We start from the raw sequence: 137,743 nt of genomic DNA, 5'->3' as shown, positions 1-137,743 counted from the left end.
AATGACTAAGTCCACAATGGGACTCCATTTTATTGTTATTTAAAGTCACAACAAGCTATAAGACGATACCTTTAATAAGGGGCTGCATTCCATTTTGATGTACCTAGCTATATAATCTAATGGTAATTTGAATTTGACGCCTTGTATAAGTGTCATGTGCAAATTTCTAGTTGATTACATTGTTGGTGTACATTGCTATGGAATACAGTCTCTTCTGCACCCCTATAGGGGGTGCACTTGGTTGATCATGATTTTAATAATAGGGGGGGTAGGGCCAAACTTTTTACGCAGTTAATTTCGAACCGTACAACGGCACGAGAAATATTTTTGGCTGACTTAGTCTATATAAAAAAGGCAATTTTTAAGGGATTTTTTTGATTTTTTTAAGCACCACTGAACTGTAGAAGCAGCAGAGTTGCGCAAACGTGTGTGCCAGTCGATGTGGTCAACTACTATCTAGAAAGTGAAGCGACTTAATGATCTAAGTATTAATGGAAGGAAAGCATTTTATTAAGTTAAATCAAGTTAATGTTTCATTGATAGTCTGTTTTACCAATGTCCTGCCTTACATGATTGACAAACTAAAAAGATTGGTTTTTAAAAGTCCGAAGCCAAACACAACTTAAGATTTTTTTTTTCAAAGTCCAAAACAAAAGTCGGAAAGGATTCTGTTGCCCGTTAAAATGTCTGATGAATCTGTATCAAGTGTACCATCGGACGTCTCCCCCTGTTCGGGCAAACACGTTGTAAGTTCTTGGAGTAAAGTTTCAAGTTTGAATTTTGGTTGAAGTGTAAAAGGACGCTTCCACTCCATCACCGATTGAGTCCTGTACCATCAGAATAACGAAGACTTCAACCCAGATGATGATGCACTGATCAGAGAAACAAGATTCCAACATGGCGGCTGAACTTGAACAATTTTGTGAATTTTTGTGACAAGCACAACAAACAGAACTAAAATACGCATGTTCTTTTCAAAATTAACAGCATACTCAGGAATGTATTGGTTTCACTTGCATTAGAAGTACTACACTTCTTCATAAATTTTTTTTCAAATCAATCATAAGTTTTGGATTTGTTAAAACATTGCAACATTTTAACAGTGTGTGTGATTACACGTTCAAATGAAGTCAAATTTCAAAGTCAAATTTCAAAGTCAAATTTCAAAGTGAAATTTCAAAGTCAAAAGTGAGGTTATACACAAACATCAGATTTGCATCTTCATTGCATTGAGTATCATTACAGGAGATATTGTAGATGACATTGGGTTTATGGAGGATAACTAGACTGAGAAAAAACCTAACCTCTCTCTAAACAAATTCTAAATTCTAAACAAATTCTAAAGTACAACAAAGTTTCAAATCCTACAGAACTACAAATTGCTAATGAAGTCCCAATAAAGTATTGAACATCTAGGATCAACAACTACTCCTACTGATTAACTTCATGTAAGCCTGCAAACCAACAACTGCATGCTAATGATTGTCACACCAATTTTAAATTACAATGTTTTTGCATAAAAATGAGTCTGACTTCGATGTCGGAAAATTAAGGTTTTATAAGTGACGATAAGATCCTAAGCACAACAAAGTTTTAAATCCTACGAAACAACAAATTGCTGATGAAGTCCCAATAAAGTATTGAACATCTAGGACCAACAACTACTCCTACTGATTAACTTCATGTAAGCCTGCAAACCAACAACTGCATGCTAATGATTTTGTACCAATTATAAACTACAAATGTTTTTGCATAAAAATGAGTCGGAAAATTAAGGTTTTATCAGTGACGATAAGATCGCTGATAACTTGGTGTATTTTCCATCTAGAAAGACACCTGCGATTCTGCAAACAGTGCATGACTAAAGTAACAAAGTGACGTCTTATTTAGATTACCTATTCCTGCTGTGTCTTTTTGGCATAATATTCGTAACAAAATCAATCTAACAAGCAAATTGAGAAATAACTAATTTAGTTATTTGTTTAATAATTCTGCACCAATACTGGACTAGTGTTTATGCTTCCTATAACTACCTAGCCATGTGACAAACTACTATGTTTGTTCTGAGTTTATTTAACTGAATAAGTCTACACTAATACTGCTAATACGCTTATAAATACCTAGTTTGATCCATTGTACATTTCGCTGTTGTACATGTTGAGACATTCTCATGTTAACCATAAAAGAATTAAAATAATTGATGGACATCGCACAAAATTTGTCTCGTTTCAAAGAGATCTAAAAAAAAAAGAAATACAATTGTTGTACTGACAAAAAACTAGTAGGTTGCAATTGTTCCCAACAGTTCAACGGGTTACATATCTTAAACTTGCCAACTCTTTTTAGAACCTGTCAAAATATTAATGACCAAGTGTCTTTGTCACTTTAACAGCCTAAATAACTAGAGAAACAAGATTCAAACAAACAAATTTTGTGAGTGTTTGTAAACCGCCTGAGTGTCGTCCCCATGTTCAGCTGGAAAAGGGTTAACCAGTTGTAAAAACTGTTCACAATTATCAATTATTAATACCCTGAAGGATTGAAAACACCTACTGCAGCTAAATTACTATGTTTATGGAAAATGTATACAAATCATGCACACCACAGTGGCAGTATTTGTTAAAAAAAGCAATGTCTATTGGTCAACATCATTTGTAAATCATTTCCTCAACTGATTGTCGTTAACATACCTACTGTAGAATCTGTCATAAAGCTGACCACTCAAAACCTACAATGAACAACCTAGTTAATTGGTCACTGAAATAAACCTATAGTTAACGTCATAGACTGAATATTGTCAACCAGTTCAACAGGGGTTTTCACTAAATCTAAACACTATTCACAATTACCTAATGTACAACGGCATCTATCTAAGCGATGATGTTTCTTCTATAAAGGACCCTGTTAACTTCCTACACAATCCCAATGTCATCTTTGATATCTCCTTTTGATACAGTCAAAACTTCTTAACACAAGTGAAACCAATGTAAAAGCCTGAGTACCTGATTGAAATGTGAATAGCCATGTTCAGAATCTCGTTTCTCCGACCCTCGCACCAACATCTGGGTAGAAGTCTCCGTCATCCGTCAAGTTCAGAGGCTCTCTCAGATCAGAAGAGGATGTCCAGTGTAGAGAAGTTGCTCAAAAAGTAGACCCGTTTACACAGGAACAGTATAGAGAGACGGGTACCAACTTAGGATAACAAAATGATCAGGTAAAAAATGTGCAAAAAAGTGCAATGGTCCTCAGTCCTTGACACTTTTGATACAGGCCCCCAAAGACTTCAACAGGCAACCAAATCCTTTCTTTCTTAGGTTTCGTTTTTTTGTCGGAGATCGAGAAAGTTGAAATAGTTTGTCAATCATGTAAGGTAGGACACCGGTAAGACAGACTACCAGCGCCACATTAACAAGATTTCACTTAATAAAACGCTTACCCAACCATTAACTCTTGGATCATTAGGTCGTCACACTTTCCAGATAGTAGTTGGCCACACCGACCGGCACACACGTTTGCACAACTCTGCTGCTTCTACAGTTCAGTGGTGCTTTCTACAGCATTTAATGAATGTTAACCAATTAATTTACAACATAATTTTTCAAATTATAAAAACAGCCAAGTACAACATTTACAATCCTTGAGTTGAAATAAAGTTATCTCTGAAATTAGATTTATTTTTGTATCAGCTGATGCAAAAAAAACCTCTTTAAAATTTAGAACTGTTAATTATTACTGTCGCAGCAATGCAAAGAAGAAAAAAACAACATTTTCAAATGAACTTTGTGACTGTTTCGTAAAAAATATTGTACTTTTTAATCAATTTTATTTTGAATTTGGACAGGTGTAAATCACACTCATCCAAACATGTCATGCCTAAAATGAATAAATTTGGTTAAATTGATGACGTACTCGTATTTCATTTTGAGTTTGGACAGGTGTGCATCACACTTATCCAAACATGTCGTGCCAAAATAGAATAAATTTAGTTAAAATGATGACATACTTGTATGTCATGAAGATTGGTCCGAAGAATACAACTTTAGGATGTGTTCCGCTTGCATTAATTGTGTTGAGTGCATGTTGTACTTGGCTTCACAATCATCAAAGTATCAATATAGAACCAGAGACACTCTCACAATTTGAGTCACAAGCAAATTTTACAGAAAGTTTTGTTTTCCTAAACAGGAAAACAAACATTTCTGTAAAATTTGCTAAGATATTCCAACTCTGGGAAAATCTAAAAAAAGAAGAGTTTTTAAAGTGAGCAGAGTTTTAAAAGTAGCAGGGGGAAAAAAATTTGCAAAGAGAGTAAAAAAAAAAAATAAGAATTTAAAATTCTATATTTTGGGAAGTAAATTCGAATGCTCTATATGAAAAATGTACGCATTTTGTATATAAAGTAATGTGAACTCAATTCGTGGGAATGTCTCAATAAAGTGTTATGATAATTTATGTAAAATACACAAATATTTTGCAGTTGTGACCCAAATTACCAAAAAGGACAAATCTTTTCGCATTGTCGTATTTTTGTCCCAAAATTAAGTTTAAAGCCAAAATTAAGAATAGCTTTGATTGACAACAATTTATTTTGCGTGTGTGGCCAACACAAAGAATGATAAGCGAAATGATTCACAGAATGATTTGTCTTCTTCTTTTTGTGAAGTTGGATCACAGATGCAGTCAAATGCACAATCATGAATAAATCCAGGCCTGATACTTCACGGAGGCAACGAAGGCGATAGCCTCGATGCCCCTGGTCATTGCCTTGGTGCCCTGGAAATGATCCAGTACAGATTTACAATTTCCTCATAGGGTGCATTTTACCAAGGAGGAAATGCTCTGGTGCCCTTGCCTTTTCAAAAAAGAAGCATACAGGCCTGTATAGAAACAATTCACAACACATGATTCAAGATTTATCATTGTGTTATTGCAACAAATACCCCAGGTGGGAAGGGGGGGGGGGGCAGAAGTAAAATGGCAAGAGGCCATTTCTGACATACAGCCGCAAAGGTTTACAGTAACCTTACCCCACAGAAGAAGGGTCAGAGGTCACACGGCAGGTGGATTAATATAAAGTACCAGTCATTTCCCCCTGGTAGGAAGGGGAAAAGGTCATGTATGTACATATCAACCTCAACATTTAGTTTGCTGCGACCCAATCCCTAGCAGAAAGGGATGAAAGTCATGTGTGATGGTAGTGGTACAACAGTAAGCCACTAATGTAAAACGTTACTAAGTTTGCTGTGACCCAATCCCTAGCAGAAAGGGATGAAAGTCACGTGTGATGGTAGTGGTACAACAGTAAGCCACTAATGTAAAACGTTACTAAGTTTGCTGTGACCCAATCCCTAGCAGAAAGGGATGAAAGTCATGTGTGATGGTAGTGGTACAACAGTAAGCCACTAATGTAAAACTTTTTTAAGTTTGCTGTGACCCAATCCCTAGCAGAAAGGGATGAAAGTCACGTGTGATGGTAGTGGTGCAACAGTAAGCCACTAATGTAAAACGTTACTAAGTTTGCTGTGACCCAATCCCTAGCAGAAAGGGATGAAAGTCATGTGTGATGGTAGTGGTACAACAGTAAGCCACTAATGTAAAACTTGTTTAAGTTTGCTGTGACACAATCCCTAGCAGAAAGGGATGAAAGTCATGTGTGATGGTAGTGGTACAACAGTAAGCCACTAATGTAAAACTTGTTTAAGTTTGCTGTGACCCAATCCCTAGCAGAAAGGGATGAAAGTCATGTGTGATGGTAGTGGTACAACAGTAAGCCACTAATGTAAAACTTTTTTAAGTTTGCTGTGACCCAATCCCTTGCAGAAAGGGATGAAAGTCATGCACCATGGTAGTGGTACAACAGTAAGCCACTGCTAGAGAACACGTTGATAGGTTCCTAGTTTGCTAGGACGCAAACCCCTAGCAGAAAAGGACAGCTCAGTCATTTAAACAGGGCAAGTGCACCAAGGTGGTTTTTCTTGGTAAAGGGCACCTCTATGGAATAATTGCAAGAACATTTCAAGGGGCACCCAGGCAATGACCAGTGGCAATGTTGCCTCCGTAATGCATCAGGCGTTTCGTAGTAACAGTATCGAGGATGACATTTGTGCAATGACCAACTCTCAGGAAAAAGGGAGTTTTAGTCTTGTCATGACCCGTAAGTTACTAAGTATGCCATAATCCTAACCAGAGCTAGAAGGCTTTTATCATAAAAGGTGTGCACTCAAGTTTATGTTCGTTCTTTCAATGGATCAACCCACCCCAGGGGTTAGGGGAGGAGCGATCAATAACAATTGATGACGGTAAACAATTCAATTTCAGATACTCATTTTTTGAAACAAGCTATAAAGCACGAGTTATCGCAAACTAATGTAAGCAACACTGACAGTTTAAAAACACCTTTACCACAGTTCGGCCATTTTGTCTGGTTCCCGTGTACCGATCAAAACCCGCTTGAAACGCTCAAAGTTTAACAAAAAGGAACCAGACTTAATTTTGTTGTCAAGCCTCATTTTGTTTCATGAGACAATCCTGATGGCACTGTCAGTGATAAAGGATCCTTATCTTATTTAAGTACCCATACTGGGATGGAATCTCGGCCTCCTCATCAGTAACACATCTCTCTGGCATCAGGTGGTGGCCGTCGTCGTTGCCGTCGTCGTTGCCGTCAATCTCTTGATGCCTGTAAATCAGAAAAATAAATAAATAAAACATTACTTTTACATAAAAAATTAACCTTTGACCCTAACCATCTTGGGGTCGATTTCACAAATGGTTAGAAAAATGAAATAAAACAGTGAAAGTTTCAGCAAAATAGGTTAATTGGTTCTACTTGCTGAGAAAACAGAAAAAGCAAACCCTGTCACAGTAGCCGAGGTAAAGAATTCGATACATCAACAAATTATGTTTGCTTTTTCCCCAAACATTAAAAAAATATTGGCCAAGGGTTTCCATACAGACACGAACCCTTTGTCACTGATTTTTGCTCCTCTGTTTTCACAGGTAAAATATAAAACCTCTGAAATAAAAGAAACCTATTTGTATACAAAAATATTTGGAACAGTTTAGGTTATTTTTCAAAACTTAAATGTCAACTTTCAATTTGAAGTGGTGCAATTTTCAATCAAACACAGTAAAAAAAATCGGCCAGGGGTTTCCTTACGGGTGGCGAACCCTTTGTCACTGAATTTTTGTTCTTCTGTTTTCAGAGTTTAAAATATAAAACCAAAAAGCGTGGGGCTTGTTTTTCAAAACTTATAAATCACCTTATATGAAGTGGCGCATTTTTCAATGAATAAACGCAGTCAAAAAATCGGCCTCCTCATCAGTAAGACATCTCTGTGGCATCAGGTCGTCATCGTTGTCGTCATCGTCGCCAGTGGTGATTTCATCTCCTTGTTCCAGTGAGCTCTTGTCTTGAGACTTCTAAGTGTAGACAGATCCAAAGATGTTGATTCTCTTCAGGAGTACTCAATCTCTTGATGCCTGTAAATATAAAAAAATATTTAAAAAAATTACTTTTACATAAAATATGAACCTTTGACCCCAACCATCCTGGGGTCGATTTCACAAATAGTTAGAAAGATGAAATAAAACAGTGAAAGTTTCAGCAAAATAGGTTAACTGGTTCTACTTGCTGAGAAAACAGAAAGAAGAAAAACCCTGTCATAGTAGCGATGAATCCATCCGTGGTAAAGATTTCGATACATCAACAAACTATGTTTGCTTTTTTCCACAAACATTTAAAAATAATTGGCCGGGGATTTCCTTACAGACTGTCACTGATTTTTGCTCTGTTTTCACAGGTAAAATATAAAACCTCTGAAATAAAAGGAACCTATTTGTATAGCAAAATATTTGGAGGGGTTTACAATATTTTTCAAAATTTAAATGTCAACTTTCAGTTTGAAGTGGTGCAATTTTCAATCAAACACAGTTAAAAAATCGGCCAGGGGTTTCCTTACGGGTGGCGAACCCTTTGTCACTGAATTTTTGTTCTTCTGTTTTCAGAGTTTAAAATATAAAACCAAATAGCGTGGGGCTTGTTTTTCAAAACTTATAAATCACCTTATATGAAGTGGCGCATTTTTCAATGAATAAACGCAGTCAAAAAATCGGCCTCATCAGTAAGACATCTCTGTGGAATCAGGTCGTCATCGTTGTCGTCATCGTCGCCAGTGGTGATTTCATCTCCTTGTTCCAGTGAGCTCTTGTCTTGAGACTTCTAAGTGTAGACAGATCCAAAGATGTTGATTCTCTTCAGGAGTACTCAATCTCTTGATGCCTGTAAATATAAAAAAATATTTAAAAAAATTACTTTTACATAAAAAATGAACCTTTGACCCCAACCATCCTGGGGTCGATTTCACAAATAGTTAGAAAGATGAAATAAAACAGTGAAAGTTTCAGCAAAATAGGTTAACTGGTTCTACTTGCTGAGAAAACAGAAAGAAGAAAAACCCTGTCATAGTAGCGATGAATCCATCCGTGGTAAAGATTTCGATACATCAACAAACTACGTTTGTTTTTTTCCACAAACATTTAAAAATAATTGGCCAGGGATTTCCTTACAGACTGTCACTGATTTTTGCTCTGTTTTCACAGGTAAAATATAAAACCTCTGAAATAAAAGGAACCTATTTGTAGAGCAAAATATTTGGAGGGGTTTACAATATTTTTCAAAATTTAAATGTCAACTTTCAGTTTGAAGTGGTGCAATTTTCAATCAAACACAGTTAAAAAATCGGCCAGGGGTTTCCTTACGGGTGGCGAACCCTTTGTCACTGAATTTTTGTTCTTCTGTTTTCAGAGTTTAAAATATAAAACCAAATAGCGTGGGGCTTGTTTTTCAAAACTTATAAATCACCTTATATGAAGTGGCGCATTTTTCAATGAATAAACGCAGTCAAAAAATCGGCCTCCTCATCAGTAAGACATCTCTGTGGCATCAGGTCGTCATCGTTGTCGTCATCGTCGCCAGTGGTGATTTCATCTCCTTGTTCCAGTGAGCTCTTGTCTTGAGACTTCTAAGTGTAGACTGATCCAAAGATGTTGATTCTCTTCAGGAGTACTCAATCTCTTGATGCCTGTAAATATAAAAAAATATTTAAAAAAATTACTTTTACATAAAAAATGAACCTTTGACCCCAACCATCCTGGGGTCGATTTCACAAATAGTTAGAAAGATGAAATAAAACGGTGAAAGTTTCAGCAAAATAGGTTAACTGGTTCTACTTGCTGAGAAAACAGAAAGAAGAAAAACCCTGTCATAGTAGCGATGAATCCATCCGTGGTAAAGATTTCGATACATCAACAAACTATGCTTTTTTCCCCAAACATTTAAAAATAATTGGCCAGGGATTTCCTTACAGACTCTCACTGATTTTTGCTCTCTGTTTTCACAGGTAAAATATAAAACCTCTGAAATAAAAGGAACCTATTTGTATATCAAAATATTTAGAGGGGTTTCCCGTTATTTTTAAAAATTTACCAAATGTGAACTTTCAATTTGAAGTGGCGCAATTTTCAATCAAACACAGTTAAAAAATCGGCCAGGGGTTTCCTTACGGGTGGCGAACCCTTTGTCACTGAATTTTTGCTCTTCTGTTTTCAGAGTTAAAAATATAAAACCAAATAGTTGGGGGCTTGTTTTTCAAATCTTATAAATCACCTGATATGAAGTGGTGCATTTTTCAATGAATAAACACAGTCAAAAAAACGGCCTCCTCATCAGTAAGACATCATTGTCGTCGTCGCCGGTGGTGATTTCATCTCCTTGTTCCAGTGAGCTCTTGTCTTGAGATCTATAAGTGTAGACCGATCCGAAGATGTTGATTCTCTTCAGGAGTACTCAATCTCTTGATGCCTGTAAATATAAAAAAAAAATTAAAAAATTGGTTTCACATTAAAAATAAACCTTTGACCCTAACCATCCTGGGGTCGATTTCACAAATGGTTAGAAAGATGAAATAAAACAGTAAAAGTTTCAGCAAAATAGGTTAATTGGTTCAACTTGCTGAGAAAACAGAAAGAAGCAAAACCCTGTCACAGTAGCGATGAATCCATCCGTGTTTAAAATTTCGATACATCAACAAACTATGCTTTTTTTTCCAAAACATTTAAAAATAGTTGGCCAGGAATTTCCTTACAGACTGTCACTGATTTTTGCTCTCTGGTTTCACAGGTAAAATATAAAACATCTGAAATATTAGGAACCTATTTGCATATCAAAATATTTAGAGGGGTTTCCCGTTATTTTAAAAAATTTACCAAATGTGAACTTTCAATTTGGTGTGGCGCAATTTTAAATCAAACACAGTTAAAAAATCGGCCAGGGGTTTCCTTACGGGTGGCGAACCCTTTGTCACTGAATTTTTGCTCCTCTGTTTTCAGAGTTAAAAATATAAAACCAAATAGTGTGGGGGCTTGTTTTTCAAGACTTACCAAAAGATAAATCACCTAATGATATGAAGTGGCGCATTTTTCAATTACAAAAATCGGCCTCCTCATCAGTAAGACATCTCTCTGGCATCGGGTCGTCGTCGTTGTCGCCGGTGGTGATTTCATCTCCTTGTTCCAGTGACCTCTTGCCTCGAGTTACTCTCAGTGTAGATCGATCCGAAGATGTTGATTCTCTTCAGGAGAACTCAAACTCTTGAAGCCTGTAAATAAAAATAAATTTAAAAAAATTACTTCTACATTAAAAATGGACCTTTAAACCTAACCATCCTAGGGTCGATTTCACAAAGAGTTAGGACTGGTCCTAACTTGGGGCTAGTCCTAAGGTAGACGAGTAATTTGTCCTAACAACTAAAGACCAGTCTTAACTCTTTGTAAAGTTCACTGCAGATCCTTCGCAAGATCCAGTTGCATGTTTTGTTGGTTTCTGTTTTGCTGATGGATGCACTTGTTACCATAATGTGCTTTAATAATAACAATAATAAAAATTATAATAACAAACGTATTTACAATGCGCCTTTTCCAAAGGATACAAAGCGCCAAATATTTGTACTGCAAGGTGAGTGGAACGAAGATTTTGAAATTATGAGACCTAATCCTTAGCCCACCATGTAATGGTTTACATGGTGCTACGGCGCATACAGCAGCCAAAGCCAGGAACACCGGGGCGAACCCCTTCTCTTTTTCGATAAGTGCATGCAATGCGTTCTTTTACATGGGACCAATGGCTTCTTGTCCAATCCGAAGGGCGAAGCAATGGTTAAGTGTCTTGCTTAAGGACACAAGTGTCATGGCTGGGGATTCAAACCCACACTCTGCTGATCAGAAACACCAGAGTTTGAATTTGATGCTCTTAAACGCTCGGCCATGACACTTCCGACATTGATTTACACACATGTCATATAACGGCGAAGTTCTGCTTGTACAAATCGGCATGTAGCACTGAAATCCGTCATTCAGTGACGCTCGTGGCTCTTCAACAATGTTACCCCAGATCACTAGGACATTTTATTTCATTCATCAAAACAACTCAGAAACTGCCTGTGCACCCAAATATGTAGTGATAAATAAATCACAAGAACCATCTCTGCCCTCACAGGTACCTACTAACGCCTGCACAATCTATGGAAACTGTATGATAAACCTAAAAGGGTCTACAAGCCTAAAGCCTGGTTCATACTTCCTGCGAATGCGAAGCAAATTTTGTTGTCACAAACTCGAGATGAATCACTCGCAACAGTTGAACTGTGTTCAACCCCTTCGGAATATTTGCTAAGAAAACAGGGCTGTGTCGCCAAAATTCATTTTGCATTTGCAGGAAGTATGAACCAGGCTTAATTAAGTAGTGATTAACTTACTTGCATGATGGGCAGAAATAGAGGACGGTTTGTCCTTCATCAGCTGATCGTGTTTGCCTGGTGTGGAAATGAAGTCCATCGTGACCTCACTTGGCACATGCCCTGTCAATCTGAAACCAGACCAGATACAAAAATGAAATTAAGAAGTGATATAAAAATAACCAAGCATTGAAAAAACAAATTTGTGATAATACGACTAAAAGGTAGGGCCATCAGTTTGTTTTTTTGTCAATGATTAATGGACAAAATGTAGAAAGATGAAATAAAACTGTGAAAGTTTCAGCAAAATAGGTCTACTGGTTCCACTTGCTGAGAAAACAGAAAGAAGCAAAACCCTGTCACAGAAGCGATGAATCCATCAGAGGTAAAGATTTTGATACAACAAATAAGGTTTGCTTTTTTAACATTTCAAAAAATATTGGCCAGGGATTTCCTTACAGGTGGCGAACCCTTTGTCACTGAATTTTTGCTCTTCTGTTTTCAGAGTTAAAAATGTAAAACCAAATATTTTGGGGCTTGGTTTTCAAGACTTACCAAATGATAAATCACCTTCTATGAAGTGGCGCAGTTTTCAATGAAAAAAATCAGCCTCCTCATCAGTATGACATCTCTCTGGCATCAGGTGGCCGTCGTTGTCGTCGGTGGTGATTTCATTTCCTTGTTCCAGTGAGCTCTTGCTTTGAGTTCCTCTCAGTGTAGACAGATCCGAAGATGTTGATTCTCTTCAAGAGTACTCAATCTCTTGACACCTGTAAAACAAAAAAATAAGTAAAAATGACTTTTACATAAAAAATGAACCTTTGACCCTAACCATCCTGGGGTCGATTTCACAAAGAGTTAGAAAGATTAAATAAAAGCTGAAAGTTTCAGCAACATAGGTCTACTGGTTCTACTTGCTGAGAACACAGAAAGAAGCAAAACCCTTTCACAGTAGTGATGAATCAATCCGAGGTAAAGATTTTGATACATCAACAAATAAGGTTTGCTTTTTTCCAAACATTTAAAAATAATTTGCCAGGGGTTTCCTTACGGGTGGCGAAATCTTAGTCATCGATTTTTGCTACTCTGTTTTCACAGGTAAAATATAGAACCTCTGAAATAAAACGAACCCATTTGTATATCAAAATATTTGGGGGGTTACGTTAGTTTTCAAAATTTACCTAATGTAAACTTTTAATTTGAAGTGGCACAATTTTCAATCAAACACAGTTAAATAATTGGCCAGGGGTTTCCTTACGGGTGGCGAACCCAATGTCACTGATTTTTGCTCCTCTGTTTTTACAGGTAAAATATAAAACCTCTGAAATAAAACGAACCTATTTGTATATCAAAATATTTGGGGGCATACGTTAGTTTTCAAATTTTACCCAAGGTCAACTTTTAATTTGAAGTGGCACAATTTTCAATCGAACACAGTTAAAAAATTGGCCAGGGGTTTCCTTACGGGTGGCGAACCCAATGTCACTGATTTTTGCTCCTCTGTTTTCACAGGTAAAATATAAAACCTCTGAAATAAAACGAACCTATTTGTATATCAAAAAATTGGGGGGGGGGGGTTACGTTATTTTTCAAAATTTACCAAATGTCAACTTTTAATTTGTAGTAGACAATTTTCAATCAAACACGGTTACAAAATTGGCTAGGGGTTTCCTTATGCGTGGCAAACCCTTTGTCACATAATTTTTGCTCTTCTGTTTTCAAAGTTAAAAATATGAAACCAAATATTTGGGGGCTAGTATTTCAAAACTTACCAAATGATAAATCACCTAATATGAAGTGGCGCATTTTTCAATTAATAAACGCAGTTAAAGAATTGGCCAGAGGTTTCCCTACGGGTGGCGAACCCATATCACTGAAGTTTGCACTTCTTTAGAGTTAAATATAAAACCTCTGAATAAAAAATAAAAAAACTATTTCTAACCAAACATTTATAAAAAAATCGCCTTTTAAAATGAAGTGGTACATTTCTTCAACTAAACACAGTTAGAAAATTTGCCAGAGGTTTCCCTACGGTTGGGGAACCTTAATCACTGCTGTTTTCAGAGGGATAAAACCTCTGAAATAAAATAAACAAGTACAAACAAAGAACTTTGGTGGTTGCTTTTTTTCAAAATTTACCAAATGATAAAACACCTTTTATTCAAAACAAAGTTTTGCATTTTTCTTTCAAACCATTTCATAATTGACCAGAAGGTGGCAAACCCTTGACACTGATTCGTTTTTGTTTCTTTCCTGAAATAAAATAAAATGGTGAACCTAACTATTTTGGGGGTTATATTCTTCAAAAGAAACCATATGAAATAAATCACCTAATAAATTTCATCTATTGTGCATCTTTTTTTCATGAACTAATTTTTTAAAATGGCTGGAGGTTTCCCTGTGGGTGGTGAACCCTTTTCACAGATTTTAATTGTACATATTTTTTTATTCATTCAGAGTTAAATATAAATAATGAAACCTCTGAAAGAAAAACTAAAAACAAAATGTTTTGGTGGTTAAATAGAAAATTAAACAACAATAAAGTACGAACATTTTGTATGTAAACATCAAGATATAAACCTAAACAATTTGGACATTTCCTAAGATAAAACTCCAGTGTTTAACTCACCAGTGGTCCTAGGTCTTTCTGGCTGACGACCTCGTGACGACCTTCAACATCCTTGGGAGAGTCGAGACACAGGTATGAATGATAGACCACACCATGTATAATGCAGCTGTAATGAGAAGGAAGACAAAAAGTGACTTTTCATTCATTCAAAAATATGCCGTCTGTGCTAATGGTAGTGATATATGCGGTCACCGCTGAGTGATACAAAGAAAAAAATTCACTGATAATATTAATAATAATAAACACAACTTCACACAAGTGGTACATTTTGTTGAAAATCTGTGAAAGGAATGTAATTTTAACATTAAAAAAATTGAAAAAACGTGTTGGTCGATTTTGAAATCATGAGTGCCCAGCACCAGCAGGTTGCACAACACAGACCATGGCCCAATTTCATGGCTCTGCTTACCGCCGGATTCTGCGTTAACGATCTTGATTCCCCGCTTATGTGCAAGCGCCGAATTTCTGCGCTAGCCTTGTTAGCGTAGAATGCCTAGTAACGTGGAGTACGCATGCGCTCAAGCCCAAGTTCGCCGCTAGCCCGTGAAATACGCTTGCCGTAAGCACAGAATTCCCTGCTTCCGTAAGCGCCGATTCTGTGCTTACGGTAAGCAGAGCCATAAAATTGGGCCCATGCCTCATCATAAGATTTGAAAATCTGAAACATTCATTTTCAAAAAAAGACAAGTCAGACAGTCAATAGGGATAACTTTCCGTATGGTGCCATAACTTTTTTACTCATTTTTACAATAAAGGGATATCTCATTGAGGTAAATTAGATAACTATATTATTTCATATCGAATCAAAAAGTGGTTGTGCCAAGGGTATTTCTTTTTAGTTTTTTTTACCACAACTAAAAAATATTTTGATTTTATTTATACATATAAATTATAAATGACCAAACAGCGGATGAACCACCAGTGCATTCATTACAAAGGACGATATAAAAGGCAACCATTAATCATACAGACAGGCCTAGAAGATACAATAAATTACAAAATTAATTATTGAAAACTTAGTAAAACCATATTTTTTTTTTTTTAATAAAACAAATTAATATTCAACATTTTTTGTTAACTACAAAGTATCAGTCACAGGTCTTTTACATCATCAGAATCAAAGTCATTGAGCTGAATTTGCATTAATGTATTTAATATAATTTATATTCTAAGTCTGTTGCGATCATGCATCAGCCTCCTCCCCACCGCCTCCTTGGCCACGTCCTGACCCCGCCTACCCTTTTTATAAATAACGCACAAGTCAAGGGGGCTATCACACACAACTTTACAAGCTCCGGTTTCCACAATAAGTATATATATTCCAAACTTACTTTTTGCATTTACTTTGTCAGGACATGTCTTGCACTTCATAACTACCGTTCCTTTTCCAGGAAACGGTAAAATGGAGCCACATTGCGGGCAAAATTCTTCGAAGAAGCAGGAGACTCCTCTCCGTCCATGTTTTAGAGAAATTCTGATCCCGCATGCGTTTCTGAATGGGACGCACGTGATCTATCAAGCTTGACTTCATCCATACGTTCAGCGTTGAATTTGATTTAGGGTATCTGACTAGATATTTAAATAGGAATCACGCCCTCTGTCGGTGGATTGTAGGATCTCCCGCGCAAAGTTAATGAGTTATATTAATTAATTGATGCACTTGCTGGATGATTTTGATTAATTCTGGTTAAAAATACCAAGCGCAACAGGATAAACAATGAAATTAAATAAACAAACCACACCACATCACTATCTAAGAGAGAAATCCCTTCTAAATACTACTAATAAACTTTAAATTTGTTTAAAATAATCCCTACAACATTACAAAAGTTGTCACTCACAAAGATGCAAAAAAAACAAAGAAATAATATTATTATATGATTTTGTTTAGCCATGATATGCAGGAAAATAGTTTTTGCCCCTCGCTATTTTTATGCTTTGTCTTTTTATGTGTGTTCTCAATGCATTTTGTTATTTTTAACCACAGGGGTAAGTTTACGTAATAATAAAAATCATGAGGGGCGTAAAAAGTTGAATTTTAGTTGCTGCTGGGGGATTAGCAAATTGTTTTTGGTTTGAAGTTTCTAATTTTAGATTCGCTTGCAACTCACGGATATACTGGCATATAGCAAGTGAATGAGACCGTTGCAACTAGCGCCTAAAATCAAGCAATAACGTTTTTTCACATACTTCCATCCTGCCTCTTGAATTTCACCGACGTCGTGTATAGCAAATTTTGAAGTAACGTAGTTTTCGAGAAAGAAGTAATTTTTCACGAACTTGATTTCGAGACCTCAGATTTAGAACTTGAGGTCTCAAAATCAAGCATGAAAGCACACAACTTAGTGTGACAAGGGCATTTTTTCTTTCATTATTATCTCGCAACTCTGCTGACCAATTGAGTTTAAAAAAAATTACAGGTTTGTTATTTTATACATAATGTTGAGATACAGCAAGTGAGAGGACTGGTCTTTGACAATTACCAACTGTGTCCGGTGTCTTTAAAATACAGGTTGGTGACTTTAATACTTCTTTTGTGCCTTGATGTGTTCCAAAGGTCATGGCTGACTCAACAATGCATCCCGTTGTAATTACCTGGCTTGTAATAAATCCAAAGATCCCTTTAATTTGAGCTTAATTGCAAGAATTTGAAAACCGGTGAACAAGGGCAGTGCGTGTGAATCCTTCAGTCTTGATTCGAGGCGTTCATTTTGTTGGCGTAGTCGCCAATATCGCAACAGATATGTATCACACAAACATCTGGTTTCTCTCACTCCAGAGGTATGGGTGCACCTCTGAAGAAAAGTAGTTTTCGAGAAAGAAGTAATTTATTGAGAAAGAAGTAATTATTTATTGATTGACTTATTTATTTATTTTTCACTTATTTGTCTTTTTTTGTTTACTCTTAATGTTTTGTAGCGTTGTCGTTTCTGTTTTGGTTTTTTTCCCTTTCATTGTTGCCTTGTTTGTATTTTCTGTACTTGTACTGTTGAGGTCAAATAAATAATAATAATAATAATAACCCACTTAAAGGGTCTATAAACTTTTTCTAGGACAAAAAACACAATGTCCACAGATTTACATTAAACTTACATAGTTTGAAGATAATGATGGTAGAAAGCTTCCCTGAAACTAATTTGCCGAGGTGCTGTAGTTTATGAGAAATGAGTAAAACAATGTCATGAAAATAATTTTCATCTCGGTGATCGTGAGACCAAAATTATTTTAGCATGTGAAAACTATTTTCATGACATTGTTTTACTCATTTCTCAAAAACTTCAGCGCCTTATAGCCTTGTGAACTTGTCAAATTTTGCCAGAAGATGTTCCCAAGGCTACCCTTGTGAACTTGTCAAATTTTGCCTGAAACTTTTCACAAGGCGCCTTGTGAACTTGTCAAATTTTGAATGTGTTCACAAGGCAACTTGTCAAATTTTGCCTGAACATGGTCACAAGTCTATAGCTTTGTGAACTTGTCAAATTTTGATTGTGATAGCTTTGTGAACTTGTCAAATTTTGCCTGAACATGTTCACAAGGCTATAGCTTTGTGAACTTGTCAAATTTTGATTGTGATAGCTTTGTGAACTTGTCAAATTTTAATTGTGATAGCTTTGTGAACTTGTCAAATTTTGATTGTGATAGCTTTGTGAACTTGTCAAATTTTGCCAAAAACTGTCCACAATAGCCTTGTGAACTTTTCAAATTTTGCCTGAACATCTTCACAAGGCTATAGCCTCGTGAACTTGTCAAATTTTGAATGTGTTCACAAGGTTATAGCCTTGTAAACTTGTCAAATTTTGCCTGAACATGTTCACAAGGCTTGTGAACTTGTCAAATTTTGCCTGAAACTGTTCACAATATTCTAGTGAACTTTTCAAATTTTGAATGTGTTTGTCAAATTTTGCCTGAACATGTTCACAAGGCTGTGACCTTGTCAAATTTTGAATGTGTTCACAAGGCTATATCCATGTTGAACTTGTCAAATTTAAATAGTATTAAATAGAATAAAACACCAAAACAAACTTAAAATTAATACTCTGAGTCTGTGTGTTTATTTAGTAACTGATTAACACTCATTTTGTTAAACCATCCCTGTTATTATTATATAGGCTTTTAATGGATCTATGGTTTCTGGGAAATATGCGAGGATGCCGTTTCGGCAACATGCTTCGTCCGCTCAAAAACATTTTTGCATGAATTTAAATATTTATGAGAGTCATTGTTTGGCATAAAGGGAACACCGTGGAGAAACGGCTCTAAGACAACTGTCTGAAAAATTGCATGGTTGTGTTACATGTAACCTAAGAGTAAATAATGGAGATGAGTTCGAAATTAACAAGTTGGTTTAAGCCAGTCGAAGATCACACTGAGGTCCAGCCTGCTGCTGATGAGGCAGCTGATCAACTTTCATTGGATGAAAACGTAGCAAGTACAAGTTCGAGCAGGCCTGCCGACGACACAGAGAAAGACTCCGTATCGCCATTGATTTATGTTGGTGCTCAAAGCCAAGTTGGAAATAAAAAAAATAAAAAGAGGCTTTGACGAAAGATGGTCTGAATTTGTTATCACAATAAAAGGGTCACAAAATATTATGTGGACTCACAAACTTATAAAGCAGTTTCTGTATTGGGTTTAAAATAATTCAGATGAATTTAAAAGTTTACCAACTTCTCTGAGAGGCCAAGACTGTACCAGAGATCATCTACGGCTTCAAAAAAATTTTGGGGCCTTAAGCGGGCCCCGATCCCCATGCCCTAAAGGCTTCGCGCTCGCAAATTTCACGTTTTATAAATTGCCCCTACCCTATAATTTTTTTCCTAGCTTGAACACTGCTTTTAATGGTAGGAGGCATCCTGTCAAATTATTTAAAGATGCTATGTCAGATTTTTGGCCCCAAACATTAAAAAATAGGTTTTTTTTGAGTGAATGGTATTTCAAAGAGTATCACCCGCTCTAACGAAAAAAGTTTAACTTTTACTTTTAATGGTCAGGAACCATGACAAAAATTTAAAACGTTTCTTATAAAACACATAAGAATTGGTCACGTGATATATTGTCGGGATCCCGACAAAAACTAATTTTGAGCACTTTATTTCACTGCTACTAATAATTGGCGGACTTTTTCGAGCAATGGCTCAAATGAAAGCTTGTAACTTTCTCGACCCCCATCAAAATACCTATTGAATTTTAAATAAAAATTTTGAATAAAAATCGGCCAAAAATCTGACATAGCATCTTTAACTTGATAAGAAATCACTAAAAGTATGTTGACAAATTTTAAGATCAATTTTAAGATTGTTTTATGTGGCGCACTTAAATTGTCAATTAAGTCCTCTTCTCTAGCAGCTTTTCTTTGAGGACCTCCATCCCTTTAGTCTTGATCTTGGATAGGTTATTGATGATGGGCTTCAATGTAGCAATAACTCGCTCTCTGCAGTCTGCTTTACCACAGTCTAGAAGGCTAGTTCAATGGAAAAATAAAAACACACGATAAATGAAAAATGCATAAATGTGGTAACCTGAAAAAAGTTGTCAACAATCAACACACTGGCAGTAAATCACTGGCATTAAACATTCACATAAGAAGGAGTTGTATTGGTTCATAATTGGGATCCGATTTGAGTCCTGTCAGGGGCACAATATGAATCTGATTGTCAGCCTCTACCTGTTTGCCTGAGAACAATTTCTTTTTGAGTTTTTCTCACACATTTAAAACTGAAACTTGATGTCAGAAAAGTCATACAAAATGGTTCTCATTGTAGTCCAAACAATCTATGGCTTAAATGGTGTTTGAAGCTTTGCATGGTGTGGAGAATAAGAGCAACTATAAATATTAATAGTGAACTTGCGGGCACAACCATGGGTAAAAATCTCCTTTGAAGGAGTGGTGGCTCTGAAAAGAGCCGATTTGGTCTCCTGAAGATGAGCAGAGTATACTGTTCGAAACGTCGAGACCAAATCGGCTCTTTTCAGAGCCACCACTCCCTCAAAAGAGTGTTTTACCCATGGTTGTACCCGCAAGTTTACTATTAATATTTATACATATTTATAGTTGCTCTTAATCTATGGCTTACAATCTCTGAACGCACTGCAGCTTACAGGCCAACAAGGCTCCTTAGATCATCTTAGAAACATCTTCTCAATATCAACACCAGAAAAAAAACAAGGTTCTAAGATAAGTCATTTACATGTGCAACCCACGGCTCTGTCAACGTATTCCATCACAAATCTGGATTTGTATAAGAAACACCTGAAAAGCCACCTCCTTATTGCAAGTTGCAGACCTAACTGTGCTACAGACGAATGCAATTATTATTATTATTAAAATCCATGGAGAATTTGTTCTTTGTTCAGCTGTTTGAACATTTTAATCTTAAAAATTCATTCATAAATAAGTAAGACAGTTTCGCTATTCCTATTGGTGGAGAGCGAATCACGTGGGGGTGTTTAAACCTTTGATAATGACCAGTAATAAGTGTTGAAACATGGGCGTGACATGCGAGCTTGCACCTGTGCTTATTAGACAGTTTCTTCATTCCTATTGGTCGAGAGCCACAGCCAGGACAGTTGTGCCACATCACGCGATACGCGCGAAGCGCACAGCAATCTCCTTATAAAGGAGTTGTTTACCCAAGGGCCTTAGCTAAAGGGGGTGTTGTGTTGAAAGAAATCATTGAACAATTATAATGTTTGCATTTATTTTACTTTTTGACCAAAGGTGTTGATGTTTTTAAACCAAAAAGGTATTTATGAATGGGAATCAAAGTGTGTTGAATCGGTTGTCAACTAGTGGTTTAAACCCGCCGAGGCCTGGTTCTTGATAATTTACCTCGACTTTGTCTCAGTAAAACTATTAAGAACCAGGCCTCGGCGGGTTTAAACCACTAGTTGAAAACCTCTTCACCACACATTGATTCCCTTACTTAAAAAAGGCTTAGTTATTTGTTCAAGCAATTCAGTGTTCTGTTTGAATGGTTCTAAACCGATTACAAAAATTAATCGAGCGGACAAATGGCGGGGACAAAAGGCACCTGAAACGGAGGTATATTTGAGATTCCAGCAACCAGGAACTGGTCGAGTTACAGTTCACAAAAACGACTTCTCCAAAGAGAAAAATAAAATCAGTGCAAACTGTTGTCTTTCGTTTATTTTAGTCCGGGTCGGTTTCATTCCGACAACAATATTTTCACAATTTTAATCCGGGTCGTCCAAACATTTTGGTTTCTCTTAAGAGGGAATTTGTAATAATTTGTTGTGAATATTTGTTATCTTCTCACCTGGCCAAGACTAATGCTCCTCTATTCGCTCTAGTCCATGCTTGGAGATTCACACTATCAACAGTATCAAGAAGAACATCTGAAAACATCACTCCACCTAGAAATAAAGTATAGTTTTCATTGATTTGAAATATAAATTAACTGCAACTTTAACAGCGACGTATTCTTTTCAGAAAGGTTTACAAGTATGCAACCCTTGTGCACTGGTTTTAAAAAATGCATTTAATTTTACAAATGTGTTAATTCACGACATTCAATTGACGTCATCACCAAAATAATTTGGGTTGCGCCATTTTGGAAGTGAATGTCTCCATGTGTTAAAGCAATTGGACACTCTCGGTAAACAGTATTGTCCAAGTCCCACACCTCGTGTATCACAACTTATATATAAAATAACAAACCTGTAAAAATTTAGGCTCAATCAGTCATCGGAGTCGGGAGAAAATAACGGGAAAACCCACCCTTGTTTCCGCACGTTTCGCCGCGTCATGACATGTGTTTAAAATAAATCCGTAATTCTTGATATCGAGAATTGATAATTGTCTAAATGTTTTCTCGAAATGTAAAGCATTTCATATTTCAAGCAAAGTCTTTCACCATTACCCTCTGTAAACCCTGTAAGTTATTTGTAAATCTGTGAACTTAAAAAAAAAAGTCTGTACCGAAAGTGTCCAATGGCTTGAAACAAGACACTTTGTTTGACTGCAGTATGACCTTACAAAGGAGGCAACGATTGCACTTTGGTGCAGCATTCGTAACACACCATGAACAGGAATTGGACTTGTACACTAGTAATACTAACTTTCTTTTGTGTTTTCCATCATCTTTTTTTGCTGTCGAAGAAGTCTTCTTATCACCAAATGACCTGCAGGGTGCTCTATGATATGAACCTGCACAAAAACATATAATCAAACACCGGTTTATACATTGATTTGGGCCCTTTTTTGAACTCCTGCGGTTTGTAAGCTGAGCGGCTCGTATGGGGACATATTAATAATGAAAAGAAAAAAACCAGCGTAAATTGTTTTTATAGAAAGGTTGTTTGTAAAATATTCTAAAAACAAATACAAAACAGACAGGAAAAATCATACACTGGGGCGCCAAACTCACTGTGAGAAATTCTTTTAAAAGAAATTATTGCTACATGGACGACTCCACCAACTTCATCCACCATTGCAAGGAGGCCTGAATGGTTCACAAAAAGTCTTTTTTTCTACTACATATTTTTTTAAGGAAATCCGTCTGTTCAACAAGACCGATTTTTTTCTTTATGAACACTTTGAACGTCAAAGTGATGTTAAGTCCAGCGGCTTTTCTTATTGGGGAATTGGAAATAATTGTCATCCTCGGACTCATTATATAATCTGTGATGTATCACGGTATAGTGGGGTCGACCGCAAGGGCAATCCCAAGTACGAGGTACGAGTTACATAGCAAAAGAAATATAGTTGGGTTGCCTTGCGACACAGAGAAAAATCACACGCTAATGTTGATACACACGTGCCCCGTATACTTTAGACTTGATTTCAAGTCTGAGATCGTGGTTGTTCCTCTGCATCAGCCACGAAAAACGCCCCCCCCATTATTAGCTATCACGTGCCCTAACTCGCAGTCGTGGGTGTAATGACGGAGGTTTATTACAAGAGGGCGCAGGGCGACTAAAAGCCACGGTCAAAGACTTGGAACCAAGCACCAAGTCTACACGTGTACGATTGCGTGTGAAAGTACTGCTGGTATCCGGCACTCACAAAATAGTAAACGTTACATTGTGTGGAAACCAGTTTCGTCGTAGTCACTCGGTCCTGTCACAGTCTAGAGGTCGTAAGCAGGTCAACTCGTACACACACTTAATTGTATGGAGTCCCCGGAGGGACATCGGGCATATAGTTTATATTTCCGCAATTACTTCAATACTCACACGATGTTTGCCTCCAAATAGCAAATACTATTCAAGTAAATGTTTGCTCATGAGTACATGTATGACAGCATAATATTGCACACACTGTCGGCTGGCAGGTTTGAACATAAGTAGACTTACTGTTGGGACGACAATAAATAAGCGATTCTTACCTCATTGAGTTGTTCCTCATTGTCACTTCCCAGGGCGGGTATAAACTCTTCTGCTGCTAGCGATGAGATAGCTTGGTATCCTTCTCGCTTATCACCTATGTACATGTACAATATAGGAGTTGAGGCATTGCATGGTGAGGTATCAATGTATATTTGGTTTGCGGTAAACACCATGTGTGTATCTACTTGCCAGGTAGAGTTTGTTCTTAGAGAACTGTCTTGCTTTATTCTACTGCCGCAGAGTAGATAATCGGGAGGTCGGGAGACTTCTCAGTTATGAAAAGAACTGTCCTGCTTTTTAACTATTACCAGGGCGGATGGTATAGAAAATAGACTGGACTACTATTTTAGCGTATAGGATCGTAATACACTGTACTGCCGCGGAGTCAGTTCTGAATTGGTCTCAACATTTCGACTAGCTTGCTCTAGTCATCGTCAGGAGACTGGCAACATGGTGTTACCGCAAACCAAATATACATGTACAATGAAGGAACTCATCAATGCGGAACGGGTTGATTTTCGATCAAGCCAGATCTCAGTAAAAGGGGGTGCAACATGCCTCAAATATGTTAGGAGTAAAAGTTTCCAATTGCATTTTTCAATTACTCTTTTCTTGTTAAATGTATTTCCTAACAAGTCTATGTATTGCCTGGGTTAATTTGCTTATTGTCTGCTTTAATAAGCTTCAAGATTTGGTTTCATCTACCATTGTTAACTGAAATATTGATTTTGGATGCTCAGCAAAGTTGTAACTCCTACCCATGTCATCAAGTAGACTCTGTGTGTATAGTACTTGCACTTTTACATGTAATGGAAGCCGTCTGAGATAAAGTCTGGTCCCAATAGGAAAATATTTATCTACACTTTACAAATATGACACATGTTGACATAGCTACATGTACAACACTGAAAATGATCACTGGGTCAAAAACAAGTTTCTATTCTGTCTTTTTATTCTTTCCAGATATCAGTCACCATATACTATTGCATTGTAATTCGTAGGATATACCAATTAAACATGTACGTATAGCATTTTATAAACTGATATGAAATCCAATAAAGTGTCACTGAAAGGAAAGCTTACCTATAGCATGATTCAGTACAGCAATCATCAGGAGACATTTACTCTTACTGTTTGCCATCTCTCTTGCATTCTCACTGACAAAGTTAAGTAAGTAGCTGGAGGCAGTTTGTAACAGCTCCTGCTGTCTCACGTTTGAGTCCTTCTTGCTGTAAACAAAATGGTCCACAGATCCTTAGTAAATCTGGATTAATTTAATTGTTTAGACTCGAAGACTCTGCTAGTGTAAACAAACGTTTTAACTATTTGTTGGCATTGATTTTGAGTTGAATGAAGAAAATTTAAAGGAACACGTTGCCTTGGATCGGTCGAGTTGGTCTTTATAGAAGAGTTTGCGGTAACACCATGTAATGACTAATGAGTTGGTCTTTGAAAAGCGTTTGTAACCGTTTGTTATAAAATGCATATGGTTGGAAAGATGTTGTAAGAGTAGAATACAATGATCTACCATATATGCCTCGAAATTGCACGATTTTCCTTTTCAACACACAGTGACCTGAGAAAAGTTACACCATTTCATACCTTGTTGTGTTACTGTCCCCTTTCTGTAATAGCTCTACCACCTTGGGATGAAAATGGGTTGGATGTCTTGGTGAAAGAAGATAAAGTAACACCTTGCGCCCGTACTGATCCTCAGCTAACTCTTCTACAGATTTCATCATTTCCTAACGAAGCAAATACATCTTCCAACTTAAAGCATCTACATATAGCGTATATTAATCTTATATTAAAGACCAAACAAAAGGGTACAAAAAACTTTCACCATTTTAAACATTGTATGTTTAGTTATTAGTAGAAATAACACAAATGATGAAATAAATAATCCATTAAGGACAGTGGACATTATTGGTAATTGTCAAAGACCAGTCTTCTCACTTGAAGTATCTCAACATATGCATGAAGTAACAAACCTGTGGAAATTTGGGCTCAATCAATCGGTCACCAGAGTTGCTAGGTAACTATTAAAGAAAAAAACACCCTTGTCACACGAAGTTGTTTGCTTTCAGATGCTTGATTTAGAGACCTCAAGTTCTAAACATGCGTTTACACAACACATGGGACCAACGGCTTTACGTCCCATCCGAAGGGCGAAGCAATGGTTCATTGTCTTGCTTTAAAAGGACACAAGTGTCAGGACTGGGGGATTCGAACCCACACTCTGCTGATCAGAAACACCAGAGTATCACATACTGTGATACGGTGGCAAACACAAATATGTTATCCAACTTTGAATACAAGCTTACCTCTATGATGACCTTACGAACTAGAACAGTATCATCCACACAGTCAAACAATGCCAGCAGGACCTGGTGACCATACTCTTCCTTGCTTATCTTACAAACAAAGGTCTTGAAGGACTTTATTATGGCCTTTCGGTCCTGATAAAAACAAAAACATTAATACAGATGTCTTAATAAAACATGCCACACCAAACATGCAAAGATTTGTTTCGTAATCGGTCCTGATAAAAAAAAATAGTAATACAGATGTCTCAATATAACATGCCACACCAATCATGCCAACATTTGTTATGTAATCTTTCTGTTTTTATAAATGTTGATTGGAGACTTTGACTGAGGGTGCTCTAGGTTTTTGTAATGCTTTTGTAATGGTTGCATACATTTAGATATCTGCAAGGTGTAAGAATATTGCAATACAAAATCTAGACCAATTTTTGTTTAATTGTTAATGATTTGTTTGTAAGTATATTACCTTGGCTGTGCCATGCCAAAGACAGTACATAGCTGCTCTTGCACCATCGTGTGTGTGCAGAATCTGGACCACGGTGTCTCTTAATCCTTCGATCAATTCCTGACAATATTTAAGATGAAGCTGGATCAATATCATTATATAGTAGATGTTAAATTTGCATCGGGATAAAGAATATTAGTTGCAAGGGTCGTGGGTTTGAATCCCACCCGAGTAACATGCCTGTGATATTTTTTCACAGGACTCGGGAAAGTACCGAGTATACAGTGCTAACACACATCGCTTTATGGGTAAAAACCAAAATTAATATCATTATAGATATAATAGTTCAACATAAGGCCACATAAAAAAAATTTTTCATCGTCCTTTTCTTTTCGCAGATGTGGGAGGGAGGGATTTTTTTTTGTAGTTTTGTTGACATGCCAAATATGAAATCAAGGATAAAGAAATCATCACAATCACAACCTGTACATTTTGGGAAAAAATATCAGCTGAAAAGGTTGTTTTTTATGATTAAAAAAAAAAAAGAATTAAAAAAATGGGGTCGAGGGGTTTTGAACGGTTGGGCGGGGACGATCAACAAACTACAAAGTTGTCTTATTTTTGTATTGGTTTATAATTAATCCAACAAATTATAAACTATTATTCATAACACTGAATGGTAGTTACATGTATACAAATAAATTAATGGATAACAAACTAAATCAAAAAATGCACAGCAAAACTTTGTTATCATTAATCAGGCCTACTCGTACAACAGTTTTTGACACAAAACCAAACTCTGGTCAAACTTGTGTACACATCTGAGTAGTTGTTTTGTGCACACTGTACTGGGCCACAGGGAAGGCAAGAAGTCTGATAGCCTTCTTGAGGAGTCAGATGATAATTAGACAAGCCATGGGGCATGAATTCAGGACAATACAGCGCGTAATGGATTAAGAGCATCAATTACACTCTGTAGATTTAAAGGCTTTTAAAGGCAGTGGACACTATTGGTAATTACTCAAAATAATTATTAGCATTAAACCTCTCTTGGTAAAGAGTAATGGGGAGAGGTTGGCAGTATAAAACATTGTGAGAAACGGCTCCCTCTGAAGTGGAGTAGTTTTCGAGGTAGAAGTAATTTTCCACGAATTTGACTTCGAGACCTCAAGTTTAGAACTTGAGGTCTAGGGTGTTTTCTTCTTTCATTATTATCTCCCAACTTTGATGACCGATTGAGCTCAAATTTTCACAGGTTAGTTATTTTATGCATATGTTGAGATACACCAACTGTGAAGGCTAGTCTTTGACAATTACCAATAGTGTCCACTGCCTTTTATTAATCCAAACTTACAGTCTTCATTTTGAGTGGAGCATGTTCCAAGAAATCCAGTAGAACCTTGTGAACAATTGAATGCTTCACAACAGACCTGATGCATTGGATAAAAGGACGGAGAAGTTTAAAATGGTTAGAAAGGTAGAATACTATTAGAAATACAGACTGGAAAATGGCAAACACTGTTCCAGAACAACATTAATATCCACTCTTCAATTCTTGGTTTCCATAAAGTTAGGGAAGCGATACAACACAATCAGAGAGTAAAAAAGATGAGTCAGATTACACTGCAAGTATAACCTAATCATACATGACATACAAACCAAACGTATGGCAAAATTTGTTGTTACTGAGTTAAAAAGTGCGACTTTCTGTCAAAGTTTCTTTTGTTTTGCCATCAAATATGACTTTCTGGGATTTAAAACAAAAAAGTATTGCATCTTTACTCTCATTACAGTAGGCTTCACAATGAGTTTTGTTTAATGTGCAATACTTTTCACTTATCAAGTTAATGTTTAAGGACTCACTGATTATTTTTTTTAAACAACTCAAGCAACTTGATACGTCTTCTAGTTTTCAAGTTACATCATTTTATATTAGTTTTATGTCCAGAAAAAGAAAACAAAATATATGAATTAATGCAATTTAAATTATTCCCTATATTTGACTATGTATAACTCATATCAGACACCCAAAAAACTTCTAACTTTCAGTATTATTCTGAAAATATATTACATTTATCCTTGAAGCTGAAGACAGTCCAAAGGGCCGGAAAACCCCTCGTGCAGACTCAAAACTCAAACTTTGCAATGGGCGAGGGCTGATAAAAAAACATTTCAAATGACACCCAGGGATCACTGATAGATAATGAATCAAACTTGTACGTTATAATTTATTTGTCATCCACTGTGTGCGCTTTACAAACACACACCAGCTATTGCGATTACAGTCATGTTTAATAGGTTGACTGCATTATTAGTATAAAGAATGTGTTTAATTTAACAAATACAAAGTCTTACTTTTCAATGACCTGAGTGAGTGTTTTTTGCATGTGCTCCATTATTCCTTGTCTTGTCTCTGGCTGCTGACTCAGAATGTCTTGAAGGGAATGAATACCAGCTTCCTGTAGAAACAAAGAGCGTAGTCATTAGTGTACATCCATACCATCTTACTCAGTTTTCAAATTCAAGTCTAAATCATCTAATAATAATCTACATATATTAACTAAAGGCAGTGGACACTATTGGTAATTACTCAAAATAATTATCATCATAAAACCTTTCTTGATTATGAGTAATGGGGAGAAGTTGAAAAACATTGTGAGAAACAGCTCCCTCTGAAGTGACGTAGTTTTCGAGAAAGTAATTTTCCATGAATTTGATTTTGAAACCTCAAGTTTAGAATTTGAGGTCTCGAAATCAAGCATCAGAAAGCACACAACTTCGTGTGACAGGTGTGTTTTTTCTTTCATTATTATCTCGCAACTTCGACAACCAATTGAGCTCAAACTTCACAGGTTTGTTGTTTTTTGCATGTTGAGATACACCAACTGTGAAGACTAGTCTTTGACAATTACCAATGATGTCCACTGTCTTTAATATTATTATTAAGCATTAATTTGTCAAAACCAACCTTGAATATCGCAAAGGGTGGGCCATAAAATTCGTGTGACAAGGGTGTTTTTTTTCTTTCATTATTATCTTGCAACTTCGACGACCGATTGAGCTCAAATTTTCACAGGTTTGTTATTTTTTTGCAAATGTTGAGAAACACCAACTGTGAAGACTAGTCTTTGACAATTACCAATAGTGTCCACTGTCTTTAAGCATTAATTTGTCAAAACCAACCTTGAATATCGCAAAGCGTGGGCCATAAAACTCTTCCAGCAGAGCCGACCTTTGCATAGCATTTGCGTAATTGTTGAATGCCATTTCTAAGACCTCTGCAGCTTCTCGGTGGCGTACTGATTTGCACACCTGACCATGAAGACATGTCATTATCCGTGCTCGGTGCTCCTTGGTGCCATATTTCAGCATCTTCAGCACAAAATGCTTGGAGTATTTCCCTTTAGCAAGCTCCATGATCTTACTGGAATCTGAAACAAACATCAAACATTCTGTCTTAAAGAACAAAGTAAGAAACAATCTGATTCAAACAATTTAAAGGAACACAATGCCTTGGAACGGACGAGTTGGTCTATAAAAAGCGTTTGTAACCGGGTTTTTTAAATGCATATAATGGTTGGAAAGATGTTGTAAAAGTAGAATACAATGATCCACACAAACATGCCTCGAAATTGCGTGGTTTTCTTTCTACTGCGTGAACTAACACGGTCGGCCAATTATGGGAGCTCAAATTTTCACAGGTTTGTTATTTTATGCATATATGTTGAGATACACCAACTGTGAAGACTAGTCTTTGACAATTACCAATAGTGTCCACTGTCTTTAAGAATACAACAGAAAGCAGGCACTGAAAGAGTTTTAAAAAGTATACATTGCTTGGGTAAAGTACATTGTACATGTTCATCATGTATGAAAAACAAAAGTCAAATTTTAAAACATATTGCACTCACCATTAATCTCATCGAAAATGTCCTGTCTTTGCTTGCTACTTCCATACTGCAAACAACACTGAACAACTCTCACTGTATCATGTGCAGATAACAGCTGAAAATAAACATACCACATTCACTTAATTAATAACAACTGTGTAATAATAATAATAATAATAATAATAATAATAATCATAATAATAATAACCGTATTTATAACTTGCTTTTGCCAAATGATACAAAGCGCCAGGTATTATTACTGCAAGGAGTGGGGCGAATTTTGAGATATAAGACCTAATCCTTAAGCACGATGTAATGGTTTACAAGGTGCTGTGGCGCAATATGCTGCCAATCCAGCCAGGAACACCGGGGCGAACCCCTTCTTTTTTCGATAAGTGCACTGGGTTCTTTTCCATGCGTTTACACAACACATGGGACCAACGGCTTTACGTCCCATCCGAAGGACAAAGCAATGGTTCTGGTCTTGCTTAAGGACACAAGTGTCACGGCTGGGGATTCGAACCCACACTCTGCTGATCAGAAACACCCGAGTTTGAATTCGGTGCTCTTAACCGCTCGGCCACGACACTCCCACAGTCTGTAGGTCTGATCGAAGAACACCGACCAAAGTATTTCTATTTACCCTGCTGCTAATTTTCAAAGGTCACAGTCTGATTCTTAAAAATACGCAGAATTCATTTTATCAATTAAAGGTTCAAATGCTTTATACTCAGCTTACCATAACACATTTATCCCTTATCTGTTTATTACATATGCTTGGATCAGTGGTTGCCGTGCTAGCTTGGTTGGTTTGGCTTATTTGCATGTACTGGCCATAAAAGGCAATTTTGGGGCGGATCCGCAGGATCAAGTCAGCAACCAATCAGCAATGGCGTAGTGAGGGAAAGTGGTTGGTCATAAATTAGACATGTTAGATGTGTCAGTCAATGGGCCGTATAAATAAAAACTAGCAATTACTTTTACTAGCCTTTTACTTAAATCCTTATAAATAAAAGTAAGCATTTACCTGCTAGTAATTGGTCAAACTCTTCATATTGACTTGATAATAAAAACAACCTTTTACTATTGTCCTGTAGCAATTACTTGTAGTTTTAAAAGATACTGGGCCGTATAAAAGGTCCAGCATTAGACAACGTGAGGCAACGTGACATTTAATGCATACATGTATAATGCAGGCTTTAGCTTCGCTTCATCTTTGTGAGTAAACCAGCATAACTTTGCAACATCCTGCGTTCAAGAAACACTGTATCTGCTTGTTAACAGATGTTTTTATAAATAATCCTCACATACATACCTCAAACACTTTGCCAGTGATCAAACCACATAGCTCTGTTAACAATTTAACTCTCTTTTCAGAACTGCATTTTTTCCTGCAAAACAAACAAACAAGTAGAGAAGTAGTTTTATTTTTATTTGTTTTAAACTGGACGGTTATCCAGCATGCAAATACTTTCAACTTCAACTCAAACACATTTATTATTTATTAGACATCTTATTTTATAAATTTAAACCACAAATTGTGGCCCAAGGGCCAAGTTGCATGTGACGTTAAGGTTTATGCTACTTAAAATCTAAAATAATCATCAATACATCATTTAACTTAAAGGGAAGGTACACAGTTGTTACATGTAATTGTCAAAGACCAGTCTTCTCACTTGGTGTATCCCATCATAACTATAACATAACGAGCCTGTGAAATTTTTTGCTCATTTGGTCATCGAAGTTGCGAGAAAATTATGAAAGAAAAAACAATCTTTCTCAAAAACTAAGTTACTTCAGAGGGAGTCATTTCCCACAATGTTTTATACTATCAACAGCTCCCCAATGCTTGTTACCAAGTCAGTTTTTAAGTCAATATTTGTTTTGAGTTACTACCACACGTGTACCTTCCCTTTAAAAAAAAAACCATTATTTAAAATGTTAACAAAATAATGGACAGTTGGTTCTCAATGGAAGAGTAGAATATTGATTAGAATTGCCGGTACTCTTACAGCCCATGGACAGTGTATTCTGTGGTCGAGGAGGAGAGGTTGTAAACCAGAGTTATTTACAAGACTGTTGGCAGAATGTTCAAAATGATTTCTCCTAGTCCCAGCCAGGGAGTCAAGTCCAGAAGTAAAAACAGCATCATTTTTTGCTGCAGATGATCCAAACTTTGGGTTGAGGGAAACCCCTGCAGAGCCATGGTTTATCTCTAGACTTGCTGAAATTAATTCAGGCTAGGCTAAAGTCAAGAAGTGAATAAAAAGCGTCATCTTTCTCTTCAACATTAATTAAAGAACATTCATAAATACCTAAGACAGTTTCGCTATTCCTATTGGTGGAGAGTGCGTCACGTGGGGGGTGTTTAAACCTTAGATAATGACCAGTAAACAATGTTGAAACATGGGCATGACACGCGAGCTTGCACCTGTGCTTATAAGACAGTTTCTTCATTCCTATTGGTCGAGAGCAACGGCCGGGACAGTTGTGCAACATCATGCGATATGCGCGATGCGCACTGCAATCTCCTTATAAGGAGTTGTTTACCCGAGGGCCTTACCACAGAAAGTACAAGTAAGATGGTTACATAACTATAGATCATAGACAAATAGGCTACTAGAGGAGACCATTATTGTACTTACTCTCTGACAGAATTCCAGATGACCTTTGCCCTCTGAGTAAGCTCATGGTTGCTCTTCAGGTTACGCCGAACTGCTTTACGATCTTTGAAACTTAATTCTTCAAGTTTGGGATGCTTTGGATTGTCTTCCTTACCTGATCAAAAGAATTACAAAAAACTGTCAGAAAGACCTTGTTAAAAACCAATTCCTTCGTCTTTGTCCAGTATCACATCTTACTCATTTTATTGTGAAATACATTTTTCCTTAATGTTCTACCTGCCGGTCGTCAAAAATACCCCACCCCAAAAAGCATTTGTAACCGTTTAAAATGCATATGGTTAGAAAAATGTTTCAAAAGTAGAATACAATGATCCACACAAATTTGCCTCGAAATTGCATGGTTTTCCCTTTTTTTAATGTATTGATCTACACAAGCATCACTCGAAATTGTGCTCGTCGACTAAAATGGTCGGCCATGTATTGGAGTCAAAAATTTGACTCCCATAAATGGCATTCTACTTTTAAGATATCTATCTAACCATATGCATTTCCTAACAAACGGTTTCAAACACTTTTCAAAGACCAACTCGACCGATCCATGTATGCAAGCTTTTCAATTTATATATTCAACACTACTGAAAACAAATTCTCTACCTACCCTATTTTGAGGTGTAATCGAAAACAGAACATTTATTTTGTTTGGCCCAACCTCATGAAATTGTTCCATCGTTATATTGAGGTTCAATTGTCTGATGACTCTCAAGGTTCAATTCAGTTGCGCAATCTTGAGTTATGCAACAGAGAAGAGATCGTCTTTTCTCCCGTTGTTGTGTATGTATTTTGACATGTTTTTGTCCGAGTAAATTCAATTCAAATCAAATCAAATCAAATCAAATCAAATCAAATCTAGGGGAAGAAGACGGAGAAGAAAAAAACCCAGAACAAATGCAAGGTGTTTTGTGCTTATATTGCACCAACACCTAATTATTGGGCAAGTCCTAGGCCTAAGCTCACCCTGATTATCATCTTTCTTCCTCTTGACACCAGCTTTATTTGCTGGCTTCTTCTTGGTTGGCAGCTTGGGGGAAGCTATGCTCTTCTCTCCCTCTTTTGATTCTCTCAATGTATGAAGTTGCTTTCCAGTATTTACTGCTTGCGTTGATTTCTTCTGGGCATTGAGTCCTTGCGTACCAACACGCTTTGTGAATTTCTTTGACTTCTTGAAGGTTGGTGTGGCTTTACTCTTCACTGCACTTGATGATAGCTTAGACGCTGCCATGGATTTCACTTTAGGCTTGACCATTTTTATTTTTTAGCAGCTGTAGACAAATAAAATCATTTTTATATTAGGCTATCAGGGTTCTCCACATGCGGTTTTGTCTGGGCGCTGCGCCCAGACAAAATTCTTAAAATACCAAATGCGCCCGGACGAAAAATGGAGCGCCGGACAAAATCGTAGTGCCCCCGGGCAATTTGTTTTGAAAAAAAAACACCTCACGACGAACACAAACCATCAATCAATGAGCTGTATCAACTACCGAAGTCACGACACGTGACGAGCGTGCGCATATTATTTATTTCCCAGGACAAACGTGGAGAATTTTTGCACACGCTCGTCCGTCCTATAATAAAAAAAACACTTGATCCGTGCTTTGTGTACAAAACATATGGACACGCCTCTAGGAATCAGACGTCTGGTTCCCAGACGCGTGTCCTTATGTTTTTGTATGCAAAGCACGGACCGAGTGTTTTTTTCATTCTAGGACGAACGTGTGCAGATAATTCTCCATTGAGATATCAAAAGACACATAGAGCCTAATTTTGGCGAGATTAAAATAAAAATAAAGTTAGATTTTCGATTCCAAAATTCATTGAACAATGATTGAACCGTCATCGTTGAGAGATATAAACCTATGACTTTATGAGGTTACGGGAGACGATAGCCGAACAAAACCGAATAGCTCTAGGAGTAACAATCATCATAACAAAATTGTGGTTTCACGTGTAAAACTGTAACTCACAAAAAGTATGCCTAACCCGAAGTCTATTTGGAATTGCAGCTGCACGTACATATGGAGCTAGCTATATAGCTCCATGATATAACTAACATTACATAGTTTAATAATTTAAAACCCTTCTTCTCCTTCTTCTTCTTATCGTGTCCACAAAATCTAGACATGACAATTAATTGCTGATGATACTGGAAGATCTTGTGGGTGGTGGCCTAATGTAGCTCGATCATCACTTTTTTTTTCTTCATAATATATTAATAATAAAAAAATAAAAAATCAATATCGTCATCATTTGTGATTATTCAATTCGATGTCAAAAACAACGAGTTTTTAAGAAACTGTATTAATAGTATCCCTAAAAATGTACTCACAAATCTTTGTAGGCACCGATGAAATGACTCTTTTTTTTCACAAAAACTGAGAAAATGTCACAAGTCTGTACACACCATACGAACAAACACCACTCAATGCACACCCTACGCACCACGTGTGTGTGTGTGTTCAGGCTCGCTTGAGGGCGCTACAATAAAAAAGCAAGCATTAATTTTTCGATCCACAATAATGTCCCGGTGCGGGCTGCGTAGTTCTTTCCCATTCGGGTTTCTTTGCGTTCAGTTTATTATTTTCCTATCCTATTCCGTATGGTTTATGTGCCCCTTTTTTCCCTTTCCGGTAGGCCTATTTTATCCCAGGCCCGTTATTAAATTTTTCACTGGAAGAGAGGATTATATAAGGGCTCTTCCCCTCCCCCCATCTCCCGCATTCATTTTCTGCGCGTCGCGTCGCCTTTCGAACGTGAAATTTTTACCGCGTCCATGGCGAGACTTTTTTATACACGTATGCAACGGCTTGTATTCATAGATATAGAATAGAATAACTAGATCGGCCGCGCGTACATACGCGGGTTCTGGCATGGGGGGCTGCCATTGCCGCCTATCTCTCGTGTTCATTTTTGCGCGTCGCCTTTCGAACGTAAAACTTTTACCGCGTCCATGGCGAACAATTTTATTTTCTACACAGGAATGGCGCGTATGTACGCGCGGCCGATCTAATCCTATATCTATGCTTGTATTATACGCGCGGATTTGCGTCCAAGTGCCGACCACGCGCGTATGTTTTAAACCATTTTCAGTCGTTCGTCACACACACCACCCACCACGAAAGACGCGTTTGTTCACTTCATGCACTTCGGAGTTTCTGCACACGTGGAGAAGTTTTCTTCGTTTTGGGGTAAAATAATCATTGAAATTTGATCGAAACAAACAAACTAACAAAAGGTAATGGTGAAGGTGTGCGCTGCCGTTAATTGCCCGGAGGAGGAGGGAAAACTGAGTCAGACAAAGGGATTGTCTTTCCATAAGTAAGTATGGCCAATAATTGAACCACAAACGAAAGTCCTAACTAAATAGATTAATTAAAAATTAAAAACAAAATTGGATTGTGATTTATGCATTTGTCAAGACTGATACACCAAGTGAGAAGACTGGTCTTAGATAATTACCAATCGTGTCCATCTTTAAAGACACACAATCCATGCCCTCTGGATATGGCCATGATGAACCCAAATCCAAAGTCATGAAATTGAAAGTCCTAAAATAAAATAGATCGAATATTTAATATTAGGCCTTTAATTAAAAAACAAAATTGGATTGTGTCGTTCTTCAAAAAAGACCAGTCTTCTCACTTGGTGTATCTGAACTTATGCATAAAAAAGGAGTCCAAATATAGGCCTATACTGTCTTGTGGAAGCCATGTAGTGGGGTTTTTTGTGGAAAAACGCAAAACGTAGTCTCAAGTCTATAGGTCTCTTAACACATCATAGTCCTTTCTTGCAGAGAAACACTTTGCGGAAAGGTTTTTGGAAAGGGTTAGTAATTGTTTTTAATTATTTTCCTCAGGTTTCCCCCCAGACTAGTGCCTTAGAAAGAGATGGCTCGTGCGTGTCAACCGCATGGATCCCGAAACAAAGAATCTGTGGCAGACAAAATGTAGCTATCTTTGTTCAAATCATTTTGAACCAAAATGCTACGTCGTTGGCAATAAGATGAAGCGGCTGAAGCAGGGGGCGGAGCCGACATTATTTCCATTGAATGAAATAACAAACAAGGTATTATACATCAATTTGACACTTCAACAGTATGTTTCGGTGGGAAGGCTATTTTATCGCTTATTGCAGATAGGGTTTATCTTTTAAAATGACAGTTTACACATTAAAGTAAGTATTTATGTTATTTGGTGTTATAAGTCTTGACTAAAATGTCATCTTTACTTTTAAATGCATAAGATTCCGGTAAGAAGAAGTACATTAACTTCCATCGTAGCCGACGCGCCACCACCAAGAGCTCTACCTACACTGGAACAACTAAACACGAAAATTAAACAAGTAAGATAACATGTAGGCTACCGGTACTTCAGCCAAACCAGCACCATTGCTTTTTTATTTATAAATCATGATACATCTATTTGCGCTCTCTCTCTCCTTCATGTTCATATTCTGCTTCATTTAAAGACAGTGGACACTAGTAGTAAAAGCCCAGCCTTCTCACTCGGTGTATCTCAACATTACATAAAATAACAAGCCTGTGAAAATTTTAGTTCAATTGGTCATCGAAGTTGCGAGATAATATTGAAAGAAAAAACACCCTTGTCACACAAAGTTGTATGCGTTTAGATGGTTGATTTCGAGACCTCAAGTTCTGAGCTTGAAGTCTCGAAATCAAATTCGTGGAAAATTACTTCTTTATGGAAAGCTACGTCACTTTAGAGGGAGTCGTTTCTCACAATGCTTTATACTACCAACCTCTCCCCATTACTCAGTACCAAGTGAGGTTTTATGCTGATAATTATTTAGAAACATTACCAATAGTGTTCACTGCCTTTAATTCACAAGCTTTTGGAATCTCTTTCTAAATAAAGGAACACGACTATTCAAAGACGATAGATTTTGTGAGCCAAATCAACGACTTAAACAGCAAGTTGAAAGCCACGAAGCAAGACCTGCGTGCCACAAAGAAACGTCTGAAGAGAAGAGAGAAATCCATCCAAGCTTTGACCGAGGAATTGTTGGAAATGAAACTCATCAGCAAAGACCAAAACAGGATACTGAAATACTTCAAGTACGTTCATAATCAATAAAAGCAATATTTATTTCTAAAAGGCTAAAAGGCTAGCATGCTTTGTAATGGCATCTGAAGACATTTATTCACTAAAAGAAAATGAAAACCAACGTCTAGACAGTCTACTGATTTTCATCAACCATTCGCTGGTACCACACTAACTTAAAAAAAAAGGTGTCAAACATGAAGGTCCTAAGCTGTGGAATTCCTTGGATACCTCTGTGAAAAAATACAGAGTTTATTCTTAATTGAGCGGAAACTAAAAACTCAATTTTAATCAGCAAATATTTCAATATCAGCAGACTTTCTTTATTCCATCCTCGAGTTTACTTTACTTCCTATGCCAATATCTAAGTTGTAATTAAGTTGTAATAGTTTATTTCATATTGTTGCGTTGTTCTTTGTTTTGTTATTGTGTGAGGGGGGTCTCTACTCGCCAAGCTGATGCTTCTTGGACACCATTCCCACACAAAATCGTACTGTACTTGTATTTTACTTTCTTTAATCATTATGCTATTATGTAAATTATATCACTTTTCTTAGTGTGTGGTAAAAGAATATTCATAAATAAATTGATTAATATTCACCGAAAACACATCCAGACATCTGCTGTTACTTTGAGTACATTTATAGGCTAGAGCAATTATTACAATTTACACATTTGAAAAACAGCAATTCAAAGTAAGAGTAAGGTCTCCTGATGATCTACAACCCCAGCCACCTTCATCGTCATTCCAAGGGCTCACCCGGGTCAGCCCCCAGTGCCATGCTTGTGGGATGACCCGTGGTGCATGACTTAACCACGAGAGGGAGAGTGTGATCGTTCGATTAGCTCTTGTCGGGGGCTCACCCGGGTGAGCACTGCGGGGTCGACCCGGGGAAGCTTATCAAACGAGGGCCATGTCACACGAGGCAATTTACAGGCAACCAGTTCCAGGCAATCTCCATGAAGAAAAGGCATTCACATTTGAGTGTTCACCTATTTCTCTTGTGGATCGTAAGACAATGTTGGGAAAATGACTTGTGTAATACCAAAGTGGTCATGTAGTATGCACTGCAGTTGGTTGCATCCAAGTTGCGTGCAAAAGTTGCCTCGTGTGACAAGGCCCTAAAGATCAACCACCAATGTATGGAACCCAGACGCCACCATGCCGCTGTGGATCTGCTCGACGATCAATAGGCGGATAGTACACCGGTTTAGCAGATGATTGATAGTGCTGCAAGCGACGTAAAAGCTTCAACACAACATCCTTGTGGTCTTTCGCAACATTACATGTCTCTTTTGGATCATACTTGATGTTGTAAAGTTGAATATGGTCTTTGAAGCCTGGACACGTTGGGACGGGAATCAGACCAGGAGATTCTGCAGGTCTTTGCCAATGTTTACAACCTGAATGATAAAGATGATGGAACTAGAAATTAACAACTATAGAAAAACATTCGGGGTGGGAGCGGACCTCGCTGTGGGAACGTGACAGTTGAAAGATGGGGCGCCGTTTGCTATTGATAATACTGTTTAGCGGTTTTAACAATGGTTTGTTACAATTAGTTGTCAATTCTGGTCGTGGTTTAAATTGAGTATACAATCAAAGCTCTCTTTTTTATAAACATGACAATTTAAGCACCTTTGCAAAAATATGGTTTATAAACCATAACAATTTAAGCCATAATTATTGTTAACAAATTATGGTTTTATAAAACCATGAAAAGTGAAGCACCTTAGAAACATGGTTTATTAAAGCTTAACAATGGTTCAAGTGGTCCAAAACAGCTTAAATTTGCTCACCGCATCGATGTGGAGTGGGCGGTGTACATTTTCTTGTAGATTCGCACCCCCACCCCATTTTCGTCCTTCGGTTGGGACGTAAAGTCGTTGGTCCTATGTGTTGTGTAACGCATGTAAAAGAATCCAGTGCACTTATCGAAAAGAGAAGGGGTTCGCCCCGGTGTTTCTGGCTGTGGTTGCTGTATCACCTTATAAACCCTTTGGGTCTCAGAATTCATCATGGCAATAACCTATCTTTCTAAAAGTTTGTATAAACTCAGCGCCTTGAGTACCTTGTTTGGTAAATACGTGCGCTATATAAGACTTCGATATTGTTATTTATCACTATTAGAAATTGCGACTGAATCGGTTTGCCTTGTTTTATTGTTATTGTGTTACATACCCGAATATCCAGTGAGTAACTTCCAATCACCGACTCTTATTGCAGCTCGTATGCTGGGATTAAACATGAAGTCCCCGGGGAGTGAGTCTAAGAACTCATAATCATCAGCATTAAGCTCAGCTTGGTCATAGAGAGGATCAATATTATGAAGAATCTCAAGACGAGGAGACTTAGCTCCTTCACTGTCAGTCAAAGTAATACAAAGAATGCGTTAGAGATTCAAAGTTTAAAGACACTGGACACTGTACGCAAAAACAAGTACAAACAAATACATATCTATTTTTTTTTTAAGAGGGGAAAGGGATTAAGGGAAGGACCATGCAAAAAGGCGGGAAAATTATAGCCAGTTTTCATTTGAGAAACATGAACCAATAGGAGTAAAGTGGATGAGGACAAAGGATGTTCAGGAATATATATATATAATGAGTATGGTAGCCGGCCTTATATATCTTTTACAATCTCTATTTTTTGCGGTGACGAGTGATGATGATTTATATCCATTTCAACCGGCACGTTTTCTCTCGCTTCCCATGTTGGTGCTCAACGGAATGTTTTGGACCAGGGACCAATTCACTTTAACACAGCTGCCTTGCTTGCTCTCATCGATCTCTAAAAATAGAACTCAGTGCGTATATGGGCTAAGAAAAATATTTCCGCTTCAATGACAGGAATTTATTCTCATTTGAGTAGAACAACGTTAAGGGAGACATTATCAGTCGGCACAATTTCCTAGGGTCGATTTCACAAACTCTTCTTTCTACCTTAGGATCGATCCTAGAGTTTAGCCACATCCTTTAGTTTACACGGTTCAGGCGGAAGAGCGCAAAACAATCGTGGAAAAAGTACAACGGAACCCCCCCCCCCCCGAAAATGCAGAATTCGCTACACTCTTAAAGGGTAGCAAATAATTATAAACACAATATACTGTGCATTTCTCGGTTGTATCTTAATCAAGAAAACAACTCAAACGAAGACTACGATTTTCTGTGAAGGATTCTTTCAACTTGAATTTGTACAAAAATTTTTAATGTAAAAATACCCAGGATATGTTGGTAATTGCATACATACAATTCAACTTTTTATATAACACAAACAATATGTTACTTATTAACGTTGCCACAAATTTGAAAATAGAGACGAGGTTGCGTATTTGAAAGCTTGTTAAATTGCCAGTCACGCCTGCGTTTGTGCAAGCAGGCCTTTTACATTAGATTTGTAGTTATTATAAAACCAAGTCAGTTTAGAAACGGAAACTCACTTTACTTTCTTAAACATGTTCGTCGTTGCAAAATGTCAATTTCTCAACATTACGATATTTTTCGTAAAGCCATTGACTACGATATTAAAGGCAGTGGGCACTATTGGTAATTACTCAAAATAATTATTAGCATAAAACCTTACTTGGTAACGAGTAATGGGGAGAGGTTGATAGTATAAAACATTGTGAGAAACAGCTCCCTCTGAAGTGGAGTAGTTTTCGAGGAACAAGTAATTTTCCACGGATTTGATTTCGAGACCTCAAGTTTTAGAATTTGAGGTCCCGAAATCAAGCATCTGAAAGCACACAACGTCGTGTGACAAGGGTGTTTTTTTTTCTTCCATAGTTATCTCGCAACTCCGACGACCAATCGAGCTCAAATTTTCACAGGTTTGTTATTTTATGCATATGTTGAGATACAGCAAGTGAGAAGACTGGTCTTTGACAATTACCAATAGTGTCCACTGGCTTTAACTAATGGAGGGACACACCGCGTGCACGTAAAACTATAGGAATTTCGAAAACACGTGAGACTTGCACAGCCTATACTAATAGACATTATGCATTGACGTCATACAGCGGCCATCTTAGTTGAAAACGGTGACGAAACAATCGAAACGCACAGATTTGTACGCGCGTCGCACAGGATTGGCCAATGAACAACCTCCTTTTGACCCCTAGGTGAGGGCGCCCTACTGAAATGACGTCATGTGCATAAGGTCTATATATGAACCAAAATTAATATCTTGCCTGATGGATCGCCAAACATCGTATCCATCGAGAGGTTTGGTCCCGTTGATATGCCCACCTGCAATGCTCTGAACAATAGTCGGGAACCAATCACTGACGTGTATAAGTTCTCTGTTGACCGTGCCTCGTATGACTTCTGGAAGTAGCGGACTACTGACGAAACCTACAGCGCGAACTCCACCTTCGTTTAACACGCTCTTCCCGCCACGCAAAGGCCAATTGTTACCATACTGATATAAAGAACCTCCATTATCTACAATAAAAACAGACGTAAAACGAAACTTTGTAAAAATGAAAAAGCAATATAGTGGTCCTTGAGATCATCAAAACATATAATGACCCAAGTACAAACAAATCTAGCTTGGGAAACAAGTTCGCCAGCTCGGTTAACATGTGTTGTACATTTTGATATAAAGACCATTGCAAAGGCTTGCTCACAGTAGCAGCAAAGACCCAAAAAGGAAGATGACGGACGTGAAAATCTCAACACGTTGACGGCAAAGCGACGGCACAAAAGGGGAAACTCGACATCAAGGAACAAGCTCAGACGGCTGGCAGCGGATTGGCTGACTGCGAGGAATGGCGGCTGACGGTTGGTTGCGGCGACGATGACGTGACTCAACGGCCGACACCAACAACTGTTTGTGGGGGGTCGGATACGCCCCCATAGTCGAGTTCATCCACTCACGCAATCGACTACCAACGAAATTGTGACGACCTCAAAACGACTAGAGACGACTAGAGACGGAATCGCACGGCAAAGAAATGTAAAGCGACTGATAATTGCGGCCGTCTGCGTCAAGGAAATGAGGGTTGCGTTCTCAAACGAAACCTGAACGGAATCACAACGATTTTTACGTTTGCCGCCACAAAATGTTCAACATGTTGAAAATTTGCCGACGGACCATGACTGATTTTTACGGCCGTCTGCGGTCGCTAGCGGATTCGTCAGCGACAACTGACGGCAACACACGATGATTGGCGGCAAATTCAAAATTGCAAATCGCAGCTATTTGTCATATAGTGTGAGCCAGCCTTTAAGCAAATCCGACAAAATTCAGTTTTACAGCTTCGTGACATGAGTACAGCAAGAATGTTAACATGTAGGACGTTTATTGCTTGCATTAAACAAACAAAATACAAACAAATATTATTATACCTAATTAATGCCAGCTTTAATGTTATACAAACATAACAAATTACCTGTGGAAAAGATTATGATTGTATTGTTCCAAAGTCTGTTTGCCTTTAGAGTTCGTGTTAAATTGCGGACACTTTCATCGACTGCACTGACCATTCCAGCGTAGGTTCGTCTCCGCCCATTCACAATGGTGTCTTTATATAATGACGTGTAACGATTTGGAGCTTGGAGTGGAGAGTGAACATTTTTATAGGCCAGGTACAAGAAGAAAGGCTGCGTAGAGATAGAGGGAAAGAACAAAATAAATACATAAGGGGTTGAAACTCCAGCCAAGACACATAGCCATTGCTTCGTTCTTCGGATGGGACGTAAAGCCGTTGGTCCCGTGTGTTGTGTAACGCATGCAAAAGATCCCAGTGCGCCTATCGAAAAGTGGGGTTCGCCCCGGTGTTCAATCCTGGCTGTGGCTGCTGTATGCGCCGTAGCACCTTGTAAACCCTTACATGGTGCTACATAATTGGGTGTCAGAATCCATCACTTCAACAACCTATCTTTCTGAAAGTTTGTATATACTCAGCGCCTTGAGTACCTTTTTTGGTAGATACGTGCGCTATGTGTGACTTCGGCACCGTTATAAAATAACTTTTAGGCTGAACCTTACCGTTCTTTTGTGATGCTGTCTTATTATTTGCTGTGCTCGTGAAGTGAATAGCTCAGCACTGTATATACCATCATACTTGTTCACATTTCGGAGTTGTAGTTGGTCATCATCATGTAGATCATGGCCGCCGCCGGTTGGGCGATTCTCCATAGTTCTATTATAATACCAATGATCTCCTCCACCCGTATACAGACCTATTTTATACAAGACACAATCGTTTTACTTTAATAAATACTGCTTCTTTCAAAGTGTGTACTAATACACTTATACGGATTTAACCCTTTAGTCCCTGCACCGCCCGAGTTTGCTGAAATCCAATTTCTCAAGATTCTTGCAGTAAATTACTGGAATCGTAGTTCAAATTTTAAAAGATAGCCATGGCTTAATGTGTATGCACAATTTTTTACCGTTTCGGTAATATTTGTATAAAAGTACAAGTTCTCATGGGAACAATAAATGCCTCTCGTTAAACGGCTACGGTAATTTTTATGGCGAATATTTTTGTGCACGGATAAAATGAACACAATAGCTTTTCAAGGCTTTTGTCTGGCTCAATGCTCATACTGATTAAATGCGAAGGCGTTAATTTTCGACAATATCATCATAAATGATGAACAGTTTCCTGTTTACTAATGAGCGTTTTATTTTTCGTAAGAGCTAAATTATTTCATCATCATTAGCTTCGACAAGTCAACTGTGAAGGGAGAATTAATAACGATCTATAATAACTAGATATATTAACAAATGCGTAGACCTACTAATGACTATCGAGTTTTCTTTTGATGTTCCTTTTTTTCTACAAACACAAGCTAGCGAGGTTTCCTCGTACCGCATACAGTGTATCGCTATATGCGGCTGGGCGGTACAGTGGCTAAATGGTTAAACTAATTATGTGACGTCGCTCTATTGATGAAAGTGTCGATTTTTTTTAACGAATCTACAATTATCAGTAGATTTGTTATTAACCCGGCAGAAAGCAAACTGGGTGTTTAAATCTCTCATGTATATTTGTTTCCTAAACGTAGCACCAAATCCCATACCCCCCCCCCCAAAAAAAAAAAACCGGGTTCTTGTATTTAATGCAGAAACGAAAAACCGTGCTATCAAGATTGGTGGCTTCACACTCCCAGTAAGGGAACCGTGGTCAACAGAAGACCGTGATTGCCCACATCGAGGCTGTTGTTTGAACAATTGGGTGCGTTCGTTTAGCTTCCCTGGGTCGACGCCGGTGTGTGGCGGTTTTTTTTCCCAGGACGAGTGTGTGCAGATAATTACCCACGTTCGTCCTGGTTAAAAAAAATCGCCACGCACCGGGGTCGACCCTGGGGAGCTAAACAAACGCACCCTTTAAGGACAAGAGGAAGCTGGAACACCCACTTTTTTGTACACACTACGCACGCCAAGAGGAAAGAAAACAGGAAATCAGACGCGGAATATGACAGCCAAAATAAAGTTGATGCTGGCATCACAACCACCACGCAACATGGTGACGATGAAAGCAACGATGGCAGCTAGAGGCAGTTCGGATCCTATGCTTAGCAGCGGGTCCTTCAACAACATTTTCATTAGGGCACTTCGTTCAATTTTAACCTCAGAGTTTGTGAGCCCAAGCAAAAGTAAAAAGTGCAACTGTGATGTGCTAAGCGTGCTTATTAGTTGTAGGGTTTTATGAAGGCCAATCAGAGGTCTGGTAGAAGGACGGACACTTATTAGTAACATAAACAATTATTGGGAACCAAACAATTACAATGAAGGTAGAGGAAATGCAGAAGGACTCATACCAAAGTTGTGCGTGTCAAGATACTTATAGTAGAGTGTTCAATCAAAGGCAGTGGACACTATTGGTAATTACTCAAAATAATTATTAGCATTAAACCTTATCTGGTATCGAGTAATGGGGAGAGGTTGATAGTATAAAACATTGTGAGAAACGGCTCCCCTCTGAAGTGACGTAATTTTCGAGAAAGAAGTAATTTTTCACGAATATGATTTCAAGACCTCAGATTTAGAATTTGAGGTCTCGAAATCAATCATCTAACAGCAGAGCACACAACCTAGTGTGACAAGGGTGTTTTTTTCTTAAATTATTGTCTGGCAACTTCGACGACCAATTTAGCTGAAATTTTCACCGGTTTGTTATATCATGCATGTTGAGATACACCCAGTGATGAGGGGACTGGTCTTTGACAATTTAGAGTCCACTCTCTTTAAATTATCGCTTTGGTTTTCTGTCTGTTTTTTAACTCACCGAAAAAAGTGTCAAATCCCCGGCTGGTTGGTAAACAAGATTTGCGACAAAACCCCAGGTGCCATTTCCCCAGGGCATGGGTGGAGTAACCAACCTCCTTCAGCTTCTGTGGTAACGTTACTTCATCCTCAGGTAAACATTGTGGTCTGGTGTGCTCAAATAAGTAATGTTGAATACCCATGCGTATCTAGGAAATCAATTTTAGTTATTATAGTTATTTAAGAATAATTATTCGGTTTTTATAGGGCGCTTTATACACCATGTCTTAAAGTGCTTCCAACATGAAATGAGGAACTTCCAATATCAGTTTAGGAAAGCCTCCGACACTTTTATGTTTGAGTACATTTCGTAAATTAAAACCATTGGGTGAGTTGCTAAAAATGATACAACAAAATTGAAGACTTAAACCGTTTGCAGAAAACCATAAATTAAGAGCATATTTCACCAGAGTATGTTGAAGCAAAACGCTGGCATATTTTTTTGACCTAAAAAAAAACCTTAATTTTATTTGTAATGAGTTCGCTGGAGAAAACGACTTGGAAAATAATGTGCAACAAGGATCAAGTTGTCAACAAAATCACTTTGCAGAACTGCGAAAATGTACATTTTTAAAAATAAAAGGGGAACCCGTTTTAACGGGTTAAAATAATGCGTTAAAATGTATGCATCAAAATGTATACATTAAGGAAATGCCTAGGTAATAAAAAACAGCACATTGATAAACAACTAATGAATTGAATGGTAACTTTGTGTCTGTCTATGCTATCTAACTACCTGTGAAATAAAGAACCCATATTACCTGATACCTGCCGGTCATAAGCTGGCTCCTGGTTGGTGAACAAAGAGGTTGCACATAGTAATTCTCTAATTTGACACCTTGTTTAGCCAGTGCATCTATTGTAGGAGTTTTGATGGCGGATCCACCGTCCTTTCCGTGGTAACTTACATCATTAAAACCCAAGTCGTCCACTAGTAGAAACAGTATATTGGGCTTCTGCTCTCGAGCACCACTGCTGTATTGTGGTTTGGGTGGAGTCTGTTGTTGGATTGCAGTCAAATTAGACTCATAAAGGACATAAAGCTGGACAAGAACTAAAACCACGGCACTCATTATAAAAACAACATATGTTCTCGACATCTTTCCGTAAATCGTCAGCAAAGCTGACGTCATTCTGCCCATATTTTTGTAGCAAACACACGAAGAGATACTTGTTCAAAGAAACATGAATCCAGCATATTCCGTTCCAAATATTGTCATCAATATTCTATAAACTTCCTCATTGTAATGTAGTCAGCTTGTTGAATATTTTGTGTTATGATGGACGATATTACTGCACCGTATGTAAATCAATGGACGGAATGGAGCACCTCAAATGAGCAACTTCCATTTCAGAAGCTGTCACTCGAATGAGTCACTGTTTTGCTGAACCAAACTACGTAGAACAACGGATTGGCAGCTTTAATAAAGTTATCGCAAATAGTTCAAAAGGAAAATGCTACAAAGCAGGTCGAAACTTCAACGATAAAAACGTTTGAGAAAAGTTCAGCCATACGAGCAAAACCATGCTTAATACTTCGTTTAGCGCGAAATCGACAGAAAGTTCGAATTTGGTGCATCTCCAAAAACGTATATGTATTTTAATTGTGAAGCGTTCTCATTTTTATTGCTATTTTGTGTAGAAAATTAAAAAAGCATTTTGCCATTCCTCGGAGCCACGTTTGGTTATCTCGACGAGTCCTTAATTACTTATAGTTTAAGTTTGAGTTTGGGCATCGTGCACTTCTTAGAAGCAAAGCTTGCAGTACCATGAAAGTGAAGGAAAAACGGTTTTGCTATATCGAGCTAAAAGAGTTAGCAAATATTACTAATAATAACACATTTAAAATCAACACTGAGCTTCATTTCAAAATTATTGTCCAATTTATACTTGTGGTTTTGTGGACAAAAGTCAACTTCTTGTTATAGAATTTAAAGTAGTAATTATAGAATACATTAATTTTCTTCAATAAATATCATACTTCGTGCTAGAAGAACGAAAAACATGAAAACTACTAAAATGAAAAGTTCATGTAGTTCATTTTGGGAGTACTTCCTGACTATAAAGACAACTAACAACTTGTTAGTTGTCTTTATAGTCAGAGTTTAATCCAAAGCTCTATTGTATATTGATATCGACCTGGTGGTTTGAGTTTAATTCTGTCGAAGCCCTCTCTTGTTTATATATAAGTGATGACAACTTCTTGGTTTTAAAGAGTTATTGTCATTCTTCTTGAACAATATTGTACCCTTCACCAACCCACTGGAAACGTTATTGTAAAACCATTCTGAGTTAAGTCGTCGACATAATTTAAGAGTTCTCTTCTTACAAACTTCATAATACCAGACAAAATAATCCTCATTTCGTATTGAGATATTTTTCATAATATTATCCTCGAATACAAAATAATTATTTGTTAATAAATAATGAAATGGTTCTGCAACTCAACTCAATGAAATTATGAATACAGAACTCGAAATTCATATTCTGTATAATAGATCAGGTACATCATAAGAAGCTGTCGATTTTTTCGATCAGCATTATCGGGTTTCGAAAACATATAATGTTGCTTTCTAATAGGTGATAGCGAAAGGTACGTAGCCTCCGTACAGTAAGTGATCCAAACCGGCCAACAGACTTGTATGTAATCAGTGTATCCTGTGAAATCACTTAGAGCAGGATATGATTCATAATGCCCGTATTAGAGGTTAAAGTACACCTTGTCCAATCAAGCCATTGCCCCCCCCCCAACTCAATACGGCAAACGTGTGTACAAACTCAGAGCCGTATATTGGGAGAGTTACGACACTTTGCGATTAGAAGCCATTTTGTTCCCCGAAAGAAACGCATGGGCGAACACGGGGTGCCAGACTAGTCTGCCCATTGGGTCGTGCTGCGTTTGGGGACAAAACGGCGCCCAGCAACCACGTGATCAAAGAAAACTGTTCCCTCCATGTCGCAACTCTCTCAATACACAGCTCTGTACAATCTTCTTGTGATAGCGCCCTCTTTTGAATCCTCCTCCTCCAGCCCATGTTAATTTCCAACTGGAAGTAGAACTTCCGGCGGGCAGAATTCCCTAGGACACCGGTTAGTGGCAATAAGTTAGAAATGATTTGTCGATATGCCTGCTACGGGAAAACAATAACAATGTTTGGATACGAGGTCATGACGAGGTGTACTTTAACACCTACTCATATTGTTGAAACAACGAATAAATATTATTGCTTGTGTGAATTTATGCCACCACCTTTGATTTTAAAATAAACTATCAGTTGTTTTTTTAGTAACGGAAAAATTACTTGCAAAAGCAAACGATGTTTATTTCTCATTCCAAACACGGTTTGCTTGGGTTCAGCATGTTTCACCAGAGAGCGTGGCCTCTAGCCTAGGTCAATACCCATCCATACAAAACAAATGCACCTGTAGACTCACTGGTCCCTTGTCTTTATCCGCAACAACAAGACATAGGGTGCCTTCGTTTAGCTTCCCTGGGTCGACCCCGGTGTGTGGCGGTTTTTTTTTCCAGGACGAACGTCTGCAGATAATTACCCACGTTCGTCCTGGAAAAAACCCGCCACACACCGGGGTCGACCCAGGGAAGCTAAACGAACGCACCCATTGAGTACTTGCTTTTTAGAACCAATTATTTCATTGGATACAACGGGCAGTGACGTTCCTTTAAATATCTGTGATTTGATTGGTCTGGGATGATGTGAGTGCAACTGGCAAACATCACCTCGGACCAATCAAAACATAGCTTTATTTCGTTTGTCTACATACAGTGTCCTTATGAACTTGCATGTAATGTTGGTAAGTAAGATTCGACTGTGTGAAATGAATGAAGGTGAACAGTGCATTTTGTATGGACGGGGATTGAATCCGCCACGAGTTAGAATTGACACGGGGAGAGGATCAGGAGGAGAGGCACACAGTGGTGCGTCGAACGGCTAAAACAAAAAAACAAAAAAAGACGGGGAAAATGAAAATGGCTGGGGTAGGAATATGAAAAAATGAAAAGGGACTATCATGGTATGGGATATGGGACAGGAAAGTATGAAACTGAACGGGGAAATCAAACCGCGAAACGGGGAAAGGACCACTGTATAAGTGTGACCCGCGCAAAACTGGAAAACATTGAACCGGGTATAAACGCGACTGGGAAAGAACCGCTAGCGGGACCCCCTCGCGAAACTTGGACGTCCTCATGTATAAAGGCGTATCGCACAGTGATCTGCATCGTACCCGCCCCCCCCCCTCCCCCCATCGCATCCTGTGAGCACATTTTTTGCGCTTGGGCCGGGCACGTGTGGCCATTACGTCACTTTACAAGCGCCTAGTGACGTCATAATGTTCTGAAGCTCGTGATTCAAAACCCTTCACGACGAGCGCTTTAACACGCGCAAACTGACAACACAACGGAAGATTGAACTATTTCTCTGAAAACAACAAACCAAATGCTTGGAAATGCTCGATTTGAAAATGTTAAGCTGTGACAAACGAGCAGACGGATTTCATCTGATGACAACAAGATAGTTGGAGAAAATAAAGTAAGTTTGTCAAATTAAGTCAAACCCATTACGGGAACGGTAGCCATTGAGACTTGAGCTCGTTCTACTTTACTGTCGACCCTCTGTTGTTTGGACAAGATATATATGCTTGAAACTTCTGGAGGTATACCAGAGGCGGTTGCCTACATGCACCTCAATCATCGCCTTGTACTGCCCCTTGTAATAATCCATTGCAAAATTTCATGTAATTTTCCTCATGTGCTGTTTATAAAGGAAAAACGAAATTGCCTTAAAGGAACACGTTGCCTTGGATCGGTCGAGTTGGTCTTTAAAAAGCGTTTGTAACCTTGTTATAAAATGCGTATTATGATTAGAAAGATATTTTAAAAGTAGAATATACTTATCCATACAAGTACCACTCGAAATTGCGTGGTTTTCCTTTTACCTCGTTCACAAACAACTTGACTACCATAAATGGCCGACCATGTTAGTTCGAGGCAAATGCGTGTGGATTGTATTCTACTTTTAAAACATCTTTCTAACCAAATGCATTTTATAACAAACGATTACAAAAACTTTCCAAAGATCAACTCGACCGATCCAAGGCAACGTGTTCTGGAAGTTAACAAAACACCCTTCGTGCATATTAAGATGTATTAATTTAATGCTGATCCTCAATTCAGAATGAATCTCAATATTACAATACCTTTACCACACGACTACTGCCTTAGTTCATGTATATGACGTCAGACATCGTTGGTGTAAACAAAGACTGACGAACTACCAGCAGGAGTAGAACCAACCTAATACCAACTGTCAACTGAAAGACAGCGTTAGGTTTTCAGATACAAAATAAGTATTGTTTTTTTTAATCTAGTAGAACCACGGACATAGTTCAAAGAAAGTGGACTGACTGTGAAGCTAATGAATGGCACTGGGGGCAAATGGTTTAACTCCCCGGTCTCGGCCGATAGGGAGGATCGGCAAAGCTGGATACCCCGATCCGTAAAAACTAATCAGAAGTCAACAAAGTGAGCAACCATAATCATACTCATTCAATTAAATTTCACAAAACTCTTGGAAATACGAAATAGCACAAGGGTGATTTTTAAAGGAACATCGTTCCATTAAGCACATTTTTCTGCTACAGTTAGCACGAAAGATTGCATACCGTTTTAAGCAGCGCTATGAAATTTGGCCCAGCAAAAGCAGAAAAATTGGTAATCTACCGATAACAAAACCACCCAAGATCACTTAAACCTTTTGACTTTTTGAAGATAGGCAGGGGTTTGTACCAGCATCCATGAACTGCTTTTATTCGTAGCTTATAAAACATGAGCATTTTAGGCTATATTCATATTGTGTACAATTTATTTCCCCAGATTATTTTTTGGTGAGGATGATTTTATTTACCCTGTTGAACAACAACCTGTAAATCAGCATACAGCGTCCTACAAAGAAGGTGGCACTGACGGTGAGAAGACACGCCCAGGTATGCATCGCTTCCAGAGCACCAAGGAACTACCGGATCGGGTGTTACCCGAGTGGATGACCCCAACCAATAGGAGATGTACCCGGGATCAGGACTTATTTGGAGGAGGCACACCGGGCTGGATGGACCCTTTAGCTGCTTCTGAAGGTATCAGAGGAGTACCCGGGCGGGAAGGACCCGGTTGCATGGACCCATTTAAACCCTGCAACGGCACACTTGGACTATGCGAAGGGGATAAACCAAACTTCCCATCACAATCAACCAGGACCTCCACTCGTCAGCCCAATTGGCTGTTTCCCTCGACCATCGTCTCAAAAGACACACACGAAAAGGCAGTAGAGAACAGACACACTTGCGAATCCCAGTCAAGTACATTTACCTCCTTCAGAGGGGTCCCTGAAGGGGCTACCACCAAGACAAGTTTGATGTACCCATCCATTAAAACACTCAAAGACACACCGGGTGACACAGAAGGGAGCAGTAGGCCCGTTAGGACGGCTCCTTCTGACTCTTCCATCAGGGGGACTAAAGATGGCGTCAGATTGGATGTCCCATTTTGGCTGCCTTCATCCACAACCTCGAAGGGTGTACAAGAGAAAACCGGAGGGGATAAATCCAGCTTGTTGTACCCCTTGTCAGCAACCGCCAAAGGCTCCTCAAATGTCAACATACCTGGTTCCCTTTGGGAAGAGGGTCCAGTTTCCCCCTTTTATATAATGGGAGGTACCCATGACGTCACGGGAGGGGACAAGCCCAACTGGATGAGTTCCTCTGCGATGTCAAGCAACACTCACAAGGAAAGCGAAGGGGAGCGGCCTGGTTGGATGCTACCTTCCGATTCCCCAAAGGGTACCTATTTCCCGAGAAGGTGAGAACAATACAATTTGAAATTATCACTTTTTTCGAAAAACAAAACAAAACAGTCAGCTTCTTAACTTTGGTATTATAACTTCAACTCCTTTAGAAACGTTTTTGGAGGACCGAAGAAGTTTTTCCCGACACCACAGCAAGAAAAGGTCCCGTGTTTGGCCCCATCATCTCTCGTCAGGCCAGACAAAACCGCCACAGTGCCGACTCCAAGCATTTTCTGTTGCGCAAAAAAGGTAAGGAGAAACTTGTCCCTTGTCAAAATAAATAGTGTTGTAAATAGTTTGATGACAGACAGAAATATTATTTGATGGTATTGGACAATCTGTTTCGTTTTTTTAAACCCAGAAAGCGCCGACGAAATCACAGGGGGTGGTGCAACACCAACGACGAAAGCCTACTAAAGGTCAACTGAAGGTCATTCCATCTTCCAAACCTAAAACCACGCACAGAACCAAACAGCACACGGGAAAAACAGTTGCAGTGACAAGAAGGGCGCCACCTACGAAACCCTCAGCACCTCTTGCAAATACGTCGCAAAGGGCGCCCCTCAAAGATTCCAGTTCCACCCATCCAACGGCCCCGTCGTCAAAAAAGGGCACATGCGCTATGCTTTGATGATTGTTTTCATGATTAGTATTCATGGACTATGAACCTATGAACTTTGATCTCCAATCGAGACCTATGCCCAATTTCATAAAGCTGTTAAGCACAAAATACTGCTGGGCCCATTTCTTTGATATCAAAATACGCAAAAATGATTTAAACACCAGTCACAACATCGTCAACTTAATGTCATTTTGGATGAGGGTAGGGTTTGGATGAGGGTGGGGTATGGATGAGGGTGGGGTTTGGATGAAGGTGGGGTTTGTATGAGGGTGGGGTTTGGATGAGGGTGGGGTTTGGATGAAGGTGGGGTTTGGATGAGGGTGGGGTATGGATGAGGGTGGGGTTTGGATGAAGGTGGGGCTTGGATGAAGGTGGGGTTTGGATGAGGGTGGGGTTTGGATGAGGGTGGGGCTTGGATGAGGTTGGGGTTTGGATGTGGGGGATTTATGGGTGAGGGAGGGGTTTGGATGCAGGTGGGTATGGATGAGGGTGGGGTTGAAAGAGGGTGAGGTTTGAAATACGTTTAGGTTTTTTGGAGAGGGTCGGGTTTGTAAGTGGTGCTTGTTGAGGGGTACGGTGTTTGGAAAAGGGTGATGTTTGGAAAAGGATAGGCTTTGTAAGACGGTGAGGTTTTTTAGAAGGGCTGGGTTTGGAAAAGGGTGTGGTTTAAGAGGGTTATAGGTTAAGGAGGGTTTGGTTTGGACGTGGGTGGGGTTTGGCAGAGGATTTGGTTTTGATTGGGTGCATTTGATTTGAGTCTCCGCAGTCTGCAAGAGGGATAGCGTTATACTGATTCATGTAATTTATTTTGTTTCTAAGAAACCGTTCACAATTAAAAGCCCTATATTTTGCAGGGAAAACAAATCCACAAAGCAATCCTGCTAAATAAAATGTATAATTATTTTGAAAACAAACTACCCGGTGTTACTTATTTAAGGACTTTTCATCCGATTATTTTAAGGTCATTCTAATAAGATAACAGAAATAAACCACAATTATTAATCACTTTAACAAATTAATAGTATTTAGTGTTATGAAATTATAATTACTTTTCATCCGATTGTTCTTGGGTCATTTATTAATAATATTTACAAAAAGTAATATTTAGATGGATATTTAGGACGGGAAGTGTTTATAAGAGCGATAATAAACGCCATGCTTTGTTGCCAGTTACTGTTTTGGTTAATGTGGCGGCGCACTTGCTATAAAGCCACAATGGGTGCACTTGCATTGGTATTGCTTTTTTTAGTACAGGTTGCTCTTGGTAAGTTCAGGAATCTCTTTTTCTAGTGACAACAAAAAGTGAATCTTTGTTCTTTAAAAAAAACCTTCATGTTTTATACAAGGTAGGCCTATGTGTGTTGCGCATTGTGTTGGCTTATTTTGATTGCACGTTTTGGTATACAGGCATTGCGCAATGCTGTGCCTGCGCAATGATGTGCCTAACTTACGCTATGTCATCGACTCCATTCCAATTCTCTTCTCTAAAATATCAAAATCTAGGAGGAGTATTCAACGGGAATGATAACTCCGAGAAAGAGATTTGCTACGGCTCGCTCGGGTGTTTCGGTACCGGCTACCCGTTCCTTGATCCCCCGTATCGTGGCGTGAGCGTCCTGCCCGAGTCTCCGGAGTCCATCGGCACTACCTTCTACCTCAACACCCGTAAGAACCCATCAGTCCCTCAAGTCCTAGACAACACCGATGGATCAACGGTGTTGGGCTCCTATTTCGACCCAGCCAAAGAGACCAAGATCATCTGCCATGGCTTCACGGAGGACGGGAATAAACAGTGGTTAGTGGATATGTCGATGGAGCTTCTAAACTACGGGGATTACAACGTGATTCGGACCGACTGGGGTGATGGCTCGCTCGCTTTTTACTCCGTGGCGGTTGCAAACACGAGAGTGGTTGGTGCTGAAATGTCACTTCTTATTGATTTGATCAAGGTACGTATTAACATCTCCCGGGAGCCTTGCCCCGGAAAAGTGCCGTGTATCCGATAGCCCTTCAGGCTGAATTACACTGAGTTCATGGCCTATGTTGCCCTGGTGTTGGCCTTAGTGCTACTTTAAAAACATTCGATAATTTTTTATGTTAAATATCTTTCAATAATTCAATCAGTGTCCTTTAAAAAAGAAACTTAACTTATTGCCCCCGCCTCAAGCACGCACGGCCTAAGCACACAGGAAGATTCATAATATAGGGCTGCCCCGCCCCCTGTCGAAGATGAAATTCTGGACCATGGCATTTTCAACTCATCAAAATGCTTCGTAACAGGAAAACTTAACCCATTTTGAATGCAGTTTATATCTTAAATGTTGATTTACTTTGCCAACTAAACCTGTTGTTATACACTAGGAACTTTACGGATTGACCAGCGTGAGTTCCTTCCATCTTATTGGGCACAGTCTGGGCTCTCATATCGTGGGCTATGCTGGCGAAAGACAGGCAGACATCGGTCGAATAACCGGTAAGCGTTATCATTTATTGTTTCACATTAAAGGCAATGTACGGTACACTATTGGTAATTACTCAAAATAAGTGTTAGCATAAAACCTGCTTGTTTGTAGTTTGTCTGTCTAGTATACCTTCTACAAGCATTTGCTTAATCTGACTGCTCGTACTCACTTTAAATTTGTTCTACATAATAGATTACCTACTTTCCCTCCATCCTATGTGCTTGTTCTTTTGGTAATATTTGTACTATTTAGTATACACTATATCTTGAGAAGAGTATAGTAAACTATGAAATAAATGTTGAATTGAATTGAATTAAATTGGAAACAAGTGTTTATATTAATAATAACTTAGGTCTGGATCCTGCCGGTCCGTACTATGAGGCGACAGATCCACGAGTTCGTCTAGACGAGACAGACGCCCTCTTCGTCGATGTTATGCACACTGACACAAACCCCATATGGAATCTAGGTAAGTAATTAAGTGTTTTCCACATTAATGTTTTCAAAGCACCTACATTTTTTCCTACCCTATTTAAGACCGGTTCATACTTGGATTTCAAAGTGTGTCCGTGCTACGCACGACTCTCAGCCAGTGATGGCTCTTCACGCGTCCACATTCACCAAGGATGACGGCCGATGACGCATGTTGCAATTCGTCTTTTGTGCATTCCCTTATGTATTTTTTTTAAATATTGTACTGTATAACATGTATATATTAACGCAATTTAGCTATTGGCTACAAGTTCAATTTTAATAAACCATCAATAATAATAACAATAGTTAGAATGCTTCATGAGAAGCAAATTTTCTTGCGCCACAACTTTGAAATAGGAGCGCATACTACGCGTCAGCTATATTCGCTTCGCATTCGCCGGAAGTTGAAATCAAAAGTGCTTCTAACTTTATAAAATTAATAAAAGGCACTACGGTAACATAACCCATGTTACGCACAATAGAGCCTACTTTAGTCAGAGCGATACTATGAACTTTACCTCGTACTATCAACGGCCCTAACGAGGTAATCACAATATTGAATATTTCCTCTTCGCTTAATGATAATCGATTATCGACCTTTAGGCATGGGTATTTATCAAGCATCTGGTCATTTGGACTTCTACGTGAATGGCGGCAACGATCAGCCCGGCTGCGATCAATCGGCAATGGAGCAGATTTCCCTTGAGGGCGGGTTTGTCGATGGTAAGTGCCATTGAAGAGGTTTGTGTAAAACAAAGGCATTTATAAAGGAAATACATTGGGTATTTTCGAAATCACGGGTGAAGCCGCAGTGCAGCTTTGTTCAAGTTACAGTATGTGTGGTAGGGGGGGGGTGTTGTATCCACATTCAATGGTTTCTTTTGGTTTCACAGTTGCTGTCACAAAGGAATACAATGGGTTCACGGTTGCTATCACAAAGAGTTGAACAAAGGCGGGTCCACATTAGCAGGTGTTTACACATTTGCGTGTGTGTGTTGTTTGAGGGTTATTTTTGTTTGGGGAGGGGGCAGAACGAGAAAACGGAGGACATGGACTTATGTTTAAACAAGAAAATTTGATAAACATTTCTTATTTTATGAACTTTTGGATTTGATTACGAAAAACAATGTTGTTATTGTATTGAACTTTGGCGGTTGTTTCCCAAGGTGGTGTCCAGTTCGTAGCCTGTAACCATCTCAGAGCCTACGAGTTCTTCACGTCCTCCATTGCCAACCGGTGTCACGACGCGTACCAGTGTCAGGGCGACTACCAGGCGGATTTCATTGAGGGTTCGTGCGTGTTTACGCATCAGACTGCCGAGATGGGATTCCATGCGGATCTTTACAAACCAACAGATGGCGCCAAAAATTTGGTTTATTATCAGCGAACGACGGATGCTGCTCCTTTCTGCGGTGAGTGGAAGTTGAACGCAGAATTTTGGGATGGAATGCAAGATGACAAGCAATGGGCATACCTAGAAGTATACTGCCACCTAGCGTTAAGTGTGACAATCCACAATTATACTTACTAACGGACGATTGAGTTTAAGTTGGCTTTTTATTGGGTTCGATTGTGGGGGGGGGGGGAGGGGGTAAGGACGTGTAATCACTGAAATTGCTTTTTGCTATCATACCCCTTTATACGTACAAGAGAAAACCTTCCCCTTTAATGAGACCTTTGATTGAAACATGAAATCCATATCATCAATAATATTGATAAACCTCTCCATTATTTCAGGCTTTCAATACAAGTTTGAGATCCACTTTGATGACCCATGGAGAGCTGAAAAGGGCAAAGGTCACATCTTTGTCACACTCATAAACACCGATGGCGTCCAAGAACGAACCCAACTTACACAGTAAGTTTCGACAATTTTACCAATAGTGACCAGTGTCTTTAATCGATGTACTGCATTTCTTTGGAACTCCGTGCATATTTCCCTCCATCCATTTAGACTTAGCTGTTTAAGAGGAATCGCAATTCATCACCTTCAGCTTCACTGAGTTATGTTCTTCTTGTAACCCCTTATAAGGGCCTAGAGTTACGTTCAACCTAGTTTTTGGGCTCTTGCATAAAACAGACCCTGGTTCGAATCTTCATTGCAGGTTTGGTAGAAACACCATACACGAAAACACATTTTACACAAGTTTTTTTTTCACCACCCAGAACCGTGCAGGAGTTCACACCAGGCCAAAGCTACATGTATATGGCTGCTACCTCGTCCCCACTGGGTACATTGACCGGTATGTACTTTGATTGGGAGTACGACGCAGCCTGGTATAAACCCTGGGAGTGGGACGTCTTCACCAGGCCTGATTTCTACATCCACAGAATCAACGTGTACTCCGCTCATGACTTCACAAGGTGAACCTGCAAACTAATCTTTATATTTTATCAAAAAATACACCCACTTTTAGACAACAGCAGCTTCTGACTATAGGCGTATTGTCTCCTGACGATGACATAGAGCAAGCTAGTTGAAACGTTGAGACATATTTAAGAACTCACTGCGCGGTAGTGCAGTTACTAACGATCCCATAGCGGGCTTCATCATAAACATTTTGAGTCATATGCTTTCTGTCGTATGGATTAAACATGGCCTCAGCGGCAACGATCGACACTAAAATGTCCGCATTTAAATTGGCGTATACATCTACAGCTGTTGCTAAGGACGTCATATACCCTAACGCGGAAATCTAGCTGTATCGGCAAAACGATCAGAGTGAGACTGGAACATTTAGTGATGTCTTTACTTTTTTTTCTTCTTTTTTCAGCTACATCATGTGTGGCTCAACGGACCCCATTGAGGCCAACAGGGACGTGGCATCATTCTTCCCCGTCAGCAAGTGTGACTGAGACCGTGAAGGTGCGTGATGATGATACCACGCTATGTTAACGATAACCGTGATTTCAACAGACCTTTTGAAATGACGTCATTCCGGTACCATCAGAGGTTAACATCGATATAGCTATTGAAGCTGGCGATCCTCACGTGACGTCATATGCAAAAGGTCTAAATAATGGCTATTAAAAAATAACTCATTTAATGAATAAAATATATATTTTTAACGTAGTAACAATGTCCATTAAAGGAACACGTTGCCTTGGATCGGTCGAGTTGGTCTTTGAAAAGCGTTTGTAACCGTTTGTTATAAAATGCATATGGGTAGAAAGATGTTGTAAAAGTATAATACAATGATCCACACAAACATGCCTCGAAATTGCACGGTTTTCCTTTTACCGTCGACTAACACGGTCGGCCATTTATGGGAGTCAATTTTTTGACTCCCATAAAATTAATGGCCGACCGTGTTAGTTCGCACAGTAAAAGAAAAACCACGCAATTTCGAGGCAAACTTGTGTGGATCATTGTATTCTACTTTTAAAACATCTTTCCAACCATATGCATTTTATAAAAAACGGTTACAAGCGATTTTTTATAGACCAACTCGTCCGATCCAAGGCAACGTGTTCAGTCCCAATACATTTTGCATGCGTGTTAAGTGACTCATGAGTCAAAACATAATAGGCGGAGCAGTTTGACAATGGAAAGTCACCGTTTAAATCAAAATTGTGATTACAAATAACTGTGACTATAATAGTTACTTTATATAAGTTGTAAAACGTTGGTTAGTTGACGATGTTTTTGTTCTTTACCTCCTTAAAGAAACAGTACACTTTTGGTAAGTTTCAAAGACCAGTATCCTCACCTCAATTTGTGTACATCACAATTTTGTTCAAAATAACGAAACTGTGAAAAATTGTTGTTATTTGGTCATTGAAGACGCATGAGAATAAAACGAGCAAAAATCATACTTGTAAACAAGCGTGTGTTTTCAGATGCCGGATAAAGGCATTTAGACTGAAGCCTTTCTCAGATTAAACTTGTAGTGCGTAAAAACTCTTTATAACTGCATTTAATTTTTAATAAGGTTTATTCTAACAGCTCGCTTGTGCTCTTTAGTAAGTACGGATAGAAATAAATTTGATTTAATATATATTTGGCATATTTTGTGGGTTTATGTGTAGTTATTCTGTATATTGCATTGCAATGCCTTTTTTCTCCATAATGCATTTGGGCTTCTTTAACTGCTGATTAAATTTAAATAATTCCCAGCAAGCGTCAATCGCTTTTCATGTTTATTTATTATCATCATCATCATCATCATCATCATCATCATCATCAATAACGAGTAAAAAGGCCTGCTATTAAAGGGAAGGTACACCATTGGTAATTTTAAAAGACCAGTCTTCTCACTTGGTGTATCCCAACATAACCATAAAATAACAAGCCTGTGAAAATTTGAGATATATTGGTCATCGAAGTTGCGAGAAAATGATGAGAGAAAAAAAAAACGTTGGACGAATTTGTGTGCTGTCAGATAGGAATAAAATACTTCTGGCTAGAAGTCTTTTATTATTTTAGTGAGAAATTACCTCTTTCTCAAAAAAATCTATGCTCCTTCAGAGGGAGCCGGATCTCACATTGTTTTATGCTATCAACAGCTCTCCATTGCTCGTTACCAAGTCAGATTTTAGGTTAATATTTCTTTTGAGTAATTACCAAACGTGAACCTTCTCTTTAATTAAGCCAATATATTGTTTAATTTTCAAAAAGGTGCTATTTCATGATATGAGAGAAAATTTGACGAACAGCAATTTTAACTTGAAAGTCTGTTGCCCTCAAATGATTTCATTGACCTCATTACGGTATTATTTTGTTCCTTGAATTCTACCTCGAAATTCAAAATCCCGTGGGATGGAACCAACTGCCGTCAGCTCTATCAGTCAAAAAATGACTTTTGTAGATGAAACCCTAGATAATGGGCTATATTTGCGTCATACTTTGTCAGTTTGAATGACTGCTCTGATCCTATTAAAATGATGAAAGTGTCAATCTACGAAGATTTGGAGGACAGATCAAGATATAATAAAATGTCAGCCCTGGATGGTCTTATCGTATTAAGTCATTTCAGGTGACGACATGACAAGACAAATCAATAACAAATTAGTTCATGGTTTATGGTACGCCCTCAGATGGGGTAACAACTATTTTACATCCAACTCCACCCGTCCCAAACTCTGGTGTTGTCAGCAGTAAAGTGTGGATTCGACGCAAAGGGTGACAGTTTGGGCTCAACTATTTAGTTTAGTGGTAGCCCTGACCTCGAAGTACACTGCAAACACTGGGATGTTAAATTGATTATTCCTGGTATCTATTGTGACAACACCAACACACTACAAACTGGTTTTTATGCTAACAATTATTTTGAGTAATTACCAAAAGTGGCCAGTGCCTCTAAATATCATGTTTTAGGTTTAAAATAAGTGAACATTATTGTGGTTGACAAGTGACAGCTCTCTTCCGGTAAACCCAGATTGTGAAACCGCGATTCAGAGAATTTGTAGATCGCACTAACTAATTAACAAATACATTATGAAATGAAACGTACACAAAAACAGTCTATTCAATAGACAGTTGCTCTACTTCTGTCACTTGCGTTTACGCAGGTTGAAATAACACCCTTGATTGTGTCATGTATCTTCAAATAATATTTCCTTTGCAAAAATACAAGACAAAAATAACAAAAACACCCTTAATTTAATTTGATAGACAGCTGCTCTATATACTTCTGTCACTTGCGTCTTTACGTAAATATTACAATGACCCAGACAAAATAACCATTGATTGTATCTTCAAATTACGATTCTCTATAAAACAAAGGATTGGACAACCATTCTTCCATTCAGTCTGCATCAAGACATTGTTACTGACAAACCTTGGATTGTTTCGGTTTTCATGATGGAGGCGGTATTCTTACTGGTGGTTTTGTTACCGGTTGCGTTTGGGAGCGTTGGTAAGTTCTTATGTCAATTCCATGATCAAAACCTTCGTGTTAAACTATACTGAGAAGCAGAGTTGTTAAGGGTCACTTGTGTCAAGTCCGAGTCGCGAATCACTTTGGCCGACGTGACTCGAGTCAAGTCAAAGTCACCGAAATTGTGAGTCCCTGACTTGAGTCCTACAACTCTTTATACTGTTCTTTTGAGACTTTTTCGACATCATGTTGGAGGCGTACCAGTAAACACATTTGTTTTTATGAAATTGGCCTAAGTTTATTTTTTTTTTTAAATGCATTTGTGGTTTATAGTTTACACTTTTGGTAAATATTTAAAATAATTGTTAGCACAACTTGGTAACGAGCAATGGAGAGCTCATTGTTTGTATAAAAACATGTGGGGAAACGGCTCCCTTTTTTTTTTGAGAATTAAGTATATTGTACTCAAAATATTAAAAGACCCGAAAAGGGGCCTGGAGCCTTTCATAAGTTTTTATAACAAATTGCTTAAATTTCTTTCATATTTCTCTCGCAACTTAGGTGACCAATAGGGTCAAATCTTTCACAGATGTGTTATTATATGCATCTTGGGATATACAAAGTGATAGTACTGGTCTTTGATAACTAGCAAAAGTTTTCCGATACCTTTAATAATTCCTAAACCAAAGAAAATTCGCAATTCAAAAGTCATGGTACCAACACGAGGGTTGAAAGAAATACAGTCTGGTAACCAAAATAGTAAAACAAAGACTCTGTATTAATATTTGCTCTACCACATCCAGTAAAAAAAAACTCATGTATTTGCAGAACAGTATCACACTTTGAGAAATCTCTCTACAGATTTAAACTCCAGTCGGAAGAAAGAAGTGTGCTTCCCTGAGATTGGCTGTTTCAACTACGACTACCCGTTCCTTGACCCGCCTCGTCGACCCCTCAGTTGGGCACCACAATCCCCCCAAATAGTGGACCCAAAGTTCAACCTCTACACCCGCAAGAATCCAGACAAGAAAGACGGCCAGCTGTTGGTTCCCACGGACCCCGTCACGATTCAGAATTCGTATTTCGACCCGACTAAGGAAACTAAACTCATCTGTCATGGGTTTATTGAAAGCGGTGGGCAATTCTTTATCAAATCCTCCCGAACAATTAAAGACTTTTGAAACGCTAGGTGGCAGCAGACTAACTGGTAAACCCATTGTTCTTGACAATATTATGCCCAGAACAATAGAAAATTACCTGGTATACCGCCACATAGCACTCGCAAGTATCCCTTTATTTTCACATTCTCTTACAAGCATTCCCTCAGTATCTTTTACAAGAGAAATTATATAAGATTTTAAATTACACTATTGTTTCTGTATATTGTCCCCAGCTAGGTTCCTAGATTTATATCGTTCCCCGGATAGTTTAAATTGTCTTTACAAATTACAAATCATATATGGACGATGGCTAGAGTAGGCCAATCGAAACGTTGAGAAAACCAGTTCCTCAAAGAACCAAACCAGATACCGATTCCCGTCGTGAAATAAACACCAATACCGCGCTTGTATAGTTTATGTTTTGGTCTAAAACCATTGTATATCCACTGTTTACCCAACCAAACTTAATGTTACATGGGTGTTTGGTTCGGGCTCAACGAGTGTACCTGTTTGGGGCTCACGCTTATAAGCTTTGCTTCTTAGTGAGCTCCCCCTGCAGTATCATAAAAGTGTATTTATTTCCTCTTGGCTTAAAGGCAGTGGACACTATTGGTAATACTCAAAATAACTATTAGCATAAAACCTTTCTTGGTGATGAGTAATAGGGAAAGGTTGATGGTATAAAACATTGTGAGAAACAGCTCCCTCTGAAGTGCCATAGTTTTTGAGAAAGAAGTAATTTTCCACGAATTTGATTTCGAGACCCAAGATTTAGAACTTGAGGTATCGAAATCAACCATCTAAACGCACACAACTTCGCGTGACAAGGGTGTTTTTTCTTTCATTATTATCTCGCAACTTCGATGACCGATTGAGCTCAAATTTTCACGGTTAGTTATTTCATGCATATGTTGAGATACACCAACTGTGAAGGCTAGTCTTTGACAATTGCCAAAAGTGTCCACTGCCTCAACTGTATTATTTCGTACATGTATATATTATTGCCTGTTTTTCAACGTTACTGTGGAAACAAAAACCAGCAAGCTTAGAAATATAGGTGCCTCATCGGACCACAGACCACAGAAACTCCACTCACCATGAAAAAATAACATTTATTTAAAAAAAAGTATATCTCCGTTTTATTACTTTGCATGTCTTGATTGTTGACACCCTTTGATGTTCATTCCATTTTCAGGTCTGATCGAATGGGACATGTGGATGACCGACATGGTCAGAGAGTTTCTGAATCATGACGATTTCAACGTTATCCGTATCACGTGGGGTAAAGGTTCACTGTTCCCGTACACACAGGCTATGGCAAACACCAGGGTTGTTGGGGCTATGACGTCACTGCTCATCGATAAAATAAAGGTAGGAAATGCCAACGTCTAGAAATGTAACCATTATATAATATTTATAAAACAGCATTTTATAGCGCATTCTGGATCAGATCCCTCGATGCAGTTTGTAATTAAAAAATGCTATACATGTGTATTTACAAAGATATTACAGACACACACAACAGGTCAGTTGTGTACAAAGCTTAAAGATATAAAACACTAAAACATCTAAAGGGAAAAAAACGACACAAAAGCAAATCTAATAGTCAGAAAAACAGCTTATCTTCTATATTTTGATGTAACATATTTTAGTTCCTTTTATTTGTTGTTCTATTTCGTTACTAACTCGCTCCCGAAAATACACCTTGGGTGGATTTCACAAAGAGTTAGGACTAGTCTTATCTCGAGTTAGGACCAGTTACTCGTCCTAACTTGGGACTATCCATGCAATTTGTAAATCTCCTAGGACTAGTCCTAACCTAACTCTTTGTGAAACTGACCCAAGAGTCTCTCGCGGGCTCCGTTACAATTTGAAATTAAATAACGTTCCCGTTTCGTGACAAACAAACACAGGAGGTGTACGGCATCGGAGCAGAAACATTCCATTTTATTGGGCATAGTCTTGGGTCCCACATTGGTGGGTATGTTGGTGAACGGCAAGCGAACTTGGGCAGAATCACTGGTAAGTTGAAAGAGTTATCAAACCTAAATACATAACAGCTATTAAAATCGTTTGCAGTACCCGCTGCTAAAATACTTTTGTACAACAAGGGTGTTTTTTCTTTCATCATTTTCTTAAGGTAAGGTTCATTTTATTTGCGACCACATACGGTTGGATTCAACACAAAACATATACAAAAACTTCTTTAAAATCATTAAACTATGTATTTACAAGATTAAGGTACAAAAAGTAAATGAAAAATATGCAACTTCAATAACCAATTGAGCTCAAATTTTCACAGGCTTGTTGTTTTATGCATATGTTGGGATACACCAAGAGTGAGAAGACTGGTATTTGACAATTACCAAACGTGTTCAGTACCTTCCTAGTCAACTTGCATGTCTAAGTGGCACCTCTAGTTGATATCCACCACTTTATCCACCACATCAACTCATGATCTACAGACCAGTCAACTAGTCAATACTTGTTTCCTATTACGCCACAGGATTGGACCCAGCTGGTCCCGGCTTCGAGGAAGTCCAACCGGAAGTTCGTCTTGACCCAACGGATGCTCTGTTTGTTGATGCCATCCACACTGATGCTCAACACACTCTGGACTTTGGTAGATTATTATTCCACCACCAACATTCACCAAACATGACTTTGGAAACATATCAACCCAAAAAAGTCACACAACTTAATGATGCAAAGAAGTTAAATTATCTGTACTATACATTTAAATAGCTGTTGAAACAAAACAACATTATTTTTCTTCTGTTGTTTCAGCTGTGATTGTTAGCTACATAATTGTCAATATTTTCAAATACGAAATCGCAAGGAAAACTGACTGGGTAATTTTCATTATTATTTTGGGCTGTTATAAACAAAATTAAAGAGCATGACGTGAACCTTCGACCTCCAGATTGCCAGAGCTATATCTACATGTAGCCCTGTGTTAGCACTAGCCCTAGTTCAGGGTGCCAGTCAGAACACATACAACCTGTAACTGTACAGCCAGCAATCATACACAAGTTTACGATACAACCTGTGAAGCGGAAGCTGGGGGCGCGGGAACTTGTTCTTCTGCCCGTCGTTGTGCTTTTCAATGGGGGACATTTTGTTTTTCTAAATCAATTCAAAGACGGGAATCCTAACCAATAAAAAACAGATACATTTTTAAGAATGGCGATTCTATTCTACAGAAAAAAAAATTGAAGCAGAGCTGGGGGGGGGGGGGGTCTCTCATAAGAGGATGTGTGTGTGTGTTTTTATTTCAAATTATCAAGTTTTATCTTTTGAAAGGATTCGGAATGATAAAACCCGTTGGCCATATGGATTTCTACCCAAATAGTGGACAACATCAACCAGGCTGTGATCAGTCGCTAATCGAGGACTTTTTGGACGAAGGTGTGATTGGAGGTGAGCACAAAGTTGATGTTCTTTCGGCCTAAGATGGAACAAAAAACCCTCAGCCAAACCCTGGCTGGAGAAATACATAAACATGACCCGAAGTGTTTGTTACATTGTTAAAACTGTGTTAAGGGTTTAAACACCTTCATGTACCCACTTTAAAATCTAAACAAGTTTAAGGTTATAGATGTGAACAAAGTGGATACAAAACACAGGCCTCGATAACGAGAACGAAAACTAGAATGTTACAACCCTCAATAGGAGACTTTCCAACGCTAGGCGGCAGCAGACATACCGGGTAAATTTCCATTGTTTACGTAGTTCTGAACATGCGCATAGTTCTGAGAACAATGGATTTACCCGGTAAGTCTGCTGCCCTCTATCGTCCCAGAAAGTCTCCCATTGGTTGAATAAACGTGGGCGAATTCTGCGTGGAGCACTTCAACCAATAGAATGCGTTCTTTTTGCTGTGACCGTTATAATTTTCGTTATCGCTTCAGTGTGACTAAGAAATGTGTTGAAAATATAAACACTGTTTTTAGAGTGTAGTTTCCTCAATTTTAATGCTTAAAATGACTAAACATCACGATTGTTTTTTAACTTGGCGTCATCAATTTATTAAATGCCCTTAAAAAACCCAAATTACAGTTCATAATGACAAAGATAATTGACCACCTAAAAGCACAACACATGATGCTCTTCTTGGAAACTGATGAAGTTTTTGTATTTTGTATTACAGGGGTTGTGCAGTTCGTAGCATGTAACCACTTAAGGGCACATGAACTCTTCTCCGACTCTATCAACAAGTGTCCTATATATGCATTCAAATGCCCAATGGGTAGGTAGCACCCAATTGTGCATAGACAGCCGTTGCTGAGATCAAGTAACACAGATTCACGGGGGGGGGGGGGGGGGGGGCACAGAATCTCTGTGCACACCAGCACCAGCTCAACGTTTCTTGATGTAATTTTATAGAAGCATTGTAATAGCACTTGTTTTGGTATGTTGATAGTCTTTGCCATGTCCCAATAATGCAATATTAATCTAATGTGAACCAGGTTCAAATCTATGGACCAAACTATGGACCAGACTAATTTCGCTCCCAGCCTCATTTTGGTGACGCCGACTAAAACGGGCGAAGTACAAGATGGATGCCCCATGATAAAGGTCTATTGAACCCAGATACCACGGGTAACATGCAAGCCTCTCTCTAAAGTCATTTAAAATTGACACTTGGTGTTAAATTGTTATTGTTAATTAAGCTGGTGCTACATACGAAGACAATTTCCTGAATGGCGAATGTTTCAATCGTAACGACTTGGCCATGATGGGATACCAAGCAATTGACTACAAACCACTGCCTGGTGTTCAGCAACAGGTTTACTACACAATAACTACAGCGTCATCACCTTTCTGTGCAAGTAAGTTATTTTTGATCATTAATTTTTAAATGTTGGTATTGATTTTGTTTTGTTTCACTTTGAAACTGGCAAAAAAACAACAAGCCATTAAAGGCACTGGACCCGTTTTGGTATATTTTTAAAGACCAGTATTCTCACATGGTGTCCAAACATATGTATAACATTTTAATTATAAAATAACAAGCACATAAAAATGTGGGCTCAATTGGTCTTTGATCACCATTGAACAACTTTGTGTGCTTTCAGATGCATCATACGAGGCTGCGGTTGAAGTCTCAAAAAACTATATATAATACTTCAGAGGGAGCCGTTTCTCACAATGTTTTGTACTATCAACAGCTCTCCATTGATGTTTATGTTTAATGCTTACAATATTTTTCACAATAGTGTGCATACCTTTAAAAGGTACATTCCATGCATGATCCACGAAAATAACTATCACTGAGAAAATACAAGTATTTACACTCAACTAATTTGCAAGATTGTATAAAATACCAAATCAGTGAGTGACAAGGAGGAACTGGCGACTGAGCACCTCCAGTGACAAGGCCGTTCTATGGTGTTCCATTTGTACCACCTTTATTCCAATATTTTTTTACCGTCGCATTTCCCTGTCGCATTTTTTTTGTTTTTGCCGCATTTTTTTCCTGTCGTATTTTTTTGTTCAGAATGTGATAAAAGCATGGAACGTGGCACAAATGATAATAACAACATTCTCAACATTTTCGGGGGTGGAGCCAGTGAGTTGTATCAAGCATAGCAACTCTAGATCTAAGGCTACAGGACGTAGCCGACCCAAGGAGTTACTGGCACAAATGAAAATATGATCTTTCTTTTGCATTATAAGAAGAAATAATAACTTTACTATATGTATGGATTCATTCGTAGATTCACCGTTCCGTATTCACGTCTACTTCAAAGACCCTTGGTTTTCCGAGACGTTTTTGGGCTGGGGTTACGTAACTCTCATCGGTAGTTCAGGTATAACGCAACGAACCCCGCTTAACCCGTAAGTAAACATTGTTTTGTGTGTATAAACTTTTTTTAATTCTAAATACCCATCGCGCAAGCGCAAACTGTTGAACAAGGTGCATGATAACTCATGCGTACCGAGTAGTGCGATGGTCTTTGCGGAAGAGTGGAGACATACATGGCCGTGTCGGCAAATCATGACATTAGACTATTAACAAACACAACAATATTTTGAAAGTATTCAAAATGGCAATCATCATAAATAAGTAAAGTAATGGACAAATAAATAAAAAGTAAGACTGGAACGTACTCAATATGTTTAACAAGCTTTTGGGTTTGTTTTATTTTATTTAAAAAAGTTTGGTCCAAGCGATGGCTGCAAACTACATATTTAAATGACCCTTTCCTAAAATTGTACTTAGCACATCTCTGAGACCCTTTTCCATGAATACTAACTGGTTTCCTCCCAAGATGTGAAATAAGACTCAATTCCACATCTATGATACTCTTCTGCATTGAAAACGCTACTTGGTTTCATCCTCGCTAGTTGTAAGAAAACTAATAGTCCGTCAATGTATGAAAAAGAACATTGGAATCACAGCTTGTGCCTAAAACATGAAATATAATGTGTTTTTTTTGCATTGTTCTCACCCCTACAAAATAGAGAAAGTTTAGACTTCGTCCCAGGCACCGACATGAACTTTATCATCAACACTGACATTGACCCCGGTGACCTTTCTGGTTTGACCTTCTACTGGGAATATGACTTTGAACTTCTGAACCCCTGGGACTGGCCAATCTTTGAAGACCTAGAAGTCTTCATAGCCAAGATCGAAGTGGATGGACTTGTTTTACAAAAAAGGTTTGCACATTTGTCGCTATCTATCGTTTACATTATTCCCAACGTTAGTTGCCCTTTAGACTGAATTTAATGTCCGTCTTTTCTTTCATTGTGTGTCTTTTCTTTCTTACAGTTACGTCATGTGTAACAGCAAGCCAAAGAAAGGAATCAACTCAAAGAAAGAAGCTCACTTCTACAAATCAAATTGTTAATAAGAACTACAGTCTAACAAAGTATCTTAACAAGTAAATTAAGATCCTTAACTCTGAGCTAAGGACATAGGAGGTTTGATATATTATTACTTATCACACAAGCGTGAATGGAATACAGAAAAATATAGCGCTTCTGCGTCCCATATCCACTGAGGCCAAAGGCCAAGTCTGATATGGGACGCAGACGGGCTATATTTTTCCGTGTTCCACGAGTGCGCATGTTTTACGAGTTTATTTTCCAGTCTCACGTGCAACGTACAAAGTTTAAAACTTCAGATCGTCATTTCGCGACGAACAGCATGCACGCACACAAAGTTTAGAATGTTATTGGTGCACTGTCTGTATGCAGAGCGTGAGGCATTGGCACTCACAATACGTAGATGTCATAGTTTGAACCATAGCAGTCGAAGCAGTCAACATCTGTAAAATAGACCCCTCTTCTCAGTGACATCACATAGGGCTGTGGGCTCCGTACAGTCTGCCATTTAATTGTAGAAGATGTGTTCCTTAATTGCGCAGTCCACAGCAACACACCAAATCTGTCTCCAGAATGGTTCAACTAAGATTTAGCGTACACCGTAGGTCATGATGTCAGGAAGATTTTGGTCAATAAGTTCAAAGTTCAATTCACTGAAACTATGTTATTTCTATGAGGCTAACATATTTCACAGATATTTACAATCTCCATACTGGATTTCAATGGAAAGCTTTTTTTTTTATTTAATCTCAGAAAGAATACTTTCATCTTGATTAAAAAACTGATGTATTTTACTTTTATTTGGAGTAAGCTGATTTGCAGTAAAATGTCACTTTGCTTTATTTTTGTCTGCATCAGCAAGTTTACCTTGTATCCATTTGGACGAACAAAAGGCAAAGGGTTCAGGTTTTTGACCTCAGATAATCCAGTCCATTCAATCCATCATTCCTATTGATAAAATAAAGAAGACAAAAACAATGAAAGTATTTTGTCCGCTCAAACAGTTCCTTATTGTAAAGGGCACACTTCATACTTAAAGGCAGTGGACACTATTGGTAATTACTCGAAATAATTATTAGCATAAAACCGTACTTGGTAACGAGTAATGGGGAGAGGTTGATAGTATAAAACATTGTGAGAAACAGCTCCCTCTGAAGTGCCATAGTTTTGGAGAAAGACGTTTGATTTCGAGACCTCAGGTTTAGAATTTGAAGTCTCTAAATCAACCATCTAAACACACACACCTTCGAGTGACAAGGGTGTTTTCTTCTCTCATTATTATCTCGCAAGTTCGATGACCGATTGAGCTCATATTTTTCACAGGTTTGTTACTTTATGCATATGTTGAGATACACCAACTGTGAAGGCTAGTCTTTGACAATTACCATAGTTTTTGCGAGAAAGAAGTAATTTTCCACGAATTTGATTTTGAGACCTCAGGTTTAGAACTTGAGGTCTCGAAATCAACCATCTAAACACACACAACTTCGTGTGACAAGGGTGTTTTCTTCTATCATTATTATCTCGCAAGTTCTATGACCGATTGAGCTCAAATTTTCACAGGTTTGTTACTTTAGGCAGGGTTAAAATAACAAATCTGTTAGAAATTTGGACTCTAATGGTCATTAAAATTGCAAGATAATAATAAAAGGAAAAAAAACCTGTTGCAAAAAGTTGTGTACTTATAGATGCCTTATAAAAGGCTATATTATAAGTACTTTATTATTTGAGTGAGAAAACACCTCTTTCTCAAAAACTTTGATACTTCAGAGGGAACTGTTTCTCACAATGTTTTATACTATCAACAGCTCTCCATTGCTTGTTGTTACCAAGAAAGTTTTTACGCTAAAAATTATTTTGAGTAATTACCAAGTGTCCAGTGCTTTTAAAACAATATACATGGGAACAAATTGTTTGCAAAATGTCCCGATTAAAGGAACACGTTGCCTTGGATCAGTCGAGTTGGTCCTTGAAAAGCGTTTGTTACCGTTTGTTACCGTTTGTTATAAAATGCACAACCGGGAAAAAGAAGTTGTAAAAGTAGAACACAATGATCCACACAAACATGCCTCGAAATTGCTTGGTTTCCCTTTTACCTCGTCAACTAACATGGTCGGCCATTTAAGGGAGTCAAATTTTTGACTCCCATAAATGGCCGACCATGTTAGTTCGCACAGTAAAAGGAAAACCACAAAATTTAGAGGCAAATTTGTGGCGATCATTGTATTCCACTTTTAAAACATCGTTCCAATCATATGCATTTAATAGAAAACAGTTACAAAACGCTTTTTATAGACCAGCTCGTCCGATCCAAGGCAACGTGTTCCTTTAAGTGTGATACATGTACTTGCACAATCAACTAAATAATGAGAAAAATTGTACAGGTGTATTGTCTACCCACCTTCAAGAAAAGCATACGCATCCAAAGCTTCTATCGAAAGGTCTGAAATGAATCAAAAAAATATTAATATTAACAAAGGGCCATTTAAGGATGCAAAATAATTAGAATAAAACAAATATTTACATGATTGTAAAACAAAGTCAAGAATGAATTTCACATGACAGCAGATGACAAAAAAAGGAAAAGTACCTGGCTGCAGAATGAAACTAATATTCACAAGGCTGCAGAATAGATGACAGTTTATTAAGTAGATTTACAGTTAAACCATAGAGAAAGGACCACGGAAGGAGTTAGAACTAAAACCTACAGACCATCACCCTAAGCTTTTCCTTAAGAAAATGCATTGTGAATGACGACTGCTCTTCCATGGGCTGTTTGCCTTCGTAAATAATCATTGTCGCCGCTGATTTGCTGGCCATGGTAACCGACAGCCTGGTTGATAACAATTTTGCTGCTGTCAAACCATGAATAAGCATGGAATTGAATGGTCATATCATTAAGCGATTTCGCATGAATTCCTACATTCAGATATAAATTGTTTTAAACTGGCAAGGGTCGATTTCACAAAGAGTTAGGACTCGTCTTATCTCGAGTTAGGACGAGTAACTCGTCTTAACTTAGGATTAATCTTAAGGTCCACATGCTACAGTGCAGGCTTGGGACTCGTCCTAAGTCATAAGATTAGTCTTAAGTTAGGAAGAGTTTTGTGAAATCGTCGGCAGGAGTTTTAATAACTGATGAACCATCTCTGTTGATGGCCAGCTGTGGCCAACAGAGAAATTTGTTCCAATATTTAACAATTAATCTTTTCAGAATTTGTTTAAAAAGTGGAGCATACTTTGAATAATTGCATGTAAAAAAGCAACCATGTGGCTGTTACATCCCTGGTGTTGGCAGTGGTTGATTTGTTGCTGGGACATTTCAACTCCTTCCGTGGTTGTTTCTCTGTGATTATACTATTTCAAGACATTCATATGGCACAGTGGTTCCCTTTACTAGGGCTGGGGTGGTTACCTACGTACCTACATCCTGTCTTTTTATCGTCTTCCGCTTCCCTCTGGCAGTTTGGTTGTATGAGGTTTTGGCAAAATGCTGCAAGAACATCTCCTGTTTAACCCCCAAAAAAATACAATACTCGTTAATTTATACACCAGCAAGGAAATAGCATTACACTCAGTGTGGCAGCAGTAGATTATGTGGTCCCCTGTTTTTAAGTTTTGCTGCTGATTCATGTAAATGAAGTCACCGTGAAATGGTTTTGAGCACAACAATAATCGAGCGAATAATTAAAATGTATGATGTTGCATCATTGACAGTTTTCAAGCTATTTTGTTGTTTTTCGGGGGTATATTTCTGGTGGCTGGGTGTATGGAAAATCACAGCAAAGTGTTGAATGTCTATTCCCATTGTTAAAATGTTAGGTAATGGTTCACTTGCTTGGGCAGATATTCATACCGCAGATGTCAAAATTCTGAAGAAAGTAAAGCGCCCCAGTAAAGCGCCCTAGCCCAGCTAACTTACTGGCTGGGCGTGTGTGTAGCCCAGGTTGGACTCCTCCGTGGCATGCAACGCGACGGAGTCCAGGGTATAAAGCTCCCGTACCATTTTCCAAAATGTTTTCAAAATTATTCTACCTAACTCAGGAATCTGAACTTTTACTTATCTACACACGTTTGTCCTAGAATTAAAAAACACTCGATCCGTGCTTTGCGTACAAAAACATAAGGACACGCGTCTGGGAACCAGACGTCTGATTCCTAGACGAGTGTCCATAAGGTTTTGTACACAAAGCACGGATCGTGTGGGTTTATTTATTCTATGACGGACGAATGTGTGCGAAAATTCTCCACGTTTGTCCTGGGAAAAATATAACATGCACACGCTCGTCACGTGTCGTGACTTCGCGATGCGTTCGGCAGAGTTCGGGGACAATCAGCATTTGTAGTGTAGTGGTAAAACGGAGTATTTGGGGACTGAATTATGGTAAGAATTTATAACTTTTAACATTTTTTGAGATTGCGGAGTGGGTTCTCTGGTCGCCCCCTCGGACATTGAGATATCAAAGGACACATAGAGCCTAATCTTGGCGAGATTAAAATTAAAATAAAGAGAGATTTCTGATTCCAAAATTCGTTGAACAATGATTGAACCATGGGTTGTTAAACGCGTGAGAGATATAAACCTATATGAGGTTACGGGAGACGATAGCCGGACGAAACCGAAATAGTTCTAGGAGTAGGCGTGTGTGCACGTGGCCGTGGGGGTATTTCGTGCACGGATTATGACGGATGGACTTGCTTCTAATCTCACTCAAGAAAAAAGAAAGTTTAGAAACTATTGATTAAGAGTCAGGAAAAGTTTCCGTATGGCGCCACCACTTTTTCATTCGAAATAAAATAATATAAGTATCTAATTCTAATACACCAGATTGATATATCCCTTTTTGTAAAAATGAGTGAAAAAGTGGTGGCGCCATACGGAAAGTTATCCAAGAGTCAGAGCAACCTAAATGACAACAAGTGAGTAAGTTAACTGTACCGTTGCCTTGGCAATGAGGAGTACTGATTCCTGGCTGGCGAGTGTGACGTCGGGATCTGTTTTGATGATGTTTTTTATTCTTGTCAGTGGCAGACGTGTAATGCGGTCATGTCGAGTTGACTTGTTTTTCAAAGACGTCTCCTCTGGGTTTCCACTGCTACTTTCCCGTCTTTCAACTACATCTGAATCCATCTTAGCTGGCAAAAAAACCCAAATCAGCAGTTAAATTAGTCTGAATTTTAACCGTTTCTTAATCCGTCAAAACTCAACTCAAGATTGGCGCCCTCAAGATTACCTTTTTTTGTTCCACTCTCTCCTCCGCCGCCTGTCCGCGCGGATGGCTTGGGTGAGCGATCTCGAACACCGAGGCCAGCGGATATAAAAGCAGGGGACCAGTCTAAACCTCTTACCCATGGTTTACTTTACTTCCAATCACGTTTACAGTAGGGGAGAGCGATCACTACGTGCGCGACACACTTTTGGGGACGAGATTAGATTTTAGCAGTTTGGTGATTTGACAATATTCGTCATTCATTGCCAAATATTATTCAAAAAGTCGATTCTCGCTGAGAATCGATTCCAACTCCATGCAACTTTTGCCTATAGATTAGCGTTACATTTGCAAAAATTAGTGTTCTTTAAAAATATCGATTCCAGTAATCGGTTAGTGTTTCAGTTGCTACTATTATTTGGAAGTTGTTGTCATTAATTTTGAGACCACTCATCTTACATACCGCCCTCTTTAGTCTTTTGACAACTTATGTTACTCATCTGTGATGTTGTCTGCTACAGACATTTACTTGATCTGGAGGAATGACTGAACATTAATTAAGATGTAAGTAGACCCCAGCAAGATACCAAATCAAATTCAAATAAAGAACCTCATTACAATTGTACCATGGAAACATTAACACAATAATAATCAATCAATTTGGAATTTAACACCAACTAAACACTAACTTTGTATGTTCGTTGTAGTAATGTAACGGCTTTATTTTCTGTCTTACTAGGTACACCTGTCAAACTCAAAGTGTCAGTTTTGTCCTGTATTTTTAATGCTGTCTGTTCATAGGCTGGGGAACAAAAGCTGTGCTTCTCCCGTTTTTATTTATTTTTATATTTACATTAATTTTATCCATATTATACACTATTTGCAACATTGAATAAACTATTTGCAACTATTATTTATAAATAAGTGACCATACACAGGGGTTTACAATAACAGTCGGGGGGGGGGGGTCTCTTTGGGAAAACCAATCCCTAGCCCTAGGGTTCATTCCACTTGCTACGAATCTTCTTTCATACTTGAGAGTATACCACTCATTTTTAATACCGCCCCCACCCTCTATTGACAACTAAATGTACAATGCTACCCATATTTGGACTGAACATATAATAATATTACCCAAAGAGTATTTAGTCAAGTACGAAGTAGTCAATGTCTGCTTCCATTTTTTTGTCTCAATTAATTTAATGGGATGAAATGCTTTACTTTTTGAGAAAACATTAAAACAATATTATCAATTCTCGACAACAAGAATTACGGATTATAGTAAACACATGTCATGACACGGCGAAACGTGCGGAAATAAGGGTGGGTTTTCCCATTATTTTCTCACCACTCCGATGACCGATTAAGCCTCAATTTTCACTGGTTTGTTATTTTATATAGTTGTGATACACAAAGTGTGGGCCTTTGGACAATACTGTTCACCGAAAGTGTCCAATGGCTTTAAATCCTCCGCTCACAACTCCTGCCTGTTGTTGAAGAGTCTACGCTGGAGCGCATTGAATGAATTTGCTAAACGAATCGGAACAAACTTGTGCGCAACGTGCGTTTTGCGCTCTGCCAAATTGTCTGCTTAATCTTCTGGGAGAGCAAAAGCGTGCGCAATCTGCAAGTTTGCGCTATGTTTGTCAGCAGCTCAAGTGATGATTCTGATAAACTGCATGCAATCTGAAGATTGTGCAAACTTTGTAGATTGCTTTTATTTGTACACACGTGCGCAATATGGCAATGCATTGTCGTAATTTTTTATTGTTTCTCCGGTCTGGCCCCAATGCATGAATAAATGGTTGCGACACGTGAGAGGGGGAGACAGACCCCTAATACATGAGTCTAACGCCTCTATATATGCGTGAGACTTGGTAGGTCTGGGAGGGTTACTCCTCCTACTATCCTAGAACTATATCAGATGAGGTTCGTTCCGCTATCGTATCTGAGTAGGCTTTGTTTGACAAGCAGCTGGATAGATGTAGATGTAATGTCTCCACGTGGAGACGATCGGAACAAACCATATAATAATAGTAGGAGTAGTGGTAACCAGGTAACTACAATAATAACTGTAATAAGTGTAAAGCACCCAAACTACGACTATTCCTCTGGAGGGATGTACTCTCATGGAAGATAGATAGATAGACTCTGGGGTCTACGCCGAGTTACGAGGAGTAGGCGAGTGGCCTAGGATACAACAAGATCGCACCTCGCCTGTATCTCGCCTGTAGACGACCAATTTGATTAGCTGTTGCCTGCAAGCTGGCCATGGGTTAAAAGAGCCATAGCCGGGTTTGCATGTTAATCACAAACATCTGTTGGTGTAAGGTAAACCTCACAATCTTCTTTATTTTCGATTCAATTCTCAGTCTCACATCTAAATCATGATGTCGTTGTGGTCAACATTGCTGTTGGGCATCCTCATCATTGCGACTTGGATTCAAGCAGGATCTTTGGCAGAACCTCTGCTTCACCATTCAGATTCAGAGAGCAGAGACTTTGATGAAAAGGAAAGAGTTTCATTTGGAGAACCTTACATAAGACGGAGACTGTTTCAACTTGACCCTGTTAAGGTATGAGCTAGTGGAGTGTTGGTCCATACTCGTAACATAACGTAACATAACGTGCATGTAGCATAACGTAGCTTATCGAAGTGATAACCCAACAGAGCGCCACTTTTCTTCTTGAAATCATTTCGGTTGACGACTGTCTTTGCGAAAGCTGGAAATAGAACCAAGAATAGACTTGCGCATAGCTAGCAGATGATACGGCGTGCTGCCAATGGTAGCGAGAATAGACGTCTGCAAAGCTAGCGTACGTTGGGCGCACTGCCCACGGTAGCGAGAAGAGACTTCTGCAAAGCTAGTGTGTGATACGGCGCGCTGCCCATGGTAGCAAGGCTAGGAAATAATCCATGCGCAGATCTTGGGATCAAGACTATGCAATCCACCTGCTAATAAATCCGTACTGCTCTGGAGGAGTCCATCCTAATGGATGACCTTGTTCCTCCTTCACAGTTTAGGCTTTTGTATGGACGAATGAAGAGGGATGGACCAAGAGTTAAGCAAAAAGGCACTTTGCAATGTTTATTGTTGTTTTTGTTGTCTTTCAGAAAGATCACATGCAGCAGTTGGAACTTGCATCTGGTCAGATTTTGCAGATAAAGACCCTTGCCAAAGACCCTCCATTGTTTGGTGAGCATTGTATTGTTTTTACTTGGTTTTACGAATAACACCATCGTCTGATAAAGTAGCTACTGTACTCGGTACTTGCCCAAGTCCTGTGAACAAATCCACAGTTAGGATTCGAGGACTTCGCCCGTGCCTGTGGAATTTTTAACAGCACTCGGGAAAAAAGTACTAAAGTACTAAAGTATATAGTGGTTTACACACAGATCTGTCACCCCCTGTGTATGGGTAAAACCAACAGTCTTTATCCTTAATGCTGGCAAAATAACATATCAATAAGTTTTTAATCCTGTCGCCTTGTCTCCGCCCACTTGTTTGTGCCTCCCATAATAAAGACCAAGATTCTCTAGGGCCCGCCCACCTGAAGCCCTGTCTGTTACTCAGATATGTGCCTGTCTAGCTAGCTAAGACGTGCTAAAAGGAAGATATACGTTTGAGGAGCTATAAAAGTCTGCTCCGCAACCTCTTCCTTAACCCTAACCCTAACCATGCAGTCTTTAAAAATGTTTACTGTGTCTCTCAGATTGTAAATATTGTAACGTACTGCCAGCGGGTCCTTGTTTGCTCTGCAGCCAAACGCAGACAGAAAACAAATGAACTCAAATTCCGTTCAGTATGAAACACACTGATTTATTCATTCTTCGAGAACGACACCTTTCGTTGCTCACTCACTGAACTCATTTGGTCTGTCTACACACTTAAATCATACACAATACATTGCTAGAAAGGGCGCCACAACAAGCACACATGAATAATCTCTTATCATTATGTTATACAATGTTATACATCACAATAATTCATCAGCTACCAACCCCCAAATATGGGGTCAAACAGTTGAAGTGTACACGCATGTACACACAGTGCTCAGTTCTTAGTCAATAATCGGTCTTCATTGACCTCAGAGAGGGAGCTGTTTGGGCTTGGGAGGTCTGATCTATTTTGATTTGTCGTTGTTCAGAGATACCAGGGTTCCTCTCTCAAGAGGAATGCGACCACATCAAGGACTTGGCTCAGAAGGAAACACTTTTTACAAGTTCAGTTAAAGACTCCACCGAAAGAGAAGATCCTCAAGATTATGAGGAAGACCCAAGTGAAGACGTCTTCAAGAATATTGATTCCAATGAAGATAAGGTAAGGAACATTACCTTTGTAGTAATAAGGAATCTTTGGCTCCGTATTCAGTTTTTATATAGTGGGCATCTTGGTGTCCTTCCATGTTTTTCAAAAGGCATGACAGTTTATGAAGTAGGCCTGGAAGCCTTTGGCCTACTCTTTCGTATTATACTAATAATAGTGACGTCCTGGATATCAAGGTCCATTCTGAGGCGGAAAATTTTCAAAGCTTCATAACTCAAATCTTACCTGCAAGAAGCCACACATTTCAACAGATTCACGTTCCATGGCTGCATATATTTTTCTGTGGTGGGTTTTGGTCGTCATATATTCCTCACAAATCCGTCATTTTTTGTGAATAAATGCAGCTCCCAACTTTAACAAATTCCTGATTTTGATCGTATTCTCACAGTCTGCCGTGCTTACGCAAGACGTACGACGCGCATATCTTGCGTTGCGTTGCTTGTTAACGCTGCGCAGTCAAGATACGGTGACCAAGAACTACATGCGTCTTGCACACAAATTAATAAGCGCACGCAGGGCAGCAGACAGCACTAATAGAATACGATCAAAGCGGGCATTTTGAACGTTGGGAGCTGCATTATTTCACGAAAAATGACGGATTTGTGAGGAATATATGACGACCAAAACCCACTGCAGAAAAATGTATGCTGCCATGGAATTTGAATTTGTTGAAATCAATGGCCTTGCAGGTAAGATTTATGAAGCATCTTTGTTATTCTTTACTGTTGATGAAACCAATACCTTATCAGTAAGGTTTGTGGTGACACCAACCAAATTCTCTTTATTGGGTAGAGGTGCCTCTTAGAAGAGCCGGTTTGCACTGCTTGACGTTTTAGACAGTGTGCTCTGACCGTCTTCTGGAGAAGAGTCTTCATAAAGGAAACCACACGATCTGCTGATAAGAAACACTAGAGCTCGAGTCTAAAGTGCTTTATGACCTCATGGCCATGACACAATTAAAGTGTCTCAGCCGTGATTCAAACCCACTAAAGCACTATTGTGTAGGCTACTTGCAAGTTTTTTTTTTGTTTTGTTTTTTTTTAACATTTTGCCAGACACACGAGGCCTGAAGGCCACTTCAAGGTTTGGGCTACAATTGTTTTTCTTCCAGGGGCCGTTGCCACCTACTCCCAGGGCTGAAACAGGGTTACCCCCTTTACAGTCCATACGAATGTAGGCTTGGGTATCATCAATCAGAACCCTGGCTGGTAGAAAGCTCTACCTCCCCAATTTTGTAGCAAGTGTCACGATTTCAAACCCACATTCTGCTGACCGAACACCAGAGCTTGAATCCTGTGCTCTTAACCGCTAGGCCATGACACACCACAGAAATTAAACAAGAATATGATCAAAATGTTTACCATTGTCATTGATTTGAAGGTTCTGGATGCTGAGGAGCTTCTTGACAGCATTGGCGATTTTATTGAAGTCAATGCTTTCCTTCGACAAGACGACATCTTGGAAATGCTACGAGATAATCATCTTGATCTAGACGGTGATGGTGTGTTGAATATGCAGGAATTCTCTCAAATCAATCGTGAAAAAATGCAAGAGGTCAGTAAAAAAAGAACACTCTATTCCTGACACCTTGACTCGATTTGTCCATACTTTGTGTGCATTCGATTCCGCTTACACCTTCTACCCAGCTCCACTGACCACCACTATACTTTGTATACACTGTATCCCCCTTAAGCTGGCCTCAGGTCGACCTTGCGTCAACAAAAAAATAGTCGGCGACTGACTTTTCAGGATCACACTGCGCCTGAGCTAAGACCATCGGGGACTTTTCAGTCGGCGCTTATTTACGAGCGTAACTGCGATGATTTTAAGACAGTCTGAAACAGTCGCCGCTTGAAAAATTAACAGTCGCAAGAGTAGAACTATTTGAACTGGTACAACGTGATCCCGACGGTTGGGAACCAATCGCAGGCGCACGGCTTCTCAGTTGTTGTGACATGAGCATATTTTATCTGCACGTTGCCGACAGTTTGTTGCCGGTACAGGAAAATCTGGATGAGGCCGCCTTGACACCTCCACCCACCTTCATCATACTTTCTGTACACTCTTTTCTCTACCTCAAACCTCATACTTTTTGATTTTCCGCTCCTCCTTCGTTTGAAGTCAAACAACAGAACACCAAGTTGAAAAGTCAAGGGCATAATGTTGTAACCCCCCCCCCCTTCCCCCTCTGAACAAAAACATTATTGATGTTTTGTATTTTGTTTCAACGCCCTACTCAGCAAGAAATGAGCAACCACTGTCTGTGCACATTTATGGAGTTTTAAGGCCTTCTTTAGTGTATGTATATAAACATTTTACGCTGACAATTTTCAGACAATCCCGGCCAAAATGCTTGGGCTACCCATTCGCTCAATGTTGATGGCAGCGAAGACCGCGCATTGAAGAGCCAACATTGAAAGGGGGCCGTGGTGCCACGGGCCCAACGAGGTATGGCCAGGATTGTAGTCCCACCTCGCACCTTCATTTATCTCTACCATACTTTGTATACATGTACACGAATCTTGTTTTGCCCTACGTCGAAGTGGGCTCAGCACTGTATATTCAGTGAAGAAAGCACAGCATACTTTTGGGGCAGCACCCTTGACAAGTATTTGTCTGCTTGGCTTGTGTCTAATTCAACCATTGTTAGTTATTCTGTTCAGATATTTAAAACAGAAAAATTTCAACAATTGAAATCGTTTTATTTATTGGTTTTTTAAGATGAAGAAGTGGCTGTCTGAGCATTGTAAGAATGACAATAGTAAACTGAACCGTGTCAGCCAACAAGCCTGGCTTAATATTGGTAGTGGGGATGAGGTGCTGACAGACCTCAGGGAAAAGTAAGTTGCAAAATTTGGTTTTCAACTCTCCCCCTGTGTCCTCTCTTTCTCTCTCTTGTCGAACTGGTACTAGCCAAGAACCCCACGCCAGGAAAACAAAGAAGGAGGTTTCAGTTTTAGATATTTACGGTTGTATGGGTTCTGACTGGCACCCCCGAACAAAGATATTGACAAAATAGGGACACCGCCAATATAGGACTAGATAGCTCGGTTGGTAGATCGCCGGCACATTAATCCAGAGGTCGTTGGTTCGGATCCCACTCTAGTCAATTCTTTGTTCAACCCCAAAAATCATTTCATAATTTACCCAGTCAGTTTCCCTTGTGGTTTATATTGATATCTGAAACAAAAAGTCGCATCCCCTTAAGGTGACCCCCTGGCTGCCGCTCCCCAGGTTGTATCGTAATTTGGGTGTGATCCCTGGCTACACGGCAGTTAATGGTCTTGGAGTATACAGTGCTTTATACCACAGTAATAACCTATTTGATATTTTTAAAGGTAGTATGGCAGAATCTAGTATAAAACTTTGAATAGTAATGCAATTGTTGCCCATCTTTATGAATTTGTTTCAGAGTAACCGCACTGACGGGACTAGCAGGGGATATAGTACAGCACAGTGAAAGTTTACAGGTGAGTGACCTTTAGGCTCTCGATCATGAATATGTATGAGGTATAGTAATAGACAGGGTTGTAGCTTGACCAATTTTAGTGTTGGGGTCTAAATCCAGAGTTGTTGTAAATCCACCAAGGGCGAGCGGATCGACAAGATTATTCATGTTTAATTATGCGGCCATCATTGCTGAAGTGCAAGCTTCAGGTATAGGCTTGATACCAGGTTTTCAAACCGTTATGGTGTCATGCAATAAGATGAATGGCCTTTTGACTGTGTTTTTTCTCTGTTGCATTAGATACTCCTTATCATCAGCTGTGTATGAGATCAATGTATAGTGGACAATATTTTGATTTAATCCTAGAGAAATCTGTGCTGGGCGGCACGGTGTATATTGCCAAAATGTTGAGTTCTAGGTGGGCCTGCCCGGCCCCGCCCACACTGGTAATAGAGTTTGCACTATTGACAACTGATGAACTACGCTTCAGTGGTCAAACAATTCAGTCACCAGCATTTTCTTGACATACTTTTTGATGAGTGATCACCTAACATTACGAGGCCGGACGGCCACTTAAAGGTGAGGGTTACAGGTGCAACCTACTCCTAGGGCTGAAACCAGGTTACCCCCTTCACAGTCCATTAAGGATGTACCGGCATGGGTATCATCAACAAGGAGCGTGGCTGGTAGAGCAGAGTGCACTACCTTCCCAACTTTTTATGAAACAACTATGGTTAAGTGCCTTGCTGAATCGGGACCGGGAATCGAACCCACACTCTGCTGATAACAACACCAAATCTAGGCTCCGTTGAACTAGACCACAACACGCCACATTCGTGTCATAACAAGCTTTGTACCGATCGAGGGTCGGTTTGTTGATGTTGTGTTCAAAGTCTCTTGTGTGTTTTCTCAGGTGGTCTACTACGAACATGGCGGTCATTTCCACGCTCATTATGACTCAGAAGAGCTTGATCCAAAAATACCTTGTTCTCATACATTAGGAACACTGCAAGAAGATTGGGATCATGACCATGGGGTACGTCTCTGCAGGTAGGTTGGTGTCAGAGGTCACAAGAATTCAGGTTATCGACCTTCCATTGTTGATAAACAAACCAAGCTGGTTGGCATGGCAGCTGAATGAAGCAAAATATTCATTGGTGTTAACAGAGGTTTGAACCAATTTCATCATTTGCTGCATATTTTTATAATAAATAAATTACCTCCCATTTTTTTAATGATGTTACTTGTTTTGTGTTTTGCATTCATGGCTTTCCATAGTTTTCCAACCTGGGCTGGCAAAAAACTTTAGCTGTGACATTACGATAGAAAGGTCTATCTGATTCTTATCAATGTTCTTCCAAGGACTCTTAAAGGAACACGTTGCCTTGGATCGGACGAGTTGGAGCAGTTTTTCAAAATTTCTGCTATTAGCTTCACGCTGAATCAGAGGAGAGATCAATCATGTCAATAGGAGTTACTGCAACAATTGAAATGTGCACTTTTCACCTGTAAGCACATACCGCGACAACAATACTCGACCGATTGTTACAAACAAGGTGTCAAAATCACAGTAATTAAATTATCCGTCTCCTGGTATTTTCATTTTTAGAATACGAATAACAATTTTTAAATTATGTTTGCTTTTACAACAGCTGCGTTACTTTTTTTGCTGTCTTAAGACCACTGTCATGCGTTGCACATGTATAAAAACCCACTAATGCGCATTGCTGCGCCTCACAAATGCGCCTCACTGATGATCTTTGTGCTTTTGATTCCAGATTCTTGACAATTCTCTACTATCTTGACGAGACACAAGACGGCGGGGAAACAGCATTTCCTGTGGCAGACAATGAGACATTCTCAGACGAGGTAAGAAGTGACCTTTGACCTAGTATCCTGCTAACCTATGAACCTTTGCTTTCTGTACTGAAAACTCCCTGAAAAATACCACTTTTTCATCATTCTGAGCTCTGCTGTCTTTAAAGGCACTGGTCACTATTGGTAATAACTCAAAATAATTGTTAGCATAAAAACCTACTTGGTAACTACAATCACGGCCATGTCTCGTTGGGCCCCCCTGCCCCCTTTCAATGTTGGTTCCATGTGGCAATCTTCTTCTGCGTTTCAGTCAACATTGAGCGTGGGGACGGGGGGCGGGAAAATTTTGAGTTAATTCCTGAATTTTAATGATATGTAATCAAAATGGCGTTGACTTTGATCTTGTGACAAAGAATTTAGTTGATTGAGTTAACTTGGATGTTTATTTTTATATTTATTTGTTGAATTTGTTGAGGTTGTTGTGGCCCTTTAAAGGGATGCTGCAGTGAATTAAAATAAAACAGTTAATTTTGCTGTCATTTATTTCTGATATATGTATTGAACCTCAATAAAATGTGTTTTGTTTTTTCCCCGACATATCTCACTTGCGTAATTAGCGAATAAGTCATGCCCCCCCCTTTTGTGAATTGTTACCGCCCCCTACCATCGACGTCACATCGGGAATTCAAACATATCGTCGGCAAAAAGAGTCTGGTCCCTAACTACACGCGCCTAGGTACCAGGCCACACAGTGCACACGTCTCTATATGCACACAGCCAGGGGGGCCCGACGGCTCGGGTTCCCGACATGACGTCACGTTTATGCTCCTTTTAGGGGCGGGGTGGGTTCCCCTAATCTCTTGAAAACCGTTTTTAAAATACTTGCGCATTTAATTAAAAAAATATAAAAATATTTCAGTCATGTTTAATCGTTTAAATTATTTAAAAAAACACTGCAGCTTTAATTCATTTCTTAGTGTTTAAACATTCTACTGTCCTGTTTTGGTGATTTAAATCTATCAATTTTAGACATATTCATCTTCCATGTTTATCTTTTAAATAATTGTACTGTTAAAGATGAACTGAATGATTTAAATGTTTCCTTGTTTTTAGGATCTTGGCCCTGACGTGTATGACTTATCCCACCATTGCTACAATGCTAATGTGTACGTACAACCAGCCAAGGGTAAAGCCATCATGTGGTATAATCACTACATCAATCAAACAACAGGTTAGTAAGATTGAAGATCTCTGTAGTTGACAATAAACTAGACAGGACCAAATATCATGGCTCTGCTTAAATAATACACTATTGTTATTACTTAAAATAATTTTGAGCATAAAACCTTTCTTGGTAACAAGTAATTTGGAGAGATTGATATAGTATAAAGCATTGTGAGAAACGGCTCCCCCTGAGATAATGTAGTATTAAATTGAGAAAGAAGTAATTTTCCACGAATTTGATTTAGTCTCTGAGCACACAACTTCGTGTGACAACGACGTTTTTTTCTTTCATTATTATCTCACAACTTCGAAGACCAATTGAGCTCAAATTTTCACAAGTTTGTTATTTTACGCGTATGTTGAGATACACTAACTGTGAAGGCTAGTCTTTGACAATAGTGTCCAGTGTCTTTAAGCAAAGAATTTGTGCTTATATGGAAGCAGGGAATATTGGAAGGTTTGATCAGCAGAGTGTGGGTTCGAATCCCCAGCCGTGACACTTGTGTCCTTAAGCGAGACTCTTAACCATTGCTTCGTCCTTCGGATGGGATTTAAAGCCGTTGGTCCCATGTGTTGTGTAACGCATGTAAAAGAACCCAGTGCACTTATCGAAAAGTAAAGGGGTTAGCCAGGTGTTCCTGGCTGTGGCTGCTGAATGCGCCGTGGCACCTTGTAAACCCTTAAAAGGTGCTAAATAATTGGGTCTCAGAATTCATAACTTCAATAACTAATCTTTCAGTACACTAAGTGCCTCGAGTACCTTGTTCGGTAGATGCGTGCGCTATATAAGACTTTGATATTATTATTATTATGTTGGCTTTTGTGCGTGTGTTACTAGGCATTCTTCACTTACATGTCTGCAGCTAGGGCAAAAATTCTGTGTTTGCACAGTAAGCAATGGAATTTGGTGGTTAGCAAGGTCATCAAATTGGTTTCTGAATTGTCTAAACTTCTCATAGTTTGGTCATTCTTTGCCCTGAAAATTTGTGAAATAGTATGAGAAAAAAGATTTGCTTGTCGCAAATACTTACAAACTAGAAAAAGCTATGGTTTAAATGCAAGCAAATAATTAATTATTGCTTCTGTTATACCAGTATACCTATTTAGGTGTGAGTGTTGTGTTGATATAGTGTTGCTAAGCAGTATTGCTTAATAGAAAACGGTTACCAGCAAAAATAACATTAAGTTGACATTGTTATGACTGATGACCCACTCAATTTTTGCTTAGCAAAGGAGTTTTCAAACAGCATTTTCTGCTCAACAGCTTTATAAAATTGGGGCAAGGTCTTAAAAACACTGTGGATTATAGTGTGGGTTTTCTTGAAATTGGAACACTGGAAATAGTGTCATTGTTTGATGTGCCCAAATTAAGAGCAGAAATCGACCCAAAGCAATGAGCAAGAAGACTACTTTCTTTTTATTCACTACCTCAAAGGGTGGCTTGGTGACATGAACCCGTATTCACTGCACGGAGGTTGCGATGTCAGACAGGGTACCAAGTGGATTGCCAATAACTGGATTGACATTGACGATTCCTATGAAAAACAAATGCTTTACATGCGAGCCAGTGAGTTGGCTCAAAGTGGCAAGGAGGATGGTGATGAGCGTAGCGGAGACAGGGATCCTACCATGGAATCCTTCATGGAAGCCGTTCAGAACATGGCAATGTTATGGTCGGATTACCTCCAAAGCCAGGCAGGTGCTGAGACAATCTCGGAGCTCTTCTCTAAAGACCTGCCTCATGGGGGCCTGGTAGACCGGTTGGTCGATCACGTGTCTCGCGCAGCTGCTGAAATTCATATTTACCAGCATCTCAAGCCATCGGGTGAGATGAGACAGGATTATGTGGTAATCTGGCAGGAGGTCTTAGAAGCTGAATTGCCAACTGATGAGGGGTATATCTTCTCGGCATTGATCCAGGCAGCCAATGCCTACGCACAGACCGCCCACGCTGCCACCGTCTCGGATACAAAGCCGACGCCCACTCACATTCTCAAGAATCACAATCTCTGGGACATTAATGATGGAAACAAGTTGGAGAAAGACATTACATATGAACGATTGATGTCAGCTGAAGAGAGAGATGAACTATGAAGAGCAGTTTGTTTATTAAACATTAGTCTTTTGGGATGATTGTCTCAACTTAACGAAGATCGTGTACAAAAATATGTAACTGGCTAAAACGGTATTTTTATATTGAAAGCAAACTTATTTGTATTTTAAAACTGTTCATTTGACATGTGAATGGTACAAAAGTAAATGAAGTTTCCAATCAAACATAATTGAATTGAAAATTCAACTCCTCTTAAAAAATATTTGTTTTTGCATACTATATAAAAACATAACGACGGTTGCAAATTAAAATGTGAAAGCATTTGTTTTTACTTAAAATTGTTTTTTTTTTACCATTTTGGTAAATGAGAAGTAAAACAAAAAATTAAAATAAAAAAGGACTTACAATAATATGCAACTGTGATATTGTTTCTATAGTAAGATGAAACTATTTTTGTTTAGAAGAGTTTAAAGGCAGTGGACACTATTTGTAATTGCTCAAAATAATTTTTAGCATGAAAAATTAATTGGTTACAAGTAATGGAGAGCTGCTGATAGTATAACACTTTGTGAGAAACGGCTCCCTCTGAAGAAACGTAGTTTTTGAGAAAGAAGTATCTTTCCACGGATTTGATTTCGAGACCTCGGATTTAGAATTTGAGATTTCGAAATCAACATCTGAAAGCACACAAGTTCGTGTAACAAAGGTGTTTTTCTTTCATTGTTATCTCGCAACTTCGACGACCAATTGAGCTCAAATTGTCACAGGTTTGATATTTTATGTATATGTTGAGATCCACCAAGTGAGAATGTTGGTTTTTGACAATTACCAATAGTGTCCAGTGTCTTTTATGATCAATTCTTGTGTAATTTTGTTTTATATATATATTTTATGATATATTCCGATTGATTTTTGAATGGTGTATGTGTGCTGATTGAAATATACTTTCTAAGTACATTAGACAGTTCTTCATGTGGCCGTCCTGACCATTTTATCACTGGGTTTTTTTTTTATTCAGAAGGAAAATATTTTTAACCGATAATTGAATATTCTTTTATACTCAGCAGATATGCATTTTGGTATATTAATACTCAGTTACCAACAAAATCTGATATGATTTTTTAAATTTCATATCACTGCCTTATTTTTTACGATTTAATAATTATAATAAAAAAAAACGAAATATAGTTTGTACTTATCCCTTTGAAGTAATTTCTAAATTTATCAGACCTTCCTCCGAGGCTGGCCGTTCCCCCTCAACTAACCAGGGAAGTTTGATTTGATGTCTTTTGTTGAACCAAATCGGCTGAATGCTCTGCTCAAAACTCACCCGTCTTTAACCCCCCCCCCCCCCCCCCCCAAAGCCCTGTGGGGTTGTACTTGACGCCTCCATGTTGTGTGTCATGCATTGGGGAAATACTGGCCGCTTTTCCGCTGTCAAAAATGTTTTGACATTTTTTGTGACAGTGCACCTCGATTTTGACGTGGATGTTTTTAAAGATAGTAGCGTGCATGGTCTGAGCCCGATTTCGGGTACTCATCTCTGGGTCTGGCTTTTAGAAAACTGCAAACAAATAATATTTAATACTAAACAAAGTGGGTTTGATTTGGATTATTCGCCAGTTTTACACAGTTTCGGGTTACACAAACTATAGGTCATTCTGACCTAACTCGATTTGACAAAAGATTCATAATATAGATGATTTGTCAATATTGTTTAGTGCCAATATTGTTAAGTTTTGTATTATCACGTTAAACTTTGCTTGGTCATTAAGATTGATTCGCAGTTTAGATCATTCTCATTGCTTTTAATATTTGGCCCAGCCCCTTGGGACACGGAATCATGACCCGGACGTGTTAAGAGTGCAGCTCCCAAAGTCCCACTGGGTCTAAATATAAGCCCCAAGCTACGCCCAGATGTCTGTCTCTAATTCCACTGGGAAGCTTACCAACGGATAATGTGCAATAAAGAAATGATGGAAGAACAGCATTCCGTGGCAAGCAGCGACGTAACATCTGCAAAGGCATGTATTTCACCAAAAAACATTAAAGGCACTAGACGCTTTGGTGTATCCAAACATAATGCATAAAATAAAAAATCCCCTGAAAGTTTGGTCATTGGAGTTGCAAGAGAATAACATAAGGAAAACACCTCTGTCACACAAATTTGTGTGCATTCAGATGACTAAAAAAGGGTTCACGTCTTGTTTTAATAATTTGAGTAGTATGATCTCTTTCTCAATAACTATGTTACTATAGGCCGAGAGGGAGCCGTTTATCACAACGTGTTATTCTATTAACAGCTCTCTATTGCTCATTACCAAGTTTAGTATTTATGCTAACAATTATTTTGAGTAATTATCAATAGTGTCCAACGCCCCTAAAGAGTCGATGGGGTGAATATCGGCGAGTGATATTGAGACGTCACGTTTCTCAGGAAGGGAATATTTCATTAATTCTTAGCCGTTTGCGAAATACTGGGCCATGGTCAAACAAAAGGGTGAATTCAGCCAATAAACAATCAAGTGTATCGAATTCAATCCCTTTGGGGACTGGCACCTTTACGAAGCGTTTTCAACCCTACAGTGGAGCTTCGTACATCTTTGACAACGTTTTGATCGTCCGGAATTTCCGCGTTCCGAGATCTTGCATCCGGGGAACGCTACGTTCGGAAGCCGGGGTATTATTGTAGAGAGGGGATTCGCCCCGGTGTTTCTGGTTTATTGTTTGGTTGCAATTGTGCCACAGAACCTTGTCAACTATTTCAAGGTGATAATATACAAGTAAAATTTGAGTTATTTAAAAAAAAAAAACCTTAAAAAAACTGTGATTCTTTTGAGGGTGTGGGTATTTTAATGTGTGGAAACACCCTGCGTGTCATTGTTAACAATCCACATCATAATTTGATGGTGTTATTATGATACCAATGCATGAATGTAATGTTGCAGTGTATTTGAGAAGAGAACAGGCTGAGTAATCATTTAAAAAAAGTATGTCAGAGATGAAAAATCGTTTATACTTTATATTTTTACCGTACAACCTCGCGGGTCACAACTTTTTGAGCCGGATTCCAGGTCCGATGCTGACCCGGAAAATGATAATAAGTGTGATTTTAACTCGACTGCGTCAGTTTATTGTGTGATCATTTTGACACAGATTCTGGTTCATAATGACCCAAAAAAGGGTCAAGCCTAACGGTACTCGGACCCGAAAGTTTCAAAGTAAACTTTGACCCGGACGTGTAACACTCTTCTCATGTCAACACTTTCCCTAACCGCCTGCAGATTCTGATATAATAATAACACGTCATCTCCCTGGGTACGAGTCTGCCACCGGGTAATTACAGGTAACCTAATTACCAACAGATAATTCCACCGGTGCATTGTTGGTTGTGCTTGCTGCTATATAGCGCGGGCCAGCACACGCATACATCATGTATGGCCGAACACAATACTCTAGCTAAAGGTCGAGTTGTCAGAAGGCCAGACGGTTATTATTAGACATCTATGGGGAAATCAGGCTCTGTCGCCCGCCACACACGGACATAAAAAAGCGCCAGGAAAAAGCACGAGATATATTGAACTATTCTTCCAGCGAGGGGAGGGTACTGAGTTACAGCAACCACGTGTGTTTAGGTTTTTTTTTTTAAATCTCTGCGTGTCTTTGCTCTTACCGCGCAAAGGCAACACTAGGCACGAGAGTCAATGATACATTGAATGGTGCAAATTAAACGACAGCGGGAGCGGACGCCGTAAAGCTAGTTGGATAAGTCAATATTGAGTGGCTATAGGTGACGAGTGGCTGTAGAAGAATTCCAGCTCGCAATGCTTTCCGAAAAAGGGCGGTAAATAGACTGTAATTCTTTAGAAAGTACAAGGGAAACCTCGCTCTATTAGCCCCATGGTGATATCACGTATCGTCTGCGTGTCACGTGTACTGAGGTTGAAATAGCTATCTGGTATGTCTTTGTGCAGGCACGAATGCAAAATAAAATTAGTTATGTCTGCTAGTTTTAAAATAAATGCGCGATGAGGATTGTCAAAGGCCAGTCTTCTCACTTGGAGTATCTCAACATATGCATAAATTAACATACCTGTGAAAATTTGAGCTCAATTGGTCGTCGAAGTTGGGAGATAATAACGAAAGAAAAGACACCGCCGTACGGAGCCACCACTCCGTTTAACGTCGGGTTGAAATCAATGGTTCTTTTCAGAACCACCCCTGCCAACTCATTAGAGATTGTCATTACCGCAAACCTGTGCAGTTTCTACGAAAAGGTAAACGGATCTGAGAACAGGCTGTCCAAAACAGTGGCCCCAGATTCTTTCTGTGGTGTATTCGACCCTTTAAGTGCAGTCATAAACACTTCACTCAGTTCAAGATGGCTTCTAGTAACTGGTCACGTGGGTCTTTTTGACGGAACGGCTCAAGCTGACCCACGGGAACGCGGATTGGGTAGGGGCGGGCACTTGACGCATATTACCCATCGTATACTCAAGAAATTGGACATGGATGTTACACTTTATGCATAATGCCGGGCCGTTAAACGGAGTGGTGGCTCTGTACTGCGGCGTAGAGATTTACGGTTGCATGCGTGTTGATTGTCGCCCTGAGCCCGACTAAATGTTGAAGTTTTTTTTAATGAAAAGCGATCACTGGATTTGATTCGACATGAACCCAAGAGCTGTATTTATTTATGATGCTTTTAAGTTTTAAAAAGTCCTCACACGGAATTGGTGAATTAATAAATAAAAACCCACGTTGATTTATCACAGTTTGGCGCGAAGTTGACCAAGGCAGGTTTGGCAACAATGTATACCATTTACCAAAGTCAGCAGAAGATCATTGCAAATGTCTGAAACGTTTAAGTGTCATCTTCAATAATATGATAGGGGCCTATTATCAGAAAGGACGTAGGTATTTTTTGCTATGGTCTTCTTGAACCAGGCCACAAGTCACTGCAGTAAACTCTAGGTGTCCTAAAAATTTGTCTTACTTTGGCTGCGATCAAACCACGCTGTTTTCCCCGGCCTGTATTTCTCCCGTGCCTTTACCCAATCAGTTTTGCCCATTATTGTCAAGATTGTATGGTTTTGCATACCAAAGTTTGCTTTCCATGAAGAAGGATTTTTGTAGGGTACAATAAGCGTGATTTAATGGCGTGTCAGGGCACAGACTTTTTTACTCTTGATCATAATGACACGGGGGGGGGGGTGTCCTACAAAAAAAGAGCGCGGATGTTTGAGCAACATCTTGAACCTGAGAAGTGGCCACACTCTCACTCGCTGAGTGCAATAGTCTCAGAAACATTGAAATAAATGGCGGTGAAGTGACTCTCTATCGAGAAGTATTTGCATAGTGCATTACTTGGACCCTTTTTTTCCCCTCATTCTTTTGGAAGGTCGGGGAGATTTGGCAGACATCGAGGAATGTGACATAAGATTAACAGTCCTGTTTATTACAGCGGGATTTTGCTTCTTATCTCCAGAACATTTAGGGTATCTTCACTTGTTATGTTGTTTAGGTTGTTTATTTCCACGACAGCCCATATTCAACTTTCATTCATTGTTAATTGAGTTAAGATTACAACATTCCAATTAAAGGCAGTGGACATTGGTTATTACTCAAAATAATTACTAGCATACCTTGGGAGAGGTTGATAGTATAAAACATTGTGAGAAACGGCTATTATAAGGGTTTTTGCCCCAGTGTTTTGTATAGAAGTGGCTACTGAACGCGTCGCACCAAACACTCACAATGTGCTACAGAAATCGGTCTCATACTCGAAACAAAAATCTATTAAAAAGAAGGGCCATGCTTAAGAAGTGACCCCGAAAAACTGTAAATCAGTGAGTCAGCCTCCTTGTTATAAAGATGGTCATGGTTGTTAGCACCTTGCGAAATTATTACATTTGAAGTGCACTCGTTGTTCAAAATCAATGTCGACAAATTTGAATCTTCGACAGGCGACCACTGGATATTCAGATTTCCGTAATGTCCCTTGGTGGTTTACAGTGCACCAGAGATGCCGTTGGATGGATAGACTTGTGTACAAGTCGTTAAATGTCTGTCGCGGTGATAGCGTTCCGACATTCCCCGCGATTCCCGCGGTATTCTCGCGAGACTGCTGGCCCCCGTAGAAGTCGGGCAACCAGCAGTTCACGCGAGAGCAGTGATCTCGCGAGAGCACCGCCAATACTACATTATCTCACCGCGTTGGACCATGAACGACTTGTCCACAAGTCTATTGGGTGGATGGATTCGACGTTCTTGATAAAAATACAAAGACAGTTATTTCCCATTTCTTTGAGAATTGTAAACTGTGTTTTCAGTTGGAACTTTCAAGGTAGCTTCCGTAGTATCTTTTTATTAGCTTGACCTAAAAATCAGCACAACGATGAAAAAATCGATGACGCTTCATTTAACAGCGACAATTATCTGACCACAGAACATTGAAACTTGAAATTTAGAACTTGCTGAACCTATCTTGCACTTCAACGTGTCATTATAAGAAACTTTGAAAGGCTTTGTGTTATTTATTGAATTATCTTGATGTGGGGGCCCTGGCAAATATAATTAAATGACATGATATTGATCAAATTTGCTCACATCGTGTCAGTGCAATGATTAATTTGAAGGCATTAAAGTCCAAAGGAATTTGAAAATTACAAAACCAGGCCAATCTCAATATGATGCAACATTAACCTGCACTGTACAAACCGGGGTGTAAAAGTTGACGCCATGGGTCTTAAAGGGAAGGTACGCGTTTGGTAATTGCCAAAGACCAGTGTCCTCCTTGGTGTATCCCATCATAAGCATAAAATAACAATCCTGTGAAAATTTGAGATCAATTGGTCATCGAAGTTGCGAGAAAATGATGAAAGAAAAAACACCCTTGTTGGACGAATTTGTGTGCTTTCAGATAGGAATAAAAGACTTCTAGCCATAGAAGTCTTTTATTATTTTAGTGAGAAATTACCTCTTTTTTAATAACTACGTTACTTCAGAGGGAGTCGTTTCTCACAATGTTGTATACTATCAACCTCTCCCCATTACTCGTTACCAAGTAAGGTTTTATGTTAAACAAATTCTTGACTAATTACCAAACGTGTACCTTCCCTTTAACACCTCAAATGTAACATACATTATTTGAACACCCTGCTGTGTAACTTTTTTTTTTTTTTTTTTTTGCATCTATGTGAAAACATTCATGGTGTAATTTTTAGCAACCATTCTTTGCAGTCTAGTGTTTAGCTTATAGTCAAGAGCCTCCAAAGTAGCTATACGAACAACGAAAGTGTGCTTACTTGAAAAGGGAAACAACCAAAATACCATGTCACATGTACCATCTGTTACTGGTTTCCTTATTTTTTCCTTTAGCAGAAAATCGATCTGCTTGAGCGGCTCAATTGAATTGTACGCTGTTTGGGCAGTGGTAATGAAATCGGTGGCCCTCCACGAGTGACTTGCACTTTAGGGTAGGTCATCGTTATAGACCAAATTATCAATAAAGATGCAATAAAAGTCACCTGTGAAGGTTTCAGCTAAACACAGACTCGACTTGTTAAAATAGTGTCGCGGTGTTTTCATCAAAGGACCTCGAACCCATCCACGTTTAGCGAGGTAAAAACTGTAGGCCTACCAACTGCATCTCTCTGGCTGCAGTTTTCACAAGATTGCCTTTAGACGATTCAACATTTTCGATATAAGAGATGTTAAATTTTTGCATCAGGGATAAAGAATATTAATTTTGTTTTACCCATACACCGATGTGTGTTAGCACTGTATACTCAGCACTTTTTTTTATGTGAGTATTTTTATGTGATTTAAATGCAAAAGGGAAACCCCGAAATGGAGACTGTTGTATGAGACGAGAATCTGTGAATAGGTAGGGCCGGGACAATCTGGATACGGACAAGTGCTTTTCAGCTGTCCCCCGATGACGACTAGAGCACACTCTAGTTGAAACGTCAAGAACATACACTGCTGTTCAGACGAAGCGTCACCTTCAACCTTAAGCAGATTACAACGTGGTACGCGCCTACCCGAAACAATTACATCATTAATCAATAGCTAACATGTAAAGCGTCATAGTCTACAAACATCGCACGTACTGCCAAGTCGACGTTTCGTCAAAAACAGTAGCATCAATAATCTATTAACAGGTTTTTTTACGTAGCAAAACATGGTTTCATGTGAGTTAATATTGTCAAAGACCAGTATCCCAATATGTGAATAAAATAGTAACAAAGCTGTGAAAATTTGGGCTCAATTTTGTGTCCTCGAAGTTGCAAGAAAATATTAAAAGAAACAACACCCTAATTGCACATTGTGAGTGAGAAATTATAACTTTAGAGGGAGCTGTTTCTCACAATGTTTTATACTATCAACATCTCTCCATTGCTCGTGACCAAGGACGTTTTATTTTGCATAGTTGCGAGTAATTACAAAACGTGTCCAGTGCCATGTTTAAAACAAAACAAAAATACACGCTCTGTGATGATTGTACGTGTGAAATAGTCCTCACACGCAAGCCTTTAATAGTCACGTTGTTTCCCACCCCGAATAAGCAACACGTCATTACAAAGTTGTCATCTTAATTTCAACACACACTTTAAGTAACTGTCATGCTCAATCTATAGACGGCTATATTCATGAAAAAGGCCTACATTTCACTTTTGGTTGTCAGAAAAACCAATTTCAAGGTAATTTTAACTTCTGATCCAGCAATCGCCCCCAACTGTATTTTTCCTTTGGACACCTGAGTCCTATAAATAACGGTCTATCTAATGAGGAATATCGGACACTCCCCTCGGCTATTTTTCTCGGCTCGGCAAAAAAAAGAGGAATATTTAAAGAAAAATGTGTACGTCAAGATCCATCAAGAGAAAACTGTGCAGAGTCAGAGTCACTTCTGCGAGCGAAATGCTGCCCAGTTGTATTCAGTCTGACATGCCTGGCAGTTACCCGTATTACTGTTTGTTTCTTGTATGTAACAGTCGATCAAATTGTAGTTTAATGGGTGTACAATGTAATTGTAAACGCCTGAGCGATGTTCATTGTGCGGGCATCGCTCTAGTGCAATTGTACCCGACAAACGTCCAAATACAACCACTTCTTCTTTTGAATTCCGCACACACCGATACCTATATTATATATACAGCCAATGGTAAATAACCGCGTGCAAGTGTGTTATTTGAAGAAAAAAAACGGCTTCGTGTTGCCGATTTGTTACCCAAGTCATCGTAGCCGTCTCTCCGACACTGCGGAGAGCTGTGGTTTATCCCCACGAATGGAGCTGTTTATCAGTCCACCGCGTGTGGGTAACTCCATCAAGTGAAACACGAGCAGTGTGAGTACCAGGGGGAATAATTCATCGTGTGTTTCCTTCTTTTATTTTAGCATATCCCGAAGGGCAGTGGCACCAGCGACCGGGGAGAGAAGTAAAACGTGACATTTTAGATCCGTTAAACTGAAGACGCGCTAATGATAGCTGGCGACTGATCATCATACACACAGGTATCTTTCTGGTTTACAACAAAGACGCAGTGAGAGACAGAGAGAGCGCGCCAACTCACGGTGAGCTGTCACGTGGATGAAACGTCGCGGCCAAGTCAAACAAGTCTACCCAAACATTACTAGATCATCGGTGATCAATTTGTGCGTATAAATACCGGAACGTTACATAGGAATAAGCCAGTGCACTGAGTTTGTTTGAATGAGGATGACTTCGTGACGACGGTTGAACGGTTGAAAACCTCCCTGCAATCTCCCCCATAGACCCCGGGATTAACTTTACTGACGGGAAAGGATGGAATTGAAACTCTCCGTTCGAATACCATCGAGACAAGAAGTGTGCCGAATGTTGGCGCTTTTTATCATGATGTCCGTCGTGCAACGTGTGCAACCAAACGACGTTGTGCAGGAGAATTTGAAGCTATACCAGCTGGACCCCGTTGCGGTAAGCACTCTCTACCTAGTTTCTTTATTAGCATGTTTTTACTTTCCTTTCAAATGTTTTTTGTTTCCTTTCTTTTTCTTTCTTTCTTATGTTGTGGCATTTACTTCGAAATTGATAATTACTTCGAGCAAAAACTGTTTAGCTCACTTTATAAATGCTTTATAATTGTTTTTAATCGAAGCCTTACGAACAATTTTAACAGAAGAAAGCTTTAGTTTGTTTTGGCAAATCTTAAAAGCCGAACGGTTTACGAAGCCAAACAACGAAGGTGACAATAACATATCCAATCTGTTAAGAGCAAACCATTTCCGTGTATAAATTCAAGGAAATGTGACAGTATTGTTAATCACTCAAAATAATCGTTGGCATAAAATTTACTTGTAAACGGGCAATAGAGAGTTGTAGACGGTACGTTTGAGAAACGGCTCCCTCTGAAATAACGTAGTTTTTGAGAAAGAGGTAATCTCTCACTCAAATAATTATTACAGACCTGAAGCCTTTTCAAGGCATTTTTCTTTCATTATTCTCCCGCAGATTCGATGACAATTTTAGTCTAAATTTTCACAGCTTTGTTATTACATGCAAGTTTGTTAATACACCAAAGTGAGAATACTTGTCTTTGACAATTACCAAAGGTGTCCGGTGCCTTTAAGTAGGAAGACTAGAACGGTCGAGAGAAAGCAGGGACTTGCTTGCAGACGTTTCTGTAAGCATCTAGACCGGTAATTATTACCGGTTATGCAGGCTGCTCAATCTGGTCAAAAAACGGAGTGTGGGTTTTATGTACACACTTCAAGTGGAGAGATATTTCGACGAATTTGGAACGAGAGAGACGGACAAAATGCAAAAGCCTTTGAAAAGGCACGAAACCACTTTGTCCAGACTCTCAACTTCGGGGAATCTGGAAAAGTGAGAGAGGGAGAGAGAAAAACAAGTTCAAGACGCTAGCAATGAATAAACCAGCACTGGGGTTCGGAAAAGCCTCAACAGAAAACAAGGGGTATCCAGCCGTGATATAAGCCTCCTTGAAGCAAAAATATAAAATTATTGGAATCGGGAGGTTTTTTTCAACCATCAGGCAAGAAACTCTTCCTACTTTAGTCAGATTTCCGGTTTCTTTGGGGTTTTTGTTGTTGTTTTTTTCTTGCTCTTGGGAAAAAAAATCAGAAAAACTGTAGTAATTTAGTAGCCTAAAAAGTCTATCGAGGCCTAAACCTAAGAAGAAGAAAAAAATCCAGGGACAAAATATTAAGCCTTATACAGTCTTGTGGGCAAGCCAGTCCCTCATCGACCCACCAGAGGCTGGCCTATAGTTGCTCATGTGGAAAAAGTAAATACATTTAGGCCTTAACAGGGTAAGATAGATTATTATAACAAATCTAAAATCTGTAAAATATGTGACAGGAGCACCATACGCACACTTCAAGCAAAGACGGATGCTGTCATAGATACCCCAAAAAAAGGATCACAGTTTACGCCATGGTTAATAACATTACAAAAACAATAACATTGCTGTTATTTTAACTCTCTATTATTAATTATTAATTATTATTTATTATTAATTAATTTCAAAATCTGTCTTTGGTATCTATAAAATGTGACAGCACCTATGGTATCAACTGTAACACCTCAGTTTTTGCAGTGTACCGATATTATTATGGGTTAACTATGTGTAGAGTCCCCGAGTCCCAAATCATTCAAAGTTCCGGTCAGTGGGAAGTGGCAGTTCCATCATATCATTTTGAAATATAATAATAATAATTTCTGAGTCAAATCAAAAATATCTCCACGGGACACTGTGTCTAACCTAGCGTGTGGATAAGTTTAGAAACCTACAGTCTCTGACATCAAGGATTTCCCATTCACTCCACAGCAAAATAGAAATTAACGAATTCAACAGAAAAGAATAAAGGTATGAGCGCCTAGAGGCAAAAGGCAAATTTTTAATGCAAATTGTGTCTGCTTTCTCGAGTATGAATTTTGGCGCGAAAAAGACTGCGGGCGTTACGACAAAACCTGCGGGCAGTTAAAAGGTTTTGTGTTGCTCTTATCTAATTGAAGTTTTATAGGACTGATCTTTTAAAGAATACGTTTCTTTCGTTCATGTTCACACCTTTTTCGGGTGAGAAAGGTTTGTTTTTAGAAGTGCCGGAGGGAGAAGGGTAGTTTTGAATTTCCCAAAAGGCACAAAAAGCAGGAAAGATGAGAGTTACTTATGGGTGCCCCACTTACTCGTCTCGTACTTGAATCTGATTCAAAGAGTAGTGCTTACTCGGTTGGATGAAAATAAAAAGCGCCAGGCGCCACTTAAGCAATTCCAGAATAATTGTCGATCGTACACGCTCATATATGAGTTAGATATAAGGTTTATGAGTTGCACTCGTGATTGTGGGAGTGAAGGGTATAGGGTCATATATTGGTTTTCGACAACGTAATGCTGATTTGTTGTCACGATTGTCAACTAAGATACAATAAAAGTCAATGTGAAAGTTCCAGTTAGAGACAGTGTATACAAAAAATAAAAAAACTTTTGTTTTGCCCACGTTTAACGAAGTCCACTTCTCCGGCCGCAGCATTGACCTAATAAAAGAACACAAATGAAATCTCAAATTTTTGAGAATTAAATTTTCGAAATACTTTGTTTGACTTCTAAAACAACGGACATTTCAATCGAAATAATTTCGAAATAATTTCCGAGTCCCGTTTAACTTACCCATCTTTGATTCAGTATGACCCGGCACCCAGGTCAAACTGACACAGAATCGAGTCAGAATGACTGAGAATAATATGAATTGAAAACTCATTCTTTAACCACTTTCAGGGTTAGCCTGACCCGGAGAGTGGTCAAGCCTAATGGTACATGGAATCTTACCAAGGATGGTTATTGTTTCTATCAGTGAGAATTTCTATGATTATGAAAATACTGATGCAAACAACAACATAATTAGCTGGTTTCTAACAGCGACGAATAATACACCAAAGGACTGCAGTAGATTGTGATAGCGAGCGAGCGTGTTATAAGTACGAAATAATTTTATTTTTAGGCACGACTTGACGCGTGTAAAGATCATTGCACAATCCATTGTAGTTTGTGATTTGATAAAATTGAGAATTTGAGACTTAATGCAACCGTAAACTGATGTTTAGACTTGACGCGTGTAACGATCATCGCACAATCCATTGTAGTTTGTGATTTGATAAAATTGAGAATTTGAGAATTAATGCAACCGTAAACTGATGTTTTTTTCTTAAAAGAAATAGTACATCATCGATTTTTAAAAAGAAATTATATCTGGCACACCCAGTGGAGTTGAAGGTGGGGGCTTAATGCAAGGGCAAGCCGAATTCTGTAAAGGGATTTGGAAATCCAATCGCAATAAAAACTTACTTGGTCAGAAGTTCAGCATCTTTCGATAGTATACAACATTTTGAGAATAATTTCACCTTGAAGTGATGCGGTTATGGACGAATATGTTATCTCCCAAATATTGAACCTGATAAAAGTTGTTGTCGGATACGGTTCTTAGCTTGTTTATTCCAATTACGGATTATTCTTCCTGCGCGGACAAAACCACTCCGGATTTTCGGCAACATCTCAAAAACGCAACCAACTGTTGAAATCAAATATTCACGGGTTAGTTTGATTGTAAATAGAATCTGCAATTATGATTAAAACAATCGAAGGGTTCTAAAAATGAAATGTTCACTTTCCCTTTGAATGTCGCATTCTTCTACATTGCTTTACAATTTCCTGCTCAGCAAAAATGAGCCGGATACCAGTCACATGCGGATTTTGTGAAGCAGTGGCTGGTAACCTTATCATGGATAAGCATGTGTTGTTTTGCTTACATGTTTTTGTTAAACTGGGTCAGGCTAGTGTACTTCGTAGTTTACTCGTGCACTTCTCCCCTGCATAGGTTTGTTATAATAATTAGGTAACTGAACTATTTCTATGTATGGTAGCTGAACTATGAAGTGAAAATGACATCTTTAATGTGTTATTCCTTTTGAGGTATTGTTTCTGTATGTATGCGAATAATGATTCCTTGAAAATGGGGAACAACAATTCTCATGTCGATACAATTATTATTGGTCTATTTTGTCTATTGCCCTGGGAGTCTAAACTGATGGCTCTGAGACCAAAATATTCATTGGGTTATTATCGCTGGTAAACACACAACGTCCCCGACGGGCAAATGGAACATTATGTCTGTAAAACCCCAATAGTGGAGTGAGGTAATGTCAATAATTTCTTAGTCAGGAGATAGTACTTTTTATTATTTATAACAAATATTGCTTCTAGATAAACTAGTGAAAGAAAAATACAGATTGTGAGATAAATATGGGGGGAAAACTCAAAAAAGGGGGAGTTGGAGTGGGTGCGATGAGATTCATACAACCGGAACTTTATTAGCCAACCTACATTCGTGATGTTAGGATACCTGAAGCATAATAATGAAATAAAAACATCAAAGCAGCCGCGTCGTAGGGGGAGGGGGGGGGTACGCTCGATAGATGCACAAACAACATCTTTACTTAGTGCCCATGGTATTACTTCAGCTCTATGAAGTACATCAAATAGTTAAGAACAAAACAAATAATGCTTGCGAAAATTAAATTTTATTTACTTTTTACTGTGACTACTACGGAAATGTTGCTTGTTCACTGCCAAAACTGACAGTGTTAAAATTGACACATATCTAGACCTTTATGGATACCCCAAAAAGTAATCTAAATTAATATTATGGGTAATTTAAAGACACTGGACACTATTGGTAATATTGTCAAAGACCAGTCTTCTCAATAGGTCGTCGAAGTTGCGAGATATTAATGAAAGAAAAAACACCCTTGTCGCACGAAGTTGTGTGCTATCAGATGCTTGATTTCGAGGCCTCAAATTCTAAATCTGATGTCTCGAAGTTATTACTACGTTACTTCAAAGGGAGCCGTTTCTCAAACTGTTTTATACTATCAACCTCTCCCCATTACTCGTTACCAAGTAAGGTTTGTGCTAATAATTATTTTTGAGTAATTACCAATAGTATCCACTGCCTTTAAGAAGCACCAAGCATGTTATAACTTGCATATTTTATCTCAGCAGAAAATGGTAAGCACTTCTGCTCAAGCAGCTATATAAAATTAGACACAGCTGTACTCAGATGGAATATGGTGCTTAGTAGCTCTGTCGTTCAAATAAGCATTCGCAGAGCACCTGGGCCCAACTTGATATAGCTGCTCAATCTTCAAAAAATAGCTAAGCACAACGGAAACATGCTTGTGGCTGGTATTCTGCTTATGTTTGCAAAGCAGGAATTAAGTTGCTAAACAAATTCCTCTGCCTATAAGCAGCTCAATCAACTTGGGCTCTGCATGCATGCAGTGACTATAGCTTCATTCATGAATATGGCGTTAATTTATTTATATAATTATTGGCTCTCGAATCTTTAATGATTAATACAATTACTTGTGCCTAACAACTTAACAAAATTCCCTTATTTTAAACTAGCCCAGGTTGGACTCCTCTGTTGCGTACAGCATCGGAATTTGTGCAACGGATACTGATATCCCACCAGGGATTATTGTAGTCCTATATGCTTTGTTATTGTATAGTGAAGATATTTTGTTTTGTTCTATCCGGCTTATACATATTAATGAGTTAATTGCCACAGGATGCACTGACCATGTATAGTTGGTTCATTGGGGGAAATGCTGGGTGTCATTCCACCAAAGATCAAGGTTCCCTCGCCAGTGTGACCCACATTCGGGGAATAAGCTATGGGAATTTAAATGAAGTGGCCTAATTAATTTGAGTATACTTGGGCTATGTTTTTTTTTTGAACAGGGTGGTTGGGTTGGCGTGGTGGTATACTTCCCCATCTTCTACATCTAGGACCCTGGTTTGAACCCCACTGGGGGCACTGCATGGATTGAGTGTTCAGTCCCTATTTGACTGCGTGGGTTTTCCCTGGAGTAATTTTGTTGGGGGGTTTCCGTGCACATCTAAAGCTGAAATCTCCTTCATTGTCTTTTCTCCATTTGGGTTCATGAAACAGATTGCTTTATTGAGAGGCCTTGGCTTCACAACGAGCACTAACTAAATGAAGAAAAAAACAATTACTGTTTTATTCTGACGTTTATTATATATATACATTCTGTATCTCAGCTACTGAGTGATTAAAAAAAAAAGATTTAAACAGAATTAATTGAGACCCTCTCAAGTAGAAATGGTTTCCGGACAAAACAAATTGTACTCTCTATATGCAAACAAACCAACACACATCATACATGATTTTAGCTGGCTACCATATTGGTTTATATGCAACATACTTCAGTAAAAACAATATTGAACAAAAATATTGTCCTCATAACTTAACAACTATCAACAAACATCGACTGTAAAAATCATCAAACCAAACGCCCACTCTCAACCGAAATCGGCTGCTCTGTTTTTTACGCAAACTTTAAAATACCTCGGTAGGTGGAAAACACAGGATGTGATTTGACTTCACCCCAGGCTTAAAGACACTGGACACTGTTGGTAAAAACTCTAAGTAGTTATTGGCATAGAAACGTGTTGGTATATACAAGCAATGGAGAGCTGTTGATATTGTGAGAAACGGCTGCCCGTAAATTAACGTAGTTTTTGAGAAAGGGGGGGGGGGGGGATTTCTCACCCAAAAATTTGAATCTGAAAAAAATACTTTAGGCCTGAAGCCTTGACAACTGAAAGCACTCGCATTTTTGTGCACCAAGTGTGTTTCATTGTTTTCTTGCAACTTCGAAAGCAAATTGAGCCCAAATTTCCACAGTTTGTTTTTAATTTATGCATATGTTGGAAAACACGAAGTGAGAATCCTAGTCTTTGACAATTAGCGGACTTGCAATTATCTTTAAAACAAAACGACGCACTGTGAAATTTCTAGCTGCCTTAATCAGACAAAGCGTTATTTGGGAATATGTGGAAGCTATGCGCATTACTTAAATTAGTTTATACAATTTGTTCTCTCTCCACGCATGTACTTACAGTCCAGTTGTATTTCGCAGTCCAGTGGCTATTTTACTTAATAATAATAAATATTTTTTACGGTTTTCTCAGACGGGCTTTTAACAAATGCATCAAGGTCCCGTACAACCATGAAGCATCATAATTCTGGATTTGCTTACCTCGCTACGTACATGTATGTCGTGAAGATTATTTGATTTGTGCATTTCAGATACATTGCTTAGAATAGACAGGAGACCTTGACATACAAAGGGAGCTAAGAACTTTGGAAAATGAACTGAAATTAAGAGAAAACATGAAGTGTCACGATCAGCTATATAATATTATGCTGACTATTGTGGAAATATTGATTTTAGTTTTATCGAAAGGATGTAGGACTACACTTTAAAGGATTCAGGTACTTTTTGCAAAATGTCCACAGATTCAAACTAAACTTACATGGTTTGAAAGCTTCCCTTCAAATCTTACTAACTGAGATTCTGTAGTTTTTGAGGAATGAGTAAACAAGTCACAAAATAATGTTCGTGTCACATTTTCTAAAATGCATCCTTGTGGGACATTCTTTTTTTCTTTCCTTTGTCCCTTTCTTTCCTATGTTCCTCATAGACTTTGGAATCCACAATTTTCCTTCTGGAGCGACACAGTCTTTAGAATGTTCCTATGGGTTACTTTTGTTTTTCCTTTGTTGTTTTGTCCTTGGTCTCAAGATACCACTTGCCTCAAACCACTGAAAATGTGTGGTTACGCAGATACTCACCCTAAACGTTGATGTAATATCCCAAAAGATATCTTGCAAATTTTCACACAAATTATCATAACATTCTTGAATTTCATCTAAACTGGATTAATCCTTACGTTCGGCTGAAGCTTTTGAAAATCTCCCATTGTAAATAATCACTGGAGCCTATCACTTCAGTTTGCAGCTTTAAGAAGCAGTATTAATGAAAACAGAAAAATGCAATTTCAACAAAATTATTACAACAATGCGAGCGCTTTACGCTCACTCATTTGAATTCCTTCAGGGAAGATTTAGAAATCTTGAACTACCTCTGAATAGATTTCCCTATAGATGATTAATCTACATATCTATTTATATACAATCTTAAACGACAGGCATCACGGATTCTCGAAGGCTAATGAGCTCTCTAGCGTGAAAAGGCAAATCTCAAAGGAACCGACACATCTTCATTCGAATGAAGAGGAACACAAAATTTACAAGAATTCGTAATGATTTTTTGGAATTTATTTTTTCTTTGTACTGATTTTTTTTTATAATGATTTTTCGGAATTTATATTTTCCTTGTACTGATTTGCTGATTGTTTTTTTGTCAAATAATAAACACAAATTTATTTGAATGGGTTTGGGCTTGAACAAAGAACAATTAACTAGAGGTGGACTTTAACCAACGATCTCCAGAATTACGTGTCGTCGCTCTATCAACTGAGGTATATGTTGGCGGTCTTATTAGTTTGTCAATATCTTTGTTCTGGGTGTAGTGAGAAGTCATACAACCTGTAACTGCCGTGCAGCCAGGGATCACATTCAAGTTTACTATACAACATGGGAAGCGGCAGCCGGGGGACCACAATGCGACTTTTTATTTCAAAATAATATCAAATAATACACAAAGGGAAACTGACTGAGTAAAATGTATATATATTTTTTTAATGTCTTCTTAATGTAATGGTATGTGCCTAGAATGAGTTAATAAAATAGCAGCACATCTGAACGGGGCTTGTCCAGTGACTGAAAACTACCGATTGTTATTGCATAGGCTGATGTTTTCACCAGCTTGGTTTATGTTCGCTGTATCCAATAACAGTAATGCATGCTGTTAAGATTGTACACAAAAAAGGGAACCAGACTATTTGCCATTCCAGCCTCGGTTTGGTTACATTGACTTGAGTGGGTTAATTCAAGATGGCATTAAAATACCAGATTTTAAATTGGGAAAGTGTGGTGAAACAAAGAAAATCAAATCAAGTAGTTGTTTTTGACTTCGGATATTTTTTATACGAGATGATCGCAGGCAAGATATTCATCCTTTATACAGCCAGCCATTAGAAAAATTGCCTCTACCGCATTGGGAATAAAGTTCGCACGTGGGTTTGGTTATTTTGTGACAAAGTAAACATCAATCTGAAGCCTAATAGAGTCGATAGGGGAATTGGAATGGCGTTCATGGGCTTACTCGTGAATTTAAAATAAGTAGGTCATCATTGGTATATCATAACTAATGTATCGTAATAAATCATAATTTTACACGACTAAGCATAAGCAACTTTCCCATTAATTGCAAATCAAAGCCCTCAATATTATTTTGCTTAAAGGGAAAGTATAAGTTTCGTTTTTGGAACCGTTCGAATTTTTAAATCCTATATAAATGTAGATATTATACAGTATAACTAACCCATACAAATTTACTTTCAAACAGTGTACACGTTTTAAAGATATCACCAAAAATCCGGAGCTTTAAATAATGTCCACGCAGGTAGAATGATCACTGCATAAGTACAGGAATACACAATCTTAGAAGCATTACCACGGGCGCTCCTTCTTCAAATTTTGGGGACAGCACGTTGAACTTTTTTCCATAACCGTAGTCTATTTTACTTCTATTCAAGTTAGCCTTTAGAGGCACTGGACACCTTTGGTAATTATCAAAGACCAGTAGTCGCATTTGGTGTATCACAACATCTGCTTAAAATAGCAAATCTGTGAAAATTTGGTTTCAATTGGTCATCGAAGTTGCAAGAGAATAATTATAGAAAAAAACACCAGTGTTGTGCAAATTTATTTGCTTTCAAAAAATTACTTCAGGCCTGATTTGAGTGAAAATTACCTCTTTTTTCAAAATACTACTTAACTTCAGAGGGAGCCGTTCTCACAATGTTTTGTACTATTAACAGCTCCCCATTACTCGTTACCACGTAACGTATTATACAACCCTTTAACATACTGATAAGTGGGTCACCAATTCAACGGTAACTGATGTATCATTACACAACCAAGTAACTTTCCCATTAGTTGCAAATCAACGACTTCCCCTTATTTGATTAAGCTTGAACTCGAGACAGAGTCTTTTGTGCTACAAGGTAGTCGCGCTAGAAAGCATCGTGAATGAACAGATATGACACTAACTGCTGGGCAAACACTGCAAGTGACGAACGGCTGGAAAAAAAAAAGGGTGTAGAGCCAAATTGTTCGTTGCTGGCCTCGTACGATTCTCAAATTTAATTGCAAGCTGTGGAGGAATGAATAGAGGCTTTCAGTGTTATTTTGATCTGAAGGTAATTCAAGGTTTTTTCCCCGCCTTAAGCTTAAAATGGAACTTAAAACGGAGAAGTAAACTGGTATTAAAGTCGTCAATCCATTTAGAGTGTGATTTCAAACGCCCCTTATAATTGATTTTATTTTAATTGTTGATTTAGGCATACTGCATGCTGAAACATGTCATAAACCTGTCCTTTGTACGGTTCCGTTTTGCTCGTGAAGTCAACGTCAACGAAGTCAACATGTATTTCAATCAATTGGGGTTTGAACAACTTGAGACAAATCGACTGGAGCGAGATTTGAACCAAATGACCTCCAGATTAACGTACCGGTGCGCCGGTACCGCGCTCTACCAACTGAGCTACCTCGCCCTATGTTGGTGGTCTCACTTTCATAGTCAATATGAAATTATTTGTTCGGGACTTTTTTACTTATAGTATTTTAATTAATTTAAATGTATAAACTATGATTTTTCACGTTCACAAAACTGGAGTAGCCAATGTTTATCTGAGACTATAAGTTGTATATGCTTGAAACAAATGCCTTACATCCTGATAGAAACATTCATTTTGGTTTTTACCCATACACCGTGATGTGTGTTAGCACTGTATACTCGGTACTTTCCCGAGTTCTGTGGAAACAATCACTTGCACATTATTCTAATGTGATTCTAACCCATCTCATGTTTACAAAAGAGCCACAGAGCCTGGACTTTTTGCAGGCACAATTTGTGCACCCTATAAATGGAAGGCGTCACCAAATCTAATTATGGAGATTTCATTGTACGATTTTTATCAAATTTTGATAATTCAGAAGAAAGGGGGCACATCTCAAGACTTGTTTAGCTGTTACTTTTATAACTCTTGTATAGATATATAAAATTTGATAGTGGAGATGCCCTTAGCTGTCGATCCAAACCGAACATTCATCAGAGTCAACTAGTTGTCAACTGGTAATAATTATGTAAAATTCTGTACAGCGTTTTGAGATTTTTTATGTCAGACGCTATATTAGAAACAAATTAAAATCACTGAGAATCGTGTATTATCACATATCCTTAAATCTGGGTTATTCCATCCACGGGCAATATACCTTCATGGCCCGTCAGTGAGATTTGTCATCACCGAGGCGAGCTTAGACCATACGGGGACCATACGGCTTGTTACTCGGCAAAGCCTCGTCAACTGTTGACGTCAAACACGGAACTTATGTATGGGTAGCACATAATCATTCAGATCAAGCTCACTTTGATGTCAAGTCAGTGTGAAGGAATATTCTTCATAGTTTTTCTCTAGTCAGGGCAGGCAAGGATAACAGTTAATTCAAGAAAAAAACAAATAGTTGGCGAGTGACGCAATAATGTCGTGCTTTGCATACGGCCCTTTTTGTTTTGCTTCGGCTTTATGTACATTTTGGTGACTGTTTAGATACTTGACGTCACTACTGACGTTCTACATAGTATCATGAATTTGTGACACGCTCTATATAGGTACAATGATCAATGTTTCTTTTTATGGAGGTTTACGTCATTTTGTTGTATTGTGCTTTGCCGAAATAAACCAAGCTGACATCATAGTAGAATAATCAAAATGTTCACCTTATTTTATACCTCAATTTCACCTGTGTATACACTGCATAAGAAGAAAGGAGGGGTGTGGTGGGTGCACAAGACAAGAGGCTGTGCTAAGCTCAGGCGAACTAATATTCCCACGCAGCTGTCGCGGGTTAATAATAAATAATAATAATACAAAACATTTATAGGGCGCTATACAAAGAACAGAGCGCCTAACAATCATTAACAAAGGGAGGGCAACATAAGAACAAAAACAAAACCAACGACAGGCTGATAGAGAAACAAAAAGAGAAGCAAATTAGGATGGTTCTGGAAATAAAAAATGTCTTGAGGAAGCGTTTAAACACAGCCAACGACGCAGCTTCTCACAGACTTGGTAACGTGAACGTTCACGCGGTTTTGCCACCCCGATCTAGAGAAAGATACTGAACTACTACATAGTTCAGTAATCATGATATAATTAATGCGCCGTCCGTCTATTCGATTGATAGTCATTCGTGAATGGATTGATCCTTCTTAAAGTTTATAATCAGTGCATGTACATACGAGGCAACGCCTTGAATCAAGTCTAAAACCTTACAAATTGTTTTCTTTAAGGCTTCATGATAATAGTTCACCACTGTATTATGCCGCAGATATCCCATTGAAGTAAAGACACAAAAACCTTGCTAGCCGCATCTTCATTTTGTTTTCAAATTCTCCTCACGTCTTAAATGAAAGCTGTTACCCTCTTCGCCAGTGGGCCTATATAACCCCCATCACCTAAACTGGAAACAGTTCCATCTGTCTGTTGATCCAACTGGTGACTCTTCCCTCGAGTGAGATGCGTGTCTGTTGACTCAGTGTTCCCCTCCAGTTTATCTCCGGTCTTTATGTTTGCTCTTTTCAGAAAGGCCACGTGCGTCTCTTTGAGGCCGATCCGGGTAGGATTTTGCGAGTGGAGACGAAGGCTCTACAGCCGCCGGTGTTCGGTAAGACAATCCCGGCGTGATTTCTTGCTGTATGTTGCCCCCGTGCATGCATAATTCCTGTACATAAGCATTATTGGTAAGTCTGGACATAGAAGGTTCATTATGGTGCGTTCGCTTTACGAATTTCCCAAAGCATCCAAATGAAACATTGAAAGGCATATAAAGTTAAAAATGCAGTAATATTATTTTAAGTAGGACTTGAAACTTTGCATGGTGGAAATACGATATGGAAAGGTTTGCGGTAACACCATGTAATGACTATCTCTAATGAGTTGGGGTGGTTCTGAAAAGAACCGTCAGCTGAGAACCGTTGGTTTCAACTCGACGTTTCGATCAGTACGCTCTGATCGTCTTCTGGCGAAAGAATATTACTTTAAAAGGTTTAGTATCTCAAAGTTGATTGCTTTCGACTCACTGACTTCTTGCTCTGACGTCACACGCGGCTACTTCCTGCAACATTTTGTGAATTAAATTAATGTACACAGAATCGCTTATGTGCGGGATATAAACCAATGGCTGATATACCCCTTGCATTGGCCGCTTTCTTTGATGACACGGGGAATGGTTTAATGAAATGAGTTTTTGTGCCCCGATTTTGCGTCAATTTGACCCTTTTCTCGGTAGTTTTTGGGGTCACACTAACCCCAAAACGGATCAGGCCCGATGGGACCCGGATCTGGTAAATTCTGACCCGGAAGTGTTTAGAGTGTCTACACATGACGTCATTTTGAGAGGGACACCCTCTTCAAGAGGTCAGATAGTTCATTAGGCCATAATCATGACTGTGGGACACGCTTAATTAGGTGTGCGGTTCCATAGTTTCAAATCAAGGTGGCAACTTAAAGAATGACAAGTGACGGAAAAGAAAATGGAAATTGCAAATGGGGGGGGGGGGGGGGGCATCCATCAAGGGGTGGTTCCAGCTTGATGATAATGATGATTGGTTCATCATCGTTTTACGTTAATGCACTAGGTCCATACGGGCTACAATTTACAGTTAGTGAAAAACTAACTTTCTAAGGAAAGTCACTTTGCTGGATATGAGGCAGTACTCAACGTGTAAAAATATTTACCGGGCCATGCATCAGTGATCGCAAAACACTTAGCTCTAAAACTACCCAGGAAAAACGAAAGACAGTGTGTAAGAAAGTAATGGGTTGTTATACACACTGATGACTTCATTCGAGCATGTAAGCCATTAAACCAGTAGTCTTGTAGCCAACTCAATCTCATGGGCGGCAGGAAACCAAGGTTTGAGTGCTGAGTTAACATTTTAGTTCACACCAATAGCGTCCAAAACAAAAGTGCGTGCACGTGAGGAGCCAAAACAACATGAGTAAAGAAGTGTACGTGCTAAAAGACAGTGGACACTATTGGTAATTGTCAAAGACCAGTCTTCTCACTTGACGTATCTCAACATATGCATACAATAACAAACCTGTGAAAATTTGAGCTCAATCGGTCGTCGAATTTGCGAGATAGTAATGAAAGATAAAAACACCTTTGTCACACGAAGTTGTGTGCTTTCTGATGCTTGATTTCGAGACCTCAAATGTTAAACTTGAGGTCTCGAAATCAAATTCGTGAAAAATTACTTCTTTCTCGAAAACTACGTCACTTTCGAGGGAGCCGTTTTCCACAATGTTTCATATACCATCAACCTCTCCCCATTACTCGTAGTAAAGAAAGGTTTTATGATGATAATTATTTTGAGTAATTACCAATAGTGTCCACTGCCTTTAAAGACCTGATACTTCACTGATGCAGTGAAGGCGGTTGCCTCCATGCCCCCTGGTCACTGCCTTTATGCCCTTGAAATGCCCCGGTAGAAGTTTACAATTTCCTCATAGGGAGCCCTACCCTTTACCGAGGAGAAAATGCCTTGGTGCCCTTGCCCTTTCAAAAACGAAGCACATGCCTGATGAGCTTACGTGGCAAGTGGATTCTTCTGGACACAAAAGCACGTCTTCCTTATTCCAGGAAATGCACTGGAAAAACAATATTTGTTGACTTTTTTCAATGAGAGTAAAACTATAGTGACACGATAAATTATTATCTCGCAACTTCGACGAGACCAATTAAGCTCAAATTTTTACAGGTTTGTTATTTTAGGCGTATGTTGAGATACAAATTTTCACAGGTTTGTTATTTTAGGCGTATGTTGAGATACAAATTTTCACAGGTTTGTTATTTTAGGCGTATGTTGAGATACACCAAGTGAGAAGACTGGTCTTTGACAATTACCGAGTAACATGCCTGTGATATTTTGTTCACAGGACTCGGGACTGTGCAGAATAAAAAGTGCTAACACACATCGGTGTATGGGTACAAACCAAAATTAATGTTCTTCATCCCCGATGCAAATTTAATATCTCTTATAATTACCAATATTGTCCAGTGTTAAACAGCTTTATCCTGACATTATCCTGACATTTAGAACTGCTCGGTAAATTAAGGTTTAGACTCCTTGCCAAACTGAGAAGTAACTACATACGATTATGAATGTAGTATGTTTGTTGTACAAACCATGTGCCAATGGCAGCCGAGCATACATAACCCATCGCTACAAAAACTTGTCGTGCATACAGAGACCACTCCGTTCATTCCGCAATCACACCTCTGCAGAATAAGAGGTGTATATACATACTTACATCGTGTGCCTAGATATTCAATGTTCATGGTTTAACTAATGCCCCACCAGCCTTCCTATCTTGGTCTATCACCTGGTGTTTGAGCGTGAAACTCTCACACCCACACACTGTTCGAACAAGTCACGCAAGATGAGACACGGACAAAGTTTTTCATTCCGTAAAATATAAAATCCCTTAACGTGGGTTTGTACATGTGTACACGGTTGTGGCTGAAACTAAATATATACTTACATGTACTTTATTATGTGTAGGTGTTTGGGCAAACGTGGTTGATTGTAATTACGCTCATTAGCGTAATTAATATTTGCATATACGGAAAACCCGTAAAATAACGGCGAAATTTACGGAATAATTCACTTTACGGAGTCCGTTAAAATACGGATACTTTTTACAGTGTAGTAACGTGGAGTACGCACGCGCACAAGCCAAAATTACCTGCTAACCCGTGAAGTACGACTGACGTAAGCACATAACTCCCTGCTTCCGTAAGCGCCGATTCTTTGCTTACGGTAAGCAGATCCATGAAATCGGGCCCAGATATTTTGATAGTCTCAAGAAGAAGAAAATCTGAATTTTTCCCTACACTAATCTCTTCTTTTAAATAGAAATTCCAGATTTCCTGACGCCGGAGGAGTGCGAGTATATAGTAGGCCGAGCACTGAATGAAGGTTTATACCCTAGTGGAGTTAACGATGAGGCTTATTACAACTCGTTGGCTAACAGTGAGGATACAGACGAGGATGATGTAGACACTACAGAGGAAGACTCTCCGACTGATGAGGAGACTACGAGTGGAGTGTTTAATGAGCTGGATGTCAACAATGATATGGTAAAGTAAATAGTAACAAATATTGACAATCAAACACCCCGTATCCCAAAAACGAACCCCCCCCAAAAAAAAAAAAATATATATATATATATCCCTAAAAATCTGGCTTGATGTCCATGGGGAGATAAAACATTTAAAAACCTTGATATCAAATTTTTTGTTTTTCCTTTGTTTAAAGTCACCCACACGTGCCCTCTCATCAACAGCAGTAAAACTAGGTTAAAACATTGGGTGGCACAAGAGGGTGCATCATTTTGTCTATATTCTTTTAAACTGTTATTTCCGCTTGTAGTTTATTTTAACAAAGCCCATTTTCGTCGCTCTTGCTTTGCCTTATTTTGCATAAGCTAGTCTAACATAAAAGTAGGCCTACTCTGAAGATATTAAGAAAAACAAACGCTGAATGCACTCATCCCGTTCAAATACACATTCGTTTTCAACCAAAAGGAAGAAAAACAAACAACATTTTACATTGTACATAATTCTAGCAATGATTTGACTCAATGACGCTCCATGTTTTTCCCCGGAGAAATTAACGGTAACCAAAGTAGGTCAATTCCACTTATTAGTATCCGTCATAACGTGGAACTGAAGAACTTTCATGACTCGAATTTCAGCCAAACGTATACTCCCATTACAGACCCTGATGTCCTCCATTATGTTTGTTTTCGAACAAACTAATGAAAGCCACTCAATATGCTGAAGTAGGCCCTACTTGTTGCGCCCAGAATCTGTAAGTCGATCTGCCTGAATGAGATGTGACCATTGTAACATTACGCTGCCGATTGCAATTATCATCAGCATCTTTACCGCCTCCAGCGTAGTCCTCGTCCGTCTATTCCCGACAGCAAAATCATCACAACATTTAAAATGGTTATCATTGGAGATCGTACGCCTAAATAAATGAGTGGTTAGACTGCAGTAGTGAAATTGACCCCTGACCCATTAGGTGTCACCGATGACCCGAAACGGTTTCAAAATTCGAGTAAAAAATACAATTTTTGAACCACTTTTCCAATCAGCCTGACCGGCCCGTAGATGGGTCAGGGCTCCCTGATCCGGATCAGTTATAATAACCGGAAAGTTTAAAGTAATACAGTAAAGGAAATTTTGAAATAAGGAAGCTTTATAAGGCTTTTCCTCTTTGTCGTTTACAAAGGTTCTTGATGCTGAAGAAGTCCTAGCCGTCCTCAACACAGAAAACACCTTCTTGAGACCCAAGGATGTCCTGCAGATGTACTCTGACCTCAATCTGGACCCTGACTCGGATGGATGGCTGACCCTGGATGAGTTCATGATCCTGGTCAGCAATGACAGACTAATGGACGTAGAGAATTGGGTTTGGAAACGGACCGGACATCAGGAGAATCGGATACGGGAGAGCAAACAAGCCTGGCTGGGCCAGCCCGGACCTGCTAAAGACCCTATCTTGGCTAACCTACAGAAAAGGTTGGTTAGAAGTCCTCTCAACTTTGAATAATGTTTCAATACAATCTTCACCTAAAAGTAATTTATTTTAATTTTAATTTTGTTTCATGAGGGATCTCCCAACACCACAAGGTATAAGGCCACTTTTTAACCGATTTGGGCTATCGGCCCAAATCCAATGCAACCAAGGGGCACGTTGCCAACTCGGCTGAAACAGGGTTGCCCCCTTCATATTCCCTAATGATGTAGGCAAGGGTATTATCCACTAGTTCCGTGAACACGGCCCCTGGCTGGTAGTAAGAGCAGAAGGCACAACCATCCTAGCTTTTTACGAAGCATATAATTTATATGTGTTTCCATAATATGATACAGTATTTTCTTGAGTACACAAAATCAAAACGAGTTCTCCGTTTCTTTGGGTATCGACGAGCCCTCATTCAAACACATTTCGAACCACAATTTAAATAACAGTCAACAGTATCTAAATAGATTCGCACCATGCGGTGACGCCAAGCTTTAAACTTCATTTAAATACTATTCCCAAACCGTTTAGAGTTTGAGAAAGGTCAGTGTATTTGTGGATAATTATAAAGATCACCTCAGAGAAGATGATGACTGTTTAAAATGAATCAACCCAATTCTACGTCTAAGACACCGAAGTTGTCGGGGAAAACAGCGAGCTTTGCTAGCGTTTACCCCTTGATATTTCCCATGAACGAGTTATACAAAATTTCTCTTTTAATCGAGTTGTCTTTTCCTTTAATTGGGTTTGTATTAATCAGTAAACAGTACCACAGTTTCGTCTCTGTCCTCGCTTCACCCACGCATCTAAACTCCTCGTAATTGGCGCCGTGTATGAAGTCACGCTTCGAAATTGTTTAGTCACAAAATTAAGTTTGGTTTTCTCCGCTCCGTCTCGATAGCACCATGCCTCTAATCTTAATAGTTCCATGTGGTGTTGTAAGATGATAAGTAGAGACGACTTGAAGCATTTTAAAGTTGGTTTGAAAGGCAGTGTGTTCATTTGTTTTTTGGAACCGTTCGATTGTTTTAATACATACATAAATGCATTATAGGCAATAAAAATAAACCTGTACAAATTATTTCCGCACATGTAGACCAATTCCTGTAAAAATACACAGTTTGGGGGGTATCTTTTTCCATAACCGTAGTACTTCGAAGTTAATTTGATTATAACATTTATTATACTATCCAAGATTCTTACGTAAGTTTTCATGACAAAACGTAGCTAATACAGATCTTTTATTTAAAAAAAGGTATGGCGTTTGCTAATGACTCTGAAAATGAATGGCGATATAAACTTCCTTGGTGAGAAGTACCGAGCATCTTTTGAAATTGTTATGCATTTTGAGAAACTTTTCACTTCAAAGTACTGCGGTTATGGAAAAACATATCACTTTTTATCCCACAAATTTTAATCTGACAATAACGTTTCCCAGAATGTGCCAATAGACCTTATCGCAAATACCAATGCGCAAGCGCAGACTGTTGAATGAGGTGCATTGTGGGATATATATGGATCAAATTTGGATACCAGCTAGACCACAATGCACCTAATTCCAAGCTTTACGCGCGCGCCCCGGTATTTGCGAAAAGGTCTATTGTAGATTTTTCTTCCAGCGTGGACTTCTGCTCCAGGTTTTTGTTGATATCTCAACAACGCTACCACCTGAAATGAAATGTTCACGTGTTAGTTTATGTTGTACATCATCTATACATTGATACCAAACGTATACAACCTCTTTAAGAAAAATGTATGGAGGAAATATCCCATAAGGTGCTGCTTCACATCAACGCGGACCCGTCTCTAGTGTTATATACATTAATGGCGGCTGATCGACCTTTATTGCGTTTGGTTGTTGAAGACTTAGCATCTATTGGGCTCCTTGAGTGAGATACATTTAGAAGCTTGTATAAGACAAGATGATGAGGATGTGGACTAAGAAATGACGAGAACGCCCTAAGGCTTCTTTCTCTTTCTCAAAGCCCATCTCCCTGATGGACAAGACGCAGAGAGACTCCGGGCTTTGAGGTGATGCAGAGCTATCCCAAGCACACTGGCATAATACGGCAATCACGTCACGTTATTGCCGCATGTCTTCATCCGCCTCAATATTAAAACTGTTGGTTCTATTCGGGTGATTTGGAGCGGGGCACTTCACACCTCATTGCCCGGTGGTTACCCTTCTATTAGCCGTGTCGATGCATGCCGATTCGCTCCCCTTGGAGGTAGGTCGACTTGTCTAGGGTTAGGGGGCTCTTATAATAAAATGTTGGCATTGGTATGCTGTGCGATGTTATTGGACTGAGAAGGGGCTACCAGACTAGTTGAGAACCATATACCTTGTGATTCAATTGGGATTTGATAGTACAATGACCGTTTGGTTTTACTACGTATACCCTCCTAGACAAAACAACACAAATAAATAAGTAAACAAACATATAAATAAGTAAGTAAATAAATATGATGGGTACCAGAACAAAGATAGCATTGTTCTATAATTACCTCGTAAGTTGGTATTTGTAAGGGCACACGTACGTGTTCCGAAAGCTGGCTATTTTAAACCCCCAGTTGTGATTGTAGTCCATCACACATCAGCCCTGCCATAATTCAGTTCGATTTCAAGACGTGAACAACAAGCAGTTTGTCCAATTTCGTGCTTCACCACCTGCCGTCCAGATCCATGTTTCTCTCCCCCTCTGCACACCTTAACCGTAATGCTTTCCTGAGGTTTTCAAAACTGTCAAATTTCCAGCTGCGGCCAATACTGATGTGATATTAATGCACAGGCAGGGTTTGCCTGATCAGTGCATTTTTAAATTCTAATGTTTAATCAAAATCCGTCACCGTAGAGTTAACGGTCAATGTTTTGTGTTGTGCTGAAATCCAATCCCGTTATAGATATATTAAGCCCAGCGGCGAGGATTTTACGATCTGTCAATGCAATAATTGAGATGGCATGCTTGGATGACAATCCAAATTATTACCGATGGCATCGGCATTAGGACTAAGCTGTACACATATTAAAGTAAGTTCGTCTTGCGTTGCTAAATTGAATTTTAAGGCCCCCTCATGCCAGCCGTTGCCCCATTATTTTGTTCATATAAACATTTTTTTTCTTCACATTGTTTCCTCTTCGCGAAACGCATTATCATGGCCCAATTTCAAAGCTGTGAAGCACAAAATATTACACTTTATAAAGAAGAAATGATTGGGTTAGGATACCAGTTGCAGCAATGGCTACTGTATATTATTCTGGCTGGTAACCTATTGTTGGTAATCAATAATTTTGTGTGTAGGATTTGAGGCATTGCATGGTGAGGTATCAATATATATTTGGTTAGCGGTAACACCTTGTGTGTATCTACTTGCCAGGTAGAGTTTGTTCTTAGAGAACTGTCTTACTTTATTCGGAGTAGGTTTATCGGATATTGGGGACTACTACTTTAGCTTATAGGATCGTAATTAACTGCACTCCGCGAAGTCAGTTCTTGAATTGGTCTCTAAAGAGACTTTTTTTTTTTGGGGGGGGGGCATGCTCTGTTTCGAAACGTCTTTAGGGTACGCTCCGACTTGGGGCTCCGCATGTTTTGTTTTAAACCGAACACTTTTGTTACGGGACTTAAACCAGGCAGTGCCTTATTAGCTGGAACTTCTAGCTGAGGTCATACTTCGAGTCGAGGCTCGTGAGTAATGTAGCATACCGGCAGCGGCCATATCTTTAACTGTGCACGCCATCATTGTGTGCATAGTGTCGCCGTACACTCTAAAAGCATCCGGGTCACAACTTCTCAGAAGCTTATTTGAGAACTGGTCCCATCCTGAAGTGTTTTTTCCCCAAACCCCAGTTTTTGATCATAAGGTAGGTCTAAATATATGCACGTTGCCAGACAAACTGAACCTCACAGCGTCCCCATCTAGCCACAAACCAACTTCGTGACACAACATTACAACCGCTTAGCGGCGCCACAGGCGGCACAATGCAAATGAGTATGCCCTGAACATGGTCATCGCCCCGGTGCAGGTGGTGGCATTTATTGTGCGAAATGTTCAAAATGGGTGCATATAAATTGAATACGTTTATAAAAGATTTTTAATGAAAATTACCGATTTCCAGTAATCCAGCTCGCATTATAAAGCAATTTGAATTGGTCGTTGAGATGGCAGTAAACCTTTAACTCCTTTGGTCGGTGTCAGATTTCCAAGTTGGCTTCGAAAACGAATAACAAAATAATTTTCAAAATTGAATAAGTTGAACCATTGAATGATATCCTAATTGTGTATAGAGGTCTGCTTACTTTGTTAAATCTTTGCCAAATAGTGAGGTAATAATATACCACAGAAAGTTTTTTTACGTTTGTCTGACGCCCTAACCTCCGTAATGTACTCTCCACTTGCATTAATCATAAGTAATGTAAGCGTTTGTAAGCTCGTTGACTCCCCTTTTGAAACTTCAAAACATGCAGCGCTGTTTTTTGTTTTTCATTATTATGTATTCGACCAATACAAACAATCAGGTTACAATAGCACAAGACAGAACATTAACGGAAAAACAATTATGAAAAAAAGCAAGAAATGAGGAAAATAAGTACATAATTAAATAAATGAATAAATAAGGTTAAATTAAATTAAATTAACTCAAATAAAATATTTGAAAAAGAAAACAAAAGCAAAAAATAAACACTACAAGAGGGCGGCTGAGGGCGGAGCATACAGGAGGAAAACAAAACCAAATGGGAACAACAACAGGAGGGATACAAAAAACAAGGACAAATCATGCGGGTCAGGGGTAACACAAGTAAACCAAATTGCTGTTGCTCGGAAGCATGCTGCCCCACGCTGTTGTTGCTGCTGTTGCTGCTGCTGACATTGTTATGTTACTGCTGCTTGAAACTGCTGCTGTTGCCGCTGCTGCTGTTGTTGCTGGAACTGTGCTGCTGCTGCCAAACCCAAAAAGTCATGGCGACACCGCTGCTTGTCCCCAGTGAAGTTTGTACTAAATCTCAGACTGAGCATCTAACATGATCCAACAGACTTCCTGAGACGAATATCTAGTAGATTCGTGTTTGTGGCTATTAGAGCAATAGGTGTGCGTGACTTTTGCAGCCCGTTTTCTCGAAAATAATTGTTACACTAAAACAATTTAAAAAAGGAAACAGGGTTGGCCTTACAATCGTGTACCTTTAAATAAAAGCTGGGCTACATTTAGGTACAACTTTGGCGCTACATTAAGGTCGGGGCGACATTTAGGTACAACTTGGTGGCGACATTTAGGTCCGGCTACACATTTGGGTACAATTTTGGGGCTACATTTATCAATTAATCCTCTCAAGTAATATCAAATAATTTGTATATTTAATGAGTATGGTAGATGGCCTTAGCTTTCGATCCTAACCGGGCCTTCTTCAGAGATTCATTTATACAACAACAAAATATACAGACCAATCGTTGTATTTTTTGTGACTTGACTTTTGTACTTTTGGTGACTTTATTGTGAACTGTAACGACACCCACCTACGACAGTGTGGCTCAGTGACCTCAGTGCAAACCAGTGACACCAATGTGACTGACAGTGACATTCCGACCTTTAAGACGCCTCAATTCCCTCAGTTCTATATACTTATCCCCTGATGCATCAATGACAGTTTCACGTTTCCTGCCTGTACATCAGATTTGCATTTACCCATCGTGGTATCTTTCTTTTGCTGGTTGATATCCTCAGGGTTGTGTCGTTAACGAAGCTGCCTGAGACGATAGTTCAGTGGAGTGAGCAGCTTCAGGTTCGTATCCTTATACCCCTTAGCACTCATATACTGTAGAAACCCCTGGCATGTCGTTGTGCCTTTTCACTTAACTGCACTTGTGTCGGCATAGGAGCTCGGCCTTCAAGCCCTGTCGGTGATTATTCTAAATTTGAAAGTCATTATTTTGTGTGTATGCCTTGGAGAGCCTAGTGCAGACATCTGTCAGTTTCCAAGAGCACAAGGGTAGTTAGAATTCTCATTTTAATAGAAGGGATCAATCTGTGTGTTTTCCCTCCTGGTCTTTGTTTGCTTGTTTGTTGTTCGAGAAATTGTGATTTGGTGACTATAGAAGACAATGTTTATTCTAGTATATAATTTTTAAATCGGCGGTAAACTTAGGGGATTCGAACCTACAGCCTTGTAATTGCAAGTCCTGAAGTCTAACGTGGGGAAAAGGGGGGGGGGAAGCTGCGCAAACAATTAATAACGGTCCATCTAGGTATATTTATTCTTTCATTAATTTCTTGCAACTTCGATGACCGATTGAGTGATGATACCAAGTGATGATACCACAAGCACAATAGTGTATTAAAATAACTATTTGAATTTATTTCAATCTAGAAATAATATGACCCTTGACCTCTCTCCATTAGGTCGTACGGTACGAGACTGGGGGTCATTTCCACGCTCATTACGATTCCAATGAGCTAGACAGTGATATGGAATGCATGAGGAACGGACAGACCGGAAGGTTCTGCAGGTACGCTTCATGACAAGTCACTTCATTTACCATTCTGAGTTGCTGGAACTCAAAGTGCACTATGCATTGAGCCGTGCACGTCTATAGCTAGCCCCGTTTAAAGTGGCTGATGTTGGTTTTATTGACATAAAGGGCAAGGCACTTGGGAACTGGGCCCACTTTCATCATAAAGCTGTTAAGCAGAAAATATTGCTAAGCAGATTTCTCGAAAACTGTTTCACTTTAGAGGGAGCTGTTTCTCACAATGTTTTATACTATCAACCTCTCTCCATTACTCGCAACCAAGAAAGGTTTTATGCTAATCATTATTTTGAGTAATTACCAATAGTGTCCACTACCTTGAAATAATATTTGAAGGGAAGCTTTCTGCTAACGGTGTAAGTTTAATCTAAATCTGCGGGCGTTTGTGTTTCGTATCGTACAAAAAATACCCCAACCCTTTAATAAACAATCGTCATTCTACGAGAGTCCTATATAAAAAAAAAAGAGATAAACCAATGGAAGTCACAACTGATACAGGCAGACATCGCTTTTTCATTTTGTCTCATTTATAAATGGTAAGTATTTTGTTTAATCTCAGGTTTATGACTATCCTATACTACCTTGACGACACTCTACGTGGAGGGGAAACAGCGTTTCCTATTGCAGACAACGGGACGTACTCGGAGAAAGTGAGTTTGTATTAGCTACAATTGGACGGTAATGGGTTATTTAAATGCATTGGACTTTGGCCTCAAGTGCAACCTCGTTCCCAGGGTTAATCGATCTCCCCACTTCATATATTTGGATCCAGCATGTGCTACTCACTAGTAAACCCCTGGGGCTAATTTCATAGAGCTGCTTCAGCAAAAAATGTGCTTAAGCACGAAAACAGCTCCCTTATTTTACACATGTTACTGGCCAAAATGTCATGCCATATACATTGCTTGTGACTAGTATTTAGCTGTTGTTTACTTAGCATAAGAATTGAGTGGAGTCTTGGCCGGTAATCTGATTTTACTAAGCAAGGATTTTTTTGCTTAAGCAAAAGTTTGTGCTTAAGCAGCTCTAAATTGGGTCCAGGCAGCCATGCAGTACGAAGGCAAAACTTACTGGCAGTTCGAATTGTGTGTCCTGAATGGAAAGCCTCAACTGCTTAAGCACTAAATTTTGCTTAAGCAAAAAAATCCTTGCTTAGTAAAATCAGATTACCGGCGAAGACTCCACTCAATTGTTTTGCTAAGTAAACAACAGCTAAATATCAGTCACAAGCAATGCATACGACATGGACATTTTGGCAGTAACATATAAAAACAAATAAGCAAGCTATTTTCGTGCTTAAGCAATATTTTTGCTTAAGCAGCTCTATGAAACTGGCCCCAGGGGTTTACTAGTGAGTAGCACATGCTGGATCCAAATATATGAAGTGGGGAGATCGATTAACCCTGGGAACGAGGTTGCACTTGAGGCCAAAGTCCAAATTGCCCGAAAATATGGCACTTTTGGTCCAACGTTTGAATACACACGAGATTTGCGCACAGTGTTCAGTCATAGCAGTATTGTTCGGTTTGCAATCCTTTAATTATTCATGAAGAAAAATCCTGCTTTGAATTCCAGAAGGAATTACCAACAGTGAACAGGTGCAGTCAAATTAAATATTAATAACATATTCGAATTATGAAGCGTTTGACGTGAAATGCCTTAACAATGGGCCATGAAAGCTGCCGTTAGTGGATTAGAAAACTATTTTGTTCACTGCATGCTGTGCGTCATGACGTATAGTTGTTTATAACAGCAACTTTGCGGGAAAAATAATACATAAACAATAGTATAGACGTCTCCAGTCATATTTGTGTGGCAAACAAAATCCTGTTTTATAGTTGATTTAGCTTCTTCAGTTGAAACAATCATTCAATTTCATTTATAAGGCATGTGGGTTTATATATATGTATAATATTCAATTGAACGATATAAGTAATTGTTAGATTGGATGCTTGTCTTTGTAAATGACAAGACGCAAACGAGCTTTATTATACCAATATGGTTAGTTCCCTTCTTACCATGCTTTTAAATATACTTGGGTCTGAGTGAAATTGAATGGTTGTTTTGATTAGGTTAGTTGTACACATTCTTCAAAGATAGATTGTTCTCAAATTGAACGGGTTTTTTTTGTCAACGATGAAATGGGTAATGTTTGGTGAATGTATGCCAGCTTGTAGCCAACAGAGTGAAAACTTCGGGTGTGCAAAGCATACGCACATGGGAAGCATTTTGAGTTGAAGTAATATTGATAACAATATCACACATGTATTGTGTCATTAACAGGCAACGAAGACAGAGATCTACGACTTGAGCCAGCACTGCCACGATGCCAATTTATTTATCAAACCAGAGAAAGGAAAAGCTGTCATGTGGTACAATCATTACATCAACCAAACAACAGGTAATTAGCAAACTGGCGATTGGGGGGTGGGGGGCTAAACTTGCCTTTTGGCGTAGGCCCAATGTGTGTCAAGCGCATCCGACCCAGCGTGGAACGGTTCGGTCAACTATCCTCCAAAATTCAAGCAAAACAATTGGGAAACGTCAGGCACAGCAAGACAAAAATAGAGAAGAACGTTCAACAATTTCGGGCAAATAACACCCTCGCCCCCCCCCCCACTTCACTGTTTAAAAGCTACGCTTTATAGCGTAAAAGCCATAAGAGCATGCAAATATCTGGCCCATTTTATAACATCAATAAACTGAGACAAGATGTCCAATGCTATTGAAAATTCAAATCCGTGATAGGTCTAATAGTCAACCATGCTTTCTCATACCATAGTCTCGCTCAAATGTACTCACCCAAATACTCACCCATTATTTCCCCTATCTGCCCCATCATAGCACAACACTCGAGCAGTATCTATAACATTGTGAAAGACCTTGCCGAGAAGATAATGTGATACTATGCCGACACCATATGATTTGCTTACAATTTGTGCGTCATTGTGAGCTATTGCATTATGTTTTTCTGTTTTGAACGCAATCATTTACATTTTGGTAAGCCCTACTAAGTCTGTTGACATAGTTAGCTCTTAGCCCCACCCACCCAATTGAAAGTGTTATGCATTTTGGCATATTGGGAAGATATAGCCTCATATCAACCGCAGACTAAAATCGGAGGTTATTTTTTATAATATATAATATGTGCATTGAATGCTTTCCATAGGGAAGAAAACCTGAAAGACTGTAGATAATCAATTTGTATTTCTGCTGACCCTGCACAGGCTGGATGGGTGACCTAAACCATTACTCTCTACACGGCGGCTGTGAGGTCCTGGAAGGAACTAAATGGATCGCAAACAATTGGATTTGGGTGGATGACTCTTACGATAAACACGTAGAGCACCTTGAGAGCGTCCAGAAGGCCCTTGAAGACGACGACGATGACGGGCGAGGGACTGAGGAGACGAAAGCCTCGTTAGACCTTGCCGTACCTCAGGAGGTACACGCCGTGACGGATTTGCAAAAGGAACTCGATGAACTTGAAAGAGTGAATGTGCACGGCAGAAGACATCACACAAATGGAGAGTTGTGATTTGTAATTGAATTGTGCTATTAACAAGTTAAAGAGCCTGTATCTTATGAGTCAGCTTTGGTGGTGGAGGAGAATACGGGAATATTTATCATTCATTCTGCAGCGTTCTTGGTGACACTACGGAGTAGACATTGAATCACACACTGTGAGACTTTGGAACGCTAGGTGGCAGCACACTTAGCAGATAAATTTGCATCGTTTATATTTCTGGGCAAAAGCAGTTTTCCTTAATAAAGGGCACCTCAATGATGGATATGAAAATTTGTGTTTGAACATTTCAAGGGACACCAAGGCAATGACTCCGGGGGCACAGGGGCATTTGCTCCCAATACGTATCAGGCCTGATTTTGGCAATTCCAAATTTGAAATGTGGAGTCAAATGGTGACACACTGGCCTATTTATGGATACTTGCATAAATTTGTGCAATGATAAAAATCAAGCTATCCGTTAAAGGCAGTGGACACTATTGGTAATTACTCAAAATAATTATTAGCATAAAACCTTACTTGGTAACGAGTAATGGGGAGAGGTTGATAGTATAAAACATTGTGAGAAGCGGCTACCTCTGAAGTGACGTAGTTTTCGAGAAAAAAAGTAATTTTCCACGAATTTGATTTCATGACCTCAGATTTAGAATTTGAGGTCACGAAATCAAGCATCTGAAAGCACACAACTTCGTGTGACCATGACAGGGTGTTTTTCTTTCATCATTTTCTCGCAACTTCGATGACCGATTGAGCCCAAATTTTCACAGGCTTGTTATTTTATGCTTATGTTGAGATACACCAAGTGAGAACACTGGTGTTTGACAATTACCAAAAAAAACTTACCTAATTACCTTTAAAGATATTCTTTGAAAGCTACTGACGAAAATGTTTCTCTGGTGCGTTATAACTTGTATATTTAATGTTGAAATCTGATGCGCTTTCAGAAACTAATAATTAATGTTGTCCCGATAGTTTGTGAATCTGTACATCGTCTTTGTAAGAAATTGCTTTATTTGTAACTTTGATTTCAGCCACTGATCTGCTACAACATCAGCTTGCCATGCCATAAGGTTTGCACTGTGTGCACCTGACTTGAAGCCATCGAAACATTAGTTGTTAAGTATGCAGCTATAATAATAACAATAAAACAAGTTATATTCTTTATCCCCAAAGCAAAACAGCCCTGGGCCGAATTTCATCAAGCTTTTAAGCAGAACATACTGATTGACAAATTTATTTGCTGAACAAAAATTGAGTGGGGCACTAGCCACAACAATGCAACTGTTAACCCATTTCTCCCACGCAATACTGTTATGTGCTTTAAAGCAAGTTTTTGTGGTAAAATGCTTTATGAAATTTGGCCCTGGCAGCCCATGCTGGCAGCGATATGTCCTGTTATGTGGTCACAGTTTGTACCTTTAAACCTGTAGCCAGCATGTGTGTGCTGAGCGGTACCTTCCTTTTTTTTTTTTACTGTGCTTTGATAAATGCCGCAATTATTTCCTTTCATGTTTGAGAAATTCTGCGGTATAGAAGGTAATGCATGCCATAGCTCGTGACGGGATGCTGACCGATGCAAACCTCTGGGATGTGATGTTCACCGCTTCTACCGTGGGGACTGACGGCCCTATTGGACGGGGGTTCTTTGGGCGTGGTACTGAGGGTCTTGGACTACCTTAACTGTGATGTACTACAGAAGGCTACCTACCGGTTCCCGAGCACTCCTGGGTCAATAGAGCAAGAAAACTGGTATTTCTTTTAAATATTCTAATTTCATTGATATTCGGCCGAATTCTTACTTTGTTAAACTGATTCAGTTCATCTACGAACTTTGCCTTGATTTATGCTATATATCTAACTTAGTTTTGTCATCTCTTTGTAAGCTTTCACTTTTTAAATAAATTACTTAATTAATTGTTATTGTACACAGAATGTTTCAACCGTTGCCTGGTTTTCTTGTTCTTTAATTGTTTTGGTAATTCCATTGTTTTATTAGTCTGCCGTGCGTACCGGCTTAAAGCCATTGGATACTTTCGGAACAGAAACAAAATTACAAGTTCACAGATTTACAAATAACTTACAGGGTTTACAGAAGGTAATGGTGAAAGACTTCTCTTGAAATATTATTCCATGAAATGCTTTACTTTTCGAGAAAACATTAAAACAATATCAATTCTCGACATCGAGAATTACGGATTTATTTTAAAAACATTTTATGACACGGCGAAACGTGCGGAAACAAGGGTGGGTTTTCCCGTTATTTTCTCCCGACTCCGATGACCAACTGAGCCTAAATTGTCACAGTTTTGTTAATTTATATATAAGTTGTGATACACGAAGTGTGGGCCTTGGACAATACTGTTTACCGAAAGTGTCCAATGGCTTTAAGGGGTTCAACCTTGCGAGTTGGTCGTATGTAACGGTAGTTCACAACAACAGCATCAACCCTCAACTGAACCAAATAAACTCCTTGGTGGTCGAGAAGCAATTATGGTTAAGTGCCTTGCCCAAGGACACAAGTCCCGTTCACTCGGGAGTGTATACCCTGGACACCAACACTTTAGTTAGTTTATACAGCACAGACATCTGAATATACCTATTTGAAGCTTGATGTTTAAATTTGTAAGAACACCAATCCCCAAAAGACATTGCTACTTACAAGTGTTTTCCACTGAGAGGAAAGGATTTAAATGCTGAAAACGCCACAATACAACAGAAAAAAACTTGCCCTGGTTAGGCGTTAAAAACAAAATGTGTATTTTTTTTCTTTAAGACTTTGTAACCTATGAAATTCACATACTATTCAAACAAATGTTGTGGAGTCTTGGCTTATGTGCGTTTTGAGTGGTCTATAGTGCAACAGATAATTCCAGATGTCAGAGTGTGGTGACCACCCACCCCCCCCCCCCCCCCACCCCGTGAGAACTATGTCCTCGGGCAAAGCTTTTAACTATAATTGCTTTGTACTTTAGTGTGGGACACATACATGAATCCTGTTGTACTGTATTTAAGGTAAATTAGCTGAGGAACCTTGTTACTACAAAAAAACTGACCATTCTCCCCAATGTTTCTGGTGCAAAAGTGTCGGTTTTACTTTTATTTATTCTAAATCTTCCACAATGATTACAAGTTAAACAGGGGCTGTCAATGTTATACAGAGTTATACAAACTGTCATCTTAAGATACTAAAACCAGACCCCTACCAACGATAAAAGTATAATTTATATAATTTTATAAAAAGGAGATTGCACTCAAAGGCGACTAAAATCACACAACAGTTAACATTAAAAACAGGGTATTTCTGTGAGGTGACATTGCAGATCAATTCCCCCAGCCAAATATCATTATTCTGCTGAGCATGTTAGGATAGCCTTGCCCAAAGGCTCGATACATCATTAGCCTTTTTGAAGGGTACATGTACATTCATAAAAACAGCCTCTAGGCTGCCTTCTTTGATGGGGTGATGGGTCAAATTGCAGAGTTATCACGTCACTGCAGGGCACCCCTAATTGCTTTGTGAATCTATCTATATATATTTGGTTTGCGGTAAAACCATGTGTGTATCTACTTGCCGAGTAGATTTTTGGAATCTATCTACTTTTATGTAGCCAGCTCAGAGCAAGATAATTTTCAGCTTTTTAAAAAGACATGGATATTCTTTAATGAATGCCAAAAATACATGTCATGCCCGATGAACTTTGATTTTTGAAGGGGCCTGGAAATTGTCCCCATGGTGAGGTGCACCTCTAATGAGGAAAATGTCAATCGGGCACCAGAACAACAACAGGGGGCACCAGGACACTTGCCCTGACATTGTGTCATGTGTCACTGTGAGTGTCACATTGTGTCATTTTGATTCTAGTATTGTGAACAAGTTCTGGTCCTGCTTTCAGCTCCAAGCACTGCTATATTGGGGATTTTTTTTCTTTCAAATTTCGAGCTCTAGACCACTGTGTGCAGATGTTATTGAGTGACACATACTCACAAATAAAAATCACTTGGGAAAAGGCTAGCATGCTACATGCCACAGAAACTGTTTAGCACTGGTGGGTCATTGATTTTCAGCCCACATTTGACTGCATTTTACACTTAAAGAACTTTTCTGAATATAAATGCTTTATGTTGTATATATATATATACATGTATAGCAAAACTGTTCCCAAAAATTAATTCCCCTATTTGCTGGAGAAAATTCATTTTCTGGAGGTAAATTTTAGATTCAGCTAACTGCAAATCCGTTCATCTTTTAAAATCTGTACATATATGCATAATTTACATCACACAGAAATCCAAGTTGATTGCTCGCCACTGTTTAACCACAGAGAAAGGTAATTTCCCGAGCCATGGTAAATTGTGTGTTTAGCAGCTCTATAAATCTGATTGTCCGCTGCATGTGTACCTTCTAGGAGCAACCTACGCATCTGTCTGAACCCTCAGTGTTTCTCCATTGTCTGTGACCAACTGGTGAAACAGGATACACCGCGATCCTGGATGTGTTTCCGTCCTAGAGGGGTTATGATGTCTCCATTTGGTTTGATGATAATGAGCTGGGGTATGGCAGTGACGCTGTACTTGCTCTTTAGCTCACTAAAGGAAAAGCAGAAAGAGGAAAATCTTATTATGTTTGCGGAATAGAGAGGTTTCATTGCACATAATTGGTAATTTCTTTGATCTTAGCTGATGGGCTGTGAATTGATTAAAGACACTGGGCACTGTTGGTAATTGTCAAAGACCAGTATTCTCACTTGGTGTATCTCAACAATGCATTAAATAACAAACCGGTGAAAGTTTGAACTCAATTGGTCATCTAAGTTGCAAGAGAAAAAAACCTTGTTGCACAACTTTGTGGGCCGGGCTTAATAGATCAGTCAAGACCCCCCTCAAAATGGCGGACAGGATGAGCTCTTGTAGGTGCGATGCACATTGTGCAAGGGGTTCATTTTTGTGTGGTTGTCAGCATAGAAATAATGTAATTATCACCTTATTAAGGGATCTCCAAAGGGAACATACAACCAGTCGCCATGTTCATCCATCATGTATTGCCGTAAATTCTCTGAAGTTTTGTCCGAGGAAACAAACACGACCTCAAACGGTGCTCCCCGCGTCCTGAGTTCCTCATACACCTCTCTTAGCATTGGAGTGAATTGTCTACATGGAGGACACCATGCTGCTGAGAAGTACAGCCCTACCACACGATTCTGCAATGCCTCCTGTATGTCCACCTCGGAAAGCGTTTTGCTTGAAAGTGTCTTCCCTTGAAACAGCTCGGCCATGATGGTCAGTGTCTGCTCCACAGACGTCCAGCGACTTTTTGCCTGATAGGGTAAGGTGCACAATATCCTGGCAGAAGAGGTGTTGGGAACCCTACAGCAAGACTTGGTGATATTATGGTCTTAATGAATTCATTCAAGCTTCGTCAGAAAATCGTGTGAAGCTGCGCCCTGGCCCACTGCAAAATTGAACAAATAAAAAAAGACGGGAAAACGATTAGAAGAGAAATTAGACAGGAAACTAGGATTTCTGGAACTATGCAGAGTCCAATGAAGCTGACATTGACCATGGCCCCTGGTGCCCTGGTCTCGACCCATCGTTTCCCACACACTTGAGATTTGGCAAAATCAAAATGGCCTTGCCCTCTCAAAGATGAAATTCCAGGCATCTGGAAAAGTGGGAGTTAATTGAAACAATAACGATTACTACACAAGGAGTTGCACACATCGACCAAGTTTGCATATTAATGACCATTTGTTGACTAGCGGCTGATGATACCAACTGGTACCCATGATCAACCAAATGTGTTGGGTACCAGGTAATATTGGCCTCCTTGTTGACAACTGGTTCTTGGGAAAAGTTTTCGTATGGCGCCACCACTTCTTAATTCGATATGAAATAATATAGTATCTAATTTACCTCAATGAGATATCCCTTTTTGTAAAAATGTGTGAATAAGTGGTGGCGCCATACGGAAAGTTATCCAACACATGGGAGCTACATGCTCAGTGTCAAAGGGCAAAGCAGTAATCATGTTTTATTAAATACACTTGCTCAAGCAATAATAAAAGTGTTAAGTAAATGAGACTGTGACCCAAACCCACACTCTGACAGCAACACCAACTTGACGTCTATCTATACACTATTAAAATTTAAATGGATAGTTTGATTTGCCTTTACAACTTGTCCCAGACAACCCGACGGTTGTCAACATTGTTATGTAAAATTACACCGGTTAGAAAGTCGACGGAAAAACTTACATGCATGCCGTCAACCAGGAAGTAATCACGAGTGTCTAGGTTACTAGGCACGCTACGTCGAAGGAGGGCGCTATACACAACGCTCTCGACCACAGACAAAAGGTTCTTTATGTCTGTGCTCTCCACGCAGGCACAGGCTAGGCTGGGTGATCTGTGACCATCACGCTAATAAAGTCATGTGGCTCATTAATGCTAGTAAATTCAATACCAAATGCTATTCAAATTACCACACATAAATATTTTAAAGTCTCTCAGACCATTGAAATAAACCTATCAAATATTATATTTTTCACAATACTAAACTTCAGATTTCTTTTCGATTTTTGGCAGGTTTGGAATTGTTGCTATAATAATTCCTATCCCCAGAAAAGAAGCATAGGCCTATCGGTATTATTTCCCAACCGATTTGCTGGCTGTTTTCATAAAGCATTTCCCCCAATTCTGAGGGGAAAGGGTTATACTTTAAAGCCTGAATTCATCTGCAATTATGGCCTTTGTGGAGAAGGTTTCATGAAGTCTGAGCACCAGAGTAATAGGCCAATACATCTCAGCTTACCGGTCGTCACGCAACGAGTTGCGTGAGTGGATCACAGCTCTCGGTCGGCGGCCCATAAGCAAGATTAGTTAATTTTTTAATTTTTTTTTACGCCATTTGTGTTTCCATAAAATGTTGGCTATCTAACATTTTCACCAAACCGTCCCTTAACCGTTGTGCAGACCGAGAGATGTGAGCGTTAGAGACGCCTGAAAAATTGTACCCTGCTCACGGGTCTGAGAGTGGAAAACATCCGGGCAGACCATCCCATCTCCGCGCGCACTGTTTTTTCCCCTCCAAAATATGAATCTTTTGACAATTATTTGTTTTGTTCGTGTTGTCATCAGAATATGTTTTATTTGGGTGCAGAGAGGCAGAGTTTGTACAAAATAATTGTAAAGTTTTACTACAGCCCCCCCCCTCCCCTAAAAAGCATGTGATAAAGAAAATAGTTGTCTTGCTCAAATGCCCTAGCTAGCATGGTTTAAATTAAAAGAGGCAACATAAAAGTTTGATTGAAGATTATGAATAAATGCGAACAATATTAATAACTCCAGTTTAAATGTTTTTTAAACAAACAAGAATTTTCGAACGAGTCCCGCGGCTGCATTTCTTTACGCGAATTCTAAGTGGAGTATTACTTTTGTTATACGCTGCTTTCCACAATGTTTGACATGATTTTGAAGATTCTTTCACAACAACGTAATTTTCCCCAATTGGAATCACTTAAAAGTGTTTTAACCCCCCAAATTAATCATCGACGGGTAGGCCCCACATCTTGCAACTATTTTGTAGTGGTAGTTGCACATGGTTGCACAGACATAAAGAACCTTTATGTCTGATCGAGAAAGTTGCATAGCGCCCTCTTTTGATACTTTATTGTCATTGTTGTGCGCATGCGTAATGTAAGCGCGAAATGCAAAAAGTGGAAACAAAAAATGTCGTCTGCCCGAAAGTGTCAGTCATCAGTGGTGCTCGGATTTAGACACTTTGTGTCACCTTTTTCTTCACACAAACAGGTCTCAGCAAAAAGTTCTATACTAAAATATAAACATCTTCAAAGTGAGCATTTTTGCTAACACACAGAGGTAAGTAGTGCAACACAGCATCTTTTTTATTTGCAAATTGTGAATGTAGGCCTATTCATTTTTCTCCTAACTAAAAATAAAATCTAATTTTTCAATCAGAACCTTCAGCAGAGTCAGTCTACCAGCTCCATGGTCAGATTAATTAAAACAAAAATTATAATTAGAAATGAATAAAACTAAAAGTTAATAAATTCAAGTCAACTTGAATGTAAGGACCTGTGTCTGTGAACTAAGTTAATAAATCCTCAGATTTTACATAAGCCTGTAGGCCTGACAACAACCCATGCTGCAGAAATTAAAAAACCATGTTCTAGATCGTGACTCTACTCTGAAACTCTATAATAAAAAATTTAATGATTGTAAGTCAGTCTAACTCAACATGCTCAAGAGTCAAGGCTCTACCTCTGTGACAATTGTCACGAGCATCACATTGACTGAGTGTTGCTCCCAGTCATGCCGGTTATCAATTATCAAATCCAAATCAAAATCAACAAGGACGATTAAAAATAACTAAACCAGAACCACCAGCAGTGCCCTGTCATGCCCGTTTTTCTACGGCTACGCAATGCTACAACGTATGGCGAGGAACATACTGTACAATGCAGTTGATAATGATAGTACCACTGACTGTGAATCTACTGGATGCCAAAGGTATTGTCAGCATGGCCAGCTAGTTAAGTTACAATACAAGTACCCAAGTTGAGTACCTGTTGTCTGACTGAGTCTGATATTAAATTGTGGAGTGTAACTGGGTCCAAGTCTAACCAAGTCCTGCCTATCGTCATTGAGGTTAAATCCACAAAAAGGGGGGGGGGGGGGGTGGATGGGTGAAACTACAGCTTTTTCTAACTTAATTTGTTTTGAACCCCCAAGTGGCCTAAAGTGAGTAATTATTTTGGAGCCAATGTCAGCATTATCTGTGTTACTAATTACAAAAGGGGAATTGAATAGGACAAAAAAAAAAAGACAAAAAAATGAGTGTGTCTATGGAGACACTCTAGACAAGTTATGGCTGGCTCGGACACCATGACAGTTATGCTGGGTCACCAGGATGACCTCTAAATTGTCAGATCTCTGATAAACGCAAGTTGGCAAGGAGGCAAAATTACAGCAACATGTAATGACCAGGAAAAAAAACTATTGAGTCATGCTTGCCAATCCCCATGGTCAAACCTGACCTTGTGAGGGGGGGGGGGGTTTGTCTGTTGATTGTCCGTCAGTATGGGTCCCTTAGGACATAGTTTCTCAATGACCCAAAATTAATTATACATGAAATAGACAAAATATTGGTTAGTTCAACAGGCAAGGGTATCTTTGCAATGAACTAATTGCTGTAACAAATATTTGTTTTAGCAATATTTGCAATGACAATTTTGAATTCGTATTAAGTCCCAAATTACTTAGAAAAAGATAAGCAGAAGTGTTACTGTAAGTGTGTAAGATTGACTTGCAAAATCCTTGAGGAAATGAAACATATTTTGTAAAATGCAGATCTTCTTATTAATCAGGAGATCCAGAGATGGCGTTGACTGAAGACAACCTCTCGCCCAACTACTACTACTTACTAAACAATGTCTAATGTCATAATGAATATGTTTTAAAAGTTTTTTTTATATAAAGTATTTTGAAATATAACAAGTACAGGATTGGTAATCATCAATAAATCTTAGTTCACTGTTTAAAAAAATTATTCTAGTTCTCTCCTCCAGAGAATACTCAAAATCAAAGAAACATTTGCCCAATATCCACCCATACATTTTTACTACTACAAGTGTACCCCCCCTCTCCAAATAAGTAGAAATGTTAAAATCTGTACTCTGTCGTTTATTTTTACACGCACATTTGCCGCGAGAGGGCGCTGTAAAAGTGTCGCTGTCTCGCGTCTGCTGACGCTTCCTTTCACATACACAACACATATACATGTAATAGGTTTACTGCAGTTTGTGAAAATACCAATGTATTTTCTGGTCCTGTGGTCGTTTGGTATACACTTCGAAACGTGATGTAGAGTGGCTGGTTGGGTCGAGTAGTTATTTTCGATAATCAAATTGGGGGGGGGGGGGGGGTGCTTTGTTCAAGTTATATACATGTAGGACCACCCACGGCAAATGGAACGCAACCATGGTGGAACCATGGTGGAACCAAGGATGTACATGTCGATGGAACCCTTCCTCCATGCTGGCACAAAACACATCTTACCACGGAACACTACATTCGGCCCATTTACAAAGCAGTTATTTCACACGTGTAACACATCCTTTGAAAAACAAGTATCTTCTTATTTCGGCGGAAAAAAACCCTTTTCTAATGATCCTACCATGGAGCTATAAAAAGTGATCCTACAAACACTGAGTTAATTGATACAGATTGAATCGAACATAATATCAGTTCGCAGTTACACATTATTTTTCAACGATATAATTACAACTGACAAAGTATGTCTTCCATCGATACCTCGTAGTCTTCTCAAAACTCGTATTGATTTCTACAATCTAAATAATAATATGGTTTTCAAAGAACACCGCGGTCTGTTGGTTGAAAATACCATAGAGTAAGGACACCCCAAGCTACCGATGTCACGTGTCATGTGACGTTGCTTTTCCATTGAACGTAAAGCGGCATCACGTGAGTCCGTGAATTGTATAGTTCGAAGTTGACGTAGGGGCCATTGTGTTGCAATGTTAGGAAATACGTTCAGAGAAACGAAGGACATAGGATATACATGTAAATCCTTTCATGTGCATGTTCATGTAGGTCACAGAAAACATAGTATGTCCATTCCCTGCTATGGTAGGTATTAGCCATCGGCTAGGAAACGGAACCGAATGTTTCTAGAACATTCGCACATACGACAACATCAATTTCAACTTTTTTACAATTTCCTATTCGTTAGTGTTTGTGGGTGCATTCGGCATTCTGTGAAGAACAATGTTTTAACTTCGTGGGTTCCAAATTTGTTGAAGACAAGTCATACATCTTGGATTGATATTACAGCGGTTGTTTTTCTCCCGAGAAATTGTATTCAATTTAGAACTTCAGATCAACATAAATATAGTTTTGTTTTTCAGAAGTACGTCACTCAGTTATGGTTATCTTTTTGGCTTGACTAAAATTGACATTTTATCAAACCATTTCCCCCTGTATGATCATGGAGATTCAAATTACTCTGCCATGGTGGTCGACGCACTTTAAAATGATGTCTAGGCTATCTCGTACAAGGACTTTGGTACATTCCTATAGTGAACTAGCTTGCTCCTAAATAAATCACACACGGCCGGCCTCTCACGATGGTTTAGTGTACATTGCAAACTGATCTTTATATCCGTATTCAATGTATGCACGTTCCTAGA

At 39.0% G+C, this 137,743-nt stretch overlaps 8 protein-coding genes and 1 pseudogene across 8 annotated transcripts; 4 read left to right on the top strand and 5 right to left on the bottom strand.

Annotated features, from left to right (window-relative positions):
* Positions 1 to 9,837: 9,837 nt before the first annotated feature.
* Positions 9,838 to 16,546, bottom strand: LOC117297690 (annotated as a pseudogene).
* A 3,043-nt stretch (positions 16,547 to 19,589) lies between these two features.
* On the bottom strand, positions 19,590 to 35,543 carry LOC117298003 (pumilio homolog 3-like). The gene is made up of 16 exons (XM_033781216.1): positions 35,439 to 35,543; positions 34,070 to 34,374; positions 33,077 to 33,209; positions 31,747 to 31,822; positions 30,453 to 30,546; positions 29,725 to 29,972; positions 28,897 to 29,000; positions 27,896 to 27,971; positions 26,563 to 26,661; positions 26,094 to 26,228; positions 25,372 to 25,514; positions 24,853 to 24,998; positions 23,769 to 23,863; positions 22,501 to 22,588; positions 21,699 to 21,795; positions 19,590 to 19,882 (listed from the first exon to the last, which is right to left on the bottom strand). The coding sequence occupies exons 2-16, from the start codon at positions 34,356 to 34,358 to the stop codon at positions 19,747 to 19,749; spliced, it is 1,959 nt and encodes a 652-aa protein (XP_033637107.1). The 5' UTR covers positions 34,359 to 34,374; positions 35,439 to 35,543; the 3' UTR covers positions 19,590 to 19,746.
* Positions 35,544 to 39,090: 3,547 nt separating this feature from the next.
* Positions 39,091 to 47,522, bottom strand: LOC117297827 (arylsulfatase J-like). The gene is made up of 7 exons (XM_033780978.1): positions 47,209 to 47,522; positions 46,410 to 46,596; positions 44,162 to 44,355; positions 43,563 to 43,773; positions 42,360 to 42,612; positions 40,352 to 40,533; positions 39,091 to 39,573 (listed from the first exon to the last, which is right to left on the bottom strand). Exons 1-7 carry the CDS (start codon positions 47,518 to 47,520, stop codon positions 39,299 to 39,301), a joined length of 1,614 nt encoding a protein of 537 aa, XP_033636869.1. The 5' UTR covers positions 47,521 to 47,522; the 3' UTR covers positions 39,091 to 39,298.
* A 7,858-nt stretch (positions 47,523 to 55,380) lies between these two features.
* LOC117297689 (pancreatic triacylglycerol lipase-like) lies at positions 55,381 to 59,718 on the top strand. Its single transcript, XM_033780837.1, has 8 exons — positions 55,381 to 55,875; positions 56,288 to 56,399; positions 56,741 to 56,857; positions 57,466 to 57,585; positions 58,029 to 58,274; positions 58,600 to 58,720; positions 59,029 to 59,226; positions 59,637 to 59,718. Exons 1-8 carry the CDS (start codon positions 55,381 to 55,383, stop codon positions 59,716 to 59,718), a joined length of 1,491 nt encoding a protein of 496 aa, XP_033636728.1.
* Positions 59,719 to 62,665: 2,947 nt separating this feature from the next.
* LOC117297688 (pancreatic triacylglycerol lipase-like) lies at positions 62,666 to 70,714 on the top strand. The gene is made up of 11 exons (XM_033780835.1): positions 62,666 to 62,720; positions 63,543 to 63,815; positions 65,037 to 65,212; positions 65,755 to 65,863; positions 66,348 to 66,464; positions 67,145 to 67,261; positions 67,992 to 68,090; positions 68,515 to 68,673; positions 69,562 to 69,682; positions 70,310 to 70,507; positions 70,620 to 70,714. The coding sequence occupies exons 1-11, from the start codon at positions 62,666 to 62,668 to the stop codon at positions 70,696 to 70,698; spliced, it is 1,503 nt and encodes a 500-aa protein (XP_033636726.1). The 3' UTR covers positions 70,699 to 70,714.
* Positions 69,960 to 75,974, bottom strand: LOC117297399 (DNA polymerase epsilon subunit 4-like). Its single transcript, XM_033780407.1, has 5 exons — positions 75,910 to 75,974; positions 75,615 to 75,811; positions 74,099 to 74,183; positions 73,077 to 73,118; positions 69,960 to 71,623 (listed from the first exon to the last, which is right to left on the bottom strand). Exons 2-5 carry the CDS (start codon positions 75,804 to 75,806, stop codon positions 71,610 to 71,612), a joined length of 333 nt encoding a protein of 110 aa, XP_033636298.1. The 5' UTR covers positions 75,807 to 75,811; positions 75,910 to 75,974; the 3' UTR covers positions 69,960 to 71,609.
* Positions 75,975 to 76,380: 406 nt separating this feature from the next.
* LOC117297397 (transmembrane prolyl 4-hydroxylase-like) lies at positions 76,381 to 89,261 on the top strand. The gene is made up of 11 exons (XM_033780404.1): positions 76,381 to 76,449; positions 78,258 to 78,461; positions 79,001 to 79,082; positions 80,035 to 80,207; positions 81,594 to 81,767; positions 82,935 to 83,053; positions 83,626 to 83,683; positions 84,575 to 84,711; positions 85,440 to 85,530; positions 86,593 to 86,710; positions 88,139 to 89,261. The coding sequence occupies exons 2-11, from the start codon at positions 78,273 to 78,275 to the stop codon at positions 88,795 to 88,797; spliced, it is 1,800 nt and encodes a 599-aa protein (XP_033636295.1). The 5' UTR covers positions 76,381 to 76,449; positions 78,258 to 78,272; the 3' UTR covers positions 88,798 to 89,261.
* An 8,974-nt stretch (positions 89,262 to 98,235) lies between these two features.
* On the top strand, positions 98,236 to 127,053 carry LOC117297398 (transmembrane prolyl 4-hydroxylase-like). The gene is made up of 9 exons (XM_033780406.1): positions 98,236 to 98,717; positions 111,457 to 111,538; positions 114,795 to 115,018; positions 116,178 to 116,467; positions 122,191 to 122,248; positions 122,866 to 122,972; positions 123,553 to 123,643; positions 125,277 to 125,394; positions 126,221 to 127,053. The coding sequence occupies exons 1-9, from the start codon at positions 98,568 to 98,570 to the stop codon at positions 126,529 to 126,531; spliced, it is 1,431 nt and encodes a 476-aa protein (XP_033636297.1). The 5' UTR covers positions 98,236 to 98,567; the 3' UTR covers positions 126,532 to 127,053.
* Positions 127,054 to 129,478: 2,425 nt separating this feature from the next.
* Positions 129,479 to 131,967, bottom strand: LOC117297630 (nucleoredoxin-like protein 2). Its single transcript, XM_033780765.1, has 2 exons — positions 131,500 to 131,967; positions 129,479 to 131,106 (listed from the first exon to the last, which is right to left on the bottom strand). The coding sequence occupies exons 1-2, from the start codon at positions 131,790 to 131,792 to the stop codon at positions 130,953 to 130,955; spliced, it is 447 nt and encodes a 148-aa protein (XP_033636656.1). The 5' UTR covers positions 131,793 to 131,967; the 3' UTR covers positions 129,479 to 130,952.
* Between the last annotated feature and the right edge of the window lie 5,776 nt (positions 131,968 to 137,743).

This window comes from Asterias rubens, chromosome 12, assembly GCF_902459465.1.
Source record: "Asterias rubens chromosome 12, eAstRub1.3, whole genome shotgun sequence".
Lineage (NCBI taxonomy): Eukaryota > Metazoa > Echinodermata > Asteroidea > Forcipulatida > Asteriidae > Asterias > Asterias rubens.
The sequence above is the reverse complement of the archived record's forward strand: the minus strand, read 5'-3'. Positions and strand labels throughout refer to the sequence as shown.

What these genes read in the sequence shown, in the direction of transcription:
- LOC117297688 (XM_033780835.1), top strand. Translation starts at nt 62,666, where the DNA reads ATGGAGGCGGTATTCTTACTGGTGGTTTTGTTACCGGTTGCGTTTGGG. An exon ending in GGTTGCGTTTGGGAGCGTTG is followed by an intron (nt 62,721 to 63,542) that starts GTAAGTTCTTAT and finishes ATCTCTCTACAG; the next exon opens with ATTTAAACTCCAGTCGGAAG. An exon ending in GAACTTGGGCAGAATCACTG is followed by an intron (nt 65,864 to 66,347) that starts GTAAGTTGAAAG and finishes ATTACGCCACAG; the next exon opens with GATTGGACCCAGCTGGTCCC.
- LOC117297689 (XM_033780837.1), top strand. Translation starts at nt 55,381, where the DNA reads ATGTCATCGACTCCATTCCAATTCTCTTCTCTAAAATATCAAAATCTA. An exon ending in TTCTTATTGATTTGATCAAG is followed by an intron (nt 55,876 to 56,287) that starts GTACGTATTAAC and finishes GTTATACACTAG; the next exon opens with GAACTTTACGGATTGACCAG. An exon ending in TGAGGGCGGGTTTGTCGATG is followed by an intron (nt 57,586 to 58,028) that starts GTAAGTGCCATT and finishes TTGTTTCCCAAG; the next exon opens with GTGGTGTCCAGTTCGTAGCC.
- LOC117297398 (XM_033780406.1), top strand. Translation starts at nt 98,568, where the DNA reads ATGGAATTGAAACTCTCCGTTCGAATACCATCGAGACAAGAAGTGTGC. An exon ending in AGTGGAGTGAGCAGCTTCAG is followed by an intron (nt 122,249 to 122,865) that starts GTTCGTATCCTT and finishes TCTCTCCATTAG; the next exon opens with GTCGTACGGTACGAGACTGG. An exon ending in TTACATCAACCAAACAACAG is followed by an intron (nt 125,395 to 126,220) that starts GTAATTAGCAAA and finishes GACCCTGCACAG; the next exon opens with GCTGGATGGGTGACCTAAAC.
- LOC117297630 (XM_033780765.1), bottom strand. Translation starts at nt 131,792, where the DNA reads ATGGCCGAGCTGTTTCAAGGGAAGACACTTTCAAGCAAAACGCTTTCC. An exon ending in TTTGGAGATCCCTTAATAAG is followed by an intron (nt 131,107 to 131,499) that starts GTGATAATTACA and finishes CTTTTCCTTTAG; the next exon opens with TGAGCTAAAGAGCAAGTACA.
- LOC117297827 (XM_033780978.1), bottom strand. Translation starts at nt 47,520, where the DNA reads ATGAGTGCCGTGGTTTTAGTTCTTGTCCAGCTTTATGTCCTTTATGAG. An exon ending in GACAGCATCACAAAAGAACG is followed by an intron (nt 43,774 to 44,161) that starts GTAAGGTTCAGC and finishes ATCTCTACGCAG; the next exon opens with CCTTTCTTCTTGTACCTGGC. An exon ending in GATGTTTGGCGATCCATCAG is followed by an intron (nt 40,534 to 42,359) that starts GCAAGATATTAA and finishes TTTGACTGACAG; the next exon opens with TGAAGGAGCTAAGTCTCCTC.
- LOC117297397 (XM_033780404.1), top strand. Translation starts at nt 78,273, where the DNA reads ATGATGTCGTTGTGGTCAACATTGCTGTTGGGCATCCTCATCATTGCG. An exon ending in AGCACAGTGAAAGTTTACAG is followed by an intron (nt 83,684 to 84,574) that starts GTGAGTGACCTT and finishes GTGTTTTCTCAG; the next exon opens with GTGGTCTACTACGAACATGG. An exon ending in CTACATCAATCAAACAACAG is followed by an intron (nt 86,711 to 88,138) that starts GTTAGTAAGATT and finishes ACTACCTCAAAG; the next exon opens with GGTGGCTTGGTGACATGAAC.
- LOC117298003 (XM_033781216.1), bottom strand. Translation starts at nt 34,358, where the DNA reads ATGGTCAAGCCTAAAGTGAAATCCATGGCAGCGTCTAAGCTATCATCA. An exon ending in TTTGGCATGGCACAGCCAAG is followed by an intron (nt 26,229 to 26,562) that starts GTAATATACTTA and finishes TGTTTTTATCAG; the next exon opens with GACCGAAAGGCCATAATAAA. An exon ending in TTCGTAAGGTCATCATAGAG is followed by an intron (nt 25,515 to 26,093) that starts GTAAGCTTGTAT and finishes TTGCTTCGTTAG; the next exon opens with GAAATGATGAAATCTGTAGA.
- LOC117297399 (XM_033780407.1), bottom strand. Translation starts at nt 75,806, where the DNA reads ATGGATTCAGATGTAGTTGAAAGACGGGAAAGTAGCAGTGGAAACCCA. An exon ending in TCCTCATTGCCAAGGCAACG is followed by an intron (nt 74,184 to 75,614) that starts GTACAGTTAACT and finishes GGGGTTAAACAG; the next exon opens with GAGATGTTCTTGCAGCATTT. An exon ending in GATAAAAAGACAGGATGTAG is followed by an intron (nt 73,119 to 74,098) that starts GTACGTAGGTAA and finishes GATTCATTTCAG; the next exon opens with ACCTTTCGATAGAAGCTTTG.